The 121,896-nt window shown below is 43.2% G+C and overlaps 3 protein-coding genes across 6 annotated transcripts; all 3 read right to left on the bottom strand.

The window, feature by feature from the left end:
* Positions 1-28,134: 28,134 nt before the first annotated feature.
* Positions 28,135-32,371, bottom strand: LOC139380531 (uncharacterized). Of its 3 annotated transcripts, XR_011628443.1 has the most exons (8): positions 32,103-32,266; positions 31,307-31,580; positions 30,932-31,060; positions 30,653-30,805; positions 30,430-30,467; positions 30,034-30,325; positions 29,394-29,447; positions 28,135-29,275 (listed from the first exon to the last, which is right to left on the bottom strand). XR_011628443.1 is itself a non-coding variant. In XM_071123270.1 (7 exons), the coding sequence occupies exons 2-6, from the start codon at positions 31,575-31,577 to the stop codon at positions 29,424-29,426; spliced, it is 615 nt and encodes a 204-aa protein (XP_070979371.1). In that variant the 5' UTR covers positions 31,578-31,580; positions 32,103-32,266; the 3' UTR covers positions 28,135-29,275; positions 29,394-29,423. The 3 variants fall into 3 exon arrangements, 2 of the variants coding, with proteins under 2 accessions (XP_070979371.1, XP_070979369.1); XM_071123270.1 differs by lacking the exon at positions 30,034-30,325; XM_071123268.1 differs by lacking the exons at positions 30,034-30,325; positions 30,430-30,467 and having other exon boundaries at positions 32,103-32,371.
* A 1,921-nt stretch (positions 32,372-34,292) lies between these two features.
* Positions 34,293-41,816, bottom strand: LOC139380242 (protein FAM171B-like). The gene is made up of 8 exons (XM_071122777.1): positions 41,438-41,816; positions 39,078-39,311; positions 38,798-38,890; positions 38,231-38,389; positions 37,906-38,076; positions 37,642-37,758; positions 37,211-37,334; positions 34,293-36,875 (listed from the first exon to the last, which is right to left on the bottom strand). Exons 1-8 carry the CDS (start codon positions 41,643-41,645, stop codon positions 35,621-35,623), a joined length of 2,361 nt encoding a protein of 786 aa, XP_070978878.1. The 5' UTR covers positions 41,646-41,816; the 3' UTR covers positions 34,293-35,620.
* A 329-nt stretch (positions 41,817-42,145) lies between these two features.
* Positions 42,146-120,567, bottom strand: LOC139380534 (diacylglycerol kinase eta-like). 2 transcript variants are annotated; one of them, XM_071123276.1, is made up of 29 exons: positions 120,074-120,567; positions 102,056-102,166; positions 97,504-97,584; positions 84,763-84,867; positions 76,207-76,339; positions 70,980-71,086; positions 70,335-70,460; positions 70,155-70,257; positions 66,397-66,559; positions 62,820-62,928; positions 62,510-62,731; positions 62,304-62,395; positions 61,725-61,824; positions 61,320-61,635; positions 60,736-60,867; positions 59,964-60,110; positions 57,461-57,578; positions 57,060-57,170; positions 56,789-56,885; positions 54,868-54,975; positions 53,345-53,458; positions 53,127-53,261; positions 52,776-52,936; positions 52,530-52,635; positions 52,336-52,428; positions 52,024-52,143; positions 51,791-51,896; positions 50,568-50,698; positions 45,807-46,103 (listed from the first exon to the last, which is right to left on the bottom strand). In XM_071123276.1, the coding sequence occupies exons 1-29, from the start codon at positions 120,350-120,352 to the stop codon at positions 46,017-46,019; spliced, it is 3,813 nt and encodes a 1,270-aa protein (XP_070979377.1). In that variant the 5' UTR covers positions 120,353-120,567; the 3' UTR covers positions 45,807-46,016. The 2 variants fall into 2 exon arrangements, with proteins under 2 accessions (XP_070979378.1, XP_070979377.1); XM_071123277.1 differs by lacking the exon at positions 50,568-50,698 and having other exon boundaries at positions 42,146-46,103; positions 59,976-60,110.
* Positions 120,568-121,896: the final 1,329 nt, after the last annotated feature.

Raw genomic sequence — 121,896 nt, forward strand, 5'->3', positions numbered from 1 at the left:
AACGACAGTCCATCATTACTTTAAGACATGAAGGTCAGTCAATCCGGAAAATTTCAAGAACTTTGCGTTTCTTCAAGTCCAGTCACAAAAACCATCAAGCGCTATGATGAAACTGGCTCTCATGAGGACTGCCACAGGAAAGGAAGACCCAGAGTTACCTCTGCTGCAGAGGATAAGTTCATTAAATGCTTCACAGAGTGCAATTATCAGACACAGCTCACCATCAACTGTTCAGAGGAGACTGCGTGAATCAGGTCTTCATTGTGAAATTGCTGCAAAGAACCCACTACTAAAGGACACCAATAAGAAGAAACTTGCTTGGGCCAAGAAACATGAACAATGGACATTAGACCGGTGGAAATCTGTCTTTTAGTCTGTTGAAACTAAATTTGAGATTTTTGGTTCCAACTGCTGTGCTTTTGTGAGACGCAGAGTAGGTCAACGGATGATCTCTGCATATGTGGTTCCCACCATGAAGCATGGAGGAGGAGGTGTGATGGTGTGGGGGTACTTTGCTGGTGACACTGTCAGTGATTTTAGAATTCAAGGCACACTTAAGCAGCATGGCATGGTGTATCGCTGCAGAATGCTATCTGGTTTGCGCTTAGTGGGACTATCAATTGAGTCTATAGGCTATTTAGTGTTGTCTCAATCAAGTGATCCATAGCTTATAGGCTATAGGCTACGAACTGCATGCTTGGAGAAGCAAAGAGCAAAGTTATATTTCTAAGACAGCTGGGATGGTGTACGTAAAACTAAGTTGCATTACACACTGCAATGGATATTCCAAACCTGAGCCCCGGCCTGCTCTGATCTGCAAGATCAGAGCTATGTTCTATTCAGTTATAGAAGGAGAGTGTGAAGACAAGGAGGTCAACTTTGATAGCTTGTTACTACTATAAACAATATGTTTCTTTCCCATGATGTATTTATCAGAATTATTGACCTCACAATAAGCCAGATTCTAGTAATCTACATTTTGGTGCTGAAACTTGAAGCAGCAGCAGTGGCACAATCAATCGGAAATGGACAGCTCATGGTGCTGAAAGTAGACAAATTCGAGTAGGCATAATTCATTTAAACCATCTTAGACTTTACAAACAGTAGGGATTTGTGTTGGAGCCTATTTCTTCCTATTTAAGAATTAATAGATAGGCCTACAGTACCCGTTTTGCAGACGTTGGCTATCCATAGATTTCTTCCACACACCATTCACTCTCTTAAATGTAATGGCAAAAATGTAGATTTCCACCTAAATAGAAATACCTTAAAGTAACTGCTATTCATGTGTTATTACATGATTCTGACATGCAAAAATTTATATTATATATTTGGAAAGAATATATCTGGGAGATTATGAGGAAATGATCAGAAGATAGGAGTTACATAGTTCAGAATTTACAAGATCAAGCACACACAAAATAACCGTTTTTATTTTATTTGGAAAGTAATCTCTTATTGACAAGCTATAAGTGAATTATTAATGACTAGAGCTGGAAACACATCATATGGCTTCCACAACATATGAACAATATCATTTAAAAAAAATGGGATTGATAGACCGAACTAGAAATTGGCAGATGTTTTGGTAAGTGGTGTTAGGTGTGGTCACGGGACGTTTCCAAGTGTCCCCAAACCTCTCGTAACTTATGTTACGAATCCCTTTTGGCCCGACAGTCTAGGGGGGATGACAATGAGACGCGTAACATATCTCATGCAAATTATAGTTGTGACAAAGTGTGAACGAAATAACCACGACAACTGAAATAATATCGTCAAACTCAGGGTTTATTTATAAACACACGGTAATGGGGGGAGCAGGAAAAGGGGCTGAGCTGGACCCAAGGAAAGAAACAATAAGAATACAAAAACACCCCTAAGCTAGACTAGCCTACTTTAACAACAGCTAACTAACTAACCAAAAATACAGTGGGTGGTCCGCCCAGTTCTAACTAGTGTATTTAACAAAGTTCACCTACGGGTAGTGTATGCCCATGGGCGACTTGTCTTGGTTTCCCCTTTTCCCACCAGCAATCAAATACAAACACCATAACCAAAGACAATACTCACAGGTGATGACAAAGTGCTATGGAGGTGCTCAAACAAAAGGAGAGGTTAATACACAAAGCGAGAGTGAAATACAGAGATCTACATACATGGCATTTACAAAGAGATTGAGCTACTGAAATCTATGAAGAACAGAGATCTACAAACATGGCATTTACAAAGAGATTGAGCTCTAGCGCAAACAAATGATGGGGTTTTTAAACCATGGGGAAGGAACTGTGATAGGGTAGGAAACAGGAGGAGGTGTGTCTGATTGATGATTGATTGTTGACTGATTTGGGAGTGATTATTTTCACCTGTGAGGGGAGAAGGAGAGAAAACAAACACACACACACAGGATACACACACACACAGAATAACTGTATCCGTAACAGTGGATATTGAATATCCCTTTGAGCATGGTGAAGTAATTCATTACACTTTGGATGGTGTATCAATACACCCAGTCACTACAAAGATAAAGGCGTCCTTCCTAACTCGGTTGTCGGAGAGGAAGGAAACCACTCAGGGATTTCACCATGAGGCCAATGGTGACTTTAAAACAATTAAAGTTTAATGGCTGTGCTAGAAGAAAAGTGAGGGATCAACAACATTGTAGTTAATCCACAATACTAACCTAATTGACAGAGTGAAAAGAAGGAAGCCTGTAGAGAATATAAAATATTCCAAAACATACATCCTGTCTGCAACAAGGCACTAAAGTAATAATGGAAAAAATGTGGCAAAGCCATTAACATTTTGTCCTGAATATAAAGTGTTATGTTTGGGGCAAATCCAATGCAACACATTACTGAGTACCACTCTCCATATTTTCAAGCACAGTGGTGGCTGCATCATGTTATGGGTATCCTGGGGAGTTTTTCAGGATAAAAAAATAAACGTAATGGAGCTAAGCACAGGCAAAAATGCTAGAGGAAAACCTGGTTCATTCTGCTTCCACCAGACACTGGGAGATTAATTCACATTTCAGCAGGACAATAACCTAAAACACAAGGCCAACTAAACACTGGATTTGCTTACCAAGAAGACAGTGAATGTTCCTGAGTGGCCGAGTTACTTAAATTTACTTGAAAATCTATGGCAAGACCTAACCATTCTCAACAACCAATTTGATAGAACTTGAAGAATAAAAAATAATAATGGGCAAGTGTTGTACAATCCAAGTGTGGAAAGCTCAGAGACCGGAAAGACTCACAGCTGTAATCACTGTCAACAATCTACATGAGCGGCATGGGTGTCAGTAAAGACAGATCCCGGATGAGCCCCCACTTAGTTGTCACACCCTGACCATAGTTTACTTTGTATATTTCTATGTTGTGGTTAGTCAGGGTGTGATCTGAGTGGGCATTCTATGTTACATGTCTAGTTTGTCTAGTTCTATGTTCGGCCTGATATGGTTCTCAATCAGAGGCAGGTGTTCGTCATTGTCTCTGATTGGGAACCATATTTAGGTAGCCTGGGTTTCACTGTGTGTTTGTGGGTGATTGTTCCTGTCTATGTGTTTTCACCAGATAGGCTGTTTAGGTTTTCGTTACGTTCTTTATTTTGTAGTGTTTGTATTGATTCGTGTTTTACGTTTGTTTATTAAAACATGGATCGCAATCGACACGTTGCATTTTGGTCCGACTCTCCTTCTCATACAGAAAACCGTTACATTAGTGAGTAAGCAATTATGAGTTTTTGTCTCGTGTCTAATGATTGTTGTATGTTTTGCAAGGTTGTTGTGAGTATTAATTTATACTGTGATCGCAATCCCCCCTAGGGTTGCTCTTTTAAGGGTGGGAGTGTTACGGATACAGGTATCCTGTGTGTATCCTGTGTGTGTGTTTCTTTTCTCTCCTTCTCCCCTCACAGGTGAAAATCATCACTCCCCAATCAGTCAACAATCCAATCAACAATCAGAAGAGACACCTCCTCCTGTTTCCTACCCTATCACAGTTCCTTCCCCATGGTTTAAAAAACCCATCATTTGTTTGCTCTAAAGCTTAATCTCTTTGTAAATGCCATGTTTGTAAACCTCTGTTTTTCACTTGCTCTCTGTGTATTAATTAACCTCTCTTTTTGAGCACCTCCATAGCACTTTGTCATCTCCTGTGAGTATTGTTTTGGTTATGGTGTTTGTTTGTTGCTGGTGGGAAAAGGGGGAAACAAGACAAGTCGCCCATGGGCATACACTACCCGTAGGTGAACTTTGTTAAATACACTAGTTAGAACTGGGCGGACCTCCCACTGTATGTTTTTGGTTAGTTAGTTAGCTGTTGTTGAAATAGGCTAGTCTAGCTTAGGGGTGTTTTTGCATATTGTTTCTTTCCTTGGGTCCAGCTCAGCCCCTTTTCCTGCTCCCCCCATTACCGTGTGTTTTACAATAAACCCTGAGTTTGACGGTATTATTTCAGTTGTCGTGGTTATTTCGTTCACACTTTGTCACAACTATAATTTGCATGAGATATGTTACGGGTCTCATTACCATCCCCCCCCTAGACTGTCGGGCCAAAAGGGATTCGTAACATAAGTGGAAGGAATATGTCTGTAAATTAGATAATTCCAGTGCTATAACATATTTGCAATCCCTAAATGCTATTTGTTCAGTATAAAAACCCAAGTTCTATCATATCAACCTCACTCAAACATTGTGGTGGTGTTATGGGGTATCCAGGGTACATTGAAGTTTCCTTTCAACCTTTCCAAAGTGTCCGAATTGCACTGTTTTTTTTCACAGTTAATGTGCCTCTTGCTCTGTCCCACCCAGGTCAACTGCATATCCCTGGAAAGCTTATCTCATTGGCTACAAGACTTGTCAAGTTGCCATAGTAGCCAATCCCTTGTGTAATGGATACCTACAGCACGTAAACAGGCAACATAATATTTTTGATGCGCAAAGATATTGTCACTCGGTGGACATTTGATGTTGCCATTAAGTCATACATCATCAGATAACGTTTGCTGTTTGGTGAAAACATTGTGTAAAATAAACATTTTGACTCTCGGGCTGGTGATCAATAACGGTAGGTTACAGGCAGACAAATAAGATATCCTCATGGTCTGTGGAGACCTGGCTTTCGGTGTGTATCAACATATTCAGTGTTTATTTCGTTTATGCTTCACAACGCTAACCGGAATGTAGGTAGGAGCCATCTTGAAATGAGGTCATTGGCTGGGCCTGCCTTCATAAATTCATATTACCATATAAGGTAGTAAGTCACACCAAAGATCTGAAGGCACTGACCAATAGACAATATACTCAGCTTTCCGCAGACACCCTACCGTTCTCATACCAGACTGAATTGAATAAAAAATCCAATAATGTCCCCAAATATGGGGACTTTAAATTTAAGAGGTGTCAGTGAAGGACTCAAATTGAGGGGGTATGAGAGGGTGTGCCATAGGCCTACATTTTATTACAGAAAATGGTCAAAAGCACAGGCCTGCCCCTTGTTAGCTTTTCAAGAAAATAAGACTGATCCGATTATATAAAGTAATCTATAACAGAGCTTTGGTCCTCGATGCTTTATGCTACAAAAAGAAATAACTCCGGTGCATATGGGAATATCATTGTTTCGTTTCTTTGACATTCAGAGGCTAACTTTGCTTGGGAAGTAATATAATTCTATTTTGTTTCTGTACAATAGATGTTTAAACCCAGACTACTTTTAGGGAAACACTTGTGATCTTCAATTGTTGGGTTAAGCCACGGAAGGAGAGTAGCCAGCAGTTGAAGTTGACATTTTTCTGCGTCAGTAGGCCTACTCTGTCTGGGGTGGAAAGGTAGGCCTACTCTGTCTGAGGTGGAATGATTCCTAATGATGTCTCAGATGTAATTATTTGCAAACAGGGACAGTTTCTTTGGCATTGGAGAAATATGATAAGATTAACATGTAGGCCTATCTCTCTGTCCATTCTTAGCCTGTAATTTTGATAATTTGTGTAGTATAAAAAAGATTCCGCTAATATGTAAAATTACATAGAATTGAATGAACTTTTTTATAAAAGGCCATTTTTTCTCGTACCTGCAAATAACATGATAGAGTCATGCAATGCTTTTACTTTAAAGGAGATCTTTCCACCCCTACTCTTGTCAACAGTGGTCAGCGAATGCACAACCTTCTGGCCCGCAGCTCTGTGTGCTAGCAAAATAGCTGTGTTGCCATGTAATGCTTACAGGATGAAGAATAGTTTCTAAATCTGCATATCTAAGGCTCTGGTCTGTCCAAGAAGTGAGGGTAAAAGGTAGAAATGTTCTCTGCTATCCACTTTGTTTTAATTATTATTTGGAGTATGGGGTGGGTCACTTTTTTATGTTCAGGGAGGGTTTGGGTCAAATATATTTTGCTGAAAGGAGGGCCATCCATTTTCATTTCAGAGAGGTCAGATTTTCTACATGTAACCTTTATTATAAATAACGTTCACTCCCGTACAGTAACATTTATGGTACCGTAAATGGATTATCATGAAACGGATTACAGTAGCTGTCCTGTAAAATAAATAACAGCAACTTACTGGTCAATTGCTGAAGATGAATGAAAGGAGTCCATATAAGTGAGTTTCCTGTATTTGTGATGAGTTGAGCTGAGACAGGCTCCTGACTTCCTGAATGACAGGAGTGATGACGAAGTCTTCTAATATTTATCATACAGGCCTAGTTCACGGTCCTTCACACCAGAGGAATGACCTCCTCTACCAGAGCTTCCTGTCCATGCCATATCTCTATGGCCATGGTTTTGAGGAGTAAATGCCATTTACCAGCAGACAGTTATTTCCATAGCTGCCCTGGACAGTGGCCCGCAGTTAAGTCAGTATAGCAGCTCCGTTTCTGGCATGGAAAAAATATAGGAAGTGAGTTGACATCTGAAACCGGGCTCTCCAGTGTCTCCTGATCACCCCCACTTTCAAGCGAGAACTATTTTGGAGCCCTACTAAGCCCGGCGATTCTATTTAAAGGGCTCAACAAGTTCTAGGAAGCATCGTTAAGATGCTGCAATTCACGCGAGGCATACCCATTTTAAATTCCATGGATTCTAAAACTGTGTCAGCCGACACTCTCCGTCTTTCCTTCTCTCCTCTCCTGCAGCCTGTTGTCTTAGAATAGCAGCCTCTTGGCTATGAATAAGAGGAGGAGTCAACAGTAATGAAGCACTGTTGTGTCCTGCATTGTTTTGAAAATGTTGTGTCACTAATAAGTTGTTTTGGGGCGTTTTCTCAGCAATCACAACAAACCGGGTCAAAGATTTTTGGAGAATCATCTCTTACTGAGTATCCTCAGGCCTTTGTTGATTCTTCCCTCACATATCTGCAAGGACTGGATAAGTGGAAGCTTAACAGGTGGAATCCACCTAATCGGCAAGAGGGCTTGGTGGCAAGGTTTTGATTTGGGATCTGACCTATGGCAGCAGTCTGTGACTTCAGACAGTCCACGATGCACTTTGAGCCCAGCTTTACATCAAACGATTGGTCAGATGACATGTCAATCACTGACCAATCAAGATGGAAGTGAGCATATAACCTAACAGAAGAGCACAGTGCACTTCCCCCGTTGTTTACAAATGAGGAGCAGTGTATATATTATGCTGAAACATATCTGTCTAGATAACAGCAGCTATAGACCCAAGACTGAGTAACAAATATCCTCTCTCTCTCTCTCCAACAAGCCTTGTGTTCTGACTGTCTCATCAGTGCTCACGTTACAACCACTTGATAAGACAGTGGCATGTGACACATTTCCCCGTCTTGGTCACGAGGAATACAGGAACAATACCCAGTACACACCATTCCGTTATTTAGCATCCCGTCTTAGTTAGACGTGTCTGGTATGCTCAGGATAAGGCTTTCCACAATGAGAGGTCATATCGCTCTCAATTAGTAATGCCCATCCTACTGCCATCAAATAACTGTTTTGCTTTTAGGGTAGAATGTTATGTAACAATGTTATGTAACAGTTATATATGTGACAGATATTTTTAGAAAATATTTCAGGATAATAATTATTACCCAATATTACTGACAAAATTGTTGTTGTTTGCTTTGTTTTCATAGGAATTCATTGAAAGACGCAGCATTGAGTCAGCTACTACACTTACTGCTGGGTTAATGATGCTTGGTGCTGGGTTATTGATGCTGGGTTAGTGAGATATGATGCAGTGGAGCAGATCAAAAGACTGGAGGCAAGGCTTAGTAGGGGCATGGCTTTCCGATAGTTATTTTTGGCCACCGGTGAGAGAAAAGGCCATTCCAGTTAGTCTGTTCTATATTATTGTTATTGCATGTTAAAGGGCATGAACAGAGAATATTGTGTTTTTCATGAAATGTGATGATATTTGAATGGAACCAGCTCAAACCAGGATGCCACTTTTGTAGGTTTAAGTGTGTTCCTCAAGAGCCTATGCACTTCTCAATGTTGGGATATGTAAATAATCATGTTCTGTACTTATATACAGTGGGGCAAAAATGTATTTAGTCAGCCACCAATTGTGCAAGTTCTCCCACTTAAAAAGATGAGAGAGGCCTGTAATTTTCATCATATGTACACTTCAACTATGACAGACAAAATGAGAAAAGAAAATCCATAAAATCACATTGTAGGATTTTTTATGAATTTATTTGCAAATGATGGTGGAAAATAAGTAAAAAAAATTGACTGTAGGTCAAATTTGACTGTAGGTCATCAGCCAGCATGGTGCAAAAGGGGGGGAATATACATCTTATTTCTCAAAAATGTTTACTGTTACAATACTGTTAGTGAACATTTCTCGTTTGACAAGATGATCCATCCACCTGACAGGTGTGCCATATCAAAAAGGAGAATTAAACAGCATGCTCATTACACAGGTGCACCTTGTGTGGGGGACAATTTTAGGCCACTCTAAAATGTGCAGTTTTGTCTCACAACACAATGCCACAGATGTCTCAAGTTTTGACGGAGTGTGCAATTGGCATGTTGACTGCAGGAATGTCCACCAGAGCTGTTGCCAGAGAATTGAATCTTAATTTCTCTACCATAAGCTGCCTCTAACGCGGTTTTAGAGAACTTGGCAGTACGTCCAACCGGCCTCACAACTGCAGACCACGTGTAACCACGCCAGCCCAGGACCTCCACATCCGGCTTCTTCACCTGCAGGATTGACTGAGACCAGCCACCCGGACAGCTGATGAAACTGTGCGTTTGCACATCCGAAGAATTTCTGCACAAACTGTCAGAAACCGTCTCAGGGAAGCCTTATCTGCGTGCTCGTCGTCCTCACCAGGGTCTAGACCTGACTGCAGTTTGGCGTCGTAACCGACTTCAGTGGCTAAATGCTCACCTTTGATCCCTACTGGCATGCTGGAGAAGTGTGCTTTTCACGGATGAATACTGGTTTCAACCATATCAGGCAGATGGCAGAGCGTGAATGGTGTTTGTTGATGTCAAAGTTTTTAACAGAGTGCCCCATGGTGGTGGTGGGGGTATGGTATGGGCAGGCATAAGCTACGGGAAACGAACACAGTGATATTTTATTGATGGCAATTTGAATGCACAGAGATACCGTGATGAGATCCTGAGGCCCTTTGTCATGCCTTTCATCTGCAGCCATCAGCTCATGTTTCAACATGGTAATGCATGCCCTAACATGGCAAGGATCTGTACACCAGTGGTGGTCAGTGCCATTTGAGGGAGGATTATTTTTTTTCATGAGCATGGCCTTATTTCTATTACAACATATTGGATCATTCATATTCCATTCATCCAGTTCAATGTAACAGCAACAGGTTAAGGCTATTACATGATACTCAAATTTTCAAAGGTTCCTACAACCTAGCCTATGAATGAAAGTTTACAACGTAGGTGCACATAGGTCGAGAGACAAATTTGAGGTGACAGTGACACGTGGACAGACAGTGAAGTTCAATACCGCCTTGAACACTCTTGCCTGCATCGAGCTGATATAGCGTGTAATCATTAGCCCAACAGTTGCAAACAAGAGTATCTATTGGACAAATTCAGGTATGTTTATACACGGTTTGTTCCATTTGCTTCTGTTTAAGAAGCGTTTTTCAACAGAATCAGTGGAATGAATACACCCCTGATCACGCACAGTTCGCTTTCATAGCAGCCACGTTGTATTCCTTCTCACATCTCTCCTCCTCTCACCTCTTCCATTTGCTTGTGGACTTCAATGCACAATACATCAGCTGACATGGAAGAGTTCCAGTGTTGTGTTGGATAGTCATAGCCAGCCAACTAGCTAACATAACATGTCTCTGTTTGAGCAGTGTTTCAGTAGGTTAAACTAGCTAGCTGCATTTGCTAGCTAAGTAAGTGCCGCTGAAAGTTTTTTTTTAATGACAATCTCTCTCTTATTTCTCTCTTGCTTCTCCTTTTTGGAAGAAATTAGTTTGTTCAAAATAGTTAAACTATTTTCTTTCTCTTTGAGTCATCTACTTATGCTTTCAGTACTAGATTCATTCTCTGATTCTTTGATTGGGTGGACATGTCAGTTAATTACTGTGTAAGTCTATGGAAGGGGGTGAGAACCATGAGCCTCCTAAATCAAATCAAATCAAATCAAATCAAATTTTATTTGTCACATACACATGGTTAGCAGATGTTAATGCGAGTGTAGCGAAATGCTTGTGCTTCTAGTTCCGACAATGCAGTAATAACAAGTAATCTAACTAACAATTCCAAAACTACTGTCTTGTACACAGTGTAAGGGGATAAAGAATATGTACATAAGGATATATGAATGAGTGATGGTACAGAGCAGCATAGGCAAGATACAGTAGATGGTATCGAGTACAGTATGTACAAATGAGATGAGTATGTAAACAAAGTGGCATAGTTAAAGTGGCTAGTGATACATGTATTACATAAGGATACAGTCGATGATATAGAGTACAGTATATACGTATGCATATGAGATGAATAATGTAGGGTAAGTAACATTATATAAGGTAGCATTGTTTAAAGTGGCTAGTGATATATTTACATCATTTCCCATCAATTCCCATTATTAAAGTGGCTGGAGTTGAGTCAGTGTCAGTGTGTTGGCAGCAGCCACTCAGTGTTAGTGGTGGCTGTTTAACAGTCTGATGGCCTTGAGATAGAAGCTGTTTTTCAGTCTCTCGGTCCCAGCTTTGATGCACCTGTACTGACCTCGCCTTCTGGATGATAGCGGGGTGAACAGGCAGTGGCTCGGGTGGTTGATGTCCTTGATGATCTTTATGGCCTTCCTGTGACATCGGGTGGTGTAGGTGTCCTGGAGGGCAGGTAGTTTGCCCCCGGTGATGCGTTGTGCAGACCTCACTACCCTCTGGAGAGCCTTACGGTTGAGGGCGGTGCAGTTGCCATACCAGGCGGTGATACAGCCCGCCAGGATGCTCTCGATTGTGCATCTGTAGAAGTTTGTGAGTGCTTTTGGTGACAAGCCGAATTTCTTCAGCCTCCTGAGGTTGAAGAGGCGCTGCTGCGCCTTCTTCACGATGCTGTCTGTGTGAGTGGACCAATTCAGTTTGTCTGTGATGTGTATGCCGAGGAACTTAAAACTTGCTACCCTCTCCACTACTGTTCCATCGATGTGGATAGGGGGGTGTTCCCTCTGCTGTTTCCTGAAGTCCACAATCATCTCCTTAGTTTTGTTGACGTTGAGTGTGAGGTTATTTTCCTGACACCACACTCCGAGGGCCCTCACCTCCTCCCTGTAGGCCGTCTCGTCGTTGTTGGTAATCAAGCCTACCACTGTTGTGTCGTCCGCAAACTTGATGATTGAGTTGGAGGCGTGCGTGGCCACGCAGTCGTGGGTGAACAGGGAGTACAGGAGAGGGCTCAGAACGCACCCTTGTGGGGCCCCAGTGTTGAGGATCAGCGGGGAGGAGATGTTGTTGCCTACCCTCACCACCTGGGGGCGGCCCGTCAGGAAGTCCAGTACCCAGTTGCACAGGGCGGGGTCGAGACCCAGGGTCTCGAGCTTGATGACGAGCTTGGAGGGTACTATGGTGTTGAATGCCGAGCTGTAGTCGATGAACAGCATTCTCACATAGGTATTCCTCTTGTCCAGATGGGTTAGGGCAGTGTGCAGTGTGGTTGAGATTGCATCGTCTGTGGACCTATTTGGGCGGTAAGCAAATTGGAGTGGGTCTAGGGTGTCAGGTAGGGTGGAGGTGATATGGTCCTTGACTAGTCTCTCAAAGCACTTCATGATGACGGATGTGAGTGCTACGGGGCGGTAGTCGTTTAGCTCAGTTACCTTAGCTTTCTTGGGAACAGGAACAATGGTGGCCCTCTTGAAGCATGTGGGAACAGCAGACTGGTATAGGAATTGATTGAATATGTCCGTAAACACACCGGCCAGCTGGTCTGCGCATGCTCTGAGGGCGCGGCTGGGGATGCCGTCTGGGCCTGCAGCCTTGCGAGGGTTAACACGTTTAAATGTCTTACTCACCTCGGCTGCAGTGAAGGAGAGACCGCATGTTTTCGTTGCAGGCCGTGTCAGTGGCACTGTATTGTCCTGAAAGCGGGCAAAAAAGTTATTTAGTCTGCCTGGGAGCAAGACATCCTGGTCCGTGACTGGGCTGGATTTCTTCCTGTAGTCCGTGATTAACTGTAGACCCTGCCACATGCCTCTTGTGTCTGAGCCGTTGAATTGAGATTCTACTTTGTCTCTGTACTGGCGCTTAGCTTGTTTGATAGCCTTGCGGAGGGAATAGCTGCACTGTTTGTATTCGGTCATGTTACCAGACACCTTGCCCTGATTAAAAGCAGTGGTTCGCGCTTTCAGTTTCACACGAATGCTGCCATCAATCCACGGTTTCTGGTTAGGGAATGTTTTAATCGTTGCTATGGGAACGACATCTTCAACGCACGTTCTAATGAACTCGCACACCGAATCAGCGTATTCGTCACTGTTGTTATCTGACGCAATACGAAACATCTCCCAGTCCACGTGATGGAAGCAGTCTTGGAGTGTGGAGTCAGCTTGGTCGGACCAGCGTTGGACAGACCTCAGCGTGGGAGCCTAGGTTTTGTATTGAAGTCAATGTACACAGAGGAGGATAGAAGCTATCTGTCCTCTGGCTACACCTTGGTGCTACCCTACAGAGTGCTGTTGAGACTACTGTAGTGTGTTTTAATCAATTATTTGGTGACATTTGTTAATATTTAGTATAGGTTTATCAAAAATCAATGAGGATGGTCCTCCCCTTCCTTCTCTGAGGAGCCTCCACTGCTGTATACAATTCCTAGAAGCTGAAAATGGCCCAGTTCTTCCATGGCCTGTGTAGCCGATGTGAAATGGCTAGCTAGCGGTGGTTTAGCGGTGGTGCGCGCTAGTGGCATTTCAATCGGTGACGTCACTTGCTCTGAGACCTTGAAGTAGTGGTTCCCCTTGCTCAGCAAGGGCCGTGGCTTTTGTGGAGTGATGGGTAACGATACTTCGAGGGTGACTGTTGACGTGTGCAGAGCGTCCCTGTTTCGCGCCCAGGTCAGGGTGAGGGGACGGACGTAAAGTCTATACTGTTTCACCTGCATACAGTACTCAGTTACCCATTGAGCATGTTTGCTCACGCATGACAGCGTCTTCCAGTTGCTAACAATATTCAGCAACTTTGCACAGCCATTGAAGAGGAGTGGGACAACATTCAACAGGCCACAATCAACATCATTATAAACTATAGGTGAAGGAGATGTGTTGTGCTGGATGAGGCAAATGGTGGTCACACCAGATACTGACTGGTTTTCTGATCCACTCCCCTACCTTTTTATAAAGGTATCTGTATTCCGAGTCATGTGAAATCCATAGATTAGGGCCTAATGAATTCATTTCAAATGTTTGATTTCCTTATATGAACTGTAACTCAGTGAAATCTTTGAAATTGTTGCATGTTGCATTTATATTTTTGTTCAGTGTATATAGAAAATACATATCATTGACATAATTTCAATGGGGGCGGCAGGGTAGCCTAGTGGATATAGTTTTGGACTAGCAACCAGAAGGTTGCAAGTTCAAACCCCCGAGCTGACAAAGTACAAATCTGTCATTCTGCCCCTGAACAGGCCATCATTGCAAATAAGAATTTGTTCTTAACTGACTTGCCTAGTTAAATAAAGGTAAAAAAAAAATATTTGAGTTGCTTTGTGTATCACCAAATTTGCTTAAGATGATTTTACTTCCACACTGTTCACTGCGTTCAAGTTGTTGACATAGGTGTTTCAAAGAGCTGTCAGTCAAGGAGAGCTAATGAATATAGGCTCCATGCCCACTCAACCTGTCTTTTCAAACTTCCTTGTAGTTAGCCATGAGAGAAAAAGTACTTTTCAGAATAACTGTTCAGGACCTTTAATGAGGCTCACACAAAGTCTCAGTCAAGGAGAGCTCGTGAATATAAGATCCATGCTCACTCAACTTGTCTTTTCAAACATCCTTGTAGTTAACCATGAAAGAAAATTACTTTTCAGAATAACTGTTCTGGACCTTTAATTGAGGCTTACACAAATTGAGTTCTTCAAGTGCGTATGTGTATCCCCAATGGTTCCCACTTTGTTATAATTTTTATATAAAAATGATGTTAATTGTCTTAAAAAAAAGAAGCATATTATAAAAAAATATTGAGAGGAAATGTGAATTTTCAACCTTTCATGAAAGTGAATAAAAACCCAATAGGCCATGCCTTTGGATTTAACCCTGGTGGTTAAATGCATCCATATTTGGGCAATCCAAAGGCATGGCCTATTGGGAGTGTGGCTTTCAGATAGTTATTTTTTTATATGAAATATTTAAATATAAGGCATTAATGTGCCCATTATTGGGATATGCATAGCACCTCATACTTTTGTTTACGCATTAGTAAAGCTACAAAAATGCCAGTACTCAACCTTAACATGTGTTGACAATACAACAGAAAAGATGAACCGGAATGACATTTACTCTCATGGGTGCTCAAAAATAACTATCTGAAAGCCACGCCCTAATAAGCCACACCTCCAGTCTTCTGATCTGTCCCGGTGGATCATAGCTCAATAACCCAGCATCAACAACCCAACTTAATGAAAACTATGGGTTGTTTGTGACCCAACTGGCTGGGTCAAAATAACCCAACTTGTGTTCTGTTTTTAGCCCAGAATCAAGTTTTGTTTAAATGACTTGAAATCAATGCCAATGACTCCCATTTGTTATTAAATACCACCTTAAATCCATCCATTCCCCCACCGTACAAAGTGAGTGCTGTTTCTTAAAGGAAAAATAGACTTAAAAACTATGTAAAATTAAAATTAAAATTAGTGCAGGCCCAAAATGTTTTGCATATCAAAAGTCAAGTTTCAAGATATTGGACTTTCAAGTAGCAAATGCTGCTTTCGAAACAACTGGGAACTCGGACATGCGACTTCAGTGCGTTGAAGACAACTGGGTATTCTCCGACTGGGAAAAATCATTTTGGACGGTCATCCAACTCGGCATTCCAAGTCAGAAATTCTGCCGTCTTTCTAGAGCTCCGACTTTCCGACCTGAAGATCCCTGACATCATTACTTTGACCTATTTTTTTGTTTGTTGAGTTCCCAGTTTTCTTGAAAGAACCAAAAATGTCAAGTGTCCCATCATCATGATATTGCAAAATGCATCTCATGAAGCAAAGCACATCATCATGGTGATGTGGCATGTGACACTTATAAAAGTGACTGTATAAAAAAAAGACTGTAGATAGTATTTGAGTGGATTTTTACTTTAACATTCAGACCCAACACTCTCTATCTTTGTGACTATACACACAGGTTTTGGTCAGCAGTGCGCGAAAAAGAACTGCGAGTTGCCAGTCAAGGATCCATCTCTAGCTGTGATGACGTCATCAGATGAGGTCCACAGCATCCCGCAGCGCAGCACTATGTGGTGTGGCGAGGGAATCAGAGGAAAAACAGGTCCCTGAGAAAGGACAGTCCATCCAGACAGACAGCTAGAGAATGGTGCGAGTAAAGGCCCTCTTCAGTGAGATGTTCTCCACATGACAAGTAGAGAGAGTTCAGAAATGTCTCTCACGATATGTTGCTCTTCTTCAAGTCGGTTTGTTGACGACTCAAACTGTCACATTATTTACATGAAGATGAGTAAAAGGGAGGTATAGCGAGTATTTCTTTACAGTTCAAATACCCTCTCTAATAATGAGCTAATACAGGGTTTGGTAATGTGGGTAGTAATCAAACACAATTAACACCAATATGTTAATTATGTCACAGAATAAAATAATTAGTGGAAAGGCTTATAGTGATTATTTTCCTTGTTAGAACTATCTCGTTTCATAACTTTTTTTGCCAACCTCCTTTACACTACATATAACAATTCTGGCATTATTGAGCCATTTTTGGAAATAGAACTGCCTGCACCCCATGTTAAAGGGAGCTGTCTCTTGCCATTGCCATCTAAATTATGCAAAGTATTTGGTTGTCTGCATCCAACTAAGTCATCCCTGAATGGCTCAGTATTCTGTCAAAGAATCTGATGGGAGAATTTCTAGCCTGTTCCCAGATCTGTTTCTGCTTTCTTGTCAACTCATTGGCATGACAATGACCATAGTATGTTGCACAAACAGATCTGGAACCAGGCCAGAGTATTTTACCAAATGTTTCCGGGAGTGAGTGGAAGGTCTAATGTTACCCCATGCTGCTCCCATTACAGATTGAGATATTCAAATATTCAAAACGACACAAGGGTTAGGGTTTAGCAGTCTGGAGACCAGCATTAGGAAAATCATTTTTTCCAAGTCAAACTTAAAAGAATTCTTCACTATACCTGAGGGTTTACGTTAGCTTAAGTGAAATGTATGATTTGTAGAGCCCTATGATGCAATCCATCCAATCCAATCCAAAAGGGAGACTTTTACTTAAGCTCTCAATAATAAATGTATGATTAATCCATTCAACAATAGTGTAGCAATCCTCACACCAAGTGGATTACCATATTTGCATTATGTGTAGGGTGTTTCTATTTCACACCAGTGACCTGGGTTCGCTGCCCTGCCGTTTGCTACAATATCTCTCTCATCAACCAACTTGAAATCAACCGTTCCACCTGATTGCTCCCTTGCATACAATACATGTAGTTAGATTCTGTTGCTATGGGCTCTTACTTTTTATTTCCATCAGACCACAGTGCAGAACATTCCAGACATACCAATCAAGCAAGACTAATGGGTGCCTTTGTGAGCTTCCCTTGGTGAGCAACAGAACAGCGGTGGACAGGAAGGCAACAGGATAAGTTAAGATGATTGCTAAGATGGGTGGGATCTTACAGAACGGTTGCAAAAGGGGAGGATTCTCTGAGGTTGTAAAATAACCCTTCGTGGCTTCCACAATAAGACGGGCAACAAGGGAAAAGAGTTTCACTTTTGGGGAACTTTTATTAAGTAGGCTTTTTTGCATATAGTTGTGTTATGTTACATCATAGACATAAGCACTGGAATGTGTGTGGGTGCACACTTGCACTATCTTCCGCCGCCGACAGATAGCCAGCCGCCTTGCTTCGTGTTCTTAGGAAACTATGCAGTATTTCGTTTTTTCAATGTATTATTTCTTATACTGTTACCCCAGGAAATGTCTCATTACATACAGACGGGAGGAACTATTGGATATAAGAGCAACGTCAACTTACCAACATTACGACCAGGAATACGACTTTCCCGAAGTGGATCCTCTGTTTGGTCCACCACCCAGGACAATGGATCGGATCCCAGCAGGCGACCCAAAACAACGGAGCTGCAGAAGGGGCAGACGGAGCGGTCTTCTGGTCAGGCTCTGTAGACAGGCACATCGCCCACTGCTCTCGCGTACACTACTCGCCAACGTCCAGTCTCTTGACAACAAGTTAGACGAAATCTGGGACAGGGTTGTCTTCCAGAGAGACATCAGAGATTGTAACATTCTCTGTTTCACGGAAACGTGGCTCACTTGGGATACGTTATCAGGGTCGGTGCAGCCATCTGGTTTCTTCATGCATCGCGCCCACAGAAACAAACATCTCTCTGGTAAGAAGAAGGGCGGGGGTGTATGCCTTATGATTAACGAGTCGTGGTGTGATCATACCAACATACAGGAACTCAAGTCCTTTTGTTCACCTGACCTAGAATTCCTTACAATCAAATGCCGACCACATTATCTACCAAGAGAATTCTCTTCGATTACCCCCCACCCCCCCCACCCCCCCAAGCAGACACCTCGAAGGCCTGAAAGAACTTCATTGAACTCTATGTAAACTGGAAACCACATATCTGTCACGCTCTGACCTTAGAGAGCCTTTTTATGTCTCTATTTGGTTTGGCCAGGGTGTGATTTGGGTGGGCATTCTATGTTCTTTATTTCTATGTTTTGTGTTTCTATGTTTTGGCTGGGTATGGTTCTCAATCAGGGACAGCTGTCTATCGTTGTCTCTGATTGGGAATCATACTTAGGCAGCATGTTTTGCCACCTTAGGTTGTGTGATGTTGTTTTTTGTTAGCTCTGTGTAGCCTTCAGAACGTGACGTTCGTTGTTCTTTTGGTTGGTGTTCGGATTAAATAAAGAATCATGAACACGTACCACGCTGCACCTTGGTCCACTTCTTCCGACGAGCGTTACAATATCCTGAGGCTGAATTTATTGTAGCTGGGGATTTAAACATGGCTAATCTGAAAACAATACTCCCTAAATTCTGGATCATTGTTACTCTAACTTCCGCGACGCATACAAAGCCCTCCCTCGCTGTAACGGTTGTCTGTGATGGAAGAAAAGGAGGACCAATGCGCAGCGTGGTAAGTGTCCATATTGATAATTTATTATCATGAACACAAAACAAAATAATGAGAAGGAACGAAACGAAACAGTCCTGTACGGTGAATACACAAAACAGAAAGCCGTTACACTCGCCCTCCTTTCGGCAAATCTGACCACGACTCCATTTTGTTGCTCCCAGCCTACAGACGGAAACTAAAACGGGAAGCGCCCGTGCTCCGGTCTGTTCAACGCTGGTCCGACCAATCTGATTCCATGCTTCAAGATTGCTTCGATCACGTGGACTGGGATATGATCCGGATAGCGTCGAACAACAACATTGATGTATACGCTGATTCAATGAGCGAGTTTATTAGCAAGTGCATCTGTGATGTTGTACCAACATGGACAGAAACCGTGGATTGATGGCAGCATCCGCGCAAAATTGAAAGCGCGAACCACTGCTTTTAATCAGGGCAAGGTGACCGGAAACAGGACTGAATACAAACAGTGTAGCTATTCCCTCCGCAAGGCAATCAAACAAGCTAAGCATCAGTATAGAGACAAAGTAGAGTCATAATTCAATGGCTCAGACACGAGAGGAATGTGGCAGGGTCTTCAGTCAATCGCGGACTACAAAAAGAAAACCAGCCCGTCGCGGACCCCGATGCCTTGCTCCCAGACAAACTAAACAACTTCTTCACTCGCTTTGAGGACAATACATTGCCAACGACACGGCCCGCTACCAAAACCGGCGGGCTCTACTTCACCTCAGGCAACGTAGGTAAAACATTTAAACGTGCTAACCCTTGTAAGACTGCCGGCCCAGATGGCATTCCTAGCTGCGTCCTCAGAGCATGCGCAGACCAGCTGGTTGGTGTGTTTACGGACATATTCAATCAATCCCTATCCCAGTCTGCTCTTCCCACATGCTTCAAGAGGGCCACCATTGTTCCTGTTCCCAAGAAGGCTAAGGTAACTGAGCTAAACGACTATCGCCGCCCCGTAGCACTCACTTCCGTCATCATGAAGTGCTTTGAGAGACTAGTCAAGGATCATATCACCTCCACCCTACCTGACACCCTAGACCCACTCCAATTTGCTTACCGCCCAAATAGGTCCACAGACGACGCAATCTCAACCACACTGCACACTGCCCTAACCCATCTGGACAAGAGGAATACCTATACAGCTCAGAATACAGCTCAGCATTTAACACCATAGTACACTCCAAACTCGTCATTAAGCTCTCAACCCTGCGTCTCGACCCCGCCCTGTGCATCTGAGTCCTGGACGTTCTGATGGGCCGCCCCCAGGTGGTGAGGGTAGGAAACAAAATCTCCACCCCGCTGATCCTTAACACTAGGGCCCCACAAGGGTGCGTTTTCAGCCCTTTCCTGTACTCACTGTTCACCCATGACTGCGTGGCCATGCTCACCTCCAACTCAAATCATCAAGTTTACAGATGACACTACAGTGGTAGGCTTGATTACCAACAACGACAAGACGCCTACTGGGAGGAGGTGAGGGCCCTCGGAGTGTGGTGTCAGGAAAACAACCTCTCCCTCAACGTCAACAAAACAAAGGAGATGATCGTGGACTTCAGGAAACAGCGTGGTCGGAACTAAAAGCACAAGCATTTCGCTACACTAGCATTAACATCTGCTAACCATGTGTATGTGACCAATAAAATTTTATTTGATTTGTGTGACGTCTCCATGAATGTGTGGTTTCATTTCAGCATATATTTTGACAATTGATCCCAGAGGTAAAAATAAGTTAGACTTCACCTTCATGCTGTAAATATGCCACCGAGCTACCCTTTCCAACCTCCCTGGTCTCATTCCCTTTGCCCAGGCAAGTGACACAGTCCAGTCTTTGTGAACACTTCCAACCCTGCATGTGTATGGCCTCCCAACCACTAATGGCAGTCAATGTACTGTCCTGACTGTGCCCTCACACGCAATCTCAATCACCCCATCCTGGACTTGTCTCTCTCTTTCCTTCTCAGCCAGGGATGAGAAAATAGTAAAAAACCACATAGCAGGTAAAACCCTGGTAAATGCATTCACCTGTTAAATCACTGTTAACTTGTTTTCCTTAGAGATCTAATCAACTGTATTACACTGCAGCCTCTTGACATTCAATACTGACATAATAGAGTTGAATTCCCTCTTGAATTCAAAATAACTCGCAGGGGGACTTGGAGCTGACAGATGAAACTGTATTTGGTCATAAGAGCTGACTCCTTTCATATCAGTGGTGGTGATGTTTGATAGAGGCTGAGTCACACAATATATCACGTCCCTACCACGTCATCCATTATTTCAAGATAATGTAGATAGCATCTGCGTTTATCCCTTACACATATCACATAGGCTTTATACTAGAGAATAACTATGTAAATTACATAGTGACAAGGTAGCAGTGGAGGCTCCTCAGAGGAGGAAGGGGAGGACCATCCTCCCCAGTGAATTTCATTAAAAAATATATTTTTTTACATTTAAAAAGTTATCCTTTTTAGATAAAACTATACTAAATATATTCACGTCAACAAACGATTTATTAAAACACACCATTTTGTAGCCTCAACAGCACTCTGTAGGGTAACACCATGGTGTAGCCAGAGAACAGCTAGCTTCCGTCCTCCTTTGGGTACATGACTTCAAAACAAAACCTAGGAGGCTCATGGTTCTCACCCTCTTCCATAGACTTACACAGTAATTATGACAACTTCCGGAAGACATCCTCCAACCTGTCAGAGCTCTTGCAGCATGAACTGACATCTGGTCCACCCAATCAAATGATCAGAGAGTGAATCTAATACTGAAAGCATAAGCTACAGCTAGCTAGAACTAGCATAAACTGTGGTGAGTAGTTGTCTCAATGAGAGAAAAAGACAATAGTTGAACAGTCTTGAACAAATTAATTTCTTCCTCAAATGAAGAAGCAAGAGAAAGAGATGTTTTTAACATTTCAGTTTTACTTACTTACCTAGCAGCTGCAGGTAGCTAGTTTAGACTACTCAAACACTCTGCTCAAACAGAGGGATGCTATGTTAGCTAGCTGGATATGACTATCCAACACAACACTGGAACTCTTCCAAGTCAAGGTAAACTTTTGGTTTTACTAATTTATTACCACCGGGGCCTGCCGGTGTAACTGCTAAACTGCTTACTGACTATAGACTGTAACGTTACTGCATGATTGTAGTGGGTTTACTAATGCATTAGTTATATTAGCTATGTTGACTATGATGTTAATTTAGCTAATATGGTGACAACGATGTAGACTGTGTGTAGCGGTTATGATATGGTTATGGCTTAGAAAAGTTTTTTTGCCTGGTCACATACAGCTGATATGTTGTGTATTAAAGTCCACAAATGAGGGGGAGAGCGCATCAATGCGCATAGATCCGAGAATGAATACAACGTGGCTGCTATTAAAGTGAACTGTGTTTATGCGTGATATCGGGTATATTCATTCCGCCGATTCTGTTGAAAAACGTTTCTTAAACTGGAAACTAACGGAACGAAATGGGGATAAACAAACCTGCATTTGTTGGACTAATGATTACACGCTAGATCAGCTATATGCAGGCAAGAGTGTGCAAGGCGGTATATCATGTGTCTGTCTGTCAACTCAAAATTATCTGTGTGCATCTACGTTGTAAACTTTCATTCCTAGGCTAGGTTGTAGCAACCTCATGATGGGTATAGGGAAAATCAGAGTATCATGTAGTATGTTAAACCTATGGTGTTACATTGAACTGAGTGAATGAAATCTGAATGACAGCCATCCAACATGCTGTAATAGAAATAAGGCCATGCTCATGAAAAAAAATAATCGTCCTCCTGCCCCTGCAAGGTAGTACCTACTGTACAGTACTTTGCTACTCTGTGTCAATTTCTATACATTTCAAAAATAGAGGTAAGTGGTAAACAACCTGTATTATGCTCTTGAAATTACTTTGAAATAATAATGACTATGTATAGTGTTGGCAATGGATATCAAGTGCAATATCATGTTTTTTCTTACAATACATTTTCTAAATATGGGGTCATTATTTAAGAGCCATCATCGGTCACTGAATATATGTCCACACTATAAATGATTTGATCACAATTAAATACGCTTTTCACAACAACCATTTATGAACTCTTTTTGTATTTCTTATGAAATGCAAAACAAAGTTGGACTCTAAGGACCTCTAGTGGTAAAAACCATACACACAAGTTTGCGCCTATACTATAGATGAGATGGAAGGCGTGTATGGTGAGACTTTGGAATAGACTGCTGGATATGCCAACTGCCAGAATAGCTAGTAAAGTTTGTCAATGTGATCTATCCATAGGGGGAGCCTGGTAACTGAAATGTCTGACATTTTTCAACAGTCTGACTGAACATCTGTACAAAAACCAAATTAAGGGAGACATGGATATGATTAAAAAACAACTGCTGATGCAATAAGAAAATAAGAACCTTTTGTTTGAATAAGGGTGAATTTGTGTGTTAGAAATATATTATATATAACCTACCTAAAAGCAAGAGATCGCTGTGTGCACAGGTAAGATCAGGGACATTGCCTCTGCGTATTGAAACAGGTAAGATCAGGGACATTGCCTCTGCGTATTGAAACAGGTCAGATCAGGGATATTGCTGTGTATTGAAACAGGTCAGATCAGGGATATTGCCTCTGCGTATTGAAACAGGTCAGATTAGGGATATTGCCTCTGCGTATTGAAACAGGTAAGATCAGGGACATTGCCTCTGTGTATTGAAACAGGTCAGATCAGGGATATTGCCTCTGCGTATTGAAACAGGTCAGATTAAGGATATTGCCTCTGCGTATTGAAACAGGTAAGATCAGGGATATTGTCTCTGCGTATTGAAACAGGTCAGATCAGGGACATTGCCTCTGCGTATTGAAACAGGTCAGATCAGGGATATTGCCTCTGCGTATTGAAACAGGTCAGATCAGGGATATTGCCTCTGCGTATTGAAACAGGTCAGATCAGGGATATTGCCTCTGCGTATTGAAACAGGTCAGATCAGGGATATTGTCTCTGCGTATTGAAACAGGTCAGATCAGGGATATTGTCTCTGCATATTGAAACAGGTCAGATCAGGGATATTGCCTCTGCGTATTGAAACAGGTCAGATCAGGGATATTGTCTCTGCGTATTGAAACAGGTCAGATCAGGGATATTGTCTCTGCGTATTGAAACAGGTCAGATCAGGGATATTGTCTCTGCGTATTGAAACAGGTCAGATCAGGGATATTGTCTCTGCGTATTGAAACAGGTCAGATCAGGGATATTGTCTCTGCATATTGAAACAGGTCAAATTTGTGGTGAAATGGAAGAGGAAAGACTTTTCCACTATTGTGACCTTGAAGAAATAGAGAATGAAACTCATTTTATCCTCTATTGCCCTTTCTACCACGATATACGCTTGCTATTATTCCAGAAAGCACACCAGATATACCTTGGCATTATATGTGATGAGGAGAAATTGAAATGTTGTTTTTGTCCATTGTGTATTTCCGTTTGCGGAATATTTAGATCAAGACTGGAAAACCTATAATTAAATTGTAAAACTATTTAGCTTCTATGTGGTAAATGGCATGTGTGTATATAGATTGTGTATAGGCCTTGTCTTTGTGCCAGACTGGATTCAAGTGACTTCTGTTTATTTTTTTCTGTATTTATTATGTATGTACAGTGGGGAGAACAAGTATTTGATACACTGACGATTTTGCAGGTTTTCCTACTTACAAATGCAAATTAATTACTTAAATATCATACAATGTGATTTTCTGGATTTATAGATTTTGTTTTAGATTCTGTCTCTCACAGTTGAAGTGTATCTATGATAAGAATTACAGACCTCTACATGCTTTGTAAGTAGGAAAACCTGCAAAATTGGCAGTGTATCAAATACTTGTTCTCCCCACTGAATTTATTTATGTACACTACCGTCACTTAGAAATGTCCTTGTTTTTGAAAGAAAAGCTCATATTTTGTAAAAAAAAAAAGAAAAAAAAGCTCATACATTGATCAGAAATACAGTGTCTCGGCCTCCAACCGCAAGACACTACAGAGGGTATTGCGTACGGCCCAGTAATTCACTGGGGCAAACCTTCCTGCCATCCAGGACCTCTATACCAGGCGGTGTAAAAGACCACAAAAAATTGCCTAAGACTCCAGCCACCCTAGTCATAGACTGTTCTCTATGCTACCGCACGGCAAGTGGTACCAGAGCGGCAAGTCTAGGTCCAAAAGACTTCTTAACAACTCTTACCCCCAAGTCATAAGACTCCTGAACAGCTAATCAAATATCCGGACTATTTACATTGTCCCCTCCCTCCCCTATGCATAGTCACTTTACCTCTACCTAGAGTACATGTACATATAACCTCAATGAATCTTGACTAACCTGTGCCCCTGCACATTGGCTCTGTACCAGTAACCCCTGTATATAGCCTCACTACAATTTTATTTATTTTTCTTTTCTTTTTTACTTCAGTTCATTTAAGTAAATACTTAACACTTGTTTTCTTAAAACTCCATTTTTGGTTAAGGGCTTGTAAGCAAGCATTTCACTGTAAGGTGAATGTGATGTGACAAATACAAACAAATAGCTTTCCTAAGGAAGATCCATTTTCGAGTTAGCTACCAACTTCAATTTACGATGTAAAAGGTGGATTTTATGATGTAATGTCAACTTTATACATTACATTTTCAACTCACCCACATAAATTCTCCATAAATCTGCTGTGGATTACCGAGAATCCCATACCTTTATCACTGAATGTATTTGGCAATGTAAACACACCAATCAACCAGGAGATGGCATAAAATTTAACAATTTATTTACACCGTTACAATTACATGTACTGCAACACCAGTAGGCATTGTGATAACATGTTGTGTTTAAATAAAATGGAAATAGGTTGGCTGAGAAATGGAACACTGAGCTTAAGTTTTTCTGTGCAATATCTAGACACATTCAGGAAGTAATTTTACCCAGGTATATTAGGATTATGGAATCTTTACTTGATTTAATATTGAAGCAAGATTGGACATTGGGTGTTTGTGTCTGCGGAACCTCATACCCTCACTAACGTGCTCTGAATTTAAACGTGTTAACTCTTGCAGGGCTGCTGGCCCAGACGGCATCCCTAGCCGCGTCTTCAAAGCATGCGCAGACCAGCTGGCTAGTGTGTTTACGGACATATTCAATCGCTCCCTATCCCAGTCTTTTGTCCCCACATGCTTCAAGATGGCTATCATTGTTCCAGTACCCAAGAAGGCAAAGATAACTGAACTAAATGACTACCGCCCTGTAGCACTCACTTCTGTCATCATGAAGTGCTTTGAGAGACTAGTCAAGGATTATTTCACCTTACCGGCTACCCTAGACCCACTTCAGTTTGCATACTGCACCAAAAGGTCCACAGATGACGCAATCGCCATCACACTGAACACTGCCCTATCCCATCTGGACAAAAGGAATACCTATGTAAGAATGCTGTTCATTGACTACAGCTCAGCATTCAACACCATAGTACCCTCCAAACTCATCAAGCTGGAGGCCCTGGGTCTTAACCCCGCCCTGTGCAATTGGGTCCTGGACTTAGACGGGCCGCCCCCATGTGGTGAAGGTAGGAAACAACATCTCCACTTCACTGACCCTCAACACTCAGCCCCCTCCTGTACTCCCTGTTCACCCACGACTGCGTGGCCATGCACGCCTCCAACTCAATCATCAAGTTTTCAGACAACACTACAGTAGTGGGCTTGATTACCAACAACCTCTCACTCAACGTCAACAAAACAAAGGAGATGATCGTGGACTTCAGGAAACAGCAGAGGGAGCAACCCCCTATTCACATCGAAGGGACAGCGGTGGAGAAGGTGAAAAGTTTTAAGTTCCTCGGCGTACACATCACAGACGAACTGAAATGGTCCACTCACACAGACAGTGTGGTGAATAAGGTGCAACAGCGCCTCTTCAATCTCAGGAGTCTGAAGAAATTTGGCTTGTCACCCAAAACCCTGACAAACTTTTACAGACGCACAATCGAGAGCATCCTGTCGGGCTATATCACAGCCTGGTACGGCAACTGACCCGCCCTCAACTGCAAGACTCTCCAGAGGTTGGTGCGGTCTGCACAACGCATCACCGGGGGCAAACTACCTGCCCTCCATGACACCTACAGCACTCGATGACACAGGAAGGCCATAAAGATCATCAAGGACATCAACCACCTGAGCCACTGCCTGTTCACACCGCTATCATCCAGAAGGCGAGGTCAGTACAGGTGCATCAAAGCAGGGACCGAGAGACTGAAAATCAGCTTCTATATCAAGGCCATCAGACTGCTGAACAGCAATCACTAACTCAGAGAGGCTGCTGCCTACATTGAGACCCAATCACTGGCCATTTCAATAAATGGATCACTAGTCACTTTATACAATACACTGTAAAATAATGCCACTTGAATGATGTTTACATATCTTACATTACTCATATCACATGTATATACTGTATTTTATACCATCTATTGCACCTTCGCCATCGCTCATCCATATACTTACACGTACATGTTCTCATTCACCCCTTCAGATTTGTGTGTATTAGGTAGATGTTGGGGAATTGTTAAGACTACATGTTAGATATTATTGTTAGATATTACTGCACTGTCGGAACTAGAAGCATAAGCATTTTGCTACACTCATAGTATTATCTGCTAACCATGTGTGCACTACTGTTCAAAAGTTTGGGGTCACATAGAAATGTCCTTGTTTTTGAAAGAAAAGCATATTTTTTGTCCATTAAAATAACATCAAATTGATCAGACATAAACTGTAGACATTATTAATGTTGGAAATGACTATTGCAGCTGGAAACGGCAGATTTTTTTATGGAATATCTACATAGGAGTACAGAGGCCCATTTTCAGCAACCATCTCTCCTGTGTTCCAATGGCACGTTGTGTTAGCTAATCCAAAATTATCATTTTTAAAGGCTAATTGATCATTGGAAAATAATTTTGCAAATGTGCTTTTCTTTTAAAAAAAAATGACATTTCTAAGTGACCCCAAACTTTTGAACGGTAGCGTATGTGACAAATAAAATTGCATTTGATTTGAATAATGTGCTAAGTTACTAGTGTTTTCTGATGATTTGTGTTCACATTTTATCACGGTTATAGAGGTGATTGTCCATTTCTAGTTGTTGCATTACAATGTATACAAATATGGCTTAAACATCAATGGTCAATGTTTAGATAACTACCTGCAAATGTATTGTCTATTATGATGGGGTGTGTCAGTATGACAAAGTCAAACACAGACTGTCATTGCAAGTCCAACTCTTGGCCTGTAGAGGCCGATAGATGTTTATAGGCCTACAGATGTTTATTTCAGTCTAATTTATTGGACCTCTCCTTCTTGGAGGTTGACAACCTAAGTAGTTCAACAACATTTCATTTACAGGTAATGTGGTGCTAAATCTTCAAACTGCACCGTTACATTTTATATTTGGAATGTAAAGAACCATAGTCAACATAATCAAAATATATTGTCTTGCATTTTTTATAAAAATGTTTCCCTTAAAAGATGATATTGTCCCGGTTTTGTCAATAAAAAATAGCACCACCACCAATAATTACATGTGGCAACAGCCTGGACTCAGGGGTAGACGTAACAGAGTAAATATATATCTGGGACAGCCAATTCGTATGATATGTTACTTTTCGTATGGTATGTATTAATTTGTGGATGTCCATCATCCATTTCCTATGATATGTTACAAATTACAATTTGTATGATATTTAAATTATGAATTTCAATTTGTAATATGTTACCAATTTGCAGAACGTATGATATGTTATGAATTCCAATTGTTGTGGCTAATGTTAGCTAGGGTTAGTTTTAGGAGTTAAGATTAGGGTTAAGAGTTAGGGGAAGGGTTAGCTAACATGCTAAGTAGGTTCAAAGTAGTAAGTAGTTGACAGGTTGCATCATACTCATCCACCCTAACCAACCACTCTACATTCGTTTAATGTAAACATACAGTACCAAATGTACTGTAGCATATTATACTATTCTGAGTGTCCCAGATGTAAGTTTGCTAGTCTATGAGACCAGGCTGGTGGCTAAGATGAATAAAAAAGTGATATAAAAAAGGTAAAAATAGCCCTGATATAGATCAATTATAATGAAGAACCAATTGACCTCTTCAAGCATTTTCAGCAATCAGGTCATCCATGACATCCTTCTGATGAGTTAAAAGGGCTTGAATCAGGGCGTTAGCGGCCCCGGTGCTGGTCGCGCTATCCAAGAGCTTCCTCATCATTTCTTGTGGTGTCAACTGGGCATTCACGATGGCAGCCATTTCATCATGACAACCTCCACTCTGCAGATCATCGACAATGGCCTTCACGTTTTTCACCTGGCTAACCAGAGCTGTGCGGTTTCTTTTCAAAAACCCACGTTTGTCTTTCACAAGGAAGATAAATAAATATATTTAGGATAAATCGAATTACATTCTTATGGTAAGATACATGTATCGATAGCATTTTCAGTGTTACAGCCCTTTCACAATATTTTTGTCTACCTGAAATTGAAGAGATCGATGGAGAATATGTCATGTTCTTGGGCCGTGATGGTCCTAAAAGAGAAAAGGTGATACATTGAGAAATAGTGCACCAATGTCACTAACATGAAAACACGCTATGGGAACACACTAGCAGAGAGTCTAACACAGCTAAATTGGTCAGGTTTTTAAAAATTCAAACACTTTTGCACGAAGGCCCACGTCTTAGAAATGTCTACTCCGGTCCGCAGTGCAAAAAAGGTTGTCACCCCTGCCTCATGCTACAGGGATTGCCATTTTAATAGGACCTCTAAACCAGGCTTAGCCTTATGTTCCACATAGGAACGAAGAAGACTAAGGTAGTAAATCTGAATCAGGAGAAAACCAACGTATTATTATCTAGCCTGACTGGCCTCTTTCAGTGTATACAAACAGCAGTCTCTTCCTGGATCCCTATTAGTACTCAGAAATCCTAAAGTTAACAACATAACAATATTTCACGTCCCTGAAAATTATATTCTGAGGTTATGATCAGGCAAAGACATAGTACTAAGCTATTTATGGTATTCCTAAGTCTAGTCGTATTCTTCAAAATACACGTTATTGATAAAATATTCAATTCTGTTAGTATGTTACTTAGTCAGTTAACATTCCAGATTACCTAGTCAGAATATGGTGGTAATCCACTTCTTAAGTTCGGGATAGGTATCCTTCACCTCACTTTCTTTGAGAGTATCAAGAAACTGAGAGCATGTCTCTTCCTTTTTGAGAATCATCTTGTCAATCAGGTTGGTCACAGCAGCCTCTGGTACTGAGAGGCTCTTCAGCTCTTGATACTCTCTATCGGTAACAATACGTTTGGAGTGCACATGTTGAAGAATGAAGACAGAATCTGCTCGGAGCCAGTCGATGAGTTTCACCTTATTCTCAATTATCATTTTCATGGCAGGGCCCTAGAGAAGCAATTTTTACTGACATGTTGTTTGTTTCTCAAAGAAAACAATAATTACGTTTAATAATTAAGTTTTTCATCTCATACAAAATTGGGATTGACTACCTGAGAAGAGGACACATCTTCTGTTTGCTGTGGTGGCACTGAAATATATTAAGTTGCCATTATTTGATTTCAAATATCAAATGCATGATTGAAAATAACTTTAATTAAAATATATGTGCACTGAGCTCATTTGTCAAGGTTATTTGTCAAGATGATCCTGTTCTTTAACACAGCTACCACTTAGACCTGTGAAGATAAAACCTGCCTAAATGCAGTAGTTCACCTGGACACTGTGAGGCCTGGGGGGCTGGGACCTGCATCACAGACATATTGAGGTTGCCATCGATTGTACAGTTCGATATCTCTGATGCAAATATATGGCTGTGTTCTGTTGCAACCACTTCTGCATGTGGGGGTGGTTGGCTGACGTTCATTCCTGAAAGAGACATTTGTGTCCAAGTAAATATACAATTGTGTTATGTTCTTCTTATGGTGCTAGCTGTTAGTAAGCAATACAACTTTCTCAGTATGACCATGTTGGCTTATTCACAGTTGCACTCACCAGATCGATTCCCCGATCCTGCTTGAACGATTACATGCATGTCTAAGTCTTTAATACCGCGGACATTGGTGACTTTCCTGGTATCAACAGTGCTGTTGCAATCTGCATACACCGTTGGGCTGGATGAAGCTTCAAAACACATTTGTTTTTGCCATGTTAGATAAGGACCTTACAGCATGTAATAAAAACATTGGACCAGCAAACCCGACCATTAAATTGGTGCCTTATGTCTATGTATTTATGTACTGTATAGTAACACCTATTTAAAAGCTTTACTGTAAGAGTTGTATGTATTCTTATATTCTTATTCTTAACCATATGAAGGATTTCTAAATGGGTTTTTTATCACTACAAATGTTGATGTATACTACTTACCTTGTGTGCTCTTGCTGAAATGTTGTTGAAGGTCTGGATAATGTGTCTGCTCTTTCTTCAGAATCTTAAGGAAATCCTGACATGTACTTTCTTCCATTTCAATGAATGTCTCCAAAAGAAGACTGATCTTCCCTGGATCCGTTTTTTGATTGCGAATAGCCTTATCCTGTTTAGCTGTTAGGATATCTTCACACTTGTCAATGATAAACTCAGCATCCATCGTCGATAACCACCTGCACAGGTCCTTCTTGTATGACTTCAGAAATTCCATGGCCTATTTGGAAATAATAAACAAATCTCTGTTGGGTAAAACAGTCTTCATATTTGTATAGGTTGGTAGCAATCTATGTTTAACTGGACCAATATAATGTTTATTAAGGCATGATTATGGTTTACCCAAGGTGGTTATGGAATATTAAACAACCGCAGGTTTTGAGTGCATCATGATTTTATGTTATTAAGTAGAACAAACAATAATACGTATGGTATGATCATGTAGCAAAGTAAAATACCATGTCACCCTTTCTGGTATCCTGTTAACCCTTACAATGTCACTCTATGATAAAGTAAGTACCTTCTAAGTTAATAAAATACTGAACATGATACTGAATACTTAAAAACGTCTTCAGGCAAGAAGCCATAACTGTTCGGTCGCAGCCCTACAAAACATCAGCAGTTAATTGTATTGGTGGACGTAACGTAAACTTGACAAACAACGGCTGGTTTTCACACAAAGCTCAAGTAAAGCAGCTTTAGTACTTCTAAGAATAAACGGCAGAACAGGAAGATAACTTACCAAATGATAAAGGTCTAACGGCACAGGTTCTGGTAGTAAATGTAAATCTGAAGACTGAAAAGACTTCACTTGAAAAAGTCCCGAAAAGCTCAAATGTGGCTGAGGCAAACTTTCTGCGTTATATAACCACGTTTACACAACTGGTGAACACATAAAGCGAAAGCGAAAGTACAGATTGCGCCGTAAGATTCACATTGAGGAGTAATGTGTAGCTCAGTTGTTAGAGCATGCCGCTTGCAACGCTCTAGGGTTGTGGTTTCGATTTCCACAGGTACCGATTGGACATTTTATTTCCTTTAAATGTATGCACTCACTACTGTAAATCGCTCTGGATAAGAGTGTCTGATAAATGACTTACATGTAAAATTAGTAGTATGCTATGCCAGGTGCTCCTTGACATCCCAGGGTAGGGCTGAAAGTGAAGTCCCTGTCTCACTGGGCAGGCAAAACATTTACTGGTTCTAAAATGTGGGTTGAGCAGGCAGTGAAATGCAGGCAAAAATACACAAGACACGTGTAAGAGTGGAACAAGTTGAAATTCATGTAAAATTAGTAGTATGCTATGCCAGGTGCTCCTTGACATCCCAGGGTAGGGCTGAAAGTGAAGTCCCTGTCTCACTGGGCAGGCAAAACGTTTACTGGTTCTAAAATGTGGGTTGAGCGGGCAGTGAAATGCAGGCAAAAATACACAAGACACGTGTAAGAGTGGAACAAGTTGAAATTAAATAGAAACAGGTTGGCTGAGAAATGGAACACTGACCTTACCTTTTCCTGTGCAATATCTAGAAACATTCAGGAAGTCATTTGACCCAGTTTTATTAGGATTATTGTATCTTTACTTACTTTACTTAATATTGAAGCAAGATTGGACATTGTGTGTTTGTGTCTGTGGAACCTCGTACCCTCACTGACGTGCTCAGAATAATGTGCTAAGTTACCAGTGTTTTCTGATGTTTTGTGTTCACATTTTATCACGGTTACAGAGGTGATTGTCCATTTCTAGTTGTTGCATTACAATGTATACAAATATGGCTTAAACATCAATGGTCAATGTTTAGATAACTGCCTGCAAATGTATTGTCTATTATGATGGGGTGTGTCAGTATGACAAAGTCAAACACAGACTGTCATTGCAAGTCCAACTCTTGGCCTGTAGAGGCCGATAGATGTTTATGGTGTCACGTTCTAACCTTAGTTCCTTTGTTATGTCTTTGTTTTAGTATGGTCAGGGCATGAGTTGGGTGGGTTGTCTATGTTCTTTTTTCTATGTTGTGTTTATGTGTTTGGCCTGGTATGGTTCTCAATCAGAGGCAGGTGTCGTTCGTTGTCTCTGATTGAGAATCATACTTTGGTAGTTTTTTCCCACCTGTGTTTTGTGGGTGATTATTTTCTGTTTTACGCACCTTCCAGGACTGTTTCGGTTTTCGTTTAATTTCAGTGTTCAGTAAAATAAATCATAATGAACACATACCACGCTGCGCATTGGTCCGACATTTCATAGACGAAGAATTCCGTTACAATAGGCCTACAGATGTTTATTTCAGTCTAATTTATTGGACCTCTCCTTCTTGGAGGTTGACAACGTAAGTAGTTCAACAACATTTCTGCATACACCGTTGGGCTGACTGAAGCTTCAAAACACATTCGTTTTTGCCATGTTAGCTAATGACCTTACAGCATGTAATGAAAACATTCTACCAGCAAACCCGACCATTAAATTGGTGCCTTATGTCTATGTATTTATGTACTGTATAGTAACACCTATTTAAAAGATTTACTGTAAGAGTTGTATGTATTCTTATCATAACCATTTGAAGTATTTCTAAATGGTTATCACTACAAATGTTGCTGTATGCTTCTATTTTATTTTAAAAAGCAATCAAAGATGAGTGACAATGAAAAAGCGATCAAAGTTTCCATAGAAGTGCCCTTAATACTGTATATTACCTAAATTAAAAACTATCGTTAACATTGAACGGGTTGTGTTTTTGGTCATTGGCATTTTGTTATGTAGTCTGCCCTTCTGAAGACATATAGTATGTTTGACTTCTATAGTGTCTGTATCACAATAGTGGATAATATATTGCCAGTTATGTATGTGCTTTGTTGAACTGAAATATCATACACATTTTTACAAGTGTCGGGTATGTGTAAATGGCTGTAAGGGAGTCAGGTGCAGGAGAGCAGATATTGGGTAGCCAACGGAGCCTTTTTATTTAGGCGAACCAAAAGCACACGGCAAAGTGAACACGAAATAACAATATGGGTTAACCCAGCGCAACAGACTAACGTGCGGATGACATGAAACGGAAGGAACAATACCACACAAAGACCTGAGGGAAACAGAGGGTTAAATACACAACGCATGAGGGGAAATGAGAACCGGGTGTGTGGGAAGACAAGACAAATGGATCGACGATGGCTAGAAGACCGCCGAGCACTGCCCGAACAAGGAGAGGCATCAACTTCGGGAGAAGTCGTGACAAGCCTCTGTGCCAACCAGTGATGAGTAATTTGCAAGCAAACTCATATGCATCATAACAGGCTCGCACAAGCATATTTGAAAATGTAATTACTCTTTCAATATTCTCTTGACTTAAACAACAACTCATGCCATTATAAATTGTACAAAATCTAGGGACGACAAGAATAATAGACTTTTAGTTGATAAAACCATGACTGTGAAGTACAAGCAGTTACATTTAACTGGCAGAGGTGGAATGAGAGAAGTCTAGAGTCCCGTGAACTAGATGAACAACAGCTGGTTTTCAACAGAGCGGGAGCAGCCATCTCACCCAACATACAGTTCAAAGGCTACAGGACAGGAAGATATAATTTACCACAGGACAGGATGTCTAACAGAGCAGAATCTGGCAGTGAACGTAAATCTGGAGACCTTACAACTTTCCCTACTAACAAGTTCAAATGTTGCTGAGGCAAATGTGCGCCTACTTCCAGGAATGTAACAGACTTTCTTCATGTGAGTATAGTCAATCACAGACAGGCAGATTCACAATGAAACTTAAGTGAAGACATGCATGGCGGGCTTGTAAAGGTGCAGCCTACACAAATGCATTCTATGTTATGAGTAAGAAATGGCATAGGTGAAGTGAAAGTAAGATTCCTTTAAGTTTCACCGGGTTTGCATTCGACAGATGAATACAAGAGATTGTACAACACCACCTTTAGGCATTGTCATAACATGTATTGTCACAGTCAGTACAATTTGATTGTCTATGACTATTCCCCTACACAACTTCAGCTCATGCTCCTAGTTCAGCTTTGTGAGTGGCTTTTCCTCCATGTGATGCCAGGTTCTTGTCATTGTCCTTATCATGGTTTCCTGGGGGTGAGGTGGCCCAAGGTCACACTCAGTAGGCAAACGTTGTGGAGCGCTGCAGATAGAAATGTCATGAATTGAACTGACATGAATATTTATTGTTCATGTCAGAGGGACATGTTTATTCTACGTTGTATATTTATATCTGAACATTCCACAACTGAATATAGCCCTGAACTCAGTGTCTCTCTGGGCAAGCACTCGGCCCCTCCCCTCTCTCCTGTGAGACGTTGGTACTAGTTCCGCTAGCACCACTTACATCCAGGATGGTCCCCTGGGGGGCATCATCATTTGGGGTCTGGCCCCCCATGGCGCCTTTCCCGCTGCACTCCTTGTTCAATTCCTCACCGGAGACGAGAAGGGGGGGCTTAATATGGAGCGTGGCTCTCTTGACAAAGGTGCCACTACGATCCAGCATCGTCTGCCTATTCCCAACAGTTGGCTGGTTGTTGGGCTCGCTCATATCCACTCCAGAGTCAAGACTGGTATCACGGCTGTCCCCTGCCGCCCTGCGTTTTCTCTTGGAGTCCGTGACGGAGGAAGAGTTGCGGCAGATCTCTGCGGCCGGTTTGCCCTCCAGGGATACAAACCATGCCCGCGGGGCGAGAGGAGAGGGCCTGGCCCTGGTGAGCTCTGAGGGGGTCTGCTCTGAATTCTGGTCTGCTTCCTGGAGCTCACTGGAAAAGGGACGCCCACCCCCAGGGCGGTGGCCTCCTCTTCCTCTGGCCTCGTTCAGCGTGCTGGGGACTGAGACGGACTCTGGGAGGCTGCTGTAGTAGCGGCTCCAGGACTCTGGCTTGAAGGTGGAGGTGTCCCCGTGAAGCCCTCCCTGTCCCCGTGAAGTCCCCTCCCTGCCGTGCCCCTGGGAGCGCTCCAGAGTGGCCAGAGGGGACTTGAGTAAAGTCTGTGTGAGGTTGTCCATGCCCACAGTTTGTCCTTGTCCAATGTCGTACATCCCACCTGTTCGGGGCAGGGTGGCAGACCTGCATCCCGGAGAGGGCTGCTCTGGTGAGCTCCAAAGCCCCGGAGCATGGCGGATAGCCACAGGTTGGTTGTGGAAGTGAAGCAGTCTGTCCTGGAGGAACAAGCTCTCATTGAGAGAGAGAGGTAGATTTATCCCCTCAGAAATGCCCCGTGTCCACAGAATGTCACTGCTGTTGACAAGAAGGGCCTGCTGCAAAGGCCTGGAGGACTCTGGACCAATAAGATCTGTACCCTCAATGTAAATGTTGAAGTCGTCAGTGTACTTGGAAGTGGCTGAATCGTCCAATTTGCCATCGCCCCTCCTCGTTAATAATTGGTGGGATACGTCTTCAGAGTGGGTGGAGTCTTGAGAAGACACTTCGCAGAGTTGGTTGTCATGTGTCATGGTGGTTTGGTCCATCTCCAACGACGCCATTTTGGTGGCGTGGATCCTCTTTGTCTTAGGTTCCCTAGAAGAACATTTGTGGATCGAAACAGAAACCTCTCTTAGGAAATACAACATGTTTCTAATCAGACCACCATTGAAAGGTGGATCAGCTTCAAATGGTCACTATCACTATGGTATATACAATCAGTTGATATCAGATCATAACATTAGTTGACATCGTTAAAAGATGACTATACTATACTATATTGACAAAAGTTCAAATGTGAAACAAAATATCAATTTGTCAAACAGTTTGATGACACTGGAGATTTGTCAATTCACTTGGTTAATCTGGCCCATTAATGTCTAAACAATAACAGATTGGTGAGGTAACAACAAAATGAATCCATCTCTTACCTACGACAACAGAGCATCCCTGCTAAAACTCCAACAAGGAGGACAAGAGTTCCTCCTAGCACAGCCACGATCAAGGAGCTATGGTAGGAGATGAAGTCCATAGGGGTGGCATGTCCCATGTAACCTATATTAACATTAGCACATAAGAGTCTGGTTAAAAGTTTGGAGAGCGTTATGAGAGCACAAAAAATAACTCATATACTGTAGAACAATAGACAATCTGCTTGCTGGAAATGACCACCAGCTATAAATAATGTATAGTTCAATATATCTAGCAATGGTTGAATTGCATTCTGGGCCTAAAATTAATACAATTATGAAGTAATACAATAAACGGAGGTGCGTTTTAAGGTTTGAAGTTTTAAGGAGTTCTGAAGGGTCACAAATATTTTGTTGATTTGGGAAACTGCTACCTATCATACAGTACATACCCTTGATCGAAGGCATGGGTGCTGCTATCCAGTAGCCTAGATGAGGGGCCATGAAGGTCCAAAACAACTTCCCCTCCTCCATCTTCATAATTCCCAGTCCTCTGTTCATCCAGGCACCTGAATAATATTGAAGACATGAATGAACTACTGATCTAGGGTCAGCCTTCCTTCCCCAAATCCTAACCTTAACCATTAGAGGGTAACATGTAAAACTGACCTTAGATCATTGTCTAGGGGAACTAGGGGAACTACCTCTACACCCACCAGTAGTATGGTCAAAGGACCAGGCTGGCACAGCATGAGAGGCCTGCAGTCCAGAGTTGTCCCCCAGGGGTAGAGTGATCTGTACTGGCCCGGTCACCTGGATCTCTCTGCCATTGGACAAGAGTTGAGCACTGACAGCTGCTATGGGGCTCAACTCAATGCTGCTGTATCCTGAAACAGAAAACACTTACTTTAAGACCTTTGAAATACAAAAGATCAACGAAAAAGGTCTTATCATTACAGTATTGCTAATTTGTAGGCCGTTGTCTCTTGCTCTGTACCTCCCTCCGAATGTGGTTTGGAAAAGCTGCACAAACACACAAACCTGACTGGTTGATGAGAAGGCCAGCGGTGTAGGCGTAGCAGTCTTTCCCAATGGGAGGCTGAGGCGTTGTTAGGTAAGCTCTGAAAGAGGAGAGGCTTCTTCTGTCTGTCAGGTTCAGGAGACTCTTAGGGAACTGGACCCTGGGCTGAGACAAGGCATCTACAGATGAAAAGACATGGTAATTAAGAAGATAAATTACAAAAACAAGCCCATGTTTAGCTTATGTTCAAGAACTAGGACCTATGAATAAGAGTAGCTACCCGTACGTACACTCGTAGAAAAAAGGCTTACAAAAGGGTTCTTCGACTGTCCCCATAGGAGAACCCTTTTTGGTTCCAGGTAGAGCTCTATTGGGTTCCATGTAGAACCCTCTGTAAAAGGAATGGAAATCAAAAGGGTTCTACATGGAACCCAAAAGGGTTCTTGAAAGGGTTCTCCTATGTGGACAGACGAAGAACCCTTTTAGGTTCTAGATAGCACCTTTTTTTTCTAGGAGTGTAAATAAAGCATCATAGAATGGCTAATAACAGGAAAGTAAATCAGACAATAAAGACGCAAAATACATACCAGATGTTTTGCCAGTTATCAGAACAGAATCGTCAAACCACCAGATGTTGCCTTGGTTTATGGACAACAGGGACATGGTCACAGCTGAAAATACTGCAGTAAACCAGAAGGGAAAATGCATGGTGAAACTTCCCAGAGGCACTTGCTTGATTTGATCCCCACACTGTCACTACGTAGTTGTTACATTGAGAAACTAGATGGCGATCTCACATTAGAATTCAACAGCTACTGCAATGACAAGCCGCCACGACGAGTACACATACACACCACACACACTTACTTGGTATCCTGGTGGTTTTCCAGGGCAGCAGGGTGAGCAGGTAACTATCCATGCTAGCCACGATGGTGAGGGGTAACCCCAGTTGGTAGGGCACATAAAGAAAAACTCGACCATCCTCAGTGGTGAGAGCAGAGTTGGTCCTGGTGTAGTTCACATACACCTCCACTGTGGCTAGGCTCAGGACGTGGCGGGTTGACATGTCATTGACCTGGACCTTCAGAGGGAATTCAGAGCCTGGAGAAAGCAAAGGATACATTCAGCTCAATGTTCAAATGTTTTTCCTTTTTTACAATTCGATACTTTAATGTAGACAACACTGATTGGCAATATTTTTTAATCAATGATATAGTCCCGATTTAAAGCAAAATAGGCCTTAATAAGAACACTATAAACAAAAACATTTGAGGATTTCCCTGTGGATGTCTATTCAATTGTCCCACGGGACCTATGTGATGCAGAAACTCAATTTGGCCGATTATTGAGAATATATAAAGACGTTTGAAAGATAACATTGTGCTACATCAGCAAACAGGCTAATAAAGATATTGTCCGGCTATCAAATCCTTTCTTTGGGCGGGTTCTATAGAGATGGACAGGTGACAATTAATCTCTGGGTATGTTTATATTACATCCCTTTCAACAGTCCTGCAGCTTTCAGATCGGTAGAGAGGAAGGAGAGATGTGAAGGGGATGAAGCCTGCCCTACAGCCACTTCACACTCATGTTCAACCATGCAGTCTTAGTGGACCAACAGGACAGCAGGGCCTGTTTAATCTGCAGTGGAGGTGAATAATACCAGATTACTATAATCTACTTGTTTGGAGAATTGGGGCCCACTTCTGAGAGATTTACGGTTTGGACAGAAAGGGGTTTACGGCCTATGAGGTCATAATTCCAATAGAGATGGCTAGATATGTGATTCCACCTGCTATTAACTCAAATTAGATGGAGATTGAGAAGCCAGCTATAGTTGGTAACGCCAATCATATGACATGATATGTAGAATATCTTTTGAGACTTGGAAACAGAACATCAAATGGTTTCAGTGGGAATTAGGCTACATCATGCAGGAAAGTGTGTGTGTTTGTGTGTGTGTGTACACCAATAGGAGGAGCAGATGGGCCTGTTGAGACTGATCCTCTATGGCTCCGGTTCAGACACTGCTGTGTTGGGATTAAGCCATTCCCTCTACAATTGCACAACATCACCGGGACAATCCAAGTCAAATTGCTGTCCTATAGACACCATACTGAAATGTATAGGAAAGTGGAATGGTGCTGAGATTTAGGTCATTTCGGTGCTTACAGTTAGCCTTGTCCCAGATCTGTTTGTGCCATTTTACCAGCCCCTATGGTCATTGGCAAGGCAATAGCAAACAGATCTGGGACTTATGGTAAGACCTTGTAGGGTGTGTCATGCTGTCCAGCAGAGAGGACGATACAACAGTGCGACCCTGTTAGGAGACACACCAGGAGGAATTCAACAAATGATCCAAGTCCTTGTCTTAGCCTCTTCAATGTGGGACAACGTATCAAATTCCTGATCCCATTAGTCTGGTCCTAGACCTCTTTGTGCTGTCAGACAGCACAAAGAGATCTGGGACAAAGCAACTGAACATCTGGTACATGATAAAAGGTACCTTTTGTTCTTTTGTTGTGAATAAATGTTCCTTATTGGACGCAATGAGCGAGAAGTGCACGTGAATAAGCATTATGCTAATTAACTCCTACACAACGAATAAATCATAAAGACTCTGAACAGAAATATGAATGCAAGCCTGTCATTCATTCGGCATTGTAAACAAGTAGGCAGCCTGCTGTTTAGATGCTTTGAGGACCTTGGATCATGCTGTAATGGTGGTCCAGACTCCAAACCAATATCATTACTAGCAAAATGAAAATGAACACGCTTGGCTTTGGAAATGAGCTGTTCGTTCTAGTTCATTCACACTCTGAATGACATGATCTGCTAAATATTCTTCACTCTCCTTGCTGACTAACAAACAGCAGATGGATAGACATGCATTGCACAGCATGTCTTACATTGTGGTATATTTGGCTTACAGCAATTTAAACTGCAATTTAAACTGACTCTCTCATTCAAAGGTTCTCTGGAGGGAAAATGAAAAATATAACCAACCTGTGCTGCCTCACCTGTAGGCCTACCATGCAAGTATGGCATACTATGCACATTTAATATATCTAAAGATGTAAAAAATGATCATGAAATTTACGATATTAAAATGTTCGTTAGCTATCTATGCACTTTACACAATATTATTTTAACACCACACACTTTGAAGATCTTTATTCATAACCAGGAGCCACATTCCATCTATTAACTGATTGGCGAACACATACCTGACGAGTAGACTGATGCTGTCTGGTCCTGATGCTGAATTTGTTGAACCACTTGATGGTCTGCTGCGCCCTTAACAATAAAGTCTACAATATCGCCGTCATCGCGCTGTGCCATCTGGCCCGCGGCAGACAAACTGCTTGCGGTCAATCTCATCCCGTCCATGTAGAATAGCGCTAATAACAACGGGTAAACTCCTAATACTGACATGACTACTTGCAGTTACAAAGCGAGACATAACGGTAAACATTAGGCATGAGTCCCACATTATCCTCCGCATGGTAGGCCATTGTAGTTCTCTAAGCGATACAATTAGTTCAACATGAACATCCTCGTTCAGAATCTACTGTCACTACCAGTACCAGCATGCAAGACAGGTCTGTAGTCTTTGACAAACTCCACCCCTTTTGTCCTATTAAAATGTAGCCTAACGCTTTTCGTTTTTTGAATGTCTGTTTTTTGAATATCTGTGTATAGACCTAAATATATACACAATTGTATGTAGGCCTACTTTACCGGAACAGATCATAAATAGCCCAGTACCAGTTAATTAGTAAACAAGTACATTATTAACTGCCAATATGAGTGGTCCTCTCTACATCGGTTTTGTAAAATGTGATGAAACAACAACAAACAATATAAACAAACGCCATATGTAATGATGGTAATGATGTTAACAGTCTAATGCTAGGCAGGAAACACATTGTGTATGCTTTCACTTTTATTGAAGAAGGAAGATATGAACCCGATAGCCTTGTTTTTAAGGCGCCTAAGAAAATGTACAACAAAGTTGAGCCATTTATTTAATCAGAATACAAAAATACACATCTCAGTGACTTCCATATCGTAATAAATAGTTAACCATGCATTCTAACCATAAAAAGGCACAGCAAACAGTCACTTATTAGTCATAAAAATGACCAACTACTTTACCAAAATCATCCAGATAGTAACACAGGTCACAACTGTAACATTATATTCCAAAGATGAAAACACAGTTACACATCATCATATTGTTTAACCTTAGGCAATAAATATGCAAATATTGTATATCTATGTATATGTATTCTTAAAACTGTGCCATTGTAAACATAATGTAAACAAATGAAACTCACTTCTCTTCCACCATGTTATAGACCATCATCCTAAAATATCCTCACATAGGGTTTGGTTGGTTTATGAAAACCAGGCAGTTTGCAGCATTATATATACACAACACTGGAAAACATGGAGTAGGTTGAAGTTGCCCTTGGATGCTGATCTAAGGTCAGTTTTGCGTTTTCCCCTTCTAATGGTTATGGTAAGGATTGGGGGAGGTAAGCTGATCTTAGATCTGTGCGTACGGGAAACCTCTCCCCAGGTTGGAGAACTCAAGCGCTCTCTGTCTCTAAGCCTGGAGTGGGGTCTAACACAGTCATGCAAAACCAGGCAGAGACCCTTCAGACAGACACACATAGCCTGTGAACTAAAGCTTTGAGTTTGACCTGCAGTGAGAAAACGCACATTTGAGCTGAAAACACAGACATAAACTACCTAGATTGCACTTGAATTCAGACTACTGAAAATGTGGTTTTAATATGAATACAGAACTATGTATTGGAATGTTAAACCACTCTGAGAACAAGAGCTAGGCCTACTTAAAATGAATCCATATTCAATATGTCTGTGATACCAGCCCATAACAAAGCCACTTAAAGACAACAAGACATGACTGTGGCACAAACAAAGAACTGATCGTCATCTGACTGTCACACAATGACTGACATACAGTTAATGATCAAGAATTGTGGGTTGGGTACTTAGGATTTCATAAAAGATTGAAAGTTCAGAATATGTTTAATTCATATCTTTGGTTAGGAACCTAGCTAGCTTGGGGCTATGAACTTGAATTACTATTATTTTATTTTTTTACAACAATCATACTTGCAATAAAGCACATTTTATTTTGTCTAGACTATTTTTTACTAAGGTAGGACTAGAAAAAAAAGTTTGCGTTTCAGGACATTTAAAGGCCTCATGATTTGGGTTTCATGTTATTAAAAAAATACTTGACTGTGAGGATAGTCTATATGCTTCTTGATAATGTCAATTCTCTTAAAGAAGTCACCGAAAGAGAGGTTGGTGGGAAACTAGGAATTTCAAGTTGTGATATGTGGCACCCTCTAAGAATATTGTAGGGAATGCTGTATTTTACAGTCCTATATTTACACGGCACAATTATGGAGTATTAGATACAAGCTACTTTCTGACGCCAACTTCAAATAAATTAACACAATTGGTAACCAACTGGTACCAAAAAGATTCATTTCTTTCTCAATGAATCCCAAAGAAGCCTAAATATAATTACCATGTGATCATGAAATGATAATTTCCTATTTCCATTTGGTAGTAGATTGGGGTACAGGACTGTACAATAAAGCGAACCAAGATCCTGACATGAACAGTTTTGTTCCAGGTAAAAAATGATTATAAAAATAATCATTGGACCAATTGATAATACAGGTTGGCCGATCGATGATAAACATACAGTTGTTGCTAAGTATTTAGCTGATGTAAATGAACATACAAGGGATGGTATAGAAACACATAGAACAACAGTCAGGTCTGCCCGTTCAACAGTCTATGATTCCCTGCTTTGAGAATCATCCTGGAAGCACAGAGGAACGAGACTAAAAAACCAGTGAGATGTTGGAAGAATCTTTGAATTGAAATGAACTAGTTAAAAAAACGCTCTTTCATTTAAAAGTCCGTCTGTGTATATAAAACCTTTTCGGTTTTCCCCACAGCGAAACGACACGTCAGAGAAACTGTATCAAAACCACTACAGTATTGCACCTCCATTCAAATACAACAGCATTAAACACATACAGGAGAGATTAGTCTACTTAACCGAAACAATCGTCTACAATTGGTGTTTATGGCGCAAATGAATAAACGATGTCATCAAAACGTGTTAGCTGTTGACACTTCATGTCATGTCAGCAATCTACAAAAGGCATTGGACTAGAATAGCTACTAACAGTGTACGCATACACTGGTTTAGATTGCATATATACAATGCATACTTAGCATCACATACAAATATACCCTGTAATGCAACCAATCTAACAAAATAAGTGTCCTATTAACATTACATATCACACTGAGCAATTTAGAAAGGCTGCACATATGCAAGACTCCTTTGCTCCTCAGCTGCTCTACATAAATCAATGTATAACTCCTATTCCCACTACCATAGTGTTACTCTGTGAAATGTTTAAATGCTAAAGATTGAAGTGAAATGTGTTTACTGATATGATGATGTATCTTTGCAAACACCCAAAATGGAAAAGTGCCTATTAAGTATTCCATAAAAATATGAAATTGTTAGCTTTTACAACCAGCAAATTCACTCCCTCTATACGTAACTGATATTTATCTCAAACACATTATAACAATATTTTCACTACTTTCAAAGTTAACATTTAAGTTCGGAAGTGTCTTGGACATTCACTTTGGTACTGATTTTCACATCAACAGAAAACGTGTCAAATGACAAAACATAACTCCTAATATGTAATCTGATAACTTGTCTTAAATTCTGATGTTTTCTTACCAATAAAGCACATTTACAATAAAATGACTAAAATATGGCACACGACATAGGTCTTTGACACAGAATCATCGTGCAAAAACAAATAAATAAAAGTCAACACCTTTTTTCTATTCAAACCAAAATGATGCTTTCAGTAGTAACAAATGGCATAATAATACTAAAGTCATAAAACAAAAAAAAACTTGTTCAAGTGTTATCTTTTTACACCAAAAAAATCTAAACACGATTCATGCAATTCCAAATAGATATCCAAAGTCAAGCTAGCATAGCATGCAACATATGTCTCCCTGTTTTCAGAGACCTCGCTTCCCTCTCTTTAGGTTGTGATGTTGCATCTCTCCTTCTTCCAGGGCACATCTGTAATCCCACCCTATTCCCTACATAGTGCACCACTCAAAAGTAGAGCTCTACATGGGGAATAGGGTGCCATTTGGGACGTAGGCCATCTCCTCTGGTGTAAACAGTGAAAGCAAGATATTGTGACTGTCGTGTTGCATCTGTAGCCATCTACTGCTAAGCAAAGGGCCAGTAAGCCAATCACAAAGCCATACGGTACTGTATTGAACTGGACACACTCACACCCCGCTGGTAGGACACACTCATGGAAGTCACCTTGTTGCTACTTGGATTGGGCCTTCTCTACGATGCCAGGCGACCAATCAAACTTTTCTAATGATGATAAGTTGCATACCTGATTGTGCCATGAATGGTAATATGATTTTAGAAAAATGGCTTTTTGTGAAGATCCATTACTTCCTTCTTTGCACTGTCAACAGCTTTCAAGTTCCATCTTCCATTTTGGCACCAATCACAGCCTCACTAAAACATTTCTGTTCTAAAGCTTCTCTGAAACAGCCTTCCCAAATGCATCCAAAGGATCAAATCCATCCATTCATCCCAAGATACCAGGTATTCAGCTCTTCCTGCGGAGCTCCAAAATTCTTCCTCTGTGGTGGAGGGGCACTTCCTCTCCAACTACTTCTGGGTTAGAGGTCAATCATGGCGGTCTTAGCCAGGTCCTTAGTTCCCTGAAGAATTCTCTTCATATGACCCACTTTCGATATCCCCAGATCCTGTGGAGAGACGATGACATCTTAAGAACATTGATTCTACTATTTAAAAACAAAATAATTATAGAACTCAGTGTATATCACTATATAGGACCTCTTAAAGCTAGAATCCAGAGTTCAAACAAAAACAAGGCAGTTGGTAAAAAGCTATGGGATGGGTCTGGAGAAATGTAACCACTCTCAAATTCATAGACAGGGCTATGGATGCATAGACTGACCATCCATTATATAAAAATGATAGTTTTAACCATGTTTTGAGGCGATACAATGTTTGTTTATATTTAGTTGTTTACAAACATTGGAGTAAAATAATCTTATATGTTGGGTTCTGATGGGGTATGACAGTTAAATGAAGTCCACAATGGATTTATGAGTTATATACTTCAGGAATCAACAAGTATATATGATTAATATATAAGTCCAAAAAAAAAATGTAGCAACTAAGGAATCTAGCTTTAAAGGTAGCCAGTAATAGACGTTTCACTTCATGTGTGCTGAATATGTCTCATAGTGCCAGATGTTACAAAGCAACAGGTCATGTACTGTAAAAAAAATAGATCTTCTGGTCAATGACAAAACAGACAGTGTGAACAGATGTGTTGTGCTGTACCTACCTTTCAATAACCATCGCAAATATTCAAACGTGGAGCACGCTACTGAACAGCATGTAGCTGCCACTGTTTGTATTTATGATCCTTTGGCCATTTTCTGTGTGATAGTTTGATAATACCAATTAAAGCCAAATGTCATGCTTTCGGCACTCAAAATATCTTATAATAGGGATTATAAACTGGATGGTTCAAGCCCTGAATGCTGATTGGCTGAATAACATGGGTATGACAATTAATTACATTAGTAACCAGTTTATAATAGCAACAAGACACCTCAGGGGTTTGTGGTATATGGACAATATACCACGGCTAAGGGCTGTATCCAGGCACTCCGCGTTGCGTCGTGCTTAAGAACAGCCCTTAGCCTTGGTATATTGGCCATTTACATCACACCCCTTCAGGCCGTATTGCTTAATTATAATATGTTTAATACTTACATGCTGCAAAGCATTATAACCCACTGGGCACAGACGTCATTTCAACGTCTAGTTTTGATTTACAATTGGTTGGGTAGTCAAACAAGGTGGGAAAAAAAGCCGTCATGTTTAAGTACATTTTAAGTAACATTTTCGTAATAAATTGGGGGGAGAAAAAAACAACGAAATTCCAGTATGTTGATGACTTTCTGTAAATCCAATCAGTTTTCCACATTGATTCAATGTCATCACATATTTTGGGGTTTGTTGAGATGACGTGGAAACAACGTTGATTCAACCAGTTTTTGCCCAGTGGGAAGAGCCTTTTACATGCGTATGACAAGTCTTACAATGCATTATAACTGCATCATAATGCATTTTACCTGTAAGTGTTAAAGGCTCAGTGCAGTCAAAAATGTGATTTAACTGTGTTTTATATATATTTCCACACTAAGAGGTTGGAATATTACTGTGAAATTGTGACAATTATGATAATGCCCTTTTATTGTAACAGCTGTTTGAAAAGGCCACCTGAAATTTCAGCCTGTTTTGGTGGGAGGGAGTTTTGGCCTTCCATGGTGACATCACCATACGTTAAATGAGTTTATAGACCAATACAAAAACAGTTCCAAACCTCTCTGCCAATAACAGCTAGTTTTCAGTTATCCCCTCACCACTCCCAGACAGTCCTAGCAAAATTCTTGTTTTGAGAAATGTCCCATTACTAAGAAGCTATTTTGTTTTATTAAATACAATTACAGTAAGGTACTTAATTGTTACCCAGAAATGCTTTCACGTTGATATAAAAACATCTGCATGGGTCCTTTAAGTAAAATGTTACCATGTTTCTAAATATGATGAATTATAATTACAGTGCCTTGCGAAAGTATTCGGCCCCCTTGAACTTTGCGACCTTTTGCCACATTTCAGGCTTCAAACATAAAGATATAAAACTGTATTTTTTTGTGAAGAATCAACAACAAGTGGGACACAATCATGAAGTGGAACGACATTTATTGGATATTTCAAACTTTTTTAACAAATCAAAAACTGAAAAATTGGGTGGGCAAAATTATTCAGCCCCCTTAAGTTAATACTTTGTAGCGCCACCTTTTGCTGCGATTACAGCTGTACGTCGCTTGGGGTATGTCTCTATCAGTTTTGCACATCGAGAGACTGAACTTTTTTCCCATTCCTCCTTGCAAAACTCAGTGAGGTTGGATGGAGAGCATTTGTGAACAGATTCTCGATTGGATTCAGGTCTGGACTTTGACTTGGCCATTCTAACACCTGGATATGTTTATTTTTGAACCATTCCATTGTAGATTTTGCTTTATGTTTTGGATCATTGTCTTGTTGGAAGGCAAATCTCCGTCCCAGTCTCAGGTCTTTTGCAGACTCCATCAGGTTTTCTTCCAGAATGGTCCTGTATTTGGCTCCATCCATCTTCTAATCAATTTTAACAATCTTCCCTGTCCCTGCTGAAGAAAAGCAGGCCCAAACCATGATGCTGCCACCACCATGTTTGACAGTGGGGATGGTGTGTTCAGCTGTGTTGCTTTTACGCCAAACATAACGTTTTGCATTGTTGCCAAAAAGTTCAATTTTGGTTTCATCTGACCAGAGCACCTTCTTCCACATGTTTGGTGTGTCTCCCAGGTGGCTTGTGGCAAACTTTAAACGACACTTTTTATGGATATCTTTAAGAAATGGCTTTCTTCTTGCCACTCTTCCATAAAGGCCAGATTTGTGCAATATACGACTGATTGTTGTCCTATGGACAGAGTCTCCCACCTCAGCTGTAGATCTCTGCAGTTCATCCAGAGTGATCATGGGCCTCTTGGCTGCATCTCTGATCAGTCTTCTCCTTGTATGAGCTGAAAGTTTAGAGGGACGGCCAGGTCTTGGTAGATTTGCAGTGGTCTGATACTCCTTCCATTTCAATATTATCGCTTGCACAGTGCTCCTTGGGATGTTTAAAGCTTGGGAAATCTTTTGTATCCAAATCCGGCTTTAAACTTCTTCACAACAGTATCTCGGACCTGCCTGGTGTGTTCCTTGTTCTTCATGATGCTCTCTGCGCCTTTAACGGACCTCTGAGACTATCACAGTGCAGGTGCATTTATACGGAGACTTGATTACACACAGGTGGATTGTATTTATCATCATTAGTCATTTAGGTCAACATTGGATCATTCAGAGATCCTCACTGAACTTCTGGAGAGAGTTTGCTGCACTGAAAGTAAAGGGGCTGAATAATTTTGCACGCCCAATTTTTCAGTTTTTGATTTGTTAAAAAAGTTTGAAATATCCAATAAATGTCGTTCCACTTCATGATTGTGTCCCACTTGTTGTTGATTCTTCACAAAAAAAACAGTTTTATATCTTTATGTTTGAAGCCTGAAATGTGGCAAAAGGTCGCAAAGTTCAAGGGGGCCGAATACTTTCGCAAGGTGTTAATAGTGTTAAGAAATAATAGTGTTTAGAAAAAAAAAATCTAATTATGTTTTTTTTCATTGGGTAATGATGGTATTTCCATAGCAACATGGATGGGACAGATTTGGAATGGGGACACACACACACACACACACACATACACAGAGAGAAAGAAACACTGGCACAGTCCAAGGTATGGTAGGCCTGTTGCTCATATGGATGTGTGCATGTGTGTGTCTATTAGGAATGTCAGAAAGTCATCCTACTCACTTTGCCCTCATTCCTCACTCTTTGCCCCCCCCCCCCCCCCCCCCCCCACTGTATATCCCATAGGGTCACTGGTACATGAAACTCTGATAGACTTTTTAGTCTATTCAAAAAACATTGTTTAAATGACACTCCATCATCTCCATTGGATGTTCTGGTCATAAACAAGGTGTCTAAATTGTTCTCGCTGAGATATTTTCTCAGAGTGGAGTCAACATTGGACATCTTTCTCCTATAACTCCAAGTATCTGTCACCCATGTTAAGCATCACGCCAAGAAAAGCATGTTCACTCACACACCCCTTCCTGACCCCTCCCACACCCCCCAGCCCTCCCTCCCCTCCCCATTCCCCCAGCCCTGTCCCATTCCCAGTTCACACACAGTACCATTGGAGACTGGGGGGTTAGTGAGTTGCAGCCAGTCTCCTGCGGTAGGTAAGCAACACTCTCACACACAGAGGAAGCCAAGCAGAGCAGTGCAGCACAGAGTAGCAAACAGGGAGACAACTAACGGCCAACAGAATCAGAGAGAAAGAGATGGAGAGAAACGGAGAGGAAGAGAGAAAGAGAGTTGATCTGGGGATAGATGAGGTAACGTGTGTGTGTGTGTGTGTGTGTGTGTATATGAATTAGCGTGTGTGTATGTATTAGCGTTTGTGTGTGCATTATGTTTGAGTGTGTGTGTGTGTGTGTGTGTCTCGGTGTGTGTTATGTTTGAGTGTGTGTGTGTGTGTGTACCTTCAGGTCCCTCCTCTCCAGGTGCAGCAGTTCCGAGCCTCGGATGTCGTGGCGTGTGAAGGTGTCTCTGTACTCTCCCAGACTGAGTTGCTCCAGCCAGACGCCCACTTCCTCTGTGCCCCATCTCTCGACTACACACACATATAGAGCAAGAAGGGGCTCGCTCAGTGTGAGACCCTCGCTCGCGTGCACACACACACAAATTGGGAAGCACACCCACATCCAAACACACGCTTGTATACACAGACATACACACACTCAGAAATAAAATCCCAATAGAGGGATAGGAAAACAGGGAGAGGAGGAGAGGTAGAGAAGGAAAGGGAGGGAGGGAGAGGAAATGCGGCAGCGGATGGCGGGAAAGAGGAGGGGTTAACAGAGATGTCAGAGGTTGGTTGGTCGGAAAAACAGGGCTGTGGCCAATGGCCTTCCAGAGAGGCTGAGGGCATGCAGGTTATCCACCAATCAGAACACAGACGTACAGGACGTAGGAGGGAGAGGGAGGTGGAAGCCTGTGCAACCTACAGGAATGCCCCACCCAATCAACACCTTGCCCTGCCTCACTGTAGGCAGGACTAACACACTCCCAACATATCAGACATGGTCCTAAAGCAGAGGACCTGCCATCCCCTGACATTCTATTTGTATCCATTCTACTGTCTGTCTGGCATCATATCTCATTTCACCCCAAAACAATGAGACGAGAAACCCTACAGTAGAAATGGCTTGTTTTCATGTTCAATTGCCAGTAATATTCATAAACAAATGCAGTCAATGTTCAGTTGTATCAGTCGTCATGAAGGCAAAAAGGTGTTCTAATACAGAAAATGTCTTTCTCTGGGCAACCCCAGGGTTTTTGGCCCTGCGTCCACCACCCTCACCCTGTCGTTGGCCTTGGTTTGTGCCTGCTGTACATGCGTAGACAGGTGGATGAGACCATGAACAGAGAAAAGAGGGGTGCTCTTGGATGGCTGGGTCAGACTGAGGACCCGGGGAGACAGAGATCACAGAGACAATCCCTGACACCACACTGGGTGGTTATAATGCATTTCAACCACTATATGTAGGCCATAGAGACGTAAAGACCTTAGTTCTAAACCTATGTAGTTACTTACGTATTGTGATATTTACACATTATATACACACTTGTGTTGTGTGTGTGTTTGTGTGTGTGTGTGTGTGTACAAAGCCTGTGGAGAGAGACGCAGAAGAACAACACGTACCTGACTGAGGGCTGGTCTTCTTGGTAGCTTTCTCTTTCTTGAACTTTGGCACAATTCTGAACATGCTGCTACGACTGTTCCTCTTGCCATACTCTAATGAGGGGTCCTGAGAGGGACACAAGTGTAGGATTAGAAGTGTGTGTGTGTGTGTGTGTGTGTGTGTGTGTGTGTGTGTGTGTGTGTGTGTGTGTGTGTGTGTGTGTGTGTGTGTGTGTGTGTGTGTGTGTTCTCACCTCATCTTCATTGGGCTGCAGTATATGGTATAACCAGGGGATATCCACGAGTTTGCCTAGCTCCATCTCCACACTCTGCAGAGCACTGGATAAAGACTCTTCATCTGATGGTTCCAGTTGCTGCAGATGGACACACACACACACGTTGGGCAGGAAGGATACATTTCTGTAGAGAGACTGTGTAAGACGAAGTTGTCCTTTGGTACTGATCAAAGGTCAGTTTGGCGTATTCCCTCCTAAATGGTTCAGGTTAGGATTTAGGAAGGCTAAACTGATCCTAGACCCTGCACATCTTCTTAGATTGTAACTCACCAGTGATACTCGTCCCACCAGAAGGGATTCAGTTTCGTTGTGTAAAGCCTTCACATTGCTGGCTACTTCTATAGCTGTGTTCCTGGCCATACTCTGGCGACAAGGCAATACAAACAAACCTGATATTAGACAACTAAAATCCCCCACACACACTCCTCCCATCACACAGACAACCTGTTGATGATGTCCCTAACCTCTGGGAACTTGGGGTGCGTCTTGTTGATGGCATGTGACGAGGCGTTGACGGCGTGAGCAAGCTCCTGCTCTAGAAGCCCATTGGTCTTGGCTGCCTCACAGATCCTGTGATTGGAGAGGGGAGTCAGAGGGCAGAGTTCTGACTGCTGATTGACAGAGGGTTTCTACAGGTACAGTATTCAATATAAAGGACAGATAACAGTGTAGAATGGAGCGAAATGAGGTGGTTGCGTATGTGTGTGTACCTGGTGATGAGCTCGTCCGCAGCACGGGCAACCAGCTGTACGAGGGCTACCTCCTCCTCAGTGGCCAGGTCCACAGACTGCTGGGAGTAGAGGTGAGGCCGCAGGGGCAGTTTGTCATACTTCAGCTTGTCCTCCCACGACTTCAGAGTGTTCTCAAACGCCTGCACACGGACAGGAAGGGGACACACAGGGAGAACAGTTCACATCCACAGACAGAGCATCTTGGGCATACCCTTCTCTTTCTTCCTCTTAGCATCTCTTTCTCTCTCTCCCTCCCTCTCTATATTATCGCCCATTGACTGCATGTCCTTTTGTTCTCACACTCTGGGACTCCATCCCTACTTCGCTCACCCTGTCTCTGGTCAACATCTGGGCTCGGTTCTTGTGTTGGATCTTGATGACACCAGGAGGTTGTACCCAGGCCTCTCCGTCCACTTGGATAGGAACACCCTCATCTCCCAGGATTGTGATCTTCACTGAGCGACACTGACGGGGGAGGAAAGAGTCATAATGGCGAAAAACCACAGTATGATACAAGTAGTGTGTGCGCGTTCGCACGGGTGTGTTACCTGTGCTATGCGGTGGTGTTGTAGTTTGATGACTCTGGACACAGCCATCTGCATACTGCCGAACACTGCTACCACCTCCAGGATTTTATCATCGAACGACGGGGCACAGAAGATCTAAACACACACACAACACACAACACACACACAATAATAGAGGAAGGGGTTAAAACACAACGAACACATTTACAGTACATTGCTTTAAAGCATTTTGATGATGCTCACTGTGTGGGGGGGGGGGGGGGGGGGGATTTTTCTTGTGGTACATCAGCCTCATCATCCTTATCACAATCACCATCACCACCACCATCACCCTCCATTGAAAAATATTTTTTTTTTCTGACAATTCCTTTACCTCCAAATCATCTCGTGAAAACGAGGAGTTAGAATTTAGATTGAAAGACTCTGGAGTTAAAGGTCTCTCTGACTTGATATTGATTTCTCTGTCCACATTGTCCATGATAAGGTCAAGGTAGTGATGAATTAGACATCATTCTACTGCACAATTTCTCTGCTCCGATACACTCGGAAATGCCACTTTAATGCAGATCTGTACTATTCAGCCGGCTGCACGTCAAAGGCTCAAAGAGAGAGAGAGGTTGTGAGATATTGTATTGTAGTTCAGACTAATTCCACTAGGTGGAGACCTACTCACAATAACACATTGGTATGTTTTCATTGTGGCCAAAACAGTCAGGTCTGTAGATGGTTTATAGTTTGAACACAGGCTAAGAAATAAGTATGTGTGTGCGTGTGAATTTACTGTAAGTGTGTATGTGTGTGTTTACAGACAAGAGAGTAAACTTTCAGGATGACGTGTGTGTTGGATCAGTTCCACTGAATGTTCTCTCCCAGCTGCTTCCTCTGCCCCAGCACAGCCATTACATAACACCACCACGTCACAGACAGAGGTAACCTCACTGGACTAGGGGCCACACCAGGGAGGTGTGCGTGTGTGTGCGTGTGTGTGCGTGTGAGTGTGTGTGCGTCTGCGCGTGTGTAGCAAACCGACACTCCAATCCGTCAGCAGCCCTTGTACTATCTGAGTCTTAAACAAACAAGTCGATAGGCGGCCAACTCTCTCACCAGGGGTCATACTCAGGCCCCGACACTGGGAGCGAGAGGAGAGGGTTTAAACACATTTAAAACGTCACAGCTCCAGTAATAAAACACACGTTATTGAACAACAATAACCCAGAAGTGTTATCATTCTCTTCTCTAACAAGACTGAGTCAGCAGCCACTAAGTGACAACCAAGACAACAAGAGTCCTTGGGATCTGGAAAGGTGTTGTACACATAGAATGACAAAGGCAGTATTATCAGTATGGTCGTAAGAATTGAGGTGCCACTTAGTGGCGTAAACAGGTCATCCCGTGCAAATACCAGAAGCCTGATTCTCATTTAGCCTCCTGTACATCATCCTCAGGAAGCCGAGTAGTACAAGACGAGACAAGCCGAGTAGTACACACACACACACACACACACACACACACACACAGACACAGACAGAGAGAACAGTACTCACGTCATCCTCCTTGGTGCCTCCCCAGAAGTTGGTTCCTCCAGCGTAGCTGGGGATGTTCAGCACCGCGATGCCCTGAAGGCTGGGCAGGGGGATGTACTGACCGTCACACTGGAACACACAAAGAGTTAGTTAGGTTCTATTTCAACACGAAGAAGCTGCAGACTGGCCAGGGGTATGTACAGTGCATTCAGAAACTATTCAGACCCTTTGACGTTTTCCACATTTTGTTAAGTTAAAGCCTTAGTCTAAAATTTATCACATTGTTTTTTTTCCTCATCAATCTACACACAATACCCCATAATGACGAAGCAAAAAACATTTTTTTTTTTATAGCAAATTTATACGAATAAAAAAACGGAAATATCACACTTACATAAGTATTCAGACCATTTACTCAGTACTTTGTTGAAGCACCTTTGGCAGAGATTACTGGCTCGAGTCTTGGGTATGACGCTACAAGCTTGGCACACCTGTATTTGGGGAGTTTCTCACATTCTTCTATGCGGATCCTGTCAAGGTCTGTCAGGTTGGATGGGGAGCGTCGCTGCACAGCTATTTTCAGGTCTCTCCAGAGTTGTTAGATTGGGTTCAAGTCCGGGCTCTGGCTGGGTCACTAAAGGACATTCAGAGACTTGTCCCGCAGCCACTCCTGCATTATCTTGGCTGTGTGCTTAGGGTCATTGTCCTGTTGGGAGGTGAACCTTTGCCCCAGTCTGAGGTCCTGAGCGTTCTGGAGCAGGTCTTTATCAAGGATCGCTGTACTTTTCTCTGTTCATCTTTCCCTCAATCCTGACTGGTCTCCCAGTCCCTGCCGCTGAAAAACATCCCCACAGCATGATGCTGCCACCACCATGCTTCACCGTAGGGATGGTGTCAGGTTTCCTCCAGACGTGACGCTTGGCATTCAGGCCAAAGATTTTAAATTTGGTTTCATCAGACCATATTTTCTCATGGTCTGAGTCCTTTAGGTGTCTTTTGGCAAACACAAAGCGGGCTGTCATGTGCCTTTTACTGTAGAGTGGCTTCCATCTGGCCACTCTACCATAAAGGCCTGATTGGTGGAGTGCTGCAGAGAATGTTCTACTTCTAGAAGGTTCTCCCATCTCCACAGAGGAACTCAGGAGCACTGTCAGAGTGACCATTGGGTTCTTGTGCACCTCCCTGACTAAGGCCCTTCTGCATCGATTGCTCAGTTTGGCCTGGTGGCCAGCTCTAGGGAGAGTCTTGGTGGTTCCAAACTTCTTCCATTTAAGAATGATGGATTCCACTGTGTTCTTGGGGACCTTCACTGCTGCAAACATTTTTTGGTACCCTTCCCCAGATCTGTGCCTCGACAGAATCCTGTCTCGGAGCTCTATGGACAATTCCTTCGACCTCATAACTTGGTTTTTGCTCTGACATGCACTGTCAACGGTGGGACCTTATATAGACAGGTGTGGGCCTTTCCAAATCATGTCCAATCAATTTAATAAACCACAGGTGGACTCTAATCAAGTTGTAGAAACATCTCAAGGATGATAAATGGAAACAGGATGCTCCTGAGCTCAATTTCTAGTCTCATAGCAAAGGGTCTGAATACTTGTGTAAATAAGATATTTCTGTATTTTATTTTTAATACATTTGCTCAAAATTTGAAAAACCTGCTTTCTCATTGTTGGTACACTGTACGATCTATTCTCATTGTTGTAATGGGGTATTGTGTGCAGATTGATGATTTTGTATCCATTTTAGAACAAGGCTGTACTGTAACAAAACGTAGAAAAAGTGAAGGGGTGTGAATATTTTCCAAATGCAATGGACTGGTTATCATTCCCTGTGGTACACCCTATGTGGCCGCCATTCTATCGACCACTAAACATTGATTTGAATGGGAAAGACCCTTCTAGTAATTCTAATTCTATGGTAATTCTAATTCTCTCACCTCCAGTTGAACCTTCTGTTCTAGGTTCTTGTAGGTTCTCTGGAGGAGCTCCTTGGTGCCCAGAACACCATACCACACCCTGTTCTTAGTACGACTCCTAGAGAGCGAGAGAGAGAGAGAGAGAGAGAGAGAGGCGGGGGGAGTTTAGTCTGAGTGAGGAAGAGAAAGGAGTGTACACAAAATGTGGAAAAAGGGGTAGAGAATATAGACGAGAGAGGGATGAGAGGACAGTAGAGAGGGATGAGAGAGGAGAAATAAACCTAGAGCTCACCGGCACTTCTCTGGGTGTTCCTCCCTCTTGTTGTTGAACTCCAAGGTGATCTTAGCATCCAGCCCAACGCCAAAGTAATTGTTCATGACACACTTCTCACTAAAGCCCTCTCTGTGTGGGAGATATAGATACAGGGCAGTTCAGAAAACTACAATTCAACTGAAAACTGAAAACATTAATGTTTTGATCTGGTCGCCAAAAAGGTCAAGTCGGGAACATTCTGAATATGGTAGCCTAAAGGTTAGACGTCAGAGGTCTGAGGGTCTTACAGCGAGTCCAGGAGGTCAGGGTTTATGAAGGGTTAAAGGGTAGAGGTCAGAGGATCTTACAGTGAGTCCAGGTCAGAGTCCAGGAGGTCAGGGTTTATGAAGGGTTAAAGGGTAGAGGTCAGAGGATCTTACAGTGAGTCCAGGTCAGAGTCCAGGAAGGGCGTAGCACCAAATGGGTCGATGTTGGCCAGCAGCATCTTACTGATGATGGAGCTACCGGCTATAGAGGCTGCCAGACCAGCACGCAAACCTGTACAGAGAAACAGGGCTGTTCTTAAACAGTGCTGTGTGTGTGTGTGGGATGTGCACTTGTACCAAGGCAGGTGTGTGTGTATCATTTCAGACAATAGATATGTGTGTATACGCATGAGCGCAAACCATGGCAGATGAAGTGTGTATGTGAAGTAGAGGTCTTCACAGAACCCAAAAAGGTTTCTTCAAAGGGTTCTCCCAAAGAGAACCTGTCTGGGTTGGCGCCCCCCCCTTGGGTTGTGCTGTGGCAGAGATCTTTGTGGGCTATACTCGGCCTTGTCTCAGGATGGTAAGTTGGCGGTTGAAGATATCCCTCTAGTGGTGTGGGGGCTGTGCTTTGGCAAAGTGGGTGGGGTTATATCCTTCCTGTTTGGCCCTGTCCGGGGGTGTCCTCAGATGGGGCCACAGTGTCTCCTGACCCCTCCTGTCTCAGCCTCCAGTATTTATGCTGCAGTAGTTTATGTGTCGGGGGGCTAGGGTCAGTTTGTTATATCTGGAGTACTTCTCCTGTCCTATTCGGTGTCCTGTGTGAATTTAAGTGTGCTCTCTCTAATTCTCTCTTTCTTTCTCTCTCGGAGGACCTGAGCCCTAGCACCATGCCTCAGGACTACCTGACAAGATGACTCCTTGCTGTCCCCAGTCCACCTGGCCGTGCTGCTGCTCCAGTTTCAACTGTTCTGCCTTATTATTATTTGACCATGCTGATAATTTATGAACATTTGAACATCTTGGCCATGTTCTGTTATAATCTCCACCCGGCACAGCCAGAAGAGGACTTGCCACCCCACATAGCCTGGTTCCTCTCTAGGTTTCTTCCTAGGTTTTGTCCTTTCTATGGAGTTTTTCCTAGCCACCGTGCTTCTACACCTGCATTGCTTGCTGTTTGGGGTTTTAGGCTGGGTTTCTGTACAGCACTTTGAGATATCAGCTGATGTACGAAGGGCTATATAAATCAATTTGATTTGATTTGAAAGAACCCTTTAAGGTTCTAGATAGCACCTTTCTTTCTTAGAGTGTACCCAAATAAATACATGTTTTAAATATAGAGACCCGTTTCGAACAGGCCCAAGGAGAACCAGACCCGGCCCGAACGTTACAGCCTTATTCTAAAATGGATGACATGTTTTTTTCCCCCCCATCAATCTACACACAATACCCCATAATGGCAAAGCAAAAACTGATTTTTAGAAATGGTTTCAAATATATTAAAAACAGAAATATCTTATTTACGTAAGTATTCAGACCGTTTGCTATGACACTCGAAATTGAGCTCAGGTTCCATTTATCATCCATGAGCTCTTTCGACAACTTGATTGGAGTCCATCTGTGGTAAATTCAATTGATTGGACATGATTTGGAAAGCCACACACCTGTCTATATAAGCTTAAACAGTTGACAGTGCATGTCAGAGCAAAAACCAAGCCATGGAATTATCCGTAGAGCTCCGAGACAGGCTTGTGTCGAGACACAGATCTGGGGAAGGGTACCAAAACATTTCTGCAGCAGTGAAGGTCCCCAAGAACAGAGTGGCCTCCATCATTCTTAAATGGAAGAAGTTTGGAACCACCAAGATTCTTCCTAGAGCTGGGCACCCGGCCAAACTGAGTAATCGGGGGAGAAGGGAGGTCAGGGAGGTGAGCAAGAACCCAATGTTTACTCTGACAGAGCTCCGGAGTTCCTCTGTGGAGATGGGAGAATCTTCCAGAAGGACAACCATCTCTGCAGCACTCCACCAATCAGGCCTTTATGGTAGAGTGGCCAGACAGAAGCCACTCCTCAGTAAAATGCACATGACAGCCAGCTGGGAGTTTGCCAAAAGACACCTAAATGACTCTCAGACCATGAGAAACAAGATTCTCTGGTCTGATGGTCTAATCCTTGCCGTTCTACAATTACAAATAAGTTAATAACTCTCTTCAAACTAAGTAGCTGTTGGCTCTTGCCGTTTTAGTCCATCCTTCTAATTGAACTTTTAAATCGATTAGATATCTCCTACATTGCTTCCCACACACTGAGGCTTTTTGACTGTGGAGCCACTTTGACAATGACTTGTGATTGGCCGACAACAACAAGTTACACGCCCCTCAAGAGCAGAAGCATAAATGATAGCCTACAATCTTTTCTCTCTTCATACTGCAGCAGTCGCATTCGGGTCTCTGCAGGTCCTTACGGGCAAATCAGTTCTAATTACACATACCCAAGACCCGTGACGATCATATCAGATCCGACCAGGACACGAGAGAATTTAGAATTCTGTCAGAATCTGGACCTGCTCGGGTCCCTAGTCAGATGCCACGTAATTGTGTTTGGGTGGACCCGTGAAGACCTCTAATGGGAAGTGTGTACGCGCATGTATGTGCATGGCGCACATGAGTGCATATACCGTAGGATGTACCAGGGCAGATGATGCGTGTGTTGAGTACAGGCAGGTTCTCCTTGCTGGTGGTGAAGGGCGTGATGGAGAACGAGCCACAGGATTGGCTGCTGCGACTTACATGCCTCTCAGGAGGAGAACATGGACTCTTAGCCACTAGAAAGAGAGAGAGAGAGACACCAGAAAGAGACCAGAGAGAGACGGAAGGAGAAAGAGACCAGGGAGAAAGACCGAGACATACCAGAAATGTGAGTACTGAGACATTCACTGTCTGCTACTACTGTATGTACTAAAGATCTAGAGAGAGTAGATAGAACAAAGGGATGACGCAGGAGAATATAGTGACATCCCCATTGATCTGAAGCAATAAGCAGATTACTTTAAAAAAAAAAACAATAATTAAAAAGGAAGTGCCTCTGTCCCACAGACAATGACACTTCCTACAGGACACACACACACACTAAAGGACACACACTCTGTGCTATATAAATACCACTATTATCCAATAGTGAGGAATACAGAGAATGGTTTCCCATCTATGCTTATTACAAAAACAACATCCTATATTTAGAGCAGGAAACATCATGTGTGTGGGCTTGTCAGACAGAGTCTGTGTTCTCTGTGGCCACTAAACTGGTGGTGTTTAGATCCTGCCGTGATTTCTTGTATGATACAACTTACTCTATCTGTATTCAAATGGACCCTTAGCCCCTACTCCCTATCCACTCCTCTAGATCTAAAGAGGACTGGGTGGATGGGGGAGAGAGAGAGAGAGACTCACATGGCACGGCTTCCAGTTCCTTGGTGTCCTCGTCCTTCTCACTGTCCCTGTTGTCCTCCTCTCCTTCCTTCCTGAACTCCAACGGGGACGGCAGCTCCAGCTCCTCTGTGTGGGCATTCTGCTCATCCACCACTAGAGGGAGAGGGGGCAGTGCCAGAGGGTAAGAGAGGAGGGGGAGAGGACGATGAGAGAGGGAGGATGAGAGAGGGAGTTACGGGGAGAAAGGGGGGAAATTGGACACTACAACTTTGTATTACGTGACACAGTGATTGCCGATACTTTTTATGGGTTTACAATCTGGATTCCATTGTATTCTCTCTGAAACATGCATGAAAGACTTGCCATAGGCTCTATTATATTGTATGTCTGATCCGTTTTGTCATACTCTATACCTACGTACCTCTCTCGGCCTGTTCAATGATCTGTTAGGTTCTATATCTACGTACCTCTCTCGGCCTGTTCGATGATCTGTTATGTTCTATATCTACGTACCTCTCTCGGCCTGTTCGATGATCTGTTATGTTCTATATCTACGTACCTCTCTCGGCCCGTTTGATGATCTGTTAGGTTCTATATCTACGTACCTCTCTCGGCCTGTTCAATGATCTGTCGTACAGCCTTCTTCAGACTGTTGGCTCGTAACATCAGCTGTTCTTTAGCTCTGAACAGCTTGTGTGGCGAACCTCTTCCTTTCTCTCCTCCCTTTTCGCTCTCCTCTGCTTCCAGTTTCTCCTTCAGCTCGGTCATCGACTCCTCGCTCACCTCCTCCTCCTCGTCTTCCTCCTCTTCCTCCTCTTCAACGATTGGTGGAGTGGAAAGGGGAAGAGGTGGTGGGAGTGACTGGGCTTCTGTGTTGAGGGTCTGGAGGAGTGAATCTAGCTTCTCATTCAGGATGGCACACTGTTGGGAAAAGGAGAGTTAGGTTAGTGTGTGTGTGTGTGTGTGTGTGTGTGTGTGTGTGTGGGGGGGGGGGGGGGGGGGGTACTTACTTTGAGAGACATAGTGTCACACTCCTCTGTATTCTCAATACTTTTCTCGTAAGATTTTCCCACTTTGGCAACAAAGTCCTTTACTGTCTCACACAGGATCCTGGAAGGACAGTGAGAGAGTAGACAGAGTAGAGCGAGAGCAGAGAGAGAGTATTGAGAGAGTAGAGAGAGAGTAGAGAGATAGTAGAGAGAGAGTGTGTAGAGAGAGAGTGTAGAGAGAAAGAGTAGAGAGAGAGTGTAGAGAGAGATAGAGTAGAGAAAGAGAGATAGTGTAGAGAGAGGAGAGAGAGTGTAGAGAGAGTAGAGAGAGTAGAGAGTCGAAAGAGAGAGTAGATAGAAAGAGACGAAAGAAAGAGAGTAGAGAGAGAGTAGAGAGAGTAGAGAGAGAGACAGAGAGACAGAGAGAGTAGAGAGAGAGACAGAGTGAGTAGAGAGAGAGACAGAGAGAGAGTAGAGAGAGAGGGAGAGAGAGAGCGAGAGAGAGAGAGAAGCGGGGAGTGAAAGGAGAGCGTGAGTTCACATTAAATGAAATTGTCAGCAGCCATTTAGCAGTAAGCAATGTTGAGATGAGACACTCACTTAGCGGAGGAGATGACCACAGAGTGTTGGTCAGAGTTGAGGATCTTGGTGAGATGGGCAGTTACCGAGTCTTCATATGCTGAGATCTGGAACTGGGGACACAGAGAGAGGAGAAAGGCAGAATTAGCAAAAAACTAAGCAAGGCCAGGGGAATACCGTTACATTATAAAACACCTCCAAATCTTAATGTGTCAGATGTTGTGTACCTGGCCGTCGTCAGTGTCGTCTGGCGTGACGGGCCCGCTGTGTTTGGAGGGGAGCTTTATCTCGTAGGTCATGATGCTCCAGCGGTCCAACATCTTGGTGCTGGCCCGCTCCAGTTTCTCCAAAATCTGGGGAAGCTGCGTGTCATCGTCACACGATGGGCCCCAGCCCAGCACCCGCGCCAGGTCATTTCCCGTGCCCAAGGGCAGCACTCCCAGCTGGCACTGGAGACAGAAAGAGAGGGGTGGAGAGAGTGAGAGCGGAAGTGTGTGTGTGGGAGACAGCGGGGGAGGGGGGGGGGGGGGTTCTTACCTGTTTGTGGAGGTTGAGTTTGTCTATCTCAGAGAGGACCCAGCCGACACTCCCATCCCCTCCACACACCAGGATCCGGAAGTTATCAAACTTCTGAAAGAGACGCAGCCTGGAGACACAGAGGAATGGTACTAGTGTCAGAGTCATTGAACAGTGTAGCTTCTGTCCCTGTTCTTCCCTGATCAGGGATATACATATACACATACGCATACATACATACATATAAATACACATACAGTACCAGTCAAACGTTTGGACACACCTTCTCGTTCAATGGTTCTTCTTTATTATTACTATTTTCTACATTGTCGTAAAATAGTAAAGACATCAACACTATGAAATAACACATGGAATCATGTAGTAACCAAAAAAAGTGTTAAACAAATCTAAATATATTTTATATTTGAGATTCTTCAAAGTAGCCACCCTTTGCCTTGACAGCTTTGCACACGCTTGGCATTCTCTCAACCAGCTTCATGATCAACCGTTCTCACAAAGACACAGTGGTTGGAACCAAGAATCTCACATTTGGACTCATCAGACCAAAGGACAGATTTCCACTTGCTTGTGTTTCTTGGCAAAGGCAAGTCTCTTCTTCTTATTGGTGCTTTCTTAGCAGCAATTCGACCATGAGGGCCTGATTCACACAGTCTCCTTTGTACAGTTGATGTTGAGATGTGTCTGTTACTTGAACTCTGTGAAGCATTTATTTGGTGCTGCCATCTGAGGTGCAGTTAACTCTAATTAACCTATCCTATGCCGCAGAGGTAACTTCCTTTCCTGTGGCGGTCCTCATGAGAGGCAGTTTCATCATAGTGCTTGATGGTTTTTGCGAATGCACTTGAAGAAACTTTCAAAGTTCTTGAAATTTTCCAGGATTGACTGACCTTCATGTCTTAAAGTAATGATGGACTGTCATTTCTCTTTGCTTATTTGAGCTGTTCTTGCCATAATATGGACTTGGACTTTTACCAAATGGTATCCCACCCCTACTTGTCAAAAAACAACTAATTGACTCAAAAGCATTAAGGAAAGAAATTCTACAAATTAACTTTTAACAAGGCACACCTGTTAATTGAAATGCATTCCAGGTGACTACCTCATGAATCTGGTTGAGAGAATGCTAAGCGTGTGCAAAGCTATCATCAAGGCAAAGGGTGTCTACTTTAAAGAATCTCAAATATAAAATATATTTTGATTTGTTTAAAAAAAAATTGGTTACTACATGATTCCATATGTGTTATTTCATAGTGTTGATGTCTTCACCATTGTTCTACAATGTGGAAAATAGTAAAAATAAAGAAAAACCCTTGAATGTGTAGGTGTGTCCAAACGTTGACTGGTACTGTGTACATATCTTTATAAAAGTATGTTTTCCTTCATTATTTTACAATTTACTCCTAATTGGAGTAAACAAATTAACAACAACCCGTAGGCTTCTACTTCCAGCTTATACATACTATATACATTTTACGGACACAGTATATTTTACATTAGTATCTTGTTGTTATTAGTCCCACCTTTCAGCTCCATTCAACTCGTTCCATCTCTCTTAACACCATCCCTATTGGGTTTCTATTTGCCATATATTTTTTCAACTGTGCTGCGATGTTTCACAAATGTTTCTACAGATTGTAAATTTAAGACAAATAGTTTTGCTAAAATAATTCTTAAATTTTTGATCCATTGACTATGACTTTTCAAATCACCCAGTATTTGCTATCTGCAGAGTTAGCTCCAGGTAAGTGTTGCAATTCTTCAGCCATTCCTGGACGTGTGACTAAAAACAAGCTACAGTACCAAAATAAATGATCTAATGACTCTGTCTCTTTGCAGCAAAATCTGCAGAGCTGTGAAGGTTGTATCCCCCCGTACATACAATTGAAGTCGGAAGTTTACATACACCTTAGCCAAATACATTTAAACTCAGTTTTTCACAATTCCTGACATTGAATCCTGGCAAAATTCCCTGTCTTAGGTCAGTTAGGATCGCCACTTTATTTTAAGAATGTGAAATGTCAGGATAATAGTAGAGAGAATGATTTATTTCAGCTTTCATCACATTCCCAGTGGGTCAGAAGTTGACATACACTCAATTAGTACATGATAGCATTGCCTTTAAATTGTTTAACTTGGGTCAAACGTTTTGGGTAGCCTTCCAAAAGCTTCCCACAATAAGTTGGGTGAATTTTGGCCCATTCCTCCTGACAGAGCAGGAGTAACTGAGTCAGGTTTGTAGGCATCCTTGCTCGCACACGCTTTTTCAGTTCTGCCCACAAATGTTCTACAGGATTGAGGTCAGGGCTTTGTGATGGCCACTCCAATACCGTGACTTTGTTGTCCTTAAGCCATTTTGCCACAACTTTGGAAATATGCTTGGGGTCATTGTCCATTTGGAAGACACATTTGCGACCAAGCTTTAACTTCCTGACTGATTTCACGGTTGGGATGGTGTTCTTCGACTTGCAAGCCTCCCCCTTTTTCCTCCAAACATAACGATGGTCATTATGGCCAAACAGTTCTATTTTTGTTTCATCAGACCAGATTACATTTCTCCAAAAAGTACGATCTTTGTCCCCATGTGCAGTTGCCAACCATAGTCTGGCTTATTTATGGCGGTTTTGGAGCAGTGGCTTCAGGTTATGTCAATATAGGACTCGTTATATAGGACTCATTTTACTGTGGATATACTTTTGTACCTGTTTCCTCCAGTGTGTTCACAAGGTCCTTTGCTGTTGTTCTGGGATCTGGGAGTTGAGTATCTGGAGCATCAACATTTGTGGGTTCGATTACAGGCTCAAAATAGCCAGAAACTCATCAGTCTATGTTTGTTCTGAGAAATGAAGGCTATTCCATGCAAGAAATTGCCAAGAAACTGAAGATCTCGTACGACGCTGTGTACTACTCCCTTCACAGAACAGCGCAAACTGGCTCTAACCAGGATAGAAAGAGGTGTGGGAGGCCCTGGTGCACAACTGAGCAAGAGGACAAGTACATTAGAGTGTCTAGTTTGAGAAACAGACGCCTCACAAGTCCTCAACTGGCAACTTCAATAAATAGTACCAGCAAAACACCAGTCTCAACATCAACAGTGAAGAGGCGACTCCAGGATGTTGGTGTTTTGCTGGTACTAAAATATGTAAGGAGCACAATCCATGGCTACAAAGCTAGCTGGCTAGCTAGCTACCTTCTCTGTAAGTTTGCTTGACGTACTAAAAAGTAATAGAAACAAGTTGAGAAAAAAGTAACAAAAAGTAATGTGTTCTATTATCTTCTGAATCTTCTGTATCTCCTGCCTTGAATTTAGAAGTTCTTTCTGACGATCTCCCAAAATAAATGTGATTTCTTTGACAAGACGTTCAGTCAGTGAATCAGGCTGGAACAAAATTACAAATCATTTATCAACTGCAAATTGACAGCAAGAAGCCCAAACTGATATAATATTTGATTAAAACATAATAATTTCAAAACTTGCTTGCATTTGTAAACCATCAGATTTGCCGCTCTATTATGCGTGGGAATACCTTTTTTTTTTACTAGCGATGCCAAGCGGTTTCCACTAGCCAAGCCGACTCACCCTAGATGTGGTCCGCCATTGACCAGGTCAAACACCTGAGCAGGGTTGAGGAGCTGCTTGAAACGTCGGAGGAATTTAACCCCTTGGTTGTCTCCACTCTTGGAGTTGACGAAGACCAGCAGAGGACTGGCGCAGGACGGAGGACAGGTGGCCTTCCAGAAGCCTGAGCACAAATACACAAAAAAAACTGTTATTACATTGAATGAAAAAGTGAATTATATTTAACTAAGCAAGACAGTTATGAACAAATTCTTATTTTCAATGACGGCCTAGGAATGGTGGGTTAACTGCCTTGTTCAGGGGCAGAACAACAGATTTCGACCTTGTCAGCTCGGGAATTCGATCTTGCAACCTTCCGGATACGAGTCCAACGCTCTAACCACTAGGCTATCTGCCACCCCATGAATGAAGGTTTGAATGACTGAATGGATTGATGAATAGATAGATTAATGAATCTGTACTCAAATATTAAGAGTACTAGCCAATTCTAGTAGTAAATAAAATGCAGACGTGATCTGATAAACGGTACGGAACAATTGTAGATGGTGATACACTGTAGATAGGACATCAGGAGCAATTACATGAATACTTGTTCATCTCTACCACATTTATCACGTTGTTTATCACTGTCAAATCCACTGGTTAATCCAAAGTGTATTAACAATATCCAGACTCTGAGCCGTGTCACAGTGACTAATAGAAGGGATATGAGAAGACGAAGAGATGAAAAGAAAAGAGATTCTACTGTGCTGGATCACCCATTAACTACTGTATCATAACACCCACACGCTGCAACATCATTGAGGCATCAAAGTGTGTGTGTGTGTGTGTGTGTGTGTGTGTGTGTGTGTGTGTGTGTGTTTGTGTGTATCACAGTACTGAGTCAGGCTGTGCAGTTGTGTGTGGCATGTGCGGTATTAGCACACATTCTAAGCAAGAGACACACTGTGGACAACGAGCCTGTGCGTTTATAGGATTTATCATATGGCAGATTGTGTGTGTGTGTGTGTGTGCGTGTGTGTGTGTGTGTGTGCTTGCGCGGGGGCGGATGGTGACAGTCCCCAGGGGTGCTGCCATCCACACTCTCATTCTCTCTTCCTTCACTCTCTTTCTGTCATTCCTTTCTCCCTCTCTCTATCCCCCTCTCTTTGTCCTTTGCTCTCTCCATCCTCCACATCTCTTTGCTTCTCTTTTCTCTCTATCATTATTTTACCCTTCTCATTTTGCCTCTCTTCTCATTCCATCTTTCTATCCCTCTCTCTCTCTCTTTGCCACCTTCTCTCTCTCTCTCTCTCTCTCTCTAATCTTGGCAGCGGCGGAGCAGAGATGGGAGAGGAGAGGGGGAGGAAAGTCACAACGTTTCAGCACGTGCCACAGTCAGCTAGCAGCCAATTAGATTAGAGCCCTCTCAAGCCTGCACTGGGACGAAGGCAAATCCTGGCATGTGGAGGGGGGAGGGGTTAAATACATTGAAGAGGGAGAGGAAGATATTTGGAAGAACGAGAAGGAGAGGAAAAGAGGGAGAGGGGAAGACATGGTGAGAGAAGGGAGGGAGACATGGGGCTATATGGGGAGACAGAGGGGGAGGGGCAGAGATAGAGGGAGAGAGAGGGGCGGGAACAGAGAGAGAGGGAGATATAGGAGCGGGAACAGAGAGAGGGAGCTATAGGAGAGGGAACAGAGAGAGTGAGCTATAGGAGAGGGAACAGAGATAGAGGGGCGGGAACAGAGAGAGAGGGAGATATATGAGCGGGAACAGAGCGAGGGAGCTATAGGAGAGGGAACAGAGATAGAGGGGCGGAAACAGAGAGAGGGACCTATAGGAGACAGAACAGAGATAGAGGGAGATAGGGGGCGGGAACAGAGAGAGGGAGCTATAGGAGAGAAAACAGAGATAGAGGGAGATAGAGGGGCGGGAACAGATATATATAGGGGCGGGAACAGAGAGAGAGGGAGATAGAAGGGCGGGAACAGAGAGAGGGAGCTATAGGAGAGGGAACAGAGATAGAGGGAGATAGAGGGGCGGGAACAGAGATATAGGGGCGGGAACAGAGAGAGAGGGAGATGGAGGGGCGGGAACAGAGATAGTGGGAGATAGAGGGGGAGTAGAGGGGTAAGTAGAGATATTTGTAGCTCAAATTCCTCTCATTTCTCATCCAATCATCTCTTTATTCTTTTGATGCTCCTTTCTTCTTCCACACCTTTCCAAGTTAGTCAATATAATCACCCTCAGAACGACTCTGTGTTTGTGTGTGTGTGTACCTGCCTGAAATATCTATTTGATATACCCGTCAATACAATGCATGCACAATTTCCTGATACGCACGCACGCACACGCACACACACACACATACATACACACTGGTGGGAGCAAGCAAGAGAGTGTATAAATTCCACACCAGAAGGTGATATTTAGTATTAGAGTGAAAACACTAATATTTACATTCCTCTTCCATAGTTTCCATCACATGATACAGCTTTATACAGCACCATAATCTGGGTTGTGTCCATTAGGAACCAAAGGGAAGAAAGGGGACTTAAACAGGAAGGGACTACCTGGACTTATCCTATTAGAAATGCTTATTTCCTCAGCACAACATTTAACAATTATTTCCATTATGCTCCCTAATGAATACAATGATGGGATGTGTGTGTGTGTGTGTGTGTGTGTGTGTGTGTGTGTGTGTGTGTGTGTGTGTGTCTGGAGAATGATACATTTTTCTCTGTTTTAATCATCCCCCGGTCATTCTGAGAGGAAATGAGCAAAGCCAATGAGGTGACTCCTTTATAACATTCATCTGCACTGCAATTCACTCCACTTTCCACCAGTCAGTAATACATGTTTTATTGAAGAAAGAATAATGTCATTGAGAACTCTCATTCTCCATTTGGGTGTAGAGACATCCTATGTGACTACACTATTCCTTGTCTCAGGATGGTAAGTTGGTGTTTGAAGATATCCCTCTAGTGGTGTGGGGGCTGTGCTTTGGCAAAGTGGGTGGGGTTATATCGTTCCTGTTTGGCCCTGTCCGGGGGTATCATCGGATGGGGCCACAGTGTCTCCTGACCCCTCCTGTCTCAGCCTCCAGTAGTTTATGTGTCGGGGGGCTCGGGTCAGTTTGTTATATCTGGAGTACTTCTCCTGTCTTATCCGGTGTCCTGTGCGAATTTAAGTATGCTCTCTCAAATTCTCTCTTTCTTTCTCTCTTTCGGAGGACCTGAGCCCTTGGACCATGCCTCAGGACTAGCTGGCATGATGACTCCTTGCTGTACCCAGTCCACCTGGCCGTGCTGCTGCTCTAGTTTCAACTGTTCTGCCTGCGACTATGGAATTCTGACCTGTTCACCGGACGTGCTACCTGTCCCAGACCTATTATTTGACCATGCTGGTCATTTATGAACATTTGAACATCTTGGCCATGGTCTGTTATAATCTCCACCCGGCACAGCCAGAAGAGGACTGGCCACCCCTCATAGCCTGGTTCCTCTCTAGGTTTCTTCCTAGGTTTTGGCCTTTCTAAGGAGTTTTTCCTAGCCAACGTGTTTCAACACCTGCATTGCTTGCTGTTTGGGGTTTTAGGCTGGGTTTCTGTACAGCACTTTGAGATATCAGCTGATCTAAGAAGGGCTATATAAATACATTTGATTTGATTTGATATTCTGTAAGCCTTTCCTGGAAAGGCTTACAGATATGCAATATGGCCCATTGTAATGAAGTGTGTGTGTGTGTGTGTGTGTGTATGTTTATGTGTGTGTACCATCCGAGTCGATGCTGTTGAGAGCAGTAGGAGGGATGATGGAGACTTTACACTGGCCCAGGGGACATTTCCTGGGGTACAAGTCCATACAAGCTGTGTGTACCTGGAAAAACACAGAGTTTGTGTTAGAACACACACACACACACACACCATACACACACTCCACACGCACACACTCACCATGGCCTTGCACCAGAGGCAGCGCCAGTCCTGCAGTCGGAGCACGCTGCCACACGTCTTGTCACACACAGCACACTTGGCACTAACAGGCAGGTTCCCCTCCAGCCACTGGTGGGGCATGGCAATCTACAGGACAGGAGGAGAGAGTCAGTCAGGTACAACGTTTATCAGGGGTAGAAATATATTATTCTATTTTCTACCTTCTCGTGCCATCAGTTGCTCACACACACACACACACACACACACACACGCACACGTACACAAGGACACACACACACACACAGATATACAGTGCCTTTGGAAAGTATTCAGACCACTTGACATTTTCCACATTTAGTTAAATCCTCAGCAATCTATTCAAAATAGCCCATAATGAAGTAGCGTCATACCCAAGAAGACTCGATAACGTAATGGCTACCAAAGGTGCTTCAACAAAGTCCTGAGTAAAGGGTCTGAATACTTACGTAAATGTATATTTCAGTTTTTTGCTTTGTCATTATGAGGTATTGTGTGTAGATTGATGAGGGGGGGGAACAATTGAATCAATTTTAGAATAAGGATGTAACGTAACAAAATGTGGAAAAAGACAAGGGGTCTGAATACTTTCCGAAGGAACTGTACATGAATACACACCCACACACTCACCCCATCCTCGTCTTCGATGATGTCTTTCCCTATGGAGGCCAGTGTGGTCCATTTGCAGTTGTTGGTGGCCCTGACGGCACACCGCTTGTGAGCTTTGAATTTACACACTGGAAAACAAACGCAAACGACAAACACACCCCGTTAGTCTGGTCAACAATAGCAACAACACAGAGCATCATGTTCAACACCACAGTGAGAGAGGTTGATGAGAATGGGTTTGCCAGCATGGTGTATAAACAGACAGAGGAGAGGTGTTTGGTGAAAATGTGCTTCAGTCCCCAGTGCTAACCCTGCCTGGCGAGTGTGTCTCAAAATACACAACGAGAGCAGGGACTGTCTCGTGACTGAGCCCCATCCTAAGCGTGCTCGCTCTCTCTGTCATTTGGTCATTTTGCCATGTCTGCCGGTGTGCTTAACAGAAAGAGGACCATAGCCAATCTTAATTCTATCCCCAGCCCAGATGTTTCACCTCGTCTGCTCGGGAATTCAAACCGACAACCTTTCGGTTACTGGCCCAACCGCCAGGCTACCTGCCGCCCTGCCGTACAGTACCATGGTAGCACTTAATTGTAACCTACTGAAATTGCAGATTTTTATGAGGTAAAATGGAAATTATACAGTAATAGCCTATGAAGCTATTTTTTAGGGGTTTGACAAGCATAGGCATAATTTGGTACAATTGTGTTGAATTAGGTACCAGAGAGTACCTATTGCTACCGCGCACCAAAATACTAGGATCCACTGCATCAAAATACATCACCACTCACATCACCGGGAAGGCAAGTGTCAGAGGCCCAGAATATACCGTCTGTATCCCTGTCACGAGCCTACCGGCTGCTCAAAACAATGTGAACTGTAAAACCCAATTCTGTATGCATGAGAGGAACCTGAGTAAGAGAGGGACTATGGAACATACTCTTGTGGAAAACTCCAAATTCTGCCACCACAATACTGTACATCTATGCATACAGTCTATAAATGAGGGCCAGCCTGTAAGGCACTTACTGTGCGTGGCTTTGTATAAGAGCGGTCTGCTAAATGGACACTGAATACTTTATATCTCGCCACCACAGTTAGTGGAGGAAGCCCAAACTGTATCCTGAAAAGATATATAAACATGACATGTAAAGTGTTGGTCCCATGTTTCATGAGCTGAAATAAAAGATCACAGAAATGCTCCATGTGGCAAAAAAAGTGTATTTCTCTCAAATGTTGTGCACAAATTTGTTTACATCCCTGTTTAGTGAGCATTTCTCCTTTGCCAAGATAATCCATCCACCTGACAGGTGTGGCAAATGATACTGACCGGTTTTCTGGTCCACGGCCCTACCTTTTAAAAAACCAACACCTGTGACCAAGATGCACAGATGCACATCTGTATTCCCAGTCATGTGAAATCCATGGATTAGGGACCGAATACATGCATTTCAAATGACTGATTTCCTCATATGAACTGTAACTCAGTAAAAATCTTTGAATATGTTGCATGTTGCATTTATATTCTTGTTCAGTGTGTGTATATTCATTATGGATGAGGAGGCACTTATCAGCCAACCATAAAATGACTGGACTTGGAAAGTTCCACTACAGAAACAACACGCAGATACAAACACATGCACCCATGCAGGCACGTGCGGACACACAAACACACACACGAGACTAATTGGCCAGTGCCACCGCTTGTCATTGGCAGACTGTGATAAACATTGTGTTTCTCTTCAAGTCGTGAAATGTTCTGCTAAATGCATTTAGAGTTAGATTAGAGAAACATTGATTGCAGACGGATACGAGATGTTTGTTTTGAGAGAGATCGTCTTCCTGGTTTCAGACTGTTTGTAGCCAGGGGATGGTTGGGGAGGCGTGTGTGTGACACATACATCAATTCCTATCGATCGTCCTGTGCAGGAAATCGAAGTAAAACATAAGCAGCTCTGATTGCTGTGAAACCGTCTGTCTAGCTGTTCTCACCACTTAAGAATCTCTCTCTCTCTCACTCTCACACACACACACACACACACACACACACACACACACACACACACACACATCAAGCTGTGTCTGTACAGTAGGTGTTGCTTTATCAGTTGAAATATAGAGATCAGCACATGGTCCAATGTCCCAAAAAGGAGACAAAAATAGTGAAAGCAATGTTCTTTACAAAAGCGTTCTTCCATGAAGCCACAACATTGCAATCAGAATGAATCAGAAGAAGCTAATGATCCGATACCCTAGACAAGGCAAATTCAAATCTGAACCTGGAAGCCAGTTCCATTTCTGATTTTTATCTTAACCCTCTAATCAAGGACTGAGGCGGAGAGGGAGAGAGAGAGAGACACCCTTTATTAGACTGTCTGACGGCCACACACACACACACACACACACAGCCTCTTGAATATTAGGACTCAATATGTTCTTCTCCCTAACAGATGAAGTATCCCTTGTGCTGTTGTCTGCACTTGTTAATGCGTGTGCAATGTTTTGCTATTGCCATAGGTCTCTCTTCGTGTATCATGGTGGCATTGCTCCTGTAAGTTGCTCTGGATGAGAGCTGCTAAATGACTAAAATGTCAACATAAAATGATGTATCTGTGCTGTTGCCAAGTGTGTTCTGTCTATGTTGTCCGTCTTGTCTCTCCGTTTTAATCCCTGCCCCACAGGAGGCCTTTTGTCTTTTGCCAGGCTGTCATTGTAAATAAGAATTTGTTTTTAATTTACCTTAATGGTAAAATAAAGGTTATAGTACATGCAGTACCAGTCAAAGGTTTGGACACACCTAATCATTCAAGGGTTTTTATTTATTTTCCACATTGTAGAATAATAGTGAAGACATCAAAACTATGAAATTACACATATGGAATCATGTAGTAACCAAAAAAGTGTTAAACAAATCAAAATATATTTTATATTTGAGATTCTTTAAAGTAGCCACCCTTTGCCTTGATGTCAGCTTTGCACACTCTTGGCATTCTCTCAACCAGCTCCATGAGGTAGTCACCTCGAATGCATTTTAATTAACAGGTGTGCCTTGTTAAAAGTTAATTTGTAGAATTTCTTTCCTTCTTTTGAGCCAATCAGTTGTGTTGTGACAAGGTAGGGGTCGCAAAAACCATCAAGCGCAATGATGAAACTGGCTCTCATGAGGTCCGCCACAGGAAAGGAAGACCCAGAGTTACCTCTGCTGCAGAGGATAAGTTCATAAGAGTCAACTAAACCTCAAATTGCAGCCCAAATAAATGCTTCATAGTTAAAGTAAGACACATCTCAACATCCATTATTCAGAGGAGACTGTGTGAATCAGGCCTTCATGGTTGAATTGCTGCAAAGAAACCACTACTAAAGGACACCAATAAGAAGAAGAGACTTGCTTGGGCCAAGAAACACGAGCAATGGACATTAGACCGGTGGAAATCTGTCCTTTGGTCTGATGAGTCCAAATTTGAGATTTTTGGTTCCAACATCTGTGTCTTTGTGCGAAGCAGAGTAGGTGGTTCCCACCGTGAAGCATGGAGGAGGAGGTGTGATGGTGTGGGGTGCTTTGCTGGTGACACTGTCAGTGATTTATCTAGAATTCAAGGCACACTTAACCAGCATAGCTACTAAAGCATTCTGCAGCAATACGCCATCCCATCTGGTTTGCGCTTAGAGACTATTATTTGTTTTCAACAGGACAATGACCCAAAACACCCCTCCAGGTTGTGTAAGGGCTATTTGACCAAAGAGAGTGATGGATTGCTGCATCAGATGACCTGGTCTCCACAATCACCTGACCTCAACCCAATTAAGATGGTTTGGGATGAGTTGGACCGCAGAGTGAAGGAAAAGCAGCCAACAAGTGCTCAGCATATGTGGGAACTCCTTCAAGACTGTTGGAAAAGCATTCCCCATGAAGCTGGTTGAGAGAATGCCAAGAGTGTGCAAAGCTGTCATTAAGGCAAAGGGTGGTTACTTTGAATAATCTAAAATCTAAAACATGTTTTGATTTATTTAACACTTTTTTGGTTACTTTGTGATTCCATGTGTGTTATTTCATAGTTGTGATGTTTTCACTATCATTCTACAATCTAGAAAATAGTACAAATAAAGAAAAATCCTTGAATAAGTAGGTGTGTCCAAACTTTTGACTGGTACTGTATATGATTCATACCTAACAAGTTTAATCAGCACAACTGAATTAATAGAAAAGAGTGGGAATGATGCAACTGCCACTGTTTCATTGGGCTCTGTTTTAGACTGCTCCATCTATTCACACCTAAGCTGCAAAGGAACAGTATAACCAACCATTTTTATACCAGTACTATTTATACACCACTTCCTGGTTTCATATAAGGAGCCTGTGAGTCAGACAACCATAATGAACACCATATGAATATGAATCTAATGCTAATTAGCCTATAGCGTTCACATCATCTGCAAGTGCGTGTGTGGTGTGTCTGTGTGTGTGTTCGTGTGTGATTAGTCTGACCTTCCACATCATCTCAAACCATAAAACATGTATAATGTAGAAGACTGCAGATGGGAGAGACAGACATTATACTAGGGTTACATGTATGGAGCAGTCCATGAGCCACACACCACACACCCCACACACACGCCACACACACACATCCATAATAGCCTTTGAGGAGGCTTCAAGGAGGAAGCCCTTCATTTCAGAGCAATTAATGGGTTATCATTAGCCTCTCACAGTAGGCTAGCCAGCAAAGAAGACACTACAACGTCTAGGACAAATTGTACGCTCTTCTCAACCCACAACGTATTTCTCCAGCGAATACACCAATCCCCTATCATTCAGCTCCTGCACAGCTCTGCCCTACTATACTATACTTAATCGATCCGGAGGGAAACAAAGCATAAAGTAGTATTGAATGGATACTTAAATTGAACTGCCCCCAGCCCTGCCCTTCTATGAGCTTATAGACCTATTCTCTGGACGGTGTGGGCTTGTTGCGAATTTATACTCCACAGGGAGCAAAGAGGAATAAGTAAGTAAGTCCTATTCCCCATTGTACAGCCCCAGTCCTATATCTCCACTCCCCTCCACCTGCCCAGGACTGATTGAAACTACCACAGCCCAAGAGGGACACACAAAGCAGTGGCATGCTTCTCGCTGGTCCATTAATGAGTAGATGGAGAAACGTGGGAGGAGGGATGGACAGATAGTTGAGGAGGAGAGGTGATAGGAGAGATAAAACAGAGATGTGTGTGTGTGTGTGCGTGAGACTCTTACCTTCGCAGGACAGGCCGTGGGAAGTGACGCCAGAGAGGCTGTCTCTACAGACGTTACAGAAGGTGGGGCGTGCGTGGGAGCAGGCATACCAGTTGTGCATCCCTGAGAAATGTTCCACATTAAACTGTGCTGTCTGGCAAACGAAAGGTTAAATCAGGTTGGCAACACCAGAATATACAGTCAGGCACTATACTTTACACATTAGGCTCCATTTTGCTCATGTTAAAAAACACAGACAGAGAAATAACCATAATATTTGGAAAAGACAGAATGGCACAAATTACCTTAAAGGCATAGTGCAGTCAAAAACGTGATTTCCTGTGTTTTGTAGATATTTTTACACTATGAGGTTGGAATAATACTGTGAAATTGTGGAAATTATGATAACGCCCTTTTAGTGTAAGAGCTGTTTGAAATGACCGCCTGAAATTTCAGCCTGTTTTAGTATCGAGTTTTGGCCTTCCATGGTGACATCAACATGCGGTAAATTAGTTAACAGTGGTGGGGGAAAAGTACCCAATTGTGATAACTGAGTAAAAGTATAGATACATTAGTAGAAAGTTACTCAAGTAAAAACTAAAGTCACCCAGTAAAATACTCCTTGAGTAAAAGTCAAAAAGTATTTGGTTCTAAATATACTTAAGTATCAAAAGTAAATGTAATTGCTAAAATTACTTGCTTCGAGGCAAGCAACACTGAAGCATGCATGAAAGTACCAATTTTTCCGGACGACTGTGTGATCACGTTCGCCGTAGCCGATGTGAGCAAGACCTTTAAACAGGTCAACATTCACAAGACCTCAGGGCCAGACGGATTACCAGGACGTGTACTCCGAGCATGCGCTGACCAACTGGCAAGTGTCTTCACTGACATTTTCAACCTGTCCCTGGCCAAGTCTGTGATACCTACATGTTTCAAGCAGACCACCATAGTCCCAGTGCCTAAATGACTACCTACCCGTAGCACTCACATCTGTAGCCACGAAGTGCTTTTAAAGGCTGGTCATGGCTCACATCAACACCATCATCCTAGAAACCGTAGACCCACTCCAATTTGCATACCGCCCCAACAGATCCACAGATGACGCAATCTCTATTCCACTCAACACTGCCCTTTCCCACCTGGACAAAAGGAACACCTACGTGAGAATGCTATTCATTGACTACAGCTCAGCGTTCAACACTATAGTTCCCTCAAAGCTCATCACTAAGCTAAGGACCCTGGGACTAAACACCTCCCTCTGCAACTGGATCCTGGACTTCCTGATGGGCCGCCCCCAGGTGGTAAGGGCAGACAAGAACACATCTGCCATGTTGCTCCTCAACACGGGGGCCCCTCAGGGGGGCATGTTTTGTACCCTCATTCCCTGTTCACCTATGACTGCGTGGCCAAGCACGACTCGAACACCATCCTTAAGTTTGCCAACGACACAACAGTGGTCGGCCTGATCACGACAACAATGAGACAGCCTTTAGGGAGGAGGACAGAGACCTGGCAGTGTGGTGCAAGGTAAACAACCTCTCCCTCAACGTGATCAAGACAAAGGAGATGATCGTGGACTACAGGAAAAGGAGGACCGAGCATGCCCCCATTCTCATCGACAGGGATGTAGTCCAGACACACTAAGACAATCTTGAAGAGGGTACGACAACGCCGATTACCACTCAGGACACTGAAACAGATTTGGCATGGGTCCTCAGATCCTCAAAAATTTTCAAAGACTCCAGCCACCCTAGTTACAGACTGTTCACTCTGCTACCACACGGCAAGCGGTACTGGAGAGCCAAGTCTAGGTCCAAAAGGTTTCTTAACAGCTTCTACCCCCATAATACTGCTGAACAGACTGCTGAACAGACTGCTGAACCCCAACGGCATCCTTTGTTTACGCTGCTGCTACGTGCTGTTAATTATCTATGCATAGTCACTTTACTCCTACCTACATCTACAGGACCAGTCAAAAGTTTGAACACACCTAATCATTCAATCAATCAATCAAGGTTTTTCTTTATTTTTACTATTAATAGTGAAGACATCAAAACTATGAAATAACACATATGGAATCACAAAGTAACCAAAGAAGTGTTAAGAAATAAAACATATATTTCATATTTGAGATTCTTCAAAGTAGCCACCCTTTGCCTCGATGACAGCTTTGCACACTCTTGGCATTCTCTCAACCAGCTTCATGGGGAATGCTTTTCCAACAGTCTTGAAGGAGTTCCCACATACGCTGAGCACTTGTTGGTTTCTTTTCCTTCACGCTGCGGTCCAACTCATCTCAAACCATCTCAATTGGGGTCGGGTGATTGTGGAGGTCTGGTCCTCTGATGCAGCACTCCATCACTCTCCTTATTGGTGAAATATCCCTTACACACCCTGGAGGTGTCTTTTGGGTCATTGTCCTGTTGAAAAACAAATTATAGTCCCACTAAGCGCATACCAGGTGGGATGGCATATCACTGAAGAATGCTGTGGTAGTCATGACAATGACCCAAAACACAGCTCCAGGCTATGTTAGGGCTATTTGACCAAGGAGAGTGATGGAGTGCTGCATCAGATGGAGTGCTGCATCAAACGTATTCCTCATGAAGCTGGTTGAGAGAATGCCAAGAGTGTGCAAAGCTGTCATCAGGGCAAAGGGTGGCTACTTTGAAGAAACTCAAATCTAAAATATATTTTGATTTATTTAACACTTTTTTTGGTTATTACATGATTCCATGTGTTATTTCAAAGTGTTGATGTCTTGTGTAGAAAATAGTTTCTCAATGTAGAAAATAGTAAAAAATAAAATAAAATAAAGAAAAACCCTGGAATGAGTAGGTGTATCCAAACTTTTGACTGGTACTGACATATTACCTCAATAACCTGGACTAACCTGTACCCCCACACATTGACTCGGTACCAGTACCCCTGTATATAGCCTCGTTATTGTTATTTTATTGTTGATCTTTTGTTTTTTACTTTAGTTTATTTATTAAATATTTTTCTTAAAACTGCATTGTTGGTTAAGGGCTTATGGTCTACACCTGTTGTATTCGGCGCATGTGATAAATAACATTTGTTTTTCATTTGAATTGCGTGCATTTTCACACCATTTACTGAAACAAATATTTCTCAAAGACATAGTTAAAGAAAAGTTACAAATTGCTTTCCACGAATTGCACTGCAGTGTACACTGTACAATGTTTTTGCACAGCTCAGTTCTCTTTGGGGTGAGCAAAACAGAGCCTATACACAAGCATTTTACACAAGCATTTTACACAAGCATTTTACACAAGCATTTGCAAACATTGACTTAATTTGACATTCTTTTACTATACTTTATACAATAACTTGATATTTTTACAATGTAGATTAGAAGAAGGCTTTAACCATACGTCAATAAACAAAAGTCTTTACCTAAAGGGATAGTGCGACATTTTGGCAACTACTTGATAGCAGCTTTGTAAGACTAGAACTGAGCAATCTTTAGAGTAGTTAGAAGGGCTTTTCCCTGCTTTTGAGAGGGGCTAGCTAGTTGTTCCTGGAGACAATCATTTAGCAATGGCACAGAAACTACATTCAAACTGCACACAGAGATATTATCTGACTCTGGGTGACTAGAAAAAAGCACTTCATTACCAAAATGTCCCATTATCTATTTAACATAAGCTTTTGGATTCATACCACACAGACAAACATACCATCTATCCTTTCCGCCCTATTAGAATTGTAACCTGTGGTTCCAACATGGGAGTATAGTTTCCTGAACCTGTAGCTCTACTCTATTGCTCTAGGGTGCTACTGCATTGCAGTGGAGAGGAGAGGAGAGGGGGCAGAGATGGAAACAATCTTATGTCATCTTTCATTCCCAAATCAAAGGCTTTAGTATGCAGTGCTGGCACTCTACCGTATATTCTTTATCTACCCGGAGACAAGCGTAGCAGTCAACCGCTATCAACAGTAATATGTTTCTTGTCAAGGCAAAACATTTAAAAAATGATCATTTTTAGAGGCTTTTATAATCATCTTGATGTTTGTTAAGTTGAGATTTTACAATGATTGTTTTTAAGCGTGAATATCAAAGATCCACTCTTATTTTTCTGTTGTAATAACATTAAATGGTTGGTTAGAGAGGATACTGGTGTTGTGTGTTTTTCACGGGTGAAAAACACGTGAATTTGACATGCGATCACGTTTCCTGTAGTCTCGCGTGAGCACGTGATTTTATGTGAAGTTCATGTGATAACATGTGTCAACATGTCAAAGCAACGTGTGATAATATGAAACTACATATGAGAAAACTTCCTCTAGTGAAACAAATGTGACGAGATGGAGATGAAAAATGTCAACATGTTGGAACCATGAAACTACAGGTGACATTTGAACGTTTTTTCACATGTAAAACCGCAAATTCAATTTTCACATGTGAAACTGCACATTTCACACCTGAAACTACACATTTGAATACAGGTGAACATCTCTTGTTTTCACAAGTGGATATTTCAGCTCCACATGTGAAAACAGCTATTTCACATGTGAAAATGTGATATCACAAAAGTGTGATTGCACATGTGAAAATGCACATTTCACAAGTGTTTATTTGTCAGGAAAGTAATTAAATGGTATGGAGGTTTAAGGTAAGTGGTACACTGTTCAGATAAAATAGTGTAAACATCTCTAATCAATATATTTATAGTTGACATGGTCACTTAGTGGTGAATTCTCAATATGATCCCATCGGGATTTGAGCTCTCAACCTCTGGATTTGGGGTATGCTGATCTTTCTGCTGCGCCACAAAGTGCCCTACAGATTCATTACCTATACATTACCATTACCTATTCATTACCTATATTACCTATACATATTTGCTCTTAGGTTAATCCGACTATTCTCTCATCATTGGCTACTTATTTCATCCATTTGAGGGTTTCCTGTATAGTTGTCTAATGTTTGTGGGGTATACAGTGCATTCAGAAAGTATTCAGACCCCTTGACGTTTTCCACATTTTGTTACGTTACAGCCTTATTCTAAAATGGATTAAATAGTTTTCTTTCCTTATCAATCTGAACACAATTCCCCATAATGACAAAGCAAAAACAGGTTTTCCGATATTTTAGCAAAATGATAAAAAACATTTTTTAAACACACTCAAAAAAAATACATTTACATAAGTATTCAGACCCTTTACAGTACTTTGGTGAAGCACCTTTGGCAGCAATTACAGCATAGAGTCTTCTTGGGTATGATCCGTATGATCCTCTCAAGATCTGTCAGGTTGGATGGGGAGAGTTCTGGCTGGGCCACTCAAGGACATTCAGAGACTTGTCCCGAAGCCACTCCTGCATTGTCTTGGCTGTGTGCTTAGGGTCGCTGTCCTGTTGGAAGGTGAACCTTTGCCCCAGTCTGAGGTCCAGAATGCTCTGGAGCAGGTTTTCTTCAAGGATCTCTCTGTACTTTGCTCCATTCATCTTTCCCTTGATCCTGACTAGTCTCCCAGTCCCTGCCGTTGAAAAACATCCCCACAGCATTATGCTGCCACCACCATGCTTCACCGTAGGGATGGTGCCAGGTTTCCTCCAGATGTGACGCTTGGCATTCAGACCAAAGATTTCAATCTTTGCTTCATAAGACCAGAGAATTGTGTTTCAAATTGTCTGAGTCCTTTAGGTGCCTTTAGGCAAACTCCAAGAGGGCTGTCATGTGCCTTTTAGTGAGGAGTGGCTTCCGTCAGGACACTATACCATAAAGGCCTGATTGGTGGAGTGCTGCAGAGACGGCTGTCCTTCTGGAAGGTTCTTCCATCTCCACAGAGGAACTCTGGAGCTCTGTCAGAGTGACCATCGGGTTCTTAGTCACCTCCCTGACCAAGGTCCTTCTCCCCCGATTGCTCGGTTTGGCCGGGCAGCCAGCTCTAGGAAGAATCTTGGTAGTGTCAAACTTCTTCCATTTAAAAATGATGGAGGTCACTGTGTTCTTGGGGACCCTCAATTGTACAGAAATGTTTTGGTACACTGCCCCAGATCTGTGCCTCGACACAATCCTGTCTCGGAGTTCTACGGACAATTCCTTCAACCTCGTAACTTGGTTTTTGCTTTGACATGAACTGTCAACTGTGGGACCCAAGGGTGTGCCTCTCCAAATCATGTCCAATCAATTTAATCTAAATCAAGTTGTAGAAACATCTCAAGGATGATCAATAGAAACAGGAAGCACCTGAGCTCAATTTCAAGTCTCATTGCAAAGGGTCTGAATACTTATATAAATACGTTTTTTTTTTTTTTATTTGCAAAAATTGTATCATTTGTCATTGTGGTGTATTTTGTGTAGATTGATGAGAGGAAAAATGTATTTAAAACAATTTTAGAGTAAGGCTGTAACGTATCAATATGTGGAAAAAGTCCAGCGGTCTGAATACTTTCCAAATGCACTGTGTTATTCTGTTTTAATGTTACTCCTGAATCACTGTGATTAATATAATAGCTTTTCTTTAGTGTATTTTTAACAAAGCTGAGATTTACTTTGAAGTTTAAAGTGTAGGAATATGGGGAAATCAATTTTTGACACAGACATGGTGGCGTAGCAGGAATATTGGAATGCCGTGAACCAAGAGGTTATGACTTCAAATCGCAGGTACAACTGTTGCTGACAGGTGTATAAAATCAAGCACACAGCCATGCAATCTCCATAGACCAACATTAGCAGTAGAATGGCCTTACTGAAGAGTGACTTTAAACGTGGCACCGTCATAGGATGCCACCTTTTCAACAAGTCAGTTCGCCAAATGTCTGCCCTGATAGAGCTGCCCCGGTCAACTGTAAGGCATGTTATTGTGAAGTGAAAATGTTTAGGAGCAACAACGACTCAGCCACGAAGTGGTAAGCCACATAAGCTCACAGAATGGGATTGTTGAGTGCTGAAGGCACGTAGTGTGTAAAAATCGTTTGTCCTTGTTTGCAACACTCACTCCCGATTGAAGCAACGTCAGCACAATAACTGTTCGTCGGGCGCTTCATGAAATGAGTTTCCATGGCCGAGGAGCCGCACACAAGCCTAAGATAACCATGCGAGATGTCAGGTATTGGCTGGAGTGGTGTAAAGCTCTCCGCCATTGGACTCTGCAGCAGTGGAAACGTGTTCTCTGCAGTGATGAATCACGCTTCACTATCTGGCAGTCCGATGGACGAATCTGGGTTTGGCAGATGTCAGGAGAATTCTACCTGCCCCAATGCATAGTTCCATCTGTAAAGTTTGGTGAAGGAGGACTAATGGTCTGGGGCTGTTTTTCATGGTTCGGGCCAGGTCCCTTAGTTCCAGTGAAGGGAAATCTTACCGCTACAGCATACAATGACATTCTAGACGATTCTGTGCTTCCAACTTTGTGGCAACAGTTTGGGGAAGGCCCTTTCCTGTTTCAGCATGACAAGGCCCCCGTGCACAAAGTCACCATTCCAATTTCATGGTTTGTTGAGATCGGTGTGGAAGAACTTGACTGGCCTGCACAGTGCCCTGACCTCAACCACATCAAACAACTTTGACATGAATTGGAGAGCCGACTGCGAGCCAGGTCTAATGGCTGAATGGAAGCAAGTCCCCGCAGCAATGTTCAAACATCTAGTGGAAAGCCTTCCCAGAAGAGTGGAGGCTGTTATAGCAGCAAAGGGTGAACCAACTCCATATTAATGCCCATGATTTTGGAATGAGATGATCGAGCAGGTGTCCACATACTTTTGGTCATTTAGTGTATGTCAAAGTGTGTCAAATATGTAAATTGTAAACCCTATAATTGTGGGAGGTGTTGGGGGACATCCAAATTACACATTTTTGTATGCAGGGCATCACCTGTGTGAATCTCATGTGAAATATCATCACGTGAGAAGTGTTCAAAAAAACACATGGTTTCAAATGATTGCAAAACATGTAGAAATTTAACATGTGAAATCATGTGTTTTTTTCTGTAAGGGAAGACACACAGAGAGTAAGGAGAGAGGAGACAGACACTAGCTGGTAAAAACCTGTTAAGACTGTCTGTATATACAACACTGTTTGTGTGCGTGTACGTGCGTGTGCATACACATGTGTGTATGCCTCCTGTGAGCTGGGCAGCCGCGACCACCCTTATTGGGTGAAATAGATGTTCCAGTCCACAGCACGCTACAGAGCACGGGACCCACTGAGTACACTACCCTGCGCTACCCTGCACTACCCTGCGCTACCCTGCACTACCCTGCACTTTCCTGCACTATCCTGCGCTACACTACCCTGCCGCTCACACACATCTCCAAAATAAACAATAGAAACATAGCAATATTACAACAATATATAACGGCTAAATAACTGCTATCTAAACAGCAGAAACTGACATCATCATAAGCCTCCACAGTTAACCAATGCTCAGATCAAAGATCTATTGTTTTCTGCAACACTCTCCATATTCCATCTCCTCTCATTTTCCCAATTCTCTCCTTCCCCCTCTCTCCATGCCTCCCCTCTTATTCTCTCCCTCTTTCTCTCTCGCTCCCACACAGGCAGTGGATCTGTTGCTATAGAGAACAGGGAATGGATCGGGTCTTACCTCGTAATGCTCTCTGGACTGGACGGACTTCAGCGAGCTGATCCAGTCCTCCATCTCTTTCCTGTTCTCCGCACAGAGGATGAGCCTGCGGAATGGAGTGATCACCTGGATGGATAGATGGATGGGTGGATAGAGAGATGGAGAGACAAGGATGATGAGTGTACACACAGAGAGAGAGTCCTCTGCCTAGCCTCTGAGCCGGCGGGAGATCCGCTCTCCGTCTTTAAGAGGGGAGTGAGGACAAGCCCCCTCCCTCGCTTTCTCTCCCTTTTTTCTCTTAGGCGCTCACGATCTGCCTCACTCTCGCTCTTTTTCCCCGCAACATTTCCTTGCGCTAGCTTGCCCTGTCTCTCTCTCTTTCTCAGCCCCCTCAAACATGTCCTCACCCTTTCCCTTATCACTTATCCCCCCTCCCCTCTCTCTCTCTCTCTCTCTCTGTCTGCCCGCTCACACTCCCTCATGTTTTGAGTCTGAGGTGAGGTGACAGGCGGAGTGCCTTGGTAAAGGCCGAGAGCCCATAGCCCCCCTCCTCCTCCTCTCTTTCCCTCTCTCTCCAGGCTGAGGGAGGGAGGGAGAGGCTCCCAGTAGACAGACAGACAGACATTACAGATACAACCCTTTCAACATTCATCACTTATTCATCACTCGGTCTTATCTTCTATCGCTTCTCTATCTCTCCCTCCTCTCTTCTTTTCTTCTCTTCTTTTCTCCCTCTGCCTTATTTCTTTCTCTACTCTCTCTGTCTTCTCTATTTCCTCTCTTTTATCCCTAACAATTTTCTCTCCTCTCTCTATCCCCCTCTTCCTCTCGCTGTTGTCCTCTTAGGTAGCGATAGAGGGGGTGTTAACACGGCTGACAAGGATTCAGTGCTGGGAGACTCGAGGCAGGAGGTCCACACAGCAACACGCAGCAACACACACAAACACCTTCTAATAAAGACGACCATAACACACACGCACACACAAACACTGCAACCAAAAACCTTCAACACAAAAAAAGTGCCACACAACACACTGAAACGCCTTCTAACAAAGCGCACACATGCATACACCCACAAATGCACGCATACACCAATTTAGATCTATTTGTATATTTTCACCTGATAATTACCCAGTCTCTGTCACAGTGCCCACCCACACTCATCCCTCCCTCCCTGTGCTATCCATCCCTCCCTCCCTGCATCTCAGCAGCTGTGTCCAGGTCTGTCTGCCCTGTGGACCAGCAGCATCTGAGGCTCTGAGCCCATTACCAGGAGTGGAAACATAGCTGTTAGCTCACACACAGCAGCCACCCATCAGTGTTTGTGTGTGTGTGTGTGCGCGCATGTGTCCGTGTGGCATACAACACACAACACACATATCACCTCTTGTGTATATGAGGCAGATATACTTAAAACGTTTGAACAAAGACCCCCCCCCCCCCCCCACACACACACACACACAATTGTACTAGTGCAGTATTTTCTGCAAGAAATCTACAGTAACACATTCATGCGCTACAGTAACTATAATGCATGGTGACATGTAAAAGAATAAGACTGATACCGTTTGTCAGCCATATTGTCTTCTCCATTAGGAGACATGGACAGTTACAGCTTCACGGGTTCCGTGCAGATCCAAATCAAATCAAATCAAATCAAATTTCAAATCAAATCAAATCAAATCAAATCAAATCAAATCAAATCAAATTTTATTTGTCACATACACATGGTTAGCAGATGTTAATGCGAGTGTAGCGAAATGCTTGTGCTTCTAGTTCCGACAATGCAGTAATAACAAGTAATCTAACTAACAATTCCAAAACTACTGTCTTGTACACAGTGTAGGGGGATAAAGAATATGTACATAAGGATATATGAGTGAGTGATGGTACAGAGCAGCATAGGCAAGATACAGTAGATGGTATCGGGTACAGTATGTACAAATGAGATGAGTATGTAAACAAAGTGGCATAGTATAGTATAAAGTGGCTAGTGATACATGTATTACATAAGGATACCGTCGATGATATAGAGTACAGTATATACGTATGCGTATGAGATGAATAATGTAGGGTAAGTAACATTTATATAAGGTAGCATTGTTTAAAGTGGCTAGTGATATATTTACATCATTTCCCATCAATTCCCATTATTAAAGTGGCTGGAGTTGAGTCAGTGTCAGTGTGTTGGCAGCAGCCACTCAGTGTTAGTGGTGGCTGTTTAACAGTCTGATGGCCTTGAGATAGAAGCTGTTTTTCAGTCTCTCGGTCCCAGCTTTGATACACCTGTACTGACCTCGCCTTCTGGATGATAGCGGGGTGAACAGGCAGTGGCTCGGGTGGTTGATGTCCTTGATGATCTTTATGGCCTTCCTGTGACATCGGGTGGTGTAGGTGTCCTGGAGGGCAGGTAGTTTGCCCCCGGTGATGCGTTGTGCAGACCTCACTACCCTCTGGAGAGCCTTACGGTTGAGGGCGGTGCAGTTGCCATACCAGGCGGTGATACAGCCCGCCAGGATGCTCTCGATTGTGCATCTGTAGAAGTTTGTGAGTGCTTTTGGTGACAAGCCGAATTTCTTCAGCCTCCTGAGGTTGAAGAGGCGCTGCTGCGCCTTCTTCACGATGCTGTCTGTGTGAGTGGACCAATTCAGTTTGTCTGTGATGTGTATGCCGAGGAACTTAAAACTTGCTACCCTCTCCACTACTGTTCCATCGATGTGGATAGGGGGGTGTTCCCTCTGCTGTTTCCTGAAGTCCACAATCATCTCCTTAGTTTTGTTGACGTTGAGTGTGAGGTTGTTTTCCTGACACCACACTCCGAGGGCCCTCACCTCCTCCCTGTAGGCCGTCTCATCGTTGTTGGTAATCAAGCCTACCACTGTTGTGTCGTCCGCAAACTTGATGATTGAGTTGGAGGCGTGCGTGGCCACGCAGTCATGGGTGAACAGGGAGTACAGGAGAGGGCTCAGAACGCAACCTTGTGGGGCCCCAGTGTTGAGGATCAGCGGGGAGGAGATGTTGTTGCCTACCCTCACCACCTGGGGGCGGCCCGTCAGGAAGTCCAGTACCCAGTTGCACAGGGCGGGGTCGAGACCCAGGGTCTCGAGCTTGATGACGAGCTTGGAGGGTACTATGGTGTTGAATGCCGAGCTGTAGTCGATGAACAGCATTCTCACATAGGTATTCCTCTTGTCCAGATGGGTTAGGGCAGTGTGCAGTGTGGTTGAGATTGCATCGTCTGTGGACCTATTTGGGCGGTAAGCAAATTGGAGTGGGTCTAGGGTGTCAGGTAGGGTGGAGGTGATATGGTCCTTGACTAGTCTCTCAAAGCACTTCATGATGACGGATGTGAGTGCTACGGGGCGGTAGTCATTTAGCTCAGTTACCTTAGCTTTCTTGGGAACAGGAACAATGGTGGCCCTCTTGAAGCATGTGGGAACAGCAGACTGGTATAGGGATTGATTGAATATGTCCGTAAACACACCGGCCAGCTGGTCTGCGCATGCTCTGAGGGCGCGGCTGGGGATGCCATCTGGGCCTGCAGCCTTGCGAGGGTTAACACGTTTAAATGTCTTACTCACCTCGGCTGCAGTGAAGGAGAGACCGCATGTTTTCGTTGCAGGCCGTGTCAGTGGCACTGTATTGTCCTCAAAGCGGGCAAAAAAGTTATTTAGTCTGCCTGGGAGCAAGACATCCTGGTCCGTGACTGGGCTGGGTTTCTTCCTGTAGTCCGTGATTGACTGTAGACCCTGCCACATGCCTCTTGTGTCTGAGCCGTTGAATTGAGATTCTACTTTGTCTCTGTACTGGCGCTTAGCTTGTTTGATAGCCTTGCGGAGGGAATAGCTGCACTGTTTGTATTCAGTCATGTTACCAGACACCTTGCCCTGATTAAAAGCAGTGGTTCGCGCTTTCAGTTTCACACGAATGCTGCCATCCAACCTCTTTTCCCCTGCGATGTGACTGTTGCCGCTGTGCGGTGTAATGGTGTTGTTGTGGATGAATGAATCACGTCGGGATAAAAGAACGAATGTGTCCACAGACAGACAAACAGCTCCACACGGCGGCCCTCTGTCTGTCTGACGGATAAAAGAAACACCTGTGCACGTCACACACTAACCTCACTGACCCCTCTGTGTTCGTTGCGGTGTGTGTGTGGGTGTGTGTGGGTGTGTGTGTGTTTGCGTGTGTGTCTTGTTAGATATAGCTGGCTAATTAGACCAAGCAGAACAAGTGGCAAGCCTTCCCGCCTTTGGGACAACGCCTCCCGTTGTTAGAGTGGAGACAAGACCATCTCGTCATTATATACGGTATCTCTGGTAACAACTAGAGGTGAACTAATCTGCAGATTTTTTCTGGTGGGTTTTTCGTTGCATTTGCTTAAACATGTTATCTCCCGTTCGTTGCACTTTAAGAAATCTGGTGGTAATGTGTAGCACTGCGCACGTTCTGCCTGTTCGCTGCAATCGACCCCTTCTTTCTCTAGGATTAGAGTGACCTGATGCTGCAGGGTTACATAGAGAGAGAGTGTGTGTATGTGTGTGCGCGCGTGTGTGTGCTTGTAGGGGATGAAGGATGGTTGCCTAGGGAAACTGGAGTGTGTTTCTATAAATAGCACTGGAAACTCTTGAGGGAGAGAAGTTCCCTGATCAGCCACCTCAGACTTAGGTCAAAGGGCAGATGAGGAGTGTTGAGGTGTGTGTGTGTGTGTGTGTGTGTGTGTGTGTGTGTGTGTGTGTGTGTGTGTGTGTGTGTGTGTGTGTGTGTTTTATAATCATATCAATTAATTATCCATGTTTGATTGGTAATCATTTCAATAATCAATCATGTTTCACCTTCTAGAGCAGACTCTTCATAACCCCACAGTCATCTCGAATCACGAGGATCCCACTATGAGTCTACAGCTACCCGTTATCGAGAAAATCACATCAAGATTGGGTTCTCATTGCTTGAACACATTAACAAGAGTCATACAGTAGCTAACCTAACATTCAGCTTCTATAATGGGCTGTAATACAAGGGTATCATCTATCTAAATGAGGGTTCAATTGCCTGGAGTTGAGATCACAGCATTAGAGCCATCAAGATTTGATCATCTAAATTGAATAGCAAGGCATTACAATGTTCTATTCACTAACATGCAGAGAAAAATTACCACTTGCAGAAATGTACATGACAGGACCAGACTCACACACACGCAGACTCACACACACACACACACACACAAGCGCATGTGCGCAGACTCACACACACGCAGACTCACACACACACACACACGCGCAGACTCACACACACACGCGCGCGCAGACTCACACACACGCACAGACTCACACACGCAGACTCACACACGCGCAGACTCACACACGCGCAGAGTCACACACACACGTGCAGACTCACACAAACACGTGCACAGACTCACAAACGCGCAGGCTTACACACATGCAGACTCACACACACGCAGACTCACACACATGCAGACTCACACACACGCAGACTCACACACATGCAGACTCACACACACGCAGACTCACACACATGCAGACTCACACACATGCAGACTCACACACACGCAGACTCACACACATGCAGACTCACACACACGCAGACTCACATACATGCAGACTCACACACACGCAGACTCACACACACGCAGACTCACACACACGCAGACTCACACACACGCAGACTCACACACACGCAGACTCACACACACGCAGACTCACACACATGCAGACTCACACACATGCAGACTCACACACACGCAGACTCACACACACGCAGACTCATACACACGCAGACTCACACACACGCAGACTCACACACACGCACTCACACACACGCAGACTCACACACACGCAGACTCACACACACGCAGACTCACACACACGCAGACTCACACACATGCAGACTCACACACGCAGACTCACACACACGCAGACTCACACACACGCAGACTCACACACACGCAGACTCACACACACGCAGACTCACACACACGCAGACTCACACACACGCAGACTCACACACACGCAGACTCACACACACGCAGACTCACACACACGCAGACTCACACACACGCAGACACGCAGACTCACACACACGCAGACTCACACACACGCAGACACGCAGACTCACACACACGCAGACTCACACACACGCAGACTCACACACACGCAGACTCACACACACGCAGACTCACACACACGCAGACTCACACACACGCAGACTCACACACATGCAGACTCACACACATGCAGACTCACACACACGCAGACTCACACACACGCAGACTCACACACACGCAGACTCACACACACGCAGACTCACACACACACGCAGACTCACACACACGCAGACTCACATGGTTACTGTGCATGTGCAGACGTTTATTGATTCATGACTAATATATATTTTTTCATGAATAGAAACCTATTACTACATACAATCAACAATCTACATCAGCAGCAAAACCAATCAGAAAATTCAGAAAATACACAATATAGCCAATACACACAGTGTCTATTTCCACGCCACATAAAGGGTTAAAATCGAGGACATTAAAGCCTCGACGAAACAATAATCCTTTATCTGAGTCTAGTATCCTTGCAGAATCCGTAGCAAGCACCCTCATATGTAACGCAAGGTGCTTCCCCCAGATACATCTCATCTCATATTCACAGCAGCCCCCCACACTACATACACATACACTACCCGCATACACACACATACACACACTACCCGCATACACACACATACACACACTACCCGCATACACACACATACACACACACACACTACCCGCATACACACTACATACACACACACACACTACCCGCATACACACTACATACACACACATACACACACACTACCTGCATACACTACCCGCATACACACACACTACCCGCATACACACTACATACACACACATACACACACACTACCTGCATACACACTACATACACACACACTACCCGCATACACACTACATACACACACACACACACACACTACCCGCAGACACACACACACACACACACACACTACCCGCATACACACTACATACACACACATACACACACACTACCTGCATGTACTACCCGCAAACACACACACACTACCCGCATACACACTACATACACACACACTACCCGCATACACACACATTAACATACACTACCCGCATACACACTACATACACACAAATACACACACACTACCCGCATACACACACACTACCCGCATACACACACACTACCCGCATACACACTACATACACACACATACACACACACTACCTGCATACACACTACATACACACACACTACCCACATACACACTACATACACACACATACACACACACTACCTGCATACACACTACATACACACACACTACCCGCACACACACACACACACACACACACACTACCCGAATACACACTACATACACACACACTACCTGCATACACACACACACACACACACACACTACCCGCATACACACTACATACACACACACTACCCGCATACACACACATTAACATACACTACCCGCATACACACTACATACACACACATACACACACACTACCCGCATACACACACACTACCCGCATACACACTACATACACACACATACACACACACTACCCGCATACACACTACATACACACTACATATACACACACTACCCGTATACACACTACATACACACACACTACCCGCATACACACTACATACACACACACTACCCGCATACACACTACATACACACACACTACCCGCATACACACACTACATACACACACACTACCCGCATACACACACATACACACACACACACACCGCATACACACACACTACCCGCATACACACTACATATACACACACTACCCGCATACACACACATACAGATACACTACCCGCATACACACACATACACACACACTACCCGCATACAAACTACACACACACACTACCCGCATACACACACATACACACACACTACCCGCATACACAAACACATACACTACCCGCATACACAAACACATACACTACCCGCTTACACACACACTACATACACACACACTACCCGCATACACAAACACATACACACACACTACCTGCATACAAACACATACACACACACTACCCACATACACACACTACATACACACACACTACCCGCATACACAAACACATACACACACACTACCTGCATACACACACTACCCGCATACACACACTACATACACACACACTACCCGCATACACACAGACATACACACACACTACCCGCATACACACACATACACACAAGTGCACGCAAGCACCGCGTGCACACACACACACACACACACCTCAGTAACCAAATCGTTTCAACACATCTTAAATTCAGAAGACCATGCTGCCCCCATCACACACACACACACAGAAAGAGAGAAGGACACAGACACGAAGGACATCAATAATACAAAGGCTAACATACAATATTTTAGTCTTCTATCACGCCACGCACTGAACAGTATCTGTCCCACTCCCTCTATCACGCTGTCCCACTCCCTCTATCACACTGTCCCTACTCCCTCTATCACGCTGTCCCACTCCCTCTATCATGCTGTCCCACTCCCTCTATCATGCTGTTCCACTCCCTCTATCATGCTGTCCCACTCCCTCTATCACGCTGTCCCACTCCCTCTATCACGCTGTCCCACTCCCTCTATCACGCTGTCCCACTCCCTCTATCATGCTGTCCCACTCCCTACATCACGCTGTCCCACTCCCTCTATCACGCTGTCCCACTCCCTCTATCACGCTGTCCCACTCCCTCTATCACGCTGTCCCACTCCCTACATCACGCTGTCCCACTCCCTACATCACGCTGTCCCACTCCCTACATCACGCTGTCCCACTCCCTACATCACGCTGTCCCACTCCCTATATCATGCTGTCCCACTCCCTACATCACGCTGTCCCACTCCCTACATCACGCTGTCCCACTCCCTACATCACGCTGTCCCACTCCCTACATCACGCTGTCCCACTCCCTACATCACGCTGTCCCACTCCCTACATCACGCTGTCCCACTCACTCTATCATGCTGTCCCACTCCCTCTATCACGCTGTCCCACTCCCTACATCACGCTGTCCAACTCCCTCTATCACGCTGTCCCACTCCCTCTATCACGCTGTCCCACTCCCTCTATCAAGCTGTCCCACTCCCTACATCACGCTGTCCCACTCCCACTAACATGCTGTCCCACTCCCTCTATCACGCTGTCCCACTCCCTCTATCACGCTGTCCTACTCCCTCTATCACGCTGTCCCACTCCCTCTATCACGCTGTCCCACTCCCTCTATCACGCTGTCCCACTCCCTCTATCACGATGTCCCACTCCCTCTATCACGCTGTCCCACTCCCTACATCACGCTGTCCCACTCCCTACATCACGCTGTCCCACTCACTCTATCACGCTGTCCCACTCCCAACATCACGCTGTCCCACTCCCTACATCACGCTGTCCCACTCCCTACATCACGCTGTCCCACTCCCTACATCACGCTGTCCCACTCCCTCTATCACGCTGTCCCACTCCCTACATCACGCTGTCCCACTCCCTACATCACGCTGTCCCACTCCCTACATCACGCTGTCCCACTCCCTCTATCACGCTGTCCCACTCCTTATATCACGCTGTCCCACTCCCTCTATCACGCTGTCCCACTCCTTATATCACGCTGTCCAACTCCTTATATCACGCTGTCCCATCCCCTATATCACGCTGTCCCATCCCCTATATCATGCTGTCCCATCCCCTCTATCATGCTGTCCCATCCCCAGCACAAACCAACCTGCACAGATCACAACAGCATCTTTCAACTCACAGACACACAGACAGAGAGACAGACAGAGACATAGAGACAGACAGACAGATGAACTGCAGTATTCATTAACACTAACTGTGTCTGAAAGCCATCCTGCAATGCACTTACCCCCACTCTCACTCTCTCTCTTTCTGAAGGAGAGTGTGTGCGGTCGTGCTGAATGGTGAAGCCTGGTCTCCCCCTCTCGGTGTGTGTGTGTATGTGTGTGTGCGTGTGTGTGTCTCCCTCACTGCAGCAGATCCTCAGCCGCTTGAGGAACAAACAGAGCACTACACACGCACACTGTCACATGGAGCAGCACTCTCTATCACTCTCTCGCACCCACACACACAACCACACACACCCACAACAGAGGTGAAGAGCCCTTCTATAATAAATGCACCCCAGGGGTTCAGCATTGCACATTCCCCAAAGGGGAAGAGAGCAGAGAATACCCTTTCGCAAAACACATCCCTAAATAACCTGACCCAAAACGCACCCCTGAATAACCTAACTCAAAACACATCCCTAAATAACCTGACCCAAAACACATCCCTAAATAACCTGACCCAAAACGCACCCCTGAATAACCTAACTCAAAACACATCCCTAAATAACCTGACCCAAAACACATCCCTAAATAACCTGACTCAAAACACATCCCTAAATAACCTGACCCAAAACACATCCCTAAATAACCTGACCCAAAACGCACCCCTGAATAACCTGACCCAAAACGCACCCCTAAATAACCTGACCCAAAACACATCCCTGAATAACCTAACTCAAAATAACCTAACATCCCTAAATACTGACCACCCCCCACCCCCAAATAGCCTGACCCAAACACACCCCTGAATAACCTGACCCCAAACACATCCCTGAAGAGTGACCAACCCCCCCCCCCCCCTGAACAGTCTGATTCAAAACACACCCCTGAATAACCTGACCCAAAACACATCCCTGTGTTTAAAGGTCTGCACATGTAAATGGACTGGAGATAGTGGAATGTGTTGAGTTCCAGAACAAAAACTTCTGTGCTATTAAATCTCTCTTCCTTTCTCACTCTTTTTCCCTCCCTTTTCATTTCGCTCTTTCTCTCTGTCCCTTGTTTTTCCCATTTCTGCTGTCCCCATCTCTCCTTCCTTCCTTCCCTCCCGCTTACTTTATCTCTCCATCCATCCCCCTGTCCTTTCTTTCACTCTCTCACCCTCCCTCTCTTTCCATCCCTTCTCCCCTCCCAATCCCTCTCTCTGATGTGGTTAGTCTCTACAGTCATTCTGAGGGTTGTGCTGATCTCTCTATAAGCTGCACCCCACTCCAGTGACTCATAGCAAACATTAGATAGCATGTGCATTCCCCTGCACTGCACGTGCCCAACACACACACACACACACAAGTGTTCATGCAGGCAGACACGCAAACTCACACACATACACACAAATATATAAGCTTGCAAGCGGGTAGCTAACTAAACTCAATTCCATGACGAAGGAAGTTTCTGATGAGCTCCACCAACGAAGTGGAGCAGAAACCAGGCTTTGTGAAATTCAGCGCCAACTACAATGATTATCCCAGGGTCAATACTTTAAAAAAATGCTATTATGAAACGCTTATCTTCTTTGTTTGCTGAAATCCATACTTAACAAAACTTTTGTCAAAAACAACTACCGACCGACCGTTTCCTCGTCCTTTGTTGCTCCAAGATGGCTCTAAAATGTACGTTACCCTACGTAATCGGAGATTCAATTGACACAGTTACCATTTTATAGCAACAGAAACTAGGAAACAGTCGCGATTGTATTTGGCAAACGCATTATTAAAAGGTATGGATTTCAGCAAACAAAGAAAGGCACGCAACTACAGAGGACAAACATAGGTACACGGTGAGTGTTGAACAATTGACATTTTTAGAAGTATCAACCCTGGGCGAATCGATGGAGTCGGAGCTCGTCACTGCTTGACCACTTGGGGAAGATCTTCAAAAATGTATTTCGTCATGGGGTCAAGTAAGCTCGTCTAGCAAGCAAGCAGACACGCAAACACACACACAAACCAATATGCCGGCAGTCAAGTCATCCCAAACATGCTCAGCGGAGCGCTAAAGGCGATACTAAAAATAGCTCTGTGTTCTCCTCTGAACTCTCTCTCTTACTCCTCTCCTGACTCTCTCTTCCTTCTCCTTTCTTTTTATAGCAATGCCAGGGGAGAGGGCGGACATTTATAGAAAGACATGCCCTCACTCACTCCTTTGAGCTTGTGCACACGTGTGTGTGTGTGTGTGTGTGTGTGTGTGAGTGTGAGAGAACGTTAATAGAAAAACAAGAACACACTCACTGTTCCCTGTCAGTTTGCATCCCAGTTGACAAGATGTTTGCTTACATTTCTCTCTCTCTCACACACACACACACTGAAGCAATCATCATCAACATAAGACTTTGGTGGCCTTAGCATAGCACATTGATCTGCAGCGCAACCTAATGTCGGCACACGCGCGCGCACACACACACACACACACACACACACACACACACACACACACACACACACACACACACACACACACACACACACACACACACACACACAGAGAGTGGCTAGACATCAACAGGCAGTTTAGACACTGCTGCTACTATTATTATAATATTTATCCTGCTGCCTAGTCACTTTTACCCCTGCCTACATGGACCTACCTACTACCACCGCATCACTGCACATTGATATGATATTGGCAGTGACTTTGAATGTAGCGAACATTCTCATGTTTTTTTACACCTGTTGTATCCTGTACATGCGACAAATAAACAAAAGTTTGATTTGATTTTGTGTGTGTGTGTGTGTGTGTGTGTGTGTGTGTGTGTGCGCGTGCATGTGTACATTCATGTAGAATCTCACCGTGAAGCTGTTGTTAACATTCTTAGTGCTGGACTCAGCCACACTGGCATCAGATAGGTCCACCTCGTCAAATATCAAAGACTGTAGGAGAGGAGAAAGAGGAGAGGAGAGAGGAAGAAGATGAGGAAGAGGCGAGAGGAGAAGAGAGGAGAGGAAGAAGAGGAGAGGAGAGAGGAAGAAGATGAGGAAGAGGCGAGAGGAGAAGAGAGGAGAGGAAGAAGAGGAGAGGAAATGAGAAAGGAGAGGAGGAAGAAGAGAGAGGACAAGAGAGGATAGGTGGAAGAAGAGAAGAGAGAGGAAAGGTATAGAGAAGAGAGGAGGAAGACCAAACAGATCAACAGATTGAGTACTCTGAGTATGATAAAACACACAAAATGCTAATACACAAAACATCTCTTATTTTAACCCTTCACTACTATGAAGGCAGATCTATGGGAGCCTTATCTTAAATATTGACTTCAGGGCTGGGGTCAATCTTAACTGACCTAGACCAAAAAAGAAAAGCCATTTTGAAATCACAATGGGACAAAAACAGACTTGAGAGCTGTGCACACAACTTCAATATTTCCCTATAGATCATAACGCATGATTTACATAAATCTGAGTTCAAATGAAAAGCACTTAAACATCCGATGTTTAGATTCAATCCCTAATGAATAGATATTCAACTGACCACAACCCTGAATCTTAGGCTGTGTTTACACAGGCAGCCCAATTCTAATATGTTGGCGATAATTGGGCAACAGATCAGAACTGGGAGGACATCATGCAGTATCATATACTTACTCTGTATGAAGAGCTATAAGCATTATACATGATCATATGTTCTATCAGGGCTAGGTGACTTTCCTACTAGGTGTGCAGGGTTTTTGCAGAAGCCCTGCTTTAACACCTCTGGTTCAGCTAATCAGCTGCTCATCAGGAACTTGATAAGTTTTATCTGGGGTGTTGGCCCAGGGCCTGATCGAAAGCTTGCACACCCAGTACAGCAGTCCAGGAGGAAGGCCACTCCTGTGTTATATGAACTGCTATAAGCATTATGCATTATTCTATATGAGGAGCTATAATGAGCCTTATGTCTATTGCAATAGTGATAAGAAGCAGGCCAAAGCGACATGCTAATGATGACCTCGATGAATTCAACGTAGGCCAACTAACTATAGACCTGATGGCGTAGATCGAAGAATAGCGGTTGTTTAGCCCACCTCTGGCACAGACTCAAACACACGGCTACTACTGAGTGAGACACACACACACACACACACAATGAATGAGAGCAGATTATCCCAAGTCAATGTTGGAACAGCCCCATTCAGTCAGTCAGCAGAGAGCAGACGAGCCAGGACCTGCTAATAGGAACATGATATCCAAACACACAACCTGCCGGATGATGACATCACTACTGCCTGCCCTGCCGCTGAGCTCTTAAAGGGCTGGAGGCCAACTACAGTGCAGCTGCCGCTGTTATAGTAGAGGAATGCCCCTAGTGTGTGTGTGTGTGTGTGTGTGTGTGTGTGTGTGTGTGTGTGTGTTTGTCCTTAAAGGCTGCAGCTGTCAGAGAAATGCCCTGTTTATGACACTCTCCAGGGATGGTTTAAGAGCAGGATGGGGACACTAGCCAGAGTATGTGTGTGTGTGGGTGGTGGGGGTCTGAGAGCTTGTGTGTGGCATGCCAACATAAACATTTCCCCCTCTTCAAGCACTCTTGGCTGTCATGACATGGCTGGTATCACGTGTATGTGTGTGAGTCTGTCTGTGAGGTCTCAGCAATGACAAACACACACACATGCATGCACACTCAAACACACACACACACACACACACACACACACACACACACACACAATCCTTATGAACTAACACACAGCAGGATCATTCACTATCGAGCCATGTGACAACTGTCAGTGGACATACATTACTCAGAGACGGTGTAGACTAAGGCCCTGTTCAAATACTTAGAAACCCTTCTTTCCACCCCCTTTAATCTAGTCATGAGTCTGTATGTGATTGGATAAGCTAAACATTTTCAACCAATCCAATTACTTCAAGAAAAAGAGGTAAGGAAGGTTGGATTTCGGGCGTATTGGAACAGGGTCTAGGTAAAGGTGAGTATGGATGTTGATTGTTTCTCTCGCTCTTTGGCCTCCTCGTGAAAGCTGTGTGTAGCAATGGCGTGACATTAACACATTCTGACTCCTAGTCCCAATTTAATCCCTAAACTTTAGGACTGAATTCCCAAGACAGAGAGAAGAGGGTAGAGTGGAGAGTCAACTCAGGCTAAAACACTGTCCATTAGCTAGCAAGCTAGTTGTTCCATATAGAAAGTTCTAGGCATATAGAAAGAGATGCTTGTCAAGGTAGTCTCTGTGGTTGCATTGTGATGATGAAACAAAGCACCTGGCTGCACAGTGCCCTCTAGCAGGCCGGCAGACAGAGGGCCAGACATGTAGAGGACGGATAGGGCAGAGTGGAGGTGGTCTGGACAGCGGAAGTGAGGTGTGTTTCTCCCACAAGACAGGAGCAAAACTCCTTACTTGTAACTCAATGACCTCAGATGGCTTCCTCTCCTGCTCTAATCTCCTGGGTCATGATCGTTGGGCACCAAACAGAAGAAAACGAACAGAACCAGGGAACGGCTACCTGGACTTGTCCAGTAAGAAACTGCGTACCCCTAATAATTACCTCCCTGATCTACAACAGTCCTGGTCCTGGAATGGGAATCAGATTTTAGTGCTGCACTTGAAAAAAAGCCTGCACACCTGACTGCAGCTCCCCAGGACCAGGGTCCTGACCAATACTCATCTACTGTCCCATTGAGAAAGAGCAGTCCTTAGGAAGAAACTAGAGGAGAGAGAAGAGAGGAGAGGAGATAGCAGAGGAGAGGAGATAGCAGAGGAGAGGAGGAGAGGAGAGGAGACTTTGGACCATTGATACACATCCATGAGGGAACATTCTAAGCATGAACAGGCTCCTAAGCAATGCCAGAGCAAACATGCTTTCTAGGCGATGCTGGAGTGAATTGGATGTAGGTGTACCAAGATAGCGAATGTAGAGGGGGGGGGGGGGGTAGCCTGTAGTTCTGGAGCAGTAGGTCAAACTCTGGTCCACTGTGTCTTGCTGGTTTACCTGAGGTACACCTGTCCAAAAATGTTATGTTGACTCTTTAGCTAAGACATATTCATTGACCCAAAAGAAGAGATAGGAAGATATGTCAAGACCAGCAGGACTGTAGCCCTCGAGGACTGACGTTACAGCCTTAAAGTCTAGAGGCTAAAAGAAGAGTCTAAAGCCTTAAATCAGAGTCTATGGGTGGGCTGAGGGAAGATGGGATGGTACTAAGGTCGTGACGCTGCAGCTGACCCGTATCGACATCAGACCTTCGTCGGATCCGCTAGGCGGTGGTGTGCGGCGAGGCCCTGCCCAGCACACGGACAGAACCCTCCAACATACACGACTCCTGGAAACGCCGCGCAGTGCCCGCTCCTGCCACCGGGCCAGGGCACTGCCAGTCTAAGAGGTCAGGGGTTGGGGTTAGAGGTTAGGTGTTAAATGGAATGCCAGACTGCCACAGTATAGGGAGGTGCAGGAGAGGGTGCTTAGAAAGAATAGGACTAGAGGTAAGGGGTTACATTGCAGGACTCCTGCCAACGAGCCAAGGGAGAGGGTTTGGGTCTGGGGTTATGGGGTTCAGGGTTAGAGAGGTAGGGTAAAACAGTTATGAGGGTTAGTTCTGGGGTGTTAGAGGTTATGTTGGTTAGGGGTAAAGGGTTGGCAGGCTGCCAGAAGCAGGAGAGGGAAGTCAGATTAAAGGTCAAAGGGTAGAGGGGTAAGACGTTTTTGGGATAGAGGTTCTGAGTATATAGTTAAGGGTAGGGGCAGTCTTCAACCCTGGTCCTGGAGAGCTAGAGGGTTTGTTGCTGTCTATAGTTCCAACCCTGCATTAACACACCTGGTTCAACTACGAAAGGCTGTGGAAATGAGTTACTTCTGGTTTGTTCAGCCATCCCTATGGGGGAAATGATTGTGGAAAGTGTAGGTTTTTGGGATAAATGCTGAAAATCAGGTCTGAGGTTAACACAGGCTTAGGAGATCTAATACGTTTTGTTCTATTTGATAATATCAGTAATTTAACATGACCTTTATGAATTATGAAGCCTTCATGTGCTTTTATTAAATAAATGCTTGAAAATTCACAAAAACTGACATTAGCTGACGAAGATTATCACATAGACATTTTTTATAAGATCTCCTAAACCTATGTTTACCACAGAACTTATTTTCGGTGATTATCCAAAAACCGTGCAGAAATTCCATTAACTTTCCCATAGGCTTTGTTCAACGAACCATGGCAGAATTAGTGCTTACAAAAAGATGGCATTACTATTGCTCTCTATATAGGGTGGCTATTTGTCATGTGCTTTTGCTGGGCCTCTAAAATAGGCTACTATGGTAGTCAGTGAGAGACAGTTAAATAGTTTTCTGACTCTGGGTGTGTCTGTGTGCGTGTGTCTGTGTGCGTGTGTGTGTGTGTGTGCGTGTGTGTGTGTCCTACCTTGGCATCTTTGGCGTAGTAAAGTGTGCGTCCTCTCAGTTTGAAATAGCGTTTTTTCCACCTCTGGAATGAGCTTGTCTGTTTCAGCAACAGTCCCTCTTTCACACTGGTCTGGAGAGACAGAGAGACAGAGAGAGAGAGAGACAGAGAGAGACAGAGAGAGAGAGAGACAGAGAGAGGGAGAGGGACAGAGAGAAAGAGAGACAGAGAGAGAGGGGAGGGAGAAGAACAGAGAGAGAGAGAGAGAGAGAGAGAGGGGAGAACACAGAGAGAGAGAGAGACAGAGAGAGGGAGAGAGAGAGAGAGAGAGAGGGGGAGAACAAAGAGAGAGAGAGAGAGAGAGAGAGAGCGAGAGAGAGAGAGAGAGACAGGGAGAGACAGAGAAAAAGGGGGGGAGAGGAACAGAGAGAAAGAGAGAGAGAGAGAGAGGGGGGGCATGGTTAAATGTTTCTTCAATTCACCATGAATTGTCTGAACAGTGAACTAAACTAACCCCAAACCCTGTTTCAATACATTAATTAATACAATTGACAAATATCACATAACCGAAAACACTTTCACACACACACCTGTGAAGCCCAGCACGTGTGTTGTACCCTCCAGGTAAGGGTATAGTATGTATGAGCTCTGTGTTAATCCCAGCGACTGGCAGAGTTAATCCTCCTCCCCCATGGAGCGAGCATGCACGCACACACGCACACACACACACACACACACACACACACACACACACACACACACACACACACACACACACACACACACACACACACACACACACACACACACACACACACACACACACACACACACACACACACACACACACACACACACACACACACAGTGCCCAAGGCTCACTGGGCACTGACCACACCTCTGTGTTTATCTACAGGAAACTCTGCTGAGATAAAAGTGAGTGTGTGTCAATTTCATGCATGGGAGAGTAAGGACAGGCTAAATAACAGCAAAGAAAGGAGAAGGCCATTAAAGATGCCTTGCTTCTCTGACCCACTATAAACACACATTGCTCACACTCAGGCCTGACAGACAGATAGAGGGAGGGAGGGGAGAGAGAGATGGAGTGAGGGAGGAGAGAAAGAGAGAGGGAGGGGAGCATTTCATTCACTAGTTCTAACCCTCTGTTGAACTCAGTGGTCTGAACATGTTTTAACCAAATAACTAAATAAGCACCTGTCTTCTACTCTGAAATGTGACATTTCGTTTAATTAAGAGACTGTCATAACGTGGAAAAGAAGAGTGTTTGAGCATGTTTCGTAATTAAAAGCTTTTCATGGGACTTTTACAGGCAAACCAGACGTAGTGTGGTGTACGCCTGCAGGTTGTTCTGTCTCTGTGACACCGTAGATCAGATTTTTACTTCCGACAGTAAACATAGGGCCCTATAAAATCAGAGTTGCGGGAAACACGAACAGAATCACGGAATCCAGACATTAAAACGGTATTCAACAATGTTTAAAAAACGTATTGAACTTAGTAGTACATTTAAAAAAAAGTGTGATATTGAAAGTGAAAACCTGAAAAACCTGGAAAAAAACTGAAACCTGGAAAAACAAGAGAAGACGGAATTGGGGAAAAACTAAACGGGCTCTATAAACACACACACACACAACACACATGGAAACGCTGGGTGAAGAACAGCACTCTGGGGGCACACAGGGGAGGGGGCACATACACAGGGAGGCCTATTTTTAGCAGAGGAAATGTTCTCTCTGAAGGGAGAATTACAAACAGAGATGGAGGTTTGGAGCTGACATCCTGCCTGTCCACCAGCTGTGTCAACCTAAACACAGCGCTCCATCCGCCACACTGTTTCACTAAGGACATACAGCCTTGGCTACGGCTAACTCAATGGCTCACTAACTAACACAGCCTGGCTGTAGCTAACTCAATGGCTCACTAACTAACACAAGCCTGGCTGTAGCTAACTCACTGTCTCGCTAACTAACACAAGCCTGGCTGTATCTAACTCACTGTCTCACTAACTAACACAAGCCTGGCTGTAGCTAACTCACTGTCTCGCTAACTAAGACAGCCTGGCTGTAGCTAACTCACTGTCTCGCTAACTAACACAGACTGGCTGTAGCTAACTCACTGTCTCGCTAACTAACACAGCCTGGCTGTAGCTAACTCACTGTCTCGCTAACTAACACAGACTGGCTGTAGCTAACTCACTGTCTCGCTAACTAACACAGACTGTCTGTAGCTAACTCACTGTCTCGCTAACTAACACAGACAATGGCTAACAACACATACCCTCGCTATCACTAACTGCACGTTTTGTAAAGGACAGTATTTTGAGCAAATGACTTAAAAATGACTGATTTCCAGTAAAGGGGAATACATAAAGAACCTCTGCGAACATTGGCAATGTGACCAGAGTTGAGCAAGGTTCTGACCCTAGATCTGTGGTTAAGGGCAGCTTCTACTTCTAGCCCATGCAGAGAGGCCCCAAGCCGAACACTGGCCACTCGGCTTGACTGTTTACATGCTTCAAATATTAATTCCCTCCCTTTATGTAGCAGAGTTTAAAGCCTAAATACCTCAACTGGATTAAGGTGAAATACCGCATTACGGACTACCTTATAAGGCAACCGTTGCTCGCCTGTGACGACTATAAAATAACCAGCACGTAAGGATTGAAATACCGAGGGACAGGCATGGCGTATGAAGTCATAGCCTTGTTATAGAACCACTAGGGGAGGTAGGTAGGTGGGCAAGTAAGGTCTGCACTAGAAACTTCCTTTACAATGGGACTGGGGTGGGTGGGTGGGTGGGTGGGTGGGTGGGTAGGTAGGTAGGTAGGTAGGTAGGTAGGTAGGTAGGTAGGTGGGTAGGTAGGTAGGTAACCGAAAAAGGGGTCTTGTCACTTCTGGTAAATGTGCTACACACACATAGACAATGGTCCTGACACTACATGAAGGAGCGTTTCTCCTCTCATAATGCGCTCAAATCACTCATCTAAAGGTCAGAGCAGGTCTACACAGATGAGCTCACTGTCCAATCAGCAGGCTGCATGGCTAATCCAATCAGAGACCGAGAGACATCATGAGAGCCACATGACCGAGAAAGAGGATAGGAGCAAGAGGGTAAAACTACCAGAACCACAGTACGATGACTACACGTTTAGAGTGCAAAGTTACAAACACCACTGTTTACATATTATCCTTTGTGTAACATACTATACTTACTTTACTTGAAATATTGGACAAGGCTGAAACAAGCTTTGCAAACCAGCTTGTACGTATTCTTCTACTAGGAAAAGAGGCCAGAGTGGAGATGGGGATGGAGAGCAAGACGGCTGCAAAAGTCCCTCATAACAAAGTCAGAAGTATAACGTTTATGCCAGGCGAGAGAAAAAGTAGCTTTGCTCCAGTTTGCTGTTCTATTTTCTAGTTTGTCCCTCTTTGGCCCCCATAGTTCCTCTCCTTGTCTCCATCTCCTTCCTGTGGCCAACTGGGCCAGAAGCAATCTATTATTAGCCTATTCCTCTGCTACACACGCACACGCACGCACACACACACACACACACGTTCCCCTGTTACTGGGGAGGGCAGGGCTGCCAGACAGAATTGAACTAACCTTACCACCAAGTAATGTACACGCACACACACCTCTCCCTGGCCTGAATATTGAAACACACACACACACAATGGACAAAGGCTGAGCTCCAATGAGTCCAGCAGCTGTGCTGGGGGATAAGAACGGAGCAGGCAGGAGTTCCCTGAAAGGGTAAATGAAAAGAACAGGCCTGCATCCTGTCCCTGAGGATATCATATCCAGCCTCTAGTCTGCCTGCTACACTGCTACAGTTAGGACATAAACCAGCTCCTAACACCAGCCATATGCCCCTAGCCACAAGCCTGCTACAGTGACACAAACCAGCTCCTATAGCTCCTAACATCATGCTGGCCATGCTAAAAAAGGACAGTTCCATATGGTAGTGCTCGGTCTAAGAAGGGAGATGTTTGGGATTCTAGTACAATAGTCCAGTTCAATGGACAGGAAGTGGCATAGAATGATGAATGATTTTTTCAGGTTCAGAAAATCAGTCACTGAGCATTGTAGCTCGGATCCAAATTAGAGGTCGACCGATTAATCGGAATGGACGATTTATTAAGGCCGATTTCAAGTTTTCATAACAATCGGAAATCTGTATTTTTGGGCGCCGATTGTTTTTTACACCTTTATTTAACTAGGCAAGTCAGTTAACAACACATTCTTACTTTCAATGACGGCCTAAGAACGGTGGGTTAACTGCCTCGTTCAGGGGCAGAACGACAGATTTTTACCTTGTCAGCTCGGGGGATTCAATCTTGCAACCTTACAGTTAACTCGTCCAACGCTCTAACCACCTGATTACATTGCACTCCACGAGGAGACTGCCTGTTATGCGAATGCAGTAAGCCAAGGTAAGTTGCTAGCTAGCATTAAACTTATCTTATAAAAAACAATCAATCAACGACTGTCGTTGCTCCAATGTGTCCTTAACCATAAACATCCATGCCTTTCTTAAAATCAATACCCAAGTATATATTTTTAAACCTGCATATTTAGCTAAAAGAAAGCAGGCAATATTAACCAGGTGAAATTGTGTCACCTCTTGCGTTCATTGCACGCAGAGTCAGGGTATATGCAACAGTTTGGGCCGCCTGGCTCTTTGCGAACTAAGCCAGAATGTTACGTAATTATGACATAACATTGAAGGTTGTGCAATGTAACAGGAATATTTAGACTCATGGATGCCACCCGTTAGATAAAATACGGAACGGAATAAATGTTTTGTTTTCGAGGTGATTCGGATTTGACCTAAGGCTCGTATTTCTGTGTGTTTATTATAGTTAAGTCTATGATTTGATATTTGATAGAGCAGCCTGATTGAGGGGTGGTAGGCAGCAGCAGGCTCGTAATAGTCAAAGGTATATGGTTTAGAGAGAAATAGTCGACGCGTTATAATTCCTGTAATAACTTGCGGCTGAACTTGAAAGGGGTTCCTTCGTTATTTTACCGTTCATGTCTTGAATGTTGATCTACTTCAAATAAGGTCTGTGTTTCGTTCAGGCTTAAACCGCCTCGGCGTTTTGGTACCCGTGTAAATCTCACTAGGATAAGGTAACGTTTGTCAAAATATTTTCATAAATCCACTATACAATTTTTTTAATCTTTGTTTATATTTAGCCAATATTGATCAGAGTTACCTTGTCCTATGGATATCTACACAGTTATAAAATTGGCAAGGTGGTGTAAGCCTACACGAAACACAGACCTTATTTTAAGTGAATCTAAAAATATCCTATGGAATAAATGAATGAAGGAACCGCTTTTCAGATTTTGCTAGAAGGTGTCATGGGAATTGTGTCTTGCACTTTGGTAGTCAATTCTTACCATGTCTATTATTAAAAAAGGATTTCCTGCATATAGAAATTACAGTTTTTGTTTTCAACATTCATCACAGGTAACTTAAACTCTATTTTTATTCAAACAGTTGAGAGTATTTGTCTCCTAAGCAGACTCTTCAGTATCATTGACCCTTCGGAGCTGTGTGTGTTTTACAGATGGCAGAGAAAAGCAGAGCACCAGTGTGGGACTATTACATGGAATTGGCACCTGGGAAAGCAAGGTGTCTTATTTGTGATAAAGATGTAAGCATGGGGTCAGCAACGGCTAAATCAAAAAATACCACTAACCTGTGGAATCACCTTAAGAACACCCATCCAAAAGCCCATATGTATTATATTAAGTTAAAATAAAAGTGTTCATTGTTAATTCAGTATTGTTGTATTGTCATTATTACAAAAATGTGTGTGTGGGTGTGTGTGTGTGTGTATGATATATATATACAACTATATATATATACATACAACTTATTTTTATTTTTTAAATCGGATGATTAATCGGTATCGGCTTTTTTTGTCCTCCAATAATCGGTATCGCCGTTGAAAAATCATAATCGGTGGACCTCTAATCCAAATACACAGTAGGCTACACTTCAATTTCTCCATTCATAAAAAGCCAAGAGGTTGTTTTTGAGCCGACCGGAGTCTGTATAACGAGACAGTTTTACTGAAGGCCTGAGCTATGTCTTCATGGGGACACATGTTTCTGCTTTAGGCCTGTCAAAACCAGATGTAGGGAAAGGGGATACCTGGTAAGTTGCACAACTGAATGCATTCAACCAAAATGTGTCTTCTGCATTTAACCCAACCCCTCCAGATCAGAGGTGGAGGGGGCTGCCTTAAACAACATCAACAGCACCCAGTTGTTGTTGGAGGTTAACTGCCTTGCTCAAGGGGAGAACAGCAGATTTTCCCACTTTGTCGGCTTAGGGATTCAAACCAGCAACCTTTCAGTTACTGGCCCAATACCCTTAACCGCTAGGCTACCTGCCAATTATAGTAGCCTCCTCTAAGAATAATGTAGCAAATTCACACAACATAGCTGGTTCGGCATATCTTCACGTCCAACTCTGTAAACCCTGGTTCAACCCTACAACAGAAGACGAGACAAGACAAAACTAGAACGTTTTATAATTGTGTGTTGTAGAACAGCTGACTGGAGGGCGTTCAGATCAATAAGACGAGATGCACAGTTGCGACCGTTTCCACGGTAACGGTGCTTCTTTCAATGACTTGATGATACTTTGAAACAAAGTTGTCCTTTGTTGTAAGGTATTGTAGCAAACGAGTTTCGTGAATAAACCAGAAACACTAAACACTTTCTGACTTGTCAGAGAAATATCAGCAAGCTAGGCTAGCTACATTATTACTGCTGAAAAACAGCTATCTAGCTGTCTGCTTGGCTAGTTAGCTGGCTGCTTGTCTGAACACAGAACGTCAGAGAACTGTTCTCTGATTGGCTAAAGGGTCGCGTCTACTCCCACCCCTCTCCGGTGCTCAACGGAGGATCCTGAGAAGACACCGCCAGGACCAGCAGGGGGAGTGGGCCCGATTCCTTCCCTGGGCGGAATACACACTTCATTGCGTCACTCCTCCACCGGGCTGACTCCCTTCCAGTGTGTTCTGGGTTATCAGCCAGCCCTGGCTCCGAGGACCCCGAGCCAGACCGAAGCTCCTGCGGTGAGTGGTTCAGGCGCGCAGAAGAGGTCTGGAACAATGTTCTTAATTACTCCCTTGATTACACACCCTTTATATCAGTCCTGGGGGCCTGATTGGTGTCACACTTTTGCCCCAGCCGCAGCTAACACACCTGACTCCAATAATCAACTAGTATTGATCTTCAGTTAAAAATTGAATTAGTTTAAATCAGGTGTGTTTGCTAGGGATGGGGGGGAAAATGTGACACCAATCAGGCCCCTGAGGACTGGAATTGCCCAGGCCTGCTTTATATAGTACTCTTCTGTTAGTAGTCTTCAGGTATTATTGTTTATAGTTCCATGTTAATTATTATTAAACTCAATAACTGAACTTGTTTCCTGACTCCCTGCGCCTACGTTACATAAAGGAACCTGTCTCATCGCAAGTCTTCAGCTAAGATTTGAAACGTTGAATTTTGGAAACTCCAGAACTGTTCAGATCAAGCCAACTTTGTTCTAAAAGTCCTTAAGATCATTGTGAGTCTCGTCTCTTGTATCTGAACTGGGCTTTATACTATTTTACAATAACACACACCCATTAGGGGAAAAAAACACATTAACTTCTCATGTTATCACGTGATTTAATGTGAAGTTAATGTGACAACATCTGACAAACGTTTATTTCAATGTTTTATCAAAATGCTTTTTTTTGGCAGAAATTACTTTTAAATTTGATGTGCCTTAATAACAAACGTGTATGCCATCTGTAAATACGAATACAATTGCTAAATTACAAGATTAGTTGGTTTAGTTGTTTTAAATATTTTTATCTGGACACTTTCTGTTTACCTGAAATGTTTCCTTATTGTAGGCTACTACTTTTAGTCTTAATCTTTACCGCACTACATGACCTTCAGCACATGACCTCACACACAACCTCAGGAGGCTGAAAAAAATGTGTCTTGTCACCGAAAACCCTCACTAACTTTTACAGGTGCACAATCAAGGGCATCCTATCGGGCCCACAACCGCAGATCTCTTCAGAGGGTGGTACGATCTGCATAACGCATCACAGGGGGAAAACTACCTGCCCTCCAGGACAACTACAACATCCAATGTCACAGGAAGGCAAAAAAAGATCATCAAGGACAATAACCACCCGAGCCACTGCCTGTTTACCCCACTTCCATGCAGAAGGCGAGGTCAGTACAGGTGCATCAAAGCTGGGACAGAGAGATTTAAAAACAGCTGCTATCTCAAGGCCACCAGATTGTTAAACAGCCATCACTAACACAGAGAGGCGGCTGCCTACCTACAGACTTGATATCATTGGCCACTTTAATAAATGGAACACTAGTCACCTTAATAATGTCACTTTAATAATGCCACTTTAATAATGTTTACATATCTTGCGTTACTTATATATATATATATATACTGTATACTACACTATCTTTTGCATCTTAGCCGCTCTGTCACTGCTCATCCATATATTTTATATTTATATATTCTTATCTCATTCCTTTACTAGATTGTGTGTATTAGTTTTTGTTGTGGAATTGTTAGATATGACCTGTTAGATACTGCTGCACTCTCAGATGTAGAAGAATAAGCATTTCACAACACTCACAACAACATCTGCTAACCATGTGTATGTGACCAATGAAATTGGATTTGATTTGACATGTGACTCTTTAAAGAGATGGGTGGGGCTAAGGCTTAAGAGGGTGTGAACAATGCTGAATGGGTGTAGACAAAAGAGCTCTTCAGTAGGTGTACCAAAACATTCAAGGGCCATTTTTCTGAAAAAGTGGGGTTACAACTTTCATAGCAGAATTACTTTCCCATTGTTCCTCAAATGCAGTGTATGATATACCATTTTGTCTCTACTTTTATCCAATGTAAAAAAAATATATATAATTTTAATTTGCTACATAATACCGAATCAAGGCGGTCGGTCACATATGTGTATGAAGGTACTTTATGTGTACCTTTGACCTTTCTATACATCAGAGAACAACACTGTACCGTAACGCAGTTACACTTCCGGACACTGCCAAAACACCAGCTATGCGGGTGTCGGCTATCTCGTTTATGGTTAATCTGATTTAATCTAGACCTTAATGTCATGTGTCCCTGAGCACTGCTACTTTTTCGTTGGTGATAATCGCACAATTATTGACTTGATTCTGGGAAAGTGCAGAAACGTATTCTTCCCAATAAATCCGTGGTCGGTCTCTGTCATGGTGACAGACCTAGTGGCAAAGCAGGATATTCAGGTTGCTGACGTCCAAGAGGTTGTGAGTTCAAATCTCAGGTGTGGTTGTATCTCAAGTGTGCTAACCAATGTTGAGTTAAAGTCCAATCAATTTAGAAAGTAGATCAAATTTTTCAGCATTGAAAATAATTGGATGTAGAATTGGATTTCCTGTCTATTTCCTGAATACAGTTTGTTGTTGTATATTTACTTTCAAAATACAGTTCAACTGTAGAAATACATTAAAAGGTATTCCAATATTTTCACTGCAAATTAGTAGCTGTTAACTTACTATGAAATAATAAGTGCATCTAAACTATACTTAAATTAAATGCAATTACAAGTAAGGCATGTCAAGTTAATTTGCAGGACAGGCCAAAAAAGTAACCTACCAAAGTGCATTGCAATTGACAGTAAATATATAGCAAAAAACTAATATAGTATCCTATTACTGTAGAAATGTACCGTAAAATATTACGCAAAATTAACAGCAATTGGTAACAGTGTAGTTTCATGTTATCACATGTTGAACAACATGATTTCACATTGTGGAAAATTACACGATTTGAAAACGTGTTTTTGGAACATTTCATATGGTAAAATTCACATGACATGTAATATTCTTTTTGGCCAGACAGCATCAAATACATGGGCTACACATACTATGACAGAGGGTCGCTGTTTCGCTCTCTCGGATGCTTTCTCTGGTGAGATTGATGAGTCTTGCTATCGGTGTGGGTCTTGGTCAAAATCAGCAATATATTCTGGATTTATGGGTGGGCCACTGGGTTTTCCAATCAGATTTCAGGGGGTGGGGGCGTGGCCACCACAGGCGTGGCCACCACAGGCGATTGGTGGCACCTTAATTGGGGAGGACTGGCTCGTGGAAATGGCTAGGGCGGAATAAGTGGAATGGTATCAAATAAATCAAACACATGGTTTCTGTGTGTTTGATGCCATTCCATTCGCTCTGTTCCAGACATTATTATGAGCCGTCCTCCCCTCAGCAGCCTCCACTGGTGGCCACCCTGTGCCACCCCCTGGACACGCCACTGCTCTAGATAAAATAAATAGACCTATCGGTGAAACCTTAAACTGAGGCCTTGGAGGGCGGTGGGGATTACACCTCGTCAGCGGTTGCTGGCTAATTTTCCTGTCTCTAACGACACTGTATCGTTGTGTGTGAGGGGGAGGCAGAACAGAACACAGGCTTAGAATTACCTCCCTCCAGCAGAGGATGCTGGAGAAGGGCGGGAGAGAGGAAAAAAACAACAAAAAAACAGCAAGCGACTGCACAGAGGAAGGCTCGCAAGAGGAGAAGGAAGGAGAGAGAAGGGGCGGCGAAGGGGAGGAGAGACGCACTAACAACCTAATGTGTTTAGGTTGTTACTATCTCTAAAAGACGGTTTTGTCTCTACAATACAGACCTCTCTTAGCACCAACACGCACACACAGGATAACTAGGAAATAGATGTGAATAAAGACAGTGTCACCGAGGCCCAGACACTCCCTCTCTCTCTGTGCTTTCAATTACCAACGGTCTGCATGTATTACGACTCACACATTGTAAAGATTCAGCTCACTGAGCTCAGTTCACCCATCACAAACTGCCAGGAATTTTGTGTTTTGTGACAGTTGTGTCTAGGTTTGTCTGCTTAGTGCAGGGATTTTTGGATTGGACACACACACATAAACACACACACAGTCATGGACATCTGAGTGACAGACACTTAGTTTTCCAATGGCAGTATCAGGTTCCCTCCATGCATGGTCCATTAGTGCCTACAGAGCAGGGACAATAAGGCAGCCCCCCGCACCTCTCTGATTCAGAAGGGTTGGGTTAAATGCGGAAGACACCTTTCAGTTGAATGCATTCAGTTGTACAAATGACTAGGTATCCCCCTTTCTCTTTCCTTTCCCATCCACTCTCAGACTGTCAGGATAAGAAAGACTACAGTATACTTCTCATTATATTATAATCATCAAGTTCATCTCACTATAATTATATAAATGAAATCAAATGTTATTTGTCACATGCACAGAATACAACAGGTTGTCCTGACATACCTTACAGTGAAATGCTGACTTACAAGCGGTTAATCAACAATGCAGTTTTAAGAAAAATAAGTGTTAAGTAAAAAAATAAGTAAGTAAAAATAAATAAATAGAAAAATAACAAATCATTAAAAAGCAGCAGTAAAATAACAGTAGTGAGGCTATTTACACAGGGTACCAGTACAGAGTCAATGTGCAGGGGCAGTTAGGTTAGTCGAGGTAATATGTACATGTAGGTAGAGCTAAAAACCAATCAGTGTTATTTACTCATGTTGATATTTTACTATTCCAGACATAACAAACTCTCAAAAAGTGATATACTATTGTTTAGATATCCAATGTAATAATAACCGACAGCTCATAAAGGGAATCAGATGCTCACATCCAGAGTCAATGGTAGTGTTCGGCCAATTCTACAACGAGTAAGGTGGATCTGGTGGATGAAGAGCGAGCTGTTACTTCTCTCCCTCTGTCCCTCTTTCTCTTTCTCTATGTCAGTGGTGGACTCAAATCAAATCAAGGTGTGTTGGTCGCGTACGCAGTTTAGCAGATTGTATAGCGGGTGCAGTGAAATGCTTGTGTTACTAGCTCCTAACAGTAGAGGAAAATGTCAAACAAGTACACAAATAATTAATCAACAAAAACTAGAAACAAGAAATCAAGAATGTCAGAATGATATCCAATGAACAACCCAAATAACACTGTATCAGTAATCCAAATTCAATTTATGCTTACATAAACCAAACAGATATACTAAAAATGATATGTACAGCAGTAGATCTATTACAGTGAGCGCTGTTAAGAATCTAGTATATAAATACGCAGCTAACCAACTAACCAACACATCTAACAGACTCAGCCCCAGGTGATGTGCTATCCAGTTTTCGTGTGTGTGTGTGTGTGTGTGTGTGTGTGTGTGTGTGTGTGTGTGTGTGTGTGTGTGTGTGTCTGTAGGTGCGTGTGTTCGCCTGTGTTCTGGGCTTCTTTCCCTGTGGCTGTTAGATATCTTGTTGTCATGACACCAATCCAGAATCCGACCTACAGTTGGCAATAAAAAAAACTTGAATAAACTAAGCACAAACGGGCACTTTCACAGATCACTAGCTATAAGTACAACTCCGTTTCAGTTTGAAGCAAAAACCCTAGACAGTAAGTCCAAGTTGGTTAGATGTACGTAATCTTTGCAACACCAGAGTCGTGGGTCATATACTGAGGAACCATGGTCTTACTAACTTAACTTACTAACTCTATAGTACCTACTATGTACAGTACTTACTATAGGCTACTTATAGTATGGTGATTTGAATAATAGCATCTGCTAAAGCTAAATGACCATATTATCATTAGCTGGGTGAAACCTGGTAATTACTGTCTAACACACGGCAGAACAGAACACCCATGATACAATGTCTCTTGGCCTACCGAGGTCTTCCTCAGGCAGCGTTGCCATGGCGCCAGCCAATCAGGGGACAGGGATGTGGTAGTAGTCCTGGGCAACCAGAGAGATGGTGGGAGGAGAGGGGCAGAATCTCCTCAGACAGAGATGCAGGCAGTGAGCAAACACACACACACACACACACACTGCATCAATGGGTTGAGCAAACAACCATATTCGGAACAACAATCAGAGCCAGCGTGCTGCTCCATTAATTCCCTTCTGTGCACACACACACACACACACACCATCTACTGCCCTGGGAGTGGGACACACGCAGGTAGACAGACATATATACAGGTCACTCATTCAGTCTGTCTCTCTCGCTCTCTCACTCTCATCTGCCCATCTCTGACCATTTCTCTAGCTATTGTAAACATTCAAACTACATTCCACACACCATGTATACATTAAACACACACACAAACACCTTAAAACAAAAACCCCAAAATTATATTTTTTCAACTTGAAATTTGATTACTTTTCCTAGAGTGACCACAACATTAGAAAAAGTGAAACATTGCCTTTGTTCATATTTCAATGAAAGCTGTACACCACCAGGGTGCAAAGATTGTCTTAGGGTCATTTTTGACCCGGCAGCATGAAAATCATTTACACACCACAAAAACCACAAAGACACACACACACATACACATACACATACACATACACATACACACACACACACACACACACACACAATGAGAAATGTAGATTGTGTGCTACTGATTGAACTCAGACAAAACTAAAAAGGTTATTGTGCATGTGCAGCATCTCCCCTCCACGACCCCACATATGACTCAGGTTCACAGACAAAATGAAAACAATTTCAGACAAAATTAACAACATTTCAGACAAAATAAAAATGTTTTGAAAGCATTGTTTACTGATGGGGAATGCAGTCAGAGACTATAAAGGTGCTGCAGATGACAGTCCCCCCAGTTCTCTCTTTTCTGAAGCCATGAGTGCATGTTTCAGTGCCCAACAGGTCGTAGATCTGATTTTTTCAGATGTCCAGGAGGAACAAGAGAACAATGATTTAGAAGAGGAGGTATCCGAAGAAGAAGATGGGGAAGAATATAACCCAGAGCATGATGCATCACCTTCAGATGAAGAAGAAATCCCCCAAGCTGAAAGAGAGACATTTTTGTTAAAGAACAGCAAAATAACATGGTCCTCGTCACCATATGACAACCAGGGCAGGAAGGCGGCACAAAATGTCATAAGGAGGCTACAATTTGATAACCGTGAGTCAAGATCGTGTGAGAGACAAACTCTCTAAGAGAGGTCTGGGAGAAGTGGGTGGAGTCATAAGAGAGGTCTGGGAGAAGTGGGTGGAGCCATAGGAGAGGTCTGGGAGAAGTGGGTGGAGCGTCTGCCTCTACAACCCTGGGCCTGCATTAACAGTGGATGAGCAACTGGTACCATTCAGAGGTACATTTTTATTTTCATATGTGTAATGTAAGTGATTTTCACTGTTCATTTTATTATGTATCGCTGTAATATCTTTGATTTATGTGATTGTTTTCTGTGACACTGATACTAATTACTGATAGTAATCTCTTTGGTCAAAAGGTTGCTGTCCTTTCCGGCAGTATATCCCCAGCAAGCCAGCAAAGTATGGCATCAAGATATGGGTGGCCTGTGAAGCACAATCCAGCTAAGCTTGGAAGATGCAAGTCTACACAGCAAAGCGGACCAGCGGAGGCCCGGAGAAGAACCAGGGGATGTGGGTTGTGCTTGATGTGACAGATGACTGAGGGGGCATAATGTCATGTGTGACAATTTCTTCACCTCTTATGAACCCAGCCAGCAGCTCCTGAAGAGGAAGATCACCATGGTTGGCGCAGTTAGAAAGAACAAGCCTGAGCTCCACCTGCACTCCTAACAACAAGGGGGAGAGAGACCTTCTCATCAAACTTTGCCTTCACCGCCACCACCACTCTAGTTTCTAACCTCACAAAAAGGAACAAGAATGTGGTCCTCCTGAGCACACTACACAAACGGCTGAGATCAGTGATTGTGAGGACAGGAAGCCAGCCATCATCCTGGACTACAACCACAACAAAGGATGTGTGGACAACCTAGACAAGGTGATTTGAACTTACAGCTGCAGGAGGATGACTGCCGCTGGCCCCTGGTCATCTTCCATAGCATCATTGATGTGTCCTCATACAATGCCTTCGTGACATGGAACGAGATCAACCCTACCTGGATGCCTGATAAGCGGAACAAAAGGAGGGTGTTCCTGGAGCAGCTGGGAAAGGCACTTGTAACCCCACACATTCAAAGAAGGGAGCGCCTCCCCTGCACAGCAGCCTCTGCAGCACTTGTGAAAGCAGTTCAGGGAGCTGAATCTTGTCCTGATCCACTTGAGGCTGCAGCTTGGGCAGACAAGAGGAGATGCCAATTCTGCCCCCCAAAGAAGGACTGTAAAACAAATACTATGTGCTGCATACGTGTGCTAATTAGAATAGATTGATTTATGTTCTTCACATTTTTGTTTTGTATCTATAGACAGCTAGCTTCTGTTCTCCTCTGGGAACATTGACTTCAATACAAAACCTAGGAGGCTCATGGTTCTCACCCCTTTCTATAGACTTACACAGTAATGATGACTCTTTCAAGAGGACGTCCTCCAACCTATCAGTTCTCTTGCAGCATTAACTGACATTTTTCCCACCCAATCAAAAATGAATCTAGTACTTAAAGCATTAAGCTACAGCTAGCTAGCACTGCAGTGAGTAGTTGACTCAAAGAGAGAGAAAGACAATAATTGAACCGTTTTGAACAAATACATTTCTTCCATTATTAAGTCGATGCACGAGAGAGAGAGAGAGAGAGTGAGAGAGATATTTGGTTGTAATTTTTTAAACTTTCACTTAGCTAGTGAATGCAGCAAGCTAATTTAGCCTACTCAAACACTCAGCTTAAACAGAGAGTGATGCTATGTTACCTATCCAACACTGGAACTCTTCCAAGTCAAGATAAGCTTTTGGTTTTATTCATTTATTGCCAAGGGACCTGCCGGTGTAACTGCTAAACTGCTAGCTAACTGTACACTGTGCTGCATGATTGTAGCGGGTTTACTAACGCGCTAGTTCTAGTAACTATGTTGACTTGACGTTAGCTAATATGGTGACGACGATGTAGGCTGTGTGTAGCGGATCGCGAACGTGATCTGAAGGAAAGATTTTTTTTGCCTGGTCACAGACAGCTGATGTGTTGTGCACTGAAGTCAACAAGCGAAGGGAAAGGGTGAAGAGGAGAGCACGTAGATGTGAGAAGGAATTACCCAACGATCAAAGGGACCATGCTGTTTGTATGTGGCTGTTATGAAAGTTAACTGTGTTAGCGTGTGATCAGGGGTGTATTCATTCCACCGATTCTGTTGAAAAACGTTCTTAAATGGAAGTAAACGTAACGAAACGGGGATAAACATACCTGAATTTGTCCAATAGAAACTGTAATGATTACATGCAAGGCGGTATTGAACGTGTCAATGTCTGTTACCTTGATTACTCCAATTTTTCTCAACCTGTAAACCTACCTCATAAACTTTAATTCATTGACTAGGTTGTAGCAACCTCATGATGGGAATAGGGAAAAATGTGTGTATCATGTAGTATCCTAAATCTATTGATGTTACATTGAGCTGGGTTAATGGATGTGAATGACAGTCGTCCAATATGCTGTAATAGAAATAAGGCCATGCTCATAAAAACAAAACAAAAATATTCCCTCATCTTAAACGGCACCAACCGCCACTGGTTCTACCACCACAAAACACCGTAGCTATATCTACAATTAGGTAGTGAAGACTTGTTCATGACAAAAAAGCCTATATTAGCTACAGGTTTATCATTTTTGGTAAGATTAACTCGGGCTCTTTTGAGGTTGAAAGGGGGTTCAGTGGACAGTCATCTTGGTAACATTTTAGAATGTTAGGACAGCATATTGTAGCCCAACTTATTTTTTAGCTATCCCATGAGAGTTATAAGACAGATCAGTGGCCTAATGTTTACAGAACACAATATAGACAGACATCAATCTCTATAATACAATATATTTTAAACTCTAGCTGCAAGATGGTGTGCTGTTCCTCACTGTCCTGTTTCCTCACTGGTTCCATTGCTCATATTTGATGATAAGATTTCCTTTTCATCTATCTTTCATCTCTCTGTCTATTTGTCTTAATTCTTTACCTAGTGCTATTATACGGTCCCTTTTGTAGCCTAATGTTTGTAAACCTTAGGCTACATTTGTTTACTATACTGTATGTAAAGACACTACACCAGAGTTATTCTCGGGCCATTATAGTGAAGGGAACCCTGCACACTGTGTGTAACCTAAATGCATATAAACATTCCTTGAAGCAAGATGATTCGGTACTGTACATACAGTGGCACTCATCTATCAAACAAACCATTTCACTCTCTTTTCTACAATCTTTTGGTAAATAAGGCCCAGCGTGCAGGAGTTTCTTCAACGAATCTACTTGAGACTCCTACGCACATATGACAAGACTTTGGCCTACTTCAAGTGTTTGTTCTATTGTCAGGTAGGTAAATAACCATAACAAAGCCCTGTTCCCCAGCCCAATAGGTCCTTATCATTTAAATATAAACACCTACTTTAATAATGAAGGCGGGGTGGAATAGACCTTTCAATAACTGAGTGGCTCTTTTCTGCCTTAGCTTATTTGTAGGTTATCATGTAGTGTCAGTTTGAGTTGTTTCATGAAAAAAGTTCCAAAAAAGTTCCAATAAATAATTTGCACCTCTACAATGTGAAAGAAAATGGTTATAAACTTTCACATCTATTTTAACACATGTACAGAATGGGGGTAGGCTACAATAGCAGAGTTCCTGATATCTCAAAACAAGTAGACTGCCTGTAGAGCAAATAACACTGGCTTTCCACAGCTCACAATGCTTTCCACAGATTTTTTTTCAATATTTATTTTTTGCGAATCTATTTTATTCTATGGTCAAATGTTGCATAAAATTACAAGGTATGACAGTCAGAATCATGTGCTGGTTGTCAAGGTGGGTGTCATTACCTTTTATTTGCTTCCATAAAAACAACATGGACTGGGCTACCGATACATTACTACAAAAAGACGCACAATACAAAATCGTGTAGCTCATTTTTCCAAAACAAGAATCAAGTCGAGACAGCGACCAAAAATAAAGACAGATAAGTGTATTTTCTTACCTTGCTTCTGAGCTGTCCGGAGGTCGACACTTTCCGGATGAGTTTCTGCGGGCCTTCTTGTTCTCCCTCGCTGTCTGAAGACTCATCCACGGCCCCGGAGCCCCCGACAGCCCCCACCACATGGGCATGGATCCCCGTTGTCGAAGGGCCTTTCTCCGGCTCCTGTTGCGGAAAAGGATAAGACCAGTCCGGGTTAGTCTTCCCCCGGTCAGCCGCTCCCTTCCTCTCCGGGATGCGAGAGCTGGACAGTGGCTGGAAAGCGTCTTTCCTCGCCGTCATCTCGTCCCTCTTCTCAACCCTAATTAGCGCTGTAAGAACCGATATCTATATATCCAAGAACATACGTGCGCAGCTGTGCTCATGGGGACGTAGCATGTCTCGGTGCGGTGGGGTTTACTGGGGTAAAGCCTAGTTCAGGATGTGTTTATGGTTCCATCTTACATGCTCAGACCAGACTGAGGCTAGAGACCGCCTAGGCTGCCTCCCTCACACACAGACGCACCAGCAACCAACAACCGGTGGACATGGAATAACCGGTGGACATCGCCATGGAATACCCTAGCGGCCACAACAGAAGCAGTCCAACTCATACTGTAACTGTAACGGATTTCAAAATCCCACAAAAAAATATGAGCAAATTGAACATGCAAACTATATGGGCAATGTTAACTGTAGGCCTATGTCTTTTTGGGCTATAGCCATAGGCAGGAAATAAAATGATATAGCAATAGCCTATTTTCCAGATTTTGACTAATGATATGTTATTAATTCTAAAAAGGCATAGGATAATAATAAACAATTTGATATTGCGCGGTTATAATAGGTCTACAGATTGTCAGAACACTTTCGACTCATGAAACAAAACTGATACAAATTAGCACTGGGGGGTAGCCTATTCCTACTTTGGAAACGGAAAATGTAGCCTATGGGTAAAGGGTTACATTCTTGTGCTGATATATGATATATTGATATATTGTATTGTAGAGAAACCATTCCATTGCTCAGGCTAAATGCCACTTGATAGCCTACTTTGCGATAATGTCATAGGAGAAGCCGCAGTCTTACAAAATATGTGATCTAAAAACACCATCAAATAAATAGAATAGGCTATTGACATCAAAAGTGTCCGGTTTAACAGTCGTCTATAATGTAGCTACATGGATTAGGTTTGAACATAACATTGACCACTTGAATAGCAACTCCAGACAAAGACAACGAGCCTATAATCAGATACATTTTTAGTTTGTCTAAAGACTAACTTTGTTAAACATCAATCTGACTGTTCTATTATTTTCACAGCAAAAGACAATAGGGGTTGAGTTCTCAGAAAAGCAAAGGCATTCGGTTCTCCAAAAACAATGACTAATCTGGATGGTGACACGAAATTACTTAGAAATTATTCTAAAACGGGAGAAAAACGTCTGTCTTTTCCCTTTCAGTGTTTAGTCTCGTAGACAAAAGGCAAGACTAAGAAGACCACACTATCTTATTTCACTAGAAATAATTTGGCAAAAGCTACTGACCAGTTCTTCCCATGCAGGGCTACGAGTATAATGGTATACATCTTCCATAGTCCCACTCAGTCCGTTCCGGGAAACCAGTCTAGAAATAGTATATGCAGATTAATGGATACAGCTGTCTGGTTAGCGTAAAACCGTCTATATATGGTTTGAGGTTCTGAACCAGGTAGGCCTCCTAGGCTATAATTACGTGTTGCCTATTACTCCACTACCACCTCCTCTAAAATCTTCTCTGCCGCTTCCCTCGCCGCTGGTTCAAGGGCTGAGCCTCGTCAACCACGTGATAAAGTCAAACCCTTATTT

This window comes from Oncorhynchus clarkii, chromosome 22 (genome assembly GCF_045791955.1).
Source record: "Oncorhynchus clarkii lewisi isolate Uvic-CL-2024 chromosome 22, UVic_Ocla_1.0, whole genome shotgun sequence".
NCBI classification, from domain to species: domain Eukaryota; kingdom Metazoa; phylum Chordata; class Actinopteri; order Salmoniformes; family Salmonidae; genus Oncorhynchus; species Oncorhynchus clarkii.

Bases quoted from the DNA above. Each gene is read 5' to 3' on its own strand.
- LOC139380242 (XM_071122777.1), bottom strand. From the start codon at position 41,645: ATGTCAGTATTAGGAGTTTACCCGTTGTTATTAGCGCTATTCTACATG. The intron at 39,312-41,437 runs GTATGTGTTCGC...TGCTTTCTCCAG, and splicing joins AGCATCAGTCTACTCGTCAG to GCTCTGAATTCCCTCTGAAG. The intron at 37,759-37,905 runs GTGGGTGTAGAG...AATATTATTCAG, and splicing joins GTCCTTTGACCATACTACTG to GTGCCTGGATGAACAGAGGA.
- LOC139380534 (XM_071123276.1), bottom strand. From the start codon at position 120,352: ATGACGGCGAGGAAAGACGCTTTCCAGCCACTGTCCAGCTCTCGCATC. The intron at 60,868-61,319 runs GTACGTAGATAT...CTCTCCCTCTAG, and splicing joins CATTGAACAGGCCGAGAGAG to TGGTGGATGAGCAGAATGCC. The intron at 50,699-51,790 runs GTACGTGTTGTT...ATGTGTGTGTAG, and splicing joins GAAGACCAGCCCTCAGTCAG to TCGAGAGATGGGGCACAGAG.
- LOC139380531 (XM_071123268.1), bottom strand. From the start codon at position 31,577: ATGGAATTTCTGAAGTCATACAAGAAGGACCTGTGCAGGTGGTTATCG. The intron at 31,061-31,306 runs GTAAGTAGTATA...TGTGTTTTGAAG, and splicing joins TTTCAGCAAGAGCACACAAG to CTTCATCCAGCCCAACGGTG. The intron at 30,806-30,931 runs GTGAGTGCAACT...TGTCTCTTTCAG, and splicing joins AGGATCGGGGAATCGATCTG to GAATGAACGTCAGCCAACCA.